The 126,980-nt window shown below is 41.7% G+C and overlaps 7 protein-coding genes, 1 long non-coding RNA gene and 1 pseudogene across 14 annotated transcripts; 6 read left to right on the top strand and 3 right to left on the bottom strand.

The window, feature by feature from the left end:
* Positions 1-21,832: 21,832 nt before the first annotated feature.
* SPINT4 (serine peptidase inhibitor, Kunitz type 4) lies at positions 21,833-24,930 on the bottom strand. Its single transcript, XM_002747648.7, has 3 exons — positions 24,797-24,930; positions 23,192-23,369; positions 21,833-21,857 (listed from the first exon to the last, which is right to left on the bottom strand). Exons 1-3 carry the CDS (start codon positions 24,909-24,911, stop codon positions 21,833-21,835), a joined length of 318 nt encoding a protein of 105 aa, XP_002747694.1. The 5' UTR covers positions 24,912-24,930.
* A 2,288-nt stretch (positions 24,931-27,218) lies between these two features.
* LOC100403301 (developmentally-regulated GTP-binding protein 1 pseudogene) lies at positions 27,219-28,582 on the top strand (annotated as a pseudogene).
* An 11,390-nt stretch (positions 28,583-39,972) lies between these two features.
* LOC118154062 (uncharacterized) lies at positions 39,973-47,387 on the top strand. The gene is made up of 3 exons (XM_035303458.3): positions 39,973-40,435; positions 40,794-40,855; positions 47,248-47,387. Exons 1-3 carry the CDS (start codon positions 40,215-40,217, stop codon positions 47,385-47,387), a joined length of 423 nt encoding a protein of 140 aa, XP_035159349.2. The 5' UTR covers positions 39,973-40,214.
* A 10,609-nt stretch (positions 47,388-57,996) lies between these two features.
* WFDC10A (WAP four-disulfide core domain 10A) lies at positions 57,997-59,726 on the bottom strand. The gene is made up of 2 exons (XM_002747595.6): positions 59,584-59,726; positions 57,997-58,636 (listed from the first exon to the last, which is right to left on the bottom strand). Exons 1-2 carry the CDS (start codon positions 59,672-59,674, stop codon positions 58,488-58,490), a joined length of 240 nt encoding a protein of 79 aa, XP_002747641.1. The 5' UTR covers positions 59,675-59,726; the 3' UTR covers positions 57,997-58,487.
* Positions 59,727-66,989: 7,263 nt separating this feature from the next.
* On the top strand, positions 66,990-75,063 carry WFDC9 (WAP four-disulfide core domain 9). Its single transcript, XM_008996109.2, is given in 4 exon segments — positions 66,990-67,086; positions 70,742-70,879; positions 73,962-74,037; positions 74,907-75,063. Coding segments are annotated over 4 exon segments (468 nt in total).
* A 1,006-nt stretch (positions 75,064-76,069) lies between these two features.
* Positions 76,070-102,741, top strand: WFDC8 (WAP four-disulfide core domain 8). The gene is given in 7 exon segments (XM_054255002.2): positions 76,070-76,170; positions 92,680-92,789; positions 95,808-95,945; positions 98,707-98,823; positions 99,089-99,139; positions 101,517-101,657; positions 102,602-102,741. Coding segments are annotated over 7 exon segments (798 nt in total).
* Positions 102,742-102,923: 182 nt separating this feature from the next.
* Positions 102,924-107,890, bottom strand: LOC128932049 (uncharacterized). 2 transcript variants are annotated; one of them, XR_008481324.2, is made up of 4 exons: positions 107,274-107,890; positions 106,955-107,046; positions 104,930-105,112; positions 102,924-103,042 (listed from the first exon to the last, which is right to left on the bottom strand). XR_008481324.2 is itself a non-coding variant. In XM_054255407.2 (3 exons), the coding sequence occupies exons 1-3, from the start codon at positions 107,406-107,408 to the stop codon at positions 105,028-105,030; spliced, it is 312 nt and encodes a 103-aa protein (XP_054111382.1). In that variant the 5' UTR covers positions 107,409-107,890; the 3' UTR covers positions 104,855-105,027. The 2 variants fall into 2 exon arrangements, 1 of the variants encoding a protein (XP_054111382.1); XM_054255407.2 differs by lacking the exon at positions 102,924-103,042 and having other exon boundaries at positions 104,855-105,112.
* On the top strand, positions 107,324-119,066 carry EPPIN (epididymal peptidase inhibitor). 5 transcript variants are annotated; one of them, XR_013536359.1, is made up of 5 exons: positions 107,324-107,458; positions 108,921-109,052; positions 113,186-113,389; positions 113,921-114,116; positions 115,418-116,521. XR_013536359.1 is itself a non-coding variant. In XM_017972071.5 (4 exons), exons 1-4 carry the CDS (start codon positions 107,368-107,370, stop codon positions 117,985-117,987), a joined length of 543 nt encoding a protein of 180 aa, XP_017827560.2. In that variant the 5' UTR covers positions 107,324-107,367; the 3' UTR covers positions 117,988-119,066. The 5 variants fall into 5 exon arrangements, 4 of the variants coding, with proteins under 4 accessions (XP_017827560.2, XP_008994257.2, XP_017827561.2 ...); XM_017972071.5 differs by lacking the exons at positions 113,921-114,116; positions 115,418-116,521 and adding an exon at positions 117,836-119,066 and having other exon boundaries at positions 113,222-113,389; XM_008996009.5 differs by lacking the exon at positions 115,418-116,521 and having other exon boundaries at positions 113,222-113,389; positions 113,921-115,334.
* Positions 119,067-119,140: 74 nt separating this feature from the next.
* Positions 119,141-122,864, top strand: LOC108591687 (uncharacterized). 2 transcript variants are annotated; one of them, XR_001911501.4, is made up of 3 exons: positions 119,141-119,306; positions 120,583-120,750; positions 122,601-122,864. It is a non-coding gene; the product is annotated as an uncharacterized LOC108591687 (long non-coding RNA). The 2 variants fall into 2 exon arrangements; XR_004742890.3 differs by lacking the exon at positions 122,601-122,864 and adding an exon at positions 121,389-122,565.
* The last annotated feature ends 4,116 nt before the right edge of the window (positions 122,865-126,980 follow it).

The raw sequence follows: 126,980 nt of genomic DNA, 5'->3' as shown, positions 1-126,980 counted from the left end.
TTGTTATTCAGTTTTTCTGACAAAATCGATCCTTCTCGCCATCCTCTTTTATTACTTGCCTTCCCACCTTTTTTTTCTCTTGGTTTAGTGACTTTCATCTTCATGCAACTTGTTTTGTAGTATTTTATTTTTTGTTGTTTTTTTTGTGACAGGATCTCACTCTGTCTCCCAGGCTGTAGTGCAGTGGTGCAATCATGGCTCACTGCAGCCTCGACCTCCCAGGTTCAAGCGATCCTCCTGCCTCAGCCTCTTAAGTAGCTGAGACTACAGGTGTGCACCACCAAGCCCAGCTAAACTTTGTATTTTTTGTAGAGACAGGGTTTCACCAAGTTGCCCAGGCTGGTCTCAAACTCCTGGCCTCTAGTGATCCACCTGCCTTGGTCTCCCAGAATGCTGGGATTAGATCATGACTCTAATGATCTATGATCATGATTGCACTCTGGTCTGGGCAACAGAATGAGACCCCATCTCAGAAAGCCAAACCAAACCCTAAAAAATCTGTGATTTTTCAAAAAATTAAACATGGAATTACCGTATGACCCAGGAATTTCACTCTTAGGTATATACCCAAAAGAACTAAAAACAGGTGTCCAACGGCCAGGTGTGATGGCCGACACCTGTAACTCCAGTACTTTGGGAAGCGAGGGTGGGAGGATCACTTGAGAATGTGAGTTTGATACCAGCCTGGGCGACATAGTGAGACCCTTGTCTTTACAGATAAATTAAAAAAAATTAGCAGGGTGTGGTGGCACCATACCTGTAGTTCTAGATACTTAAGGGGCTGAGGTGGGAGGATTACTTGAGCCCAGGAATACAAGGCAGCAGTGAGCTAAGAGGGTGCTACTGCACTCCTGCCTGGTGACAAACAGACTCTATCTCTGAAAAACAAAACAAAACAAAAAAACCTCAAGCCAAAAACAAACAAACAAAAACCCCAGATGTTCGAGCAAAAACTTGTGCACAAATGTTCATAGAAATACTACTGACAATAGCCAACAGGTGGAAGCAACTCAAATACCTATCGGCTGGTGAATGGAGAGTCAAAAGGTGGTATAGCAATGAATGAAACGTTAATTCAGCCATGAAAAGGAATGAAGTACCAATTCATTCTAAAACATGAACGGACCTTGAAAACATGCTAAGTGAAAGAAGCCAGATCTTACATAATTCCATTTATATGAAACATCTACAACAGGCAAATCCATAGAGACAGAAAGTAGATTAGTGGTTGCCAGGGGCTGGCTTTAGATCCTTGAGTGGGCTGGTCAATATGCAGATTCCAAATCCCGTTCCAGATATTTTGATTCAGTAGGTCAAAGATGGGGTGGGCCAAGGCAGTGGCTTGTTTGTTTATTCAGAGCAATGTTTTTAAAAAGTGGTTTGGGAATCTGTGAATTAGAGGTTCACGAAAATCCCACGACCTCTAAAGGTATGTAGCCCAATTTAGTAATCCTTTTTTTTTGAGATGGAGTTTCACTCTTGTCATCTAGGCTGGAGTGCAAAGGCACAATCTCAGCTCACTGCAACCTCTGCCTCCTGGTTTCAAACGATTCTCTGGCCTCAGCCTCCTGAGTTGCTAGGATTACAGGGGCCCACCACCATGCCTAATTTTTGTATTTATAGTAGAGACAGGGTTTCACCATGTTGGCCAGGCTGGTCTTGAATGCCCGACCTCAGGTGATCCACCTGTCTTGGCCTCCCAAAGTACTGGGGTTACAGGTGTGAGCCACTGTGCCTGGCCCAATTTAGTAATATTATAAATGATCATTCTTCCTTTGCCTTTCTCCTGTTTTTCTTTTTCCGTTTTCCTGAAATTTCAGAGCTGTTTATATGCTTAGGATCACAAGTCTTTTTTGTTATTCTTTTTCTCCTCACCTTCCTCCTTTTCCTTTTTATTTTTTTAGTTTGTTGTTCTTTTAAAAATAGGATGCATAATCATTATTGAGATATTCAAACAGTACAGAAAAGTTCAAAGAAGAGTGGATGATGTAAAAGAATATTTGCTTACACTGAGGAAGCAATGAAAAAAATTGCTATCTGAAAGATGGTGAAGAGATTTTTATTTTTTTCTTTTCAATTTTTATTTTACTTTAAAGGGATTTATATGCAGGTTTGTTAAATGGGCTATTTGTGTGTCTTGGGGGCTCGGTGTGCAGAAACTTTGTCACCCAGGTAATCAGCATAATATCAGCTAGGTAGTTTTTCAATCCTGACTCTCCTATTGCCCTCCACCCTAAGTAGGCCCCAGTGTCTATCGGTCCCTGGCGATGACATTTGAAACCTTGGACATTTGGTGCAAGATCACTAATGCACCAAAAACAAAACAAAACAAAGAGGATCTCCCTACATGTAGGTGACCATTGTTAACATTCTGGTGAATGTCCTAGACTTGCTTTATGGATATATGTGAATGTTGATATGGGTAGAATCATCCTGTAATAGGCTTTTGTTGTTCAACATTGTAATAGATAGTCATGATTTTTTTAATACTTAAGGTATTTCAATTTTTACATATTTATTTATTATATTTCACAAGGATCTGGAACTCTGTGGCTATTGCTTGCCTTGTTTTCCATGATCTTTGCCAAATAGCTTCAAAAGCTTTTACTGTCTTGCATTTATTTTTCAGACAGGGTCTTGTTCTGTCACCTGGGCTGGAGTGCAGTGGCTCAAGCTCCTGAGTAGCTGGGATTACAGGCATGCACTACCACCTTCGCTAATTTTTGTATTTTTAATAGAGACAGAGTTTTGTCATGTTGGCCAGCTGTTCTTGAACTCCTGGCCTCAAGTCATCTACGCTCCTTGGTCTCCCAAAGTGCTAAAATTATGGTCACGAGCCACTGCACCTGGCCACAGGGCACTTCTTGTCTCATAGAATGAATTTGGAAGTATTCCCTCTACACCTTTTTTTTTTTTTGAGACAGAGTTTTTCACTCTTGTTGCCCAGGCTGGAGTGCAGTGGCTCGATCTCAGCTCACTGCAACCACTGCCTCCCGGGTTCAAGTGATTCTCCTGCCTCAGCCTCCTGGGTAGCTGGGATTATAGACATGCATCACCATGCCTGGGTAATTTTTTGTATTTTTAGTAGAGATGGGGGTTTCTTGATGTTGGCCAGGCTGGTCTTGAACTCCTGACCTCAGATGATCCACCCACTTTGGCCTCCCAAAGTGCTGGGATTACAGGCATGAGCCACCAAGCCTGGCCTCCCTCTTCAATTTTTTAGAGTAGTTTGAGTAGAATTTGTATTAGTTCTTTTTTAAGTGTTTGGTAGAATTCAGCAGTAAAGCCATCCGATCTCATGCTTTTCTTTAAAGAGATACTTTTAATTTCTGCTCTTATCTCATTACTCATAATTAGTCTGTTTAGGTTTTTTCTTTATGATTCAATTTTGGAAAGTTGTATGTGTCAAATAACTTATCTTTTTCGTTTTCCAATTTTTTGATGTGTAGTTTTCCATAGTAGTTTCTTTTTTCTTTCTTTTTTTTTTAAGACGAGTTTTCACCATATTGGCCAGGCTGGTCTTGAACTCCTGACCTCAGGTGATCTGCCCGCCTCAGCCTCCCAAAGTGCTGGGATTACAGGTGTGAGCCACCGTACCTGGCTCCATAGTAGTCTCTAATGATCCTTTGTATTTCTGTGGTATCAGTTGTAATGTGTACTTTTTCATCTCTGATTTTATTTATTTGGGTCTTCCTTTTTCTTGGTTAGTCTAGCTAAAGGTTTGCTAGTTTTGTTATCTTTTCAAAAAAACAACTTTTTGTTTTGTTGATCTTTGGTATTAATTTTTTCTTTTTTTTCCTTTTTTGAGACAAAGTCTGGCTCTATCGCCCAGGCTGGAGTGCAGTGGTGCCATCCTGGCTCGTGCAACCTCTGCTCCCCAGCTGAAGCCATCATCCACCTCAGCCTCCCAAGTAGCTGGGACTACAGGTATATGCCACCATGCCTGACCAATTTTTGTATTTTAAGTAGCAATGGGGTTGTGCTGTGTTGTCCAGGCTGGTCTTGAACTTGTGAACTCAAGCAGTTCTCCTGTTTTGGTCTCCCAAAGTGCTGGGATTACAGGCATGAACCATGGCACCTGGTCTTATTTTTTGTTTTATGTTTTTTGAGTTGGAGTTTTGTTCTTGTTGCCCAGGCTAGAGTGCAACTGCATGATCTCAGCTCACTGCAACCTCCACCTCCTGGATTCAAGTGATTCTCCTGCCTCAGGCTCCCAAGTAGCTGGGATTACAAGGATGCACCACCACAGCCAGATAATTTTGTATTTTTAGTAGAGACGGGGTTTCACCATGTTGGTCAGGCTGGTCTTGAACTCCTGACCTCAGATGATCCATCTGCCTCAGCCTCCCAAAGTGCTGGGATTACAGGATTACTCCTTCTATCATGCCTGGGCATCTTTTGTATTTTTTTAATAGACAAGTTTTGCTATGTTGCCCAGGCTGGTCTCAAGCTCCTGGCCTCAAGTGATCCTGCTGCCTTGGTCCCCCAAAAGCTGGTCCCCCAAAAGTGTGAGCCACCACACCTACTCTTTGGGGCTTTTGAAACCAGAAACCAGAATCTTCTTAAACCACTTTTAATTTCTGCCTCATATGTGACAATCTTTTCCTTTCAGTTTCTCTAGTGATCAGATATGACTCAGGGGAAGAGGCCAGAGTCAGAACCAAAATCTTTTCATTCTGTCTTTGGTTTGTGCTCTGAGATCTTGTTGTTTTTTTTTTTTCTATATGGAAAAAGCTGTGATTTATTGCAAAGCATAACATACAGCAAATTCCAAGGAAGGGCAAACACGTTTTAACAACAACTTTTTAAATTGAATGGCTTAAGCCAAAGTTTCAGTTACTTTCTGGAGAATTCAGAACTATTAAGGGTAGAAGAATGCTTTTCCTTTTTTTTTCTTCTTTTTTCCTTTTTGTGATGTTTCTCTTTTTTTGCTTTACTCTTTTTTTCTTTTCTTTCTTCTGATATTTTTGTTTCTTTTGTTTTGAAGTATCCTCTTCAGTGGAACTGGATGAGTAAGACCTTTTCCTTTTTTTTTAACTTGACTTTTTCTTTTCCTCTTCTTCATTTATTTTTTTTCCTGTAATGCTTGCAATTTATTCAGTTCTTCATTCTCTTCATCACTATCTTCACTACTTGTACTGCTGACATCCAAAACTATGTCCCTTTTAGGGTCTACTCGGAGAAAATTGCGGCATTCAAATGTCAGGTGACCAGGGTAGCCACATTTTTTACAGCCTGCTCTGACACTGTCCTTGTTGCAACCTGGGACCGCCATGACGGTGGTCGAGATCTTGTCTTATATTTTTGCCTTTGTTACTCTTCTATCAATGACTTTTGCCTCAAAATATGTCACTTAATGTGAAATCCACTTAGGTTTCTTGTGGATTTGTGTCCTGTATTAGTCCTTGGGTATGTGGTTTTATATTTTTAGTAGAGATGTACCTATATCTTTGTACATCTATCTTTGTGCCTTTTTACTAATCTGTGTGGGTACTTGTAAAACATTCCTTCAGCACTACAGAGAGTACACACATACCTTTTTCTTAGATGCAAAATTAGGATTAAGAAGGAAACTTGGGCAATTACTCTAGTGCCCAGAAGATATCTGAAAACTTGAGGCTGGAATGAACTTTGGGTCATCATTGTCTGTAATTCTGTGTCTCCAGAGAATATTTTACTTCTATATATTTTTTGGACTAGAATATACTTTTGAAAGACTTAAAAAATTACATTTGAATCTTGTTTATGTAATACTGTTTTTTACAGGAATCAGCAGAAGGAAAATCTTCAGAATCCATGAATAGGCACCATGACATTCAGGCCCAAGAACAAAGTTTTATCTGGACACAGCATGGTCTGAGATTTTAGACTTTGCCTCAATACCTAGAAGCTACCAGAACATTCTTGTTTCCTTTTTTCCTTTTTTTGCACAGGAGTAATTCCTAGGAGTAGAAGTAGGTGACATCTTTAACACATACTTTTTGCTAAGTCCCATGATTTCTCCTAGGATATGCCCATAATTCAGGATCAGGGTTTGCCAGTGTTGAGATAGAGCTAGAGTACCCACAAGTGGCTTCACCCTGAGCTACAGTTTATTCTGCTGTTTATGGCCCTTAGATACTGGCATAGGCTATTCATATAAATGGATTCATTTGTGAGGCTTGGTCCTTGACAAGAATATGAATAGGATGGTTGGAGAAGAGGGGAATGACCCTTCATGCTCTGAGAGTAGAGGTTCACTTTGGTTGAAGACTTGTAGCTCTCAGCTGTAAAGACACAATTTCTATGTGGCTGGTACCTGGGGCACTGGAGATATTTCCCTAGAATATGATCATTTTTGGGGGTTGAATGCCCATTGATTTGGGGCAGGTGAAATAATTTAATGATGATTATCTTGGTGCCATCTACTGAGGTCAGTGACAAAATACAGAAACAAACTCAATTTTGGCAGGTTATGCCAAGGAAATTTCAATAATGATTGCCTTTATACACAGTGATGCATTACATGGATAGGATGGTCCCTGCAGAGAGGTGATTTTCAGTATATGTTGGAAGAATCTAGAATGCGAGAGATGAATAAATTCAGACCAGAGCTGACAAACAGAAAATTTTCAGTTAAAATTTTATATATCCAATTAGTATGAAAGGGTAAACCTGGACAAGGAAATTAGCAAGAAATCAGAATTCAAAAGTCTTCCAGAAATGATCCAGTTGATTTTCTCAGAATAACTTTGGCATGATTTTTCATAGAGCATACTTCTTTTTCCTTGTTTCCTCCTTCTGTTGTATTAAGGAGCTAGACCTCTGTCTCTGTTAATAAATAAATAAATGTAGTGATTATTATGGCCATTGGTATCAATTAGGACCCAGTCAATGGCTCCTTAACGTCTCGGCAGAACTTCACAGCTCTCTTTAACACTAATATTCCTCCTGACCCATGCATCTATCCATAATAATGAGCAAACATAGTGCTAGACTTTGAGAATACACAGATTAATAAAGTGATATCTCTGCTCTTGCATGTAACACCATCGTTTAGCTATTCTTCATATAGATACCAAACCATGATCCTTGTCTTCTGCTCCTCTTCTGACATTCTCACAGCTTTTCGTTTAACTGTGAAACAACCAGGTATGAAACACAGTCTCAAAGAGCTGATGCGATCCTGGTAGTCCTGAGATACTGGTGGGAAGCTAGGAGCTCTGGATCCACGTCCTTCTTCTGAGTGAATTTGGGCAAGTCAGCAGCCTCTCTGAGCTTTATTTATTTATTTATTTTAGATGGAGTCTCACTCTGTCGCCCAGGCTGGAGTGGAGTGGCATGATCTTGGCTTACTGCAACCTCTGCTTCCCTGGTTCAAGTGATTCTCTTGCCTTAGCCTTCTGAGTAGCTGGGACTACAGGCACCCACCACCATGCTTGGCTAATTTTTTGCATTTTTAGTAGAGATGCAGTTTCATCATGTTAGCCAGGATGGTCGTGATCTCCTGACCTTGTGATCTACCCGCCTTAGCCTCCCAAAATGTTGGGATTATAGATGTGAGCTACCACGCTGGACTAATTTATTATTATTATTATTTTTTAAACGGAAGTCTTGCCGTATTGCCCAGGCTGGTCTTGAATGCTGGGATCAAGTGATCTTCCTGCCTTGGCTTCCCAAGTAGCTGGGACTACAGTTGCACACTACTGTGCTTGGCTGAACTTGAATGTTCACAATGTCAAGAGTGCTGTTAAACCAAGTGATCTGAGAAACTTATGCCTATGACTGAGTATAGTGACATCTAAGTGACTTGAGAAATCAATGCCAAGACAGACTATCCACAACTTAGGTATAATTTCTTGCCTCCCTGGCCACTGCCCTAGCCTTTCACTTGCTTTTTCCTTAAAAAAGCTTCGATCCCTAGTGTTCGGTGTCATTGAGGGTTGGGTAAGATATCCAGAGACTTACTTTTCAGTAATACAAAAATTTTCACAGATATATTTCTGTTTAAAGTTGTTTCTGTTGCCTCCACAGCCACTGAAGATAAAGGGCTCACATAGAAATGTCAAAGTGTTGTAGTAGAATCTGGTCAAATGTAATTTACAGCTGCCCTTCATCGGAGGATAGTTGCAATATTCTGTGAAGGAGAATTCCAGAGTCAGGTTTTCTTTACTACCCTTTTAGCATTCTTTTTCTCATGGGCTCAGACTACTAAAACTTTCAACCTATGAAAATTGAACTAATTTTACCCCTGGAGAACAAGACAGAGTTCCCTGAGCATATGGGGAAATTATTCCAGACTATAGCCTGGATCCATGAGACCGAGATAAATAGGGAAGGACAATGAGGTAGTTATGCTACTTTAGAGCTGAAAACAAGAAAGACCTGAGAATTCCTTCATCCTCCATAGGAATTCATAGTATTCCTCCTTCATAGGAAACATATCCCATTTCCTGACTCTCTACATGCCTCCATGTCACTGGAAGTGAGCAGCAACTCATCAGCCACCTCAAGGACACTTACTTTTTCTCTCTCCTCCCTGCCAGCCAGAGTCTGTGCAAATATACAAGCTAAAAAGACCTCTCACCCGCTACACCTACTCTGAAGGATAGGCTTAAAACGCCCACTCTGGAAGATCTTCCTTTCCTCCATCAGTCTGTTTCCTCTCCCATTCAGTCCCATTCCTCTCCCACTTTTGCCTGCCCATCCAGACTCACCTGGGTTTACTGAGACCATGAAGGTAAGTGGTTAGAGCAGAAGCCATGATGACCAAGTTGGAGACAGAGAAAGAGTTAATGTTAGTTTTCTTGAAGCCCAACTACAATTCTTTTTTTTTTTTTTTTTTTTTTTTTTAATCGAGACGGGAGTCTCACTCTGTTGCACAAGCTGGAGTTTAGTGGCTCAATCTTGGTTCTCATTGCAACCTCTGCTGCCCGGGTTCAACCTCCTAAGTAGCTGGGACTACAGGCACATGTCACAATGCCTGGCTAATTTTTGTATTTTTAGTAGAGATGGGGTTTCGTCATGTTGTCCAGGCTGTTCTCCAACTCCTGACCCCAAGTGATCCGCCCACCTCGGTCTCCCAAAGTGCTGGGATTACTGATGTGAGCCACTGTGCCCTGTCACCCAACTACAATTCTTATCCCTAATTGGGAATTTGCTCCTTTTGCCTTGTTTCATAGATGCTCATGTTACTTTTAATGAAGAACAAATTCATTTAAATAAGTAGGATGGGAGTGTTCTGTACATATATGGGGGAATGATGGCCTCTGCCCGTCTGTATCAGTGGAATATAACATAGTGGTTCTACACATATATGTTGAATAGCCTTAAAACCCATCTAATGCACAGACGCACACCCAACAAGGGAATTTCTTGGACGCCTCTTACATCAAACCCCATTTTCATAACCCCTCCTCTTATACTGAAATCTCATGGTTAAAAATTAAGTTGATTCTACTTTCTGTCTTCCTCCTTCTCCAGTCTGTAGAGGAAACTCAATGTGATTCCCTGTATCAGGTGTCCTAGAGCCATATGGTTTGAAATAAAAAGGGGAGTTGTTCCTAATTATTGGCGGCAACATCACTCAGGCTGCCCAGACCTCCCTCTCCTTCACAGTGTCCCACCGGTCTGCCCTTTCTCTTTTTCTTTACCTCCAAGGTGTCCACTTTCACATAACTGTTGTCTGAGTTGTGGAGGAAATATACTCCCTGAAGGTGTGTGGAGAAGCATGGACAAGATGAGGAGCCATAGAGAAAAGTGGGCCCATTCAGCCTTCATGGTGTTGCAGACAGCGGGTAGAAGAATCCTGGACTTGGCTGAAATTTTATCTGAAGGGGTGGCTCTCTTGTGAGGAGTGGAACCCGTATCTCTGATTTTATCTTTCCAGGGTTTAAACCTGGGCAGGGTTCTGGTGCATCCAGAATCAGCCTTGTGAGCAGAACAGTAAGTTCTTGGGTATCCAGCCATGTAGCTTGAAAGACTGTGCTTTGTCAGGGCCTTACTGATTAACCTCAGCCTCCCCTTCTTTCCTTCACATCTAGGGATCATGACCACTTACAGCTCAGGACATCAACATCTCTTTAACGAACAGTTGTAAATGAATTCCTACCAACGCTTTAAAATATACATGTGAATACTTGAAAGCAAATGAAGGCTTGAACTTAAGAAACTGGAACAAAACACCAAAGTAAATAAAGAGAAAGTAGACAGAGGATCATTGAAGATAGTAGTTGAAATTAGCGAATTAGAAAAAAAAAAGCAACACTAAAATTGCCAAATAAAACTAAAACTTTGTATTTTAAAAATACCATTAAAATAGACAAAGCTGCCAAGAATGGACAGAAAAAACATAGAAGTAAACATGTTCAATAATAGAAATGTGAAATGGATAGAACGCAAATATGGAGCAGGTGAAAAATTTACCAGGAAATAGTCTTGTTCCTGATCTTAAAGGAAAACATTTTCATTTCTCCTGTTAAGTATGATGTTATCTGTGGGTTTTCAATGTGCTTTTTTAGGTCATCAAGGAAGTTCCCTTCTATTCTTAATTTGAGGAGTGTTTTTATCATAAAAAGGTGAAAGATTTTTGTCAAATTTTTTTTCTGTGTCTATTGAGTTGATTATGTTGGTTTTGTCCTTATGTCCTTTGTTAAAGTGGTGTTACATTGATTTCTGCATGCTCAAATAACCTTGCATTCTTTGGACAAATTCCACTGGACTTTAGAGCTTAGTTAGATCTGGAGACGATTGAAAGAGTTGATGGAGATTCGATTGTCTCCCTTTAAGGAGTAGGCAAGTGCTTTTGGTTATTTGAGAAAGAGACCAGGCTTGTGGCCATCAGTACTGGTCATGTTAGCAATGCAAGGACCACTTGGAATGAATTGCCCCTCATTCTATACCAGTGTAGAAGGCCTGATGAGTACCTGTGCAGAGGTTAAGCTATGCCAGAAGGAAGTCAAGAAGGAAAGGGGTCAAAGCAGAGGCCAATGATGACCAGACACCTCTTTCTTTCTTTCTTTCTTTCTTTCTTTTTTTTGATACAGAGTGATATATAAGCCCTGAAATGTTATAGATGGCACTTAGTGGGGAGAAATGGAGATGGGACAATGAGAAAGAAAGGGGGAAGAAACTGAAGCCCTGAGTATCCAAAAGTGAATAACTTTTGGAAGTTAAAATCTGGGATGATAATAATTAAATTTGCCTAAAAACATTCAAAAAAGTCTGGGAAGACTAAGGTTTGAAAGCAAAGTGTAGTTCAGTTATAGACAATGAAATCACATTTCAGCACATTTGATATTGCTTCACTTCAGTAATACAGTCAATATGCAAGGACCAAACCCACTCCAGGCCACACTTCGTGGTGGGTTCTAGGCATAGAGAACACAGTAGGATTTGGTTCATGCTTTTGTGTTTCTTATAGTGAATTTATTTAAAGATATTTACACTTGACTCAACAAAGAGTAGAGTCTAAATTCTTGATGTTTATACCTCAAGGGGGTGATTGGCCCATTGGGAAGGAGTCTGGAGGTGCTGTACTCTATGGTTCCAACAGAGTCCACATTTCTGTCTCTCCTGCTAACCAGCCCAGCTTCCAATAAAGAGAAGGCTGACTGATGGCAGAACTGAGTGGGAGAGGGCCTAGGCTATGATGAGTTGAAAAAATATCTCCCAGGATACTAGATCCCTAAGTGTTTTGCATGAAGTACCTTTCTATGGTTGTGTGTAAATATGGCAGTGAATGTCTCAAACTGTATGCCTCTAGGGGGAGAACACAAGATGTTCCATTTCCGTGGAAGGCACATAATGCAAAACTTTAAAGAGATGTGAGGCAGAAACAATGAGGCTCGTTAACTTTCCTTTATTTATTCATTCATTTATTTTCATGTTGCATTTTCTGCTCTGTCTGGTAGAAAACTAATAATTGAAAGTTCTTGAAATATGCTAGAGGAACTCGTGTACCCACTAGTATTCCATTAGAGACAAGAAGGGGTCTGTACTGAACCAAGCAATTCCTTTCTTTCTTTTTTGAGATGGAGTTTCGCTCTTGTTGCCCAGGCTGGAGTGCAGTGGTGCAATCTCAGCTCACTGCAACCTTCGCCTCCCAGGTTCAAATGATTCTCCTACCTCAGCCTCCCAAGCAGCTGGGATTACAGGTAACTGTCACAATGCCTGGCCAGTTTTTTGTATTTTTAGTTTCACCATGTTGGCCAAGCTGGTCTCGAACTCCTGGCCTTGGGTGATCCACCCGCCTTGGCCTCCCTAAGTGCTGGGATTACAGGCTTGAGCCACCACACCCAGCCAGCATCCCAAGTTTTCTTTGCAGAACTGCCCCTTCATGTATTGGACTCTCAGTCACAGTGTCCTTTGTTTCTCATGGCTGTAGGCAGGAACACCTCATGAATGGGAGGATTGGGAGCTGTGAGCATTTGGGTAAGAGTGAGGGAATCCAGGCTTCTAATGTTCAGGGATTTTCATTCATATTGGGCAAATCTTAATTCAATTCTCTTATTAGTGCAAAGATTTGCCTTGCTAAGGAAATAAGTCATTACTTTCCTTTTGGGCATTATAAATGAAATATGTTTAAAAGGTCCAGCTAGTATAAATAAATGATCGATTCTGTTAAATATCATGACTCCATAGCTCCACAAAATTAATAACATAAATTCTATGTAGCACCAAATGTAGGGAACCTCAATATAGATATAGCCAGGACATTAGTTTTGAAACAATGTTAAACTTGCATTTTTACCTTTTCAATAACCTCTGAATGTTTTTACATATTTGAATTCTATTGTGTAGTTTTAATCCTGCCTTGCATGTTAGCATAATCAATATATAGAGATTAGTTCTCTGCTGCAGCAGATAATGCATTGTTAGAGGGAGCCAAATAAGATATAATTCTTTTTGTCAAGGTTTTCATAAAGAAGTTTCATAAAAGAGTTTACACCTCTTTTAACAGTCAGTGGGTAGAGTCTAAGTGTCTGGTGTTGGCAAGACTGCATTCCCAGTGTGGAGAAAGGTTAGAGCCAGAGATTTGAGTAAGAGGAATCTGAAGGTGATGATTCCAAGTTTCCAACTCCGTATCACCAGCTTCATTGTTCCAATTAAGATAAGGCTGGGTGGTGGCAGGGTTGAGTGGCAGAGACCCTAGGCTATGATGGTGGGATAAATATGTTCCTAAGTGCTGGATGCCTTGCGTTTTGCCCCTGTGTGTTGAGAAGGAGGGCTTCCTAATGATACTATTATTTAAATATTGTGTTCCTGAAGTGCCTATGTGATCATGTATGAGTGTGGGAGTGAATATTTTGAACTGCATGCCCCCAGGGAGAGATGATATGTTCCATTCCAGAGTGTGGGCTTTAAGACATTGAGTGAAAATGTTATGGGGTGGAAAACAGTGAGGATCATTAACTTCCTGTTTGTCTGGTAGAGGCCTATGAAGGAAAGATGCTTGAGTACCCAGTGAACCCATAAGCAGTTCATTAAAAATAGAAGGAATCTATCTACATTGTACCTGGTATAAGATGGCCTTAAAGGCACAAGTAAGTTTTATGAGCAGGTAGATTATACTCCCAGCCCATGAAATATACTGTTTTTGTTGTGTTGTCACAGAATTTGAAATATGGCTTCTTTAAGAATTCCTGAAGACCAGATATCTAATGTTGGAAAAATTGTTGCCTGGTTTGCACAAGTTCTCCAGTGATATGAGTGTTAGGACCAATTGTAAATGAGCTGCTTTAACTCATCTCCCTGAAGAACAGTGGGGAATGAAAATTTTCCCAGTAGGCAGAACTTGAGAAAAATGCATTCTTGTCTATTTTACCTGCAAGCAAAGATAGCCTAATTCATGGAGTTGGGAGTGGTTGTAATGACCTTCTTGTATTCCAAGGGTAGTGGAATAAGTAAGACTAGAAAGTTGGTGAGAACAAGTTTTAGAGAAGGACAATGTGAATGGAAATTCTATTATGGCATATTAATTTGTCAAGAATAATTTATTGACTGCTGGGTGCAATGGCTCACACTTATAATACCAGCACTTTGGGAGGCTGAGGCAGAAGGATTGCTTAAGCCCAAGAGTTGGAGACTGACCTGGGCAACACTGTGAAACCCTATCTCTACACACACACACACACACACACACAGAATAATTTGTTGAATAAATGTATCTATAATGTGAGATTATTCATGTTTCATGTATCTATTTATCAGAGGTCCTGAGTGTAGAAGATATCCTTAATAATCAGATGGACAAGATATATCATTCTGTAAATTCCATCTATCTTCTTGCTCAGGCACCAATTAACCAAGTAATGGGTTTGATATAGCCATAGTTTTAGACACAGAAGCAATGCATAATTTAACCAAAGTGACTTTCAATTTTTAAGTGTCCTGGTTGCTATGATACTAATTTAGTCCCATGTTTCAAAAGAACCAAATAGGTCATTTGGGACATTTTTCTTCATTACTATGCTGTTATAATTAACTTAGACTTACTTTTTTATTGTGGTATAATATACACTGCAGAAAGTTTACCTTATTTATTTATTTATTGTTTTTTGGGATGGAGTTTCACTCTTGTTGCCCAAGCTGGAGTGCAATGGCGTGATCTTGGCTCTCTGTAACCTCCGCCTCCCGGGTTCAAGCAATTCTCCTGCCTCAGCCTCCTGAGTAGCTGGGATTACAGACGTGTGCCACCACGCCCAGCTAATTTTTTGTATTTTTAGTAGAAATGGGGTTTCACCAGTCAGTGCCATGCTGTTTAATTACTATCACTTTGTAGTATTGTTTGAAATTGGTAGTATGATGCCTCTACCTTTTTTTCCTCATGATTGCCTTCCTTGGATATTTTTTTTTTGTGGTTACCATGTTTTTTTTTTGTTGTTGTTTTTTGTTTTTTTTTTGAGACGGAGTTTCGCTCTTGTTACCCAGGCTGGAGTGCAATGGCACGATCTCGGCTCACTGCAACCTCCACCTCTTGGGTTCAGGCAATTCTCCTGCCTTGGGTTCAGGCAATCCTCCCGAGTAGCTGGGATTACAGGCACACGCCACCATGCCCAGCTAATTTTTTGTATTTTTAGTAGACACGGGGTTTCACCATGTTGACCATGATGGTCTCGATCTCTTGACCTCGTGATCTGCCCGCCTCGGCCTCCCAAAGTGCTGGGATTACAGGCTTGAGCCACCGCGCCTGGCCAGTTCCACATGAATTTTAGGATTGTTTTTCTTATTTATGTGAAGAAATGACATTGGGATTTTGACAGAGATTGCAGTGACTCTGTAAATTGCTTTGGGTAGTATGAATGTCTCCACAATATTAATTCTTCCATCCCATGAACATGGGATATCTTTCCATTTATTTGTATCTTTTAAAATTTCTTTCATTAATGTTTTGTAGTGTTCCATGTACAGGTTTTTATCTCCTGGGTTATGTGTATTTCTGATTATTTTATTCTTTAGTAGCTATTATAAATGGGATTGTTCTTTTGATTTCTCTTTTGGATAGTTCATTATTAGTGTATAGAAATGCTACTGATCTTTTTGTGTTGATTTTGCATCCTACAACTTTACCATATTCATTTATTAGTTCTAACAGTTTTTTTTTTTTTTTTTTTTTTTTAAAGACAGGGTTTCACTGGTCTTGAACTCCTGACCTCAGGTGATCCACCCACTTTGGCCTCCAAAGTGCTTAGATTATAAGCGTGAGCCACCACGCCCAGCCAATTCTAACAGTTTTTTGGTGAAATCTTCAGGGTTTTCCATACATAAGATTGTGTCATCAGCAAATATCAACAATTTCACTTGTTCTTTTCCTGTTGGATGCCCTTTTTTTCCCTGTTGACTAATTGCTCTGGCTGGGACTTTCAGTACTATGTTGAATAAAAGTGTCAAGAATGGAATCCTTGTCTTGTTCTGGATTTTAGAGGGAGGGCTTTCAATTTTTCACTGTTTAGTATAATTTTAGCTGAGGACTTGTCATATATGGCCTTTATTGTCTTGAGATATATTCCTTTTTTCTTTTTTTGTGAGACAGAGTCTTACTCTGTCACCCAGGCTGGAGTGCAGTGGTGTGATCTCAGCTCACTGCAACCTCCTCCTCCTGGGTTCAGGCGATTCTCCTGCCTCAGCCTCCTGAGTAGCTGGGATTACAGGTCACTGCCACCATGCCTGGCTAATTTTTTGTATATTTTTCAATAGAGACGGTGTTTCACCATCTTGGCCAGGCAAGTCTTGAACTCCTGACCTTGTGATCCACCTGCCTCGGCCTCCCAAACTGCTGGGATTATAGGTATGAGCCTCCATGCCTGGCGAGATATATTCCTTTTATACCTAATTTGTTGAGAGTTCTTTCTTTTTTTTAATCACAGAAGGATGTTGAGCCATTTTAAAATTGTTATTTATGACTGGTATCTTGAACCTTTTGTATACTACTCATGGTTTTGTACTAAGCAGATAAAAGCTTTTTGTCTTTTAAAACTTTATTTTTAAAATTCCCCCCAACTTTATTGAGGTATAACTGACAAATAAAAATTGTATATATTTGAGATGGACAATGTAATGTTGAAATATATGTGTGTGTGTGTGTGTGTGTGTGTGTATATATATATATACACTATATACACATATAATATATATATATACACACTATATACATGCATACATACATATACACATTGTGAAGTGATCACCATGATCAAAATAATTAATCACCTCACGTAGTTTTTTTGTGGTGAGGATATTTAAACTCTAGAATCTTAGTTTGATGCTCTCGATGTTTGTATCCCCCCAAATACATATGTTAAAATCCTAACTCCAAGATGATAGTATTAGGATTTGGGACTTTCTGGGAGGTGATTATGCCATGAGGTCAGAGCCCTAAGTAATGGTATTAGTGCCCTTCTAAAATGAGCCCAATGACTTTGTTCACCCCTTCTACCATGTGAGAGCACAGGGAGAAGTTGCCATTTGAGAACTAAGAAAGAGGTCTTACCAGAGCTCAAATCTGCTGGCACTTCGATCTTAGACTTCTCAGTCTTCAGAACTGTGAGAAATTTCTATTGCTTATAAGCCATTCAATCTACTGTATTTTGTTCTAACAGCCCAAACAAGCCCAAATGAACTTGTCTTCATTCATTTCATGTGGTAGGGGTAATGGTTACAGATTTTTGGGCAATGCATAAGGGTATGGCCATATCATAAAGGAAAGATCAGAACATTTTTTTCAAGGAATTTGAGGCTGGAAATTTTGTATAAGTTTAACAAGAGGGGCTTCCACCTTCTGACTGTCTAGTTTGCTAAGACACTGATTTGTAACCATGCTTGAAGGGAATCACTCCATAGGTCAGCTAGGTGATTTGTTCTTTCAGTAAAGACTTCTTTACAAGTAGCTGTACCCATATGCTGGGCTTGAGAAACAGCCCTGTGGGTTACTCCTCGCAGGCACACCTCCAGCTTGGCTGAGCAATGGCGTGCCCTTGCTCTCAGCCAGAATAACAGCTCTGTGGCCCCAACCCCAAGTTGGCTGACCCACCATGTGCACACATGCACTCCTGACCTGAGAAACAGCCTAGAAAGCCCATGTCTGGCAAAGCTCACCACTCTTATCACAAACTCTAGGCCACTGAGAAACTCACAAACACTATTAGTGTGAGTTAAGGTAGAAGAAACTAAGTGGTACTATCCTGCTTCATCCACCTAGAACCAAGGCCAATGAACTCCATTGAGCCAACGCCCATTCAAATGAATAAGTCTTTCCCTATGAAACCTACTCTATAAAACTGTAAGAGGTAACTTTTCTATCAGATATATAGAAGTCAATGTAGGGACACATCAACCATGAAAAAGCAAGGAAATATGTCACCTCAAAAGGAAAACAATAATTCTCCAGTAAAAGACCCTAATCATAAGGAAATATATCACAGGCTAAAAAAGAATTCAAAATAATAATCTTAAGGAAACTAAGTGAGATATAAGCAAATACAGATAGATGAGTCAACAAAATTAGGAACAGAATTCATTATTTGAATGAGAAATTCAACAAAGAGATAGATGTCATAAAAAGAGCCAAATAAACTTAGAGCTAAAGAATTCAATGAATGAAATAAAAAATACAATTGAGAACTTCAACAACAGACTAGCCCAAGCAGAAGAAAGAATTTCTGAACTTGAAGACAGGATTTTTGAAATAACATAGGCAGATTAAAATAAGAAAAGACAAGAAAAAAAGAATGAAGAAAGCCTACAGGATTTGTGGAATTCAATTTTCCATTAAGTGCACAAATATGTGTATTATAGGTGTTCCAGAAAGAGAAGAAAAGGGAAAAGGTGAGGAAAACATATTTAATAAAATAATATCAGAAAACTACCGAAGTCTTGGGAGAGAGATGGACATTCAGGTCCAGGAAGCTCAAAGAACCCCAAGTTGATTCAGTCCAACCATGTACTCTCTGAGGCACATTGTAGTCAACCTGTCAAAAGTTAAAGACAAAGAAAGAATTTTAAAAGCAGCAAAAGAAAAGCATTAAGTCACATGTAAGGGAATCCCTATTAGCTATGAATCTCCATTAGACTATCAGATTTCTCAGCATAAACCTTACAGGCCAAGAGAGAATGGTATGATGTATTTAAAGTACTGAAAGAAAAAAAAAACCCTGTCAATTAAGAATATAATACCAAGAAAAGCTATCCTTCAGAAATGAAGGAGAGGCTGAGTGTCAAGGCTCATGCCTGTAATCCTAGTACTTTGGGAGGCTGAGGTGGATCACTTGAGCCTAGGAGTTTAAGACCAGCCTAAGTATGTGAGTGAGGTCCTGTCTATACCAAAATAGAAAAAATTATCTGGGCATGGTGGCATGTGCCTGTAGTCCCAGCTAGTCAAAAAGCTGGGTAAGGGAACCGGTTGAGTCCAGGAGGTTAAGGCTATATAGTGAGCCACGACTGTGCCAGTGCACTCAAGAAAACAAACTCAAAAACTCAAAAAAACAAAAAAAAAAAAAAAAAGGAGAAATAAGCTCTTACACAGAAAAGCAAAAACTAAGAATTTATTATGACTAGACTGGCCTTACATGAACTGCTCAAGGGAAGTGAAAAGACAGTAACCACCATCATGAAAACATAAAATGATAAAACTCACTAGTAGAGCCAATATAATAAAGGAGAAAGAGAATCAAATCTTATCACTACAGACAACCTCTCACCTGTAAAAATAAACAATAAGAGAGAAAGTCAGGAACAAAGGAAATACAGAAGAACCAGAAAACAATCAACAAAATGACAAGAGTAAGTCCTCACCTATCAATAATAATCTTGATTGTAAATTAATTAAATTTCCCATTTAAAAGCTTTAGACTGGTTGAGTGGATAAAAATACAAATCCCAACTATATGATGTCTGCAAGAAACTCACCTCAGCTGTAAAGACACATACACTGAAGTGAAGGAATGGAAAAAGATAATCCATGCCAAGGGAAACAAAAGTAAGGAATAGATCTACTTATATCAGACAAAACAGACTTCATGTCAAAAGCTGTAGACAAAGGAGGACATTATATAATAATAAATGACTCAAGTTAGCAAGATAATATAACAATTGTAAATGTATATGCACCTAACACCTCTGCTTCCTAGGTTTAAGCGTTTAAACAATTCTCTTGCCTCAGCCTCCCAAGTAGCTGTAGCTGGGATTACAGGTACCTGCCACCATGCCCAGCTAATTTTTGTATTTTTAATAGAGACAGGGTTTCACCATGTTGTCCAGGATAGTCTTGAACTCTTGACCTCAGGTGATCTACCCACCTTGGCCTCCCAAAGTCCTGGGATTGCAGGCATGAGCCACTGCACCCAGCCTCATTCTTATGCCTTTGCACCCTAATAGCTTAGCTCCCCTAAGTCCAGGTCTTTTAACTTGTACTGCTCTTGGTAGATTCAAGGATTGTGGTGGTAGACAATTCCAGAGAAGAGACTTTACAATAGTACAGTCTGGGTTTTCTTACTCCCATTTGCTTCTTCCTAAATAACATTATTTCCCTATCTTCCTCCCCCAACCTCCAACCAAAGAAAATATCTGCACTTCTGTCCTAGATGCATTTTCTATGAATCTTTCTTCCTCTTAGTTTTAGTCACGTGAACCTTAGTGTATGTAGGAGGAAGGGAAACAGTAAACTCTGTGTCTGGCTAGCTCAGTTGCACCTGTTTTTATACTTCTCACTCTAGCTGAACTCTGGAAAGACCATTTGTCATCTCAAACAGTCCTGTGGTATCTTGTGGCTGTTAGTGATTTGGCAAGAGAGCAGGCAATGACTGATCCAGATCTTTGGGGTAGGGAGAATAACATAAATCAAAAGCCTCAAAAGCTCTTATTCAACTCATTATCCCACTTGTGGTGTTCAGCAATCTGTACTGGGCATCTATTTCCTTTTCTCACAGGATACAATTGACTTCTTTCCTCAGAGGATTCTTAGTCTTGATTTTATTCATATCTGTACACCTCCTTTTTACTTCTTGACTTTTCAAGGAGTTGGGCGAAGTAGGAAGCAAACAGGCTCCCGGAATATGATATCTTGTCCCTGAAAGACTGTCTGCTTCTGGGACACCCAGTTTCATGATTCCTAACAGGAAAATCTCAGAACTTTCATGTATATGGACTAGGGATTAGTCTCATCTCTATTATTTTAGGGTCTTGTAGCTGGCCAGGCTCAAGAGTGATCTATAATTTCAGGGTCTTCACCGAAGTTGAAATATGCCAGAATCGACTGGGTTATCAGCACTTTACCTGCTCAGAGTAAACCCTGTTTGGTTGAGGGTACAATCTTGTAGTTGCCAAAAGTTTTTGCAGAAAAGCATCTTACTTTAAGATATTGATTTTCTTAGTCTTAAGATGGAGCAGAAATCAGGCTTGTGTGTCTAGTTATGGTCTCACTGGTTTGCAGTGTCGGCCTTAGCTACCACTGTTCCAGGTTGTGATTCACAGGTGAGGGATTGGACTTTGACTGTAATACGGACATGGCAGGTATGCAGAGGGTAATAACAGGTGCCAGGATAGGCTTTTTGACTTCAGTGCAGTTTCAGCTGGGATGTCTGAAAAAATTCAGAGGTGAAATGGTCATACCGTAAATCTTATAGCTAGGCTGATCGTGGTCATGCCAAACCTTGTAGCATTATATGAAGAAGATGTGGGAAACCCTGTTTGGATGATCATGTTTTGGTAGCTGGAACAGTCACTGGACTGAAGTTGAGGATTCCTTTTCCAGAAGGACTGACAATAACCGAGTCAAATAGCAATGACAGAGGCCCATATAATTACTCCTAAACAGGGACCAGGTTGGGAGATCATTAAACTAATTGAGGGACATGAATCAGGAAACATGACACAGAAAAATTTGTTATGAGTGCAGGGACATTTCACATAAGTGTGTGGTTCACCGCCAGGTTTGATTTCAGGATCAAAAGGGAGTGTAGGTTTGGTACTTTGGTTCCACTAACCAGTTCAATTTGACAGGGGAGGTGATGCAAACCTGTACAGATTTGGTTCATCAAACCTGAAACAGTTTAGGATAAATTAAGCTAAGTGTGCCTACGTGAGGGATGGCTCAGGAGTGAGGGGGGAACCAATGGATGGGACCAGCTGACATTTCAGCTCTGCAAATCTAGATAAGCAAGTGGAGAGAAACAAAGAGAGCCAGGCTGAAGACTCTTTCCTTCTAATGACTGTACAATTATTTTCCAGGAAAGACAAAACCCAGGTCAGGAAAATAGCAAACAGATGGAAGCTTAAAGGATTAAGAAAATATTACAAAGATTTCAAAATTGGTCTGAGTTTTCTTGCATCTTTATTTTGGATGGTGTATCAGACAACTTCATGAGTTCACATCTTCTCGACTCCTGTTTAAGAAAAACACAAATCCGTGTTACAGGTTTTGGAAGGTATCCCTGGATTAATGTAGGTCTTTTTTTTTTTTTTTCAGAGATGGGGTTTCACTATGTTGGCCAGGCTGGTCTTGAACTCCTGACCTCATGATCTGCCCACCTCGGCCTCCCAAAATGCTGGGATTACAGGCGTGAGCCACCACATTCGGCCCAATGTAGGTCATTTTTATCCTAGGGAAAGCACAGAGGATGCCTTCTATCTCAATGTTTCCCTTATTTTATTGATTAATCTCTCACTTTTTCATTCACCTAAAACTTAATCGTTGCTTAGTACATGCCAGGCACTGCAGAGATCCACTAAGAATATAAAATAAACAAAGCAAAACAACATTTCTGCTTTTGAGTTACCCCTAAGGCCACTCTGCAGCCAATTCTCCTGGGAATCAGCCAAACCACAGCCCTATTAGGCACCATGAACCTTCTATTTCCAATGATGGGGAAATAGTCAAGTGTGGGCTGGGAACTTAGTTGTATAAAGCAGCAAGTTGCTATGGAGAGTTCAGAGGTATGAGAGTGCAAGAATTTGGTTTGCGTGACCTTGTACATGTAAGATGGTCACGACCATTGTGACTTAGGAACAGCTCTGGTTAGAAATCTTGATATGCCATTTAATAATGTGACCTCAGGATGCTTGGTTACTTGTACTATACTTGGTTTCTTCATCTCTCATAAAAATAGTGATATAAATCCACCTTGATATAATTTAAAATTATATCAATATATGTTAATTGCTTAGTGCAGTGCCTGATGCACAGTAATTGTCCAATAGGTGGTGGCTATTAGTTTCTCTCTGGGCATTTGATTTTCTGACTGTAAAATGAGCAAATGATCCTGACAGCCCACCCAACTTTGTTTTTTGGGACAGAGTTTTGCTCTTGTTGCCCAGGCTGGAGTGCAATGGTGCCATTTGGGCTCACTGCAACCTCTGCCTCCCCAGTTCAAGTGATTCTCCTGCCTCAGCCTCCTGAGTAGCTGGAATTACAGGCATGTGCCATCATGCCTGGCTAATTTTGTATTTTTAGTAGAGACAGGGTTTCACAATGTTGGTCAGACTGGTCTTGAACTCCCAACCTCAGGTGATCCGCCCGCCTCAGCCTCCCAAAGTGCTGAGATTATTGGTGTGAGTCGCCATGCCTGGCCAACCCTACTGTTAAAACTTTTTGTTAGAGCAGTCCTCTCTCTTCCCACCCAAAGCAAGGTTAGCCTCAGATCAATTTTCTCTATCTTAGGATGTCAACACCTCTTCTTTTACTCCCCCAAAGGACCAAGGACAGGATTAGTTTCCTTACTTTGGTTTGATTTTTCCAACACAGGCTAGTTCACATTCTATTTTCAGCTTGAAGTTGTTAAGGTTGCCATTACAGCCAGAGAAGACAAAACTTTCACATCGTTTGGAGGTTTTGTTGTAGAAGTATCTGAAGTGAATTTCATAGCAGCTTCCAGCGATCATTTCCAATTTGCAGGGATCTGCATGAGAGGTTCCCATTGAGTTAGTGGGAATTGGTTAGGACTCAGCAGGATAACTTATCTTTGCGGGCCCTTAAAAATTCCTAGCTTTAGCCTGGAAGTATTCTCATATTCACAGACTCTTGTTTTTATGTGTCTCATATTCAAGGACATCTGGTTTTCTCTTGGAATTAGAGTTACTTGGCAAGGTTGCCCTTGCAGAATGCAAATTGTTACAATTCCAGGTTGTGGTGAGCAATGTCTTGAAAAATGAGAAGTAGTGATCAGTGAGAAAGGAGGTTGCACCACTAGCTTGTGCAGGGCGATGAGGTTCCCTACATTTTATATCTGACAGTTTACTAAAGTACAGTATCCTGCTTCTTCACATCATCTTCCTTTCCTTTTACTTGCCCACATAAGACATGCGATTCAGAATGCCCCCTCCCCAGTTTTCATACATTCACTATATATGTATACTTCAAAATTTAGGTAAGCATGCCCACTGCTATCCTGAAAGCAGGATGCATACTAAAATGCTAAAATGCGTGACCTTGGGGTGATGTTCTTTCATCCTCACACCCGGTCATCTTCTCCCTTCTTGCCTTCCCCGAGCCAAACCCTCTGTTTTTATTGTTGGGAGTTGGGTAGTAAGTGTTTGGAACAGCCACAATCATGGTTGTATTGACAATCCAGCAATTGGTACCCACCTTACCGAAGCAGCCAGTCTGGAATTTACTCTCTGGTAAAGTTATATGCATAATCTTATTTCACACTCACAAATGCCCTCTGCAGCAGGGTCTTTTCTGATCTTCACTGTACACATGGGGAAACAGACTGAGAGCATAATAAGTGGTTGAGTGACTTGTCCAAGGGCACACATCTGCTACGTGACAGGGCCAGAATTTGGAGTGTCTGACTTATTGTGGACACGGTGTCACTTTCTTGTCCCCTGGAAGCGCTGAGCCTGCACACGCTGTCTATGGAAGAAAGTCTCACTGCCTCTCACATTTACACTGTGAGCTCCTCTAAACAGTAATCATCTGTCCAAGATTTCTGTATCTGCCCATAGCCCAGACACTGAAAATGTCCTAATTTGCTCAGTCCCCAACCCCCTTTCTGTCTCATCCCAATACATACTCTTCAATGGTCTGGGATCTTTGAAATTTTTCACAAAACCTGATTCAAAATACTTCCAGTCCTTCGAACCTCCTCTAAAAGAGGTCTCCATCTGGAAAGGACTTTGTGTCATTTCTGTTTTTTTTTTTCTCATCAAACATCCAAAATACCCCTAGTGTAGGTAATGCCCTGAGCCAAGGGATTAAGTGTCTATGAGTATTGCCATGAAAGGAAGACCTTCCTGGATCACCTAGAAAACACACTTTTCCCCCAGCACCTTCTCCCTCATTCATAGTTGACCTTCAGATTTGTTTTCTGCCTTAACATCATACCTTTGAGGTCTCCACACATCTTCTCAACAACGTTATTAATACCACCCAGTAATAGGGTATTCAGTGAGCAGAAGATGAAGAGTGCTAGAACAAATCCCAGCTTGGCAGACTTCATGGTGCAGCAAGCAGCAGGCAGGATAGTTGTGGTATCACCTGATGTTATATTTTGGGCTTGATATTTGAGACGGTTGAGCCCACCTTCCCCAAGGGCCAGGACTGGACATTACTAGCTGTGGAGTTGAACAATGAGTGCTTGGGTACCCAGCCATGAAGCTGAAGGTCCCAAACTGATTAGACCCTTGATAGTGAGTCTTATGTTCATCTAGAAGCAATAGAAACTTAAGGATCAGAGCTTCTGCATATATTTAATCATGAAGGGTAGAATCAGCAGAGCAAATAATTAAAAAAGGATTTCTTCCTTTCTCTTTTTGACCTTCTATGCAGAGAAGAAACTAATCATGGTACAAGAGAAATAGTGTAATAAGCACTATAATAATAGTAACAGGGTTAGTTATAATGTATTGTACTACTTAATTCCGGGTGCTATTTTTCTTTTTTTCTGAGATGAAGTCTCACTCTTGTCCCCCAGGCTGGAGTGTAATGGCATGATCTTGGCTCACTGCAACCTCTGCCTCCCAGGTTCAAGCGATTCTCTGCCTCAGCCTCCTGAGTACCTGGGATTACAGGCAGGTGCCACCACGCCTGGCTAATTTTTTTGCATGTTTAGTAGAGATGGGCTTTCACCATGTTGGCCAGGCTGGTCTTGAACTCCTGACCTCAGGTGATCTGCCTGCCTTGGCCTCCCAAAGTTTGGGGATTACAGGTGTGAGCCACTGTGCCCCGACTCAGGTGCTATTTTTAAGTAATTTGTATATACTTCATCATATATACCCTGTGAAGTAGGGACAATTATTACCATCATTTACAGATGAAATGGAGACAGAGATTAGGTTACATGAACAAGGTCACTCATTTATTATGTGGTAGAGACAAGATTTGAACTTGGCTTCAGAGCTTTTGTTCTTTTTTTTTTTTAATTTTTTATTGCATTTTAGGTTTTGGGGTACATGTGCAGAACATGCAAGACAGTTGCGTAGGTACACACATGGCAGTGTGTTTTGCTTCCTTTCTCCCCTTCACCCACATTTGGCATTTCTCCCCAGGCTATCCCTCCCCACCTCCCCTCCCACCGGCCCTCCCCTTTTCCCCCCAATAGACCCCAATGTTTAGTACTCCCCTCTCTGTGTCCATGTGTTCTCATTTCTCATCACCCGCCTATGAGTGAAAATATGCGGTGTTTCATTTTCTATTCTTGTGTCAGTTTGCTGAGGATGATGTTCTCCAGATTCATCCATGTCCCTACAAACGACACAAACTCATCATTTCTGATTGCTGCATAATATTCCATGGTGTATATGTGCCACATTTTTCCAATCCAGTCTATTATCAATGACTGGGTAAACAATGAAATGAAGGCAGAAATAAAGAAGTTCTTAGAAACCAATGAGAACGAAGACACAACATGCCAGAATCTCTGGGACACATTTAAAGCAGTCTCTAGAGGAAAGTATATAGCAATAAGTGCCCATATAAGGAGAATGGAGAGATCCAAAATTGACACCCTATCGTCAAAATTGAAAGAGCTAGAGGAGCAAGATCAAAAAAACTCAAAACCCAGCAGAAGACAAGAAATAACTAAGATCAGAGCTGAACTGAAGGAGATTGAGACATGAAAAACCCTTCAAAAAATCAATAAATCCAAGAGCTGGTTTTTTGAAAAGATCAACAAAAGAGTTTTTGTTCTTAGTCACACTGCACTATGTTACCTAGGAACATGGGGACATCTTGGGTTTGTTTTCTTCTAAAAGTTTTGAAATTTTGGCTTACATTTATACTCTAAATCCACCTGATGTTGATATTTTGGAAATATATAACAAAGATTCTTTTTTCATTTTTCAATGGTCCCAGACCCATTTATTAATGAGTTCCTCTTCTATTCAACTGCAAAATAACTTTGCTTAATTATGTGGGTTGCTTCTGAGCTCCTTATGTCACTCCACTGTATATCCCCACTCCAAAGCCACACTTAATTTCTTGAACTTTGTTTATCTTAGGATTTTGCCTTTTCATATAAATTTTAGTCAGTTTGTCAAGCTATCCAAAAATCATGAGGTCAGGAGTTCAAGACCAGCTTGGCCAACATGGTGAAACCCTATCTCTACTGAAAATATAAAAATTAGCTGGGCATGTTGGCATGTGTCTGTAATCCCAGCTACTTAAGAGGCTGAAGCAGGAGAATTGCTTGAACCTGGGAGGTGGAGGTTGCAGTGAGTTGAGATTGCATCATTGCACTCCAGCCTGGGCGATAGAGCAAGATTCTGTCTCAAAAAAAAAAAAAAAAAAAAAAAAAAGGGAGAGATAGTGTGGAGGCCACAGGGTACTCGCCAGGTTGAGCAGCACCTTAGCTAAGATTGCGGAGATAGAAGCTGAGATGGCTCGGACTCAAAAGAACAAGGCCACAGCACACCACCTAGAGCTGCTTAAAGCTCGTCTTGCTAAGCTTCGTTGAGAACCCATTACTCCAAAGGGTGGTATTGGTGGAGGTCCAGGAGAAGGTTTTGATGTGGCCAAGACAGGTGATGCTCGAATTGGATTTGTTGGTTTTCCATCTGTGGGGAAGTCAACATTGCTTAGTAACCTGGCAGGGGTGTATTCTGAGGTAGCAGCCTATGAATTCACTACTCTGATCACTGTGCCTGGTGTCATCAGATACAAAGGTGCCAAGATCCAGCTCCTGGATCTCCCAGGTATCACTGAAGGTGCCAAGGATGGGAAAGGTAGAGGTCGTCAAGTCATTGCAGTGGCCTGAACCTGTAACTTGATCCTGATTGTTTTGGATGTCCTGAAACCCTTGGGACATAAGAAGATAATTGAAAATGAACTGGAACGCTTTGGCATTCACTTGAACAGCAAACCCCCCAACATTGGCTTTAAGAATAAGGACAAGGGAGGCATTAATCTCACAGCTACTTGCCCCCAGAGTGAGCTGGATGCTGAAACTGTGAAAAGCATTCTGGCTGAATACAAGATTCATAATGCTGATGTGACTCTACGTAGTGATGCTACAGCTGATGACCTCATTGATGTGGTGGAAGGAAACAGAGTTTATATCCCCTGTATCTATGTGTTAAATAAGATTGACCAAATCTCCATTGAGGAATTGGGTATCATCTATAAGGTGCCTCACTGTGTACCCATCTCTGCCCATCACCGTTGGAATTTTGATGACCTATTGGAAGAGATCTGGGACTATCTGAAACTAGTGAGAATTTACACCAAACCCAAAGGCCAGTTACCAGATTACACATCCCCAGTGGTGCTTCCTTACTCCAGGACCACAGTGGAGGATTTCCGCATGAAGATTCACAAAAATCTTATCAAAGAATTTAAATATGCTCTGGTCTGAGGTCTCTCTGTGAAACACAATCCTCAGAAAGTGGGTAAAGACCATACGTTGGAGGATGAGGATGTCATTCAAATTGTGAAGAAGTGAAACCTTCCCCCTTTCCCATCTCTGCCGGGCGAACCACAACAGCCTTCCCCATGATCAAGCACCCTATCCCAGTTCTTTCTGGCTTTCACAGTCACTGGATCAGGATCCAGCGGAGGGAGATGGAGGCACCCAAACTGGAACTTCATTTGTCTTACCTTGGTGTCACTGTGTATGTTGAACTGCATAAAAGACCTGGTAGGCTGGTCAGCTACATGCAAAAAAAAAAAAAAAAAAAAAAAAGGTATTTTTAAGGGGAGGGATAACATTAGGAGAAATACCTAATATAGGTGACAGGGAGATGGAGGCAGCAAACCACCATGGCATGTGTACACCTATGTAACAATCCTGCAAGATCTGCACATATACTTCAGAACTTAAAAGTATAATAATAATTTTTTGAAAACAACTTGTTTTATGAATCTGGGTGCTCCTGTATTGGGTTCATATATTTGGGGTAGTTAGCTCTTCTTGAATTGAGCCCTTTACCATTATATAGTGTGCTTCTTTGTCCTTTTAAAATCTTTGTTGGTTTAAAGTCTGATTTCTCAGAAACTAGGATTGCAACCCCTGCTTTTTTCTGTTTTCCATTTGCCTGGTAAATTTTCCTCCATCCCCTTATTTTGAACCTATGTGTGTCTTTGCATGTGAGATAAGTCTCTTGAAGACAGCACACTGAAGGGTCTTGGCTTTTTATCCAGCTTGCCACTCTGTGCCTTTTAACTGGGGCATTTAACCATTCACAATTAAGATTAGTATTGTTATGTGTGAATTTGATCCTGTCATCATGATGCTAGCTGGTTATTTTGCAGACTTGTTTATATGGTTGCTTCATAGTGTCAGTGGTCTGTGTACTTCAGTGTGTTTTTGTAGTAACTGAAAGTGTGATTTTTCCTTTCCCTGTTTAGTGTTTCCTTCCTTCCTTGCAAGGAGCTCTTGCAAGACAGGCCTGGTGGTGTTGAATTCTCTCAGCATTTGCTTGTCTGAAAAGAATGTTATTTCTCCTTTGCTTATGAAGCTTAGTTTGGCCAGATATGAAATCCTGGTTGGAAATTATTTTCTTTAAGAATGTTGAATATTGGCCCCCAATCTCTTCTGGCTTGTAGGGTTTCTGCTGAAAGATTCACTGTTAGTCTGATGGACTTCCCTTTGAAGGTGACCTGGCCTTTCTTTCTGTCTGCCCTTAACATTTTTCTTTCATTTTGACCTTGGGGAATCTGATAATTATGTTTCTTGGGGTTGATCTTGTCATGGAGTATCTTAGTGGGGTTCTCTGTGTTTCCTGAATTTGAATATTGGCCTGTCTTGCTAGGTTGGGGAAGTTCTCCTGGATGATATTCTGAAGTATGTTTTCCAACTTGACTCCATTGTCTCCATCTCTTTCAGGTACCCCAATCAGTCGCAGGTTAAATTTTTTTTTTTTGAGATGGAGTTTCACTCTTATGCCCAGGCTGGAGTAAAGTGGCACAATCTCAGCTCACTGCAACCTCCACCCCCAGGTTCAAGCGATTCTCCTGCCTCAGCCTCCAGAGTAGCTGGGATTACAGGCACCTGCCACCATGCCCAGTTAATTTTTCTATTTTCAGTAGAGACAGGGTTTCACCATGTTGGCCAGGCTGGTCTTGAACTCGACTTCAGGCAATCCACCCACCTCAGCCTCCCAAAGTCTTAGAATTACAGGCATGAGCCACCATGCCTGGCTGGTTCAATCTTTTTACATAGTCCCATATTTCTCAGAGTTTTTATTCATTGCTTTTCATTCATTCTTCTCTACTCTCGTCTGCCTGTATTATTTCAGAAAGATAGTCTTCAGTCTCTGAGATTCTTTCCTCTGCTTGGTTTATTTTGCTGTTGATACTAGTGGTTGCATTGCGAAGTTCTCGTTTTGTATTTCACAGCTTCATCAGGTCAGTTACGTTCCTCTCTACACTGGCTGCTCTGGTTATCAGCTCCTGTGTTGTTTTATCATGATTCCTGGCTTCTTTGCATTGAGTTACAATATTCTCCTTTAGTTCAGCAAAGTTCATTATTACCCACCTTCTCAAGTGTTCTTCTGTCAATTCAGCCATCTCAGCCTCAGCCCAGTTCTGTGCCATTGCTAGAAAGGTATTGTGGTCATTTGGAAGAGAAGACGCACTCTTGCTTTTTGAGTTTTCAGGATTTTTGCATTGATTTTTTCTTTCTTTGTGGGCTTATCTACCTTAGATTTTCTGAGGTTATTGACCTTTGAGTGGGGTTTTTTTTGTGGGTCTTTGTTGTTGTTTTCTGTTTGTTTTTCTTTTTACAGTCAGGCCACTGACTGTTAGCACCTGCAGGGCTGCTGCGGCTTTCTAGGGGTCCACTCCAGACCCTAGTTGCCTTGACTTTTCCTGTAATTTAGGTATCATCACTGAAGGCTGAAAAACAGCAAAGCCCGCTTCTCCTCTGGAAGCTCCATCCCAGGGGTGTACTGACTTGTTGCTGGCCTGAATGCTTCTATAGGAGGTGTCTGGAGATCCCTCTTGGGAGGTCTCACCTAGTCGGGAGAAATGGGATCAGGGATCTGCTTACAGAAGCAGCCTGGCTGCTTTTTGGTAGAGCAGGTGTGCTGTGTTGGTGGGGACCCTCCCTTGTCTGGATCACCTAGACTCTCCAGAGCTGGCAGGCTGGAACAGCCGATTCAACTCAGCTGCAGAGATGGTGGCCACTTCTTCCTCTAGGAGCTCCATTCTAGGGCAAGATCAGAATTCTGTCCATATAAGCCTGGCTGGAGTGACTGAGGGCTTCCAGCAGGGAGGCCCCTCCCAGTGAGGAGGAATGGGTCAGGGTCCTGCTTAAAGAAGCCATCTGGCACAATCTGACAAAGCAGGTGTGCTGCATAGAAGAGGACTAGTCCAGACTGCCTGGACTGTCCAGAGCTGGCAGGCTGAAATACTGAGCTGACCAAACTGCTGAAATGGCAGCCGCTCCTCCCCCAGGCCCTGGAACTCCCTCTGGTCTCAGGCAGACTCAGCCTACTGCACTGTGGCGGGAACTCCAAGCCAGCAGGTCCCAACTTAAGAGGTGCTGTGGAAGTGGGGCCTGCAGAATGATGCTGCTTGGCTCCCTGGATTCAGTCCCCTTCCTAGGGGAATGTACAGATGGATCTACCCCCTTGTTGGGATCCCAGGGCCGGAGTATGTAAAGCTTCTGTGTGTGCTGGAGTGGCTGCTCTGCTGAGAGTCCACACAGCTCTGTGTATTGAATCCAAGGTGCTGGTAGTGTAGCTCATGAGGGGATCTCCTGATCTGCAAGTTGCAAAGATCTGTGGGAGAAGTGTGGTTTCCCAGGCAGGGTCTCACAATCACTCACTGCATCCCTTGGTTGGGGGTAGGGGGTTCCTTTGGCTCCATGTTGCTCCCAGTGGGTCATCACCCCACCCTGCCTTTCTTCTGTCTCCGTGGGTTGAGCTGATTGCCTAGTCAGTCCCAGTGGGAGAACCTGGGTATTTCAGACGAAGGTGGTAAATTCACTTGCTGCTCTCCTTCGTCTGCATAAGTGCTGTGACTGCAGCTGCCTCTAATTGGCCATCTTAAATGGTATCTTTAAACAATAAGTTTCTTTCAATTTTTTTCTGGTGTACGAAAATGCAATTCATGTTACATATTAATCTTACATCTAATGGTCTTCCTATATTCTCTTGTTATTTCTAAATAATTTGTATGTGGTTCTCTTTGCCTTCTACAAAAATAGGTACGGTTATCATCTGTGACTAATGATGGTTTTGTGCCTTCTATTCCAATTATGAATGCTTTAAATTTATATTTTTAGCTAGAATCTTTCGTATATTGTAAAATAAAAGCAGTGTAGTGGTCATCCCTGTCTTTTTTGCAGATTTTAAGGGAATGCTTCTAATAGTTTCACCTTTAAGCATGATGTATACTGTAGGTGTTTTTTTAAATACCTATAGTTTATCTTGTTAAGGATGTTCTCTTATATGCCCAGTGGGTTAAAAATGTAAACTATCAAAATCTGAATTTTGTAAAATTATTTTTTGCATCTGTTGGGATAATCACATGGCTTTTAAACTGTTATACAGTGAATTGTATTTATAGATTTTTCTCATTTTTACTGTTGTATTTCTGGGATAAGATTGCTTATGCTAAATAGTCTGTTTATACACTACTGAATTTAGTTTGCTATAAGATTTTTCTATGTGTGTTTGTGAGTTAGATTGGCTGCTCTCCTTATTTGGTTTGAGCACTACGACTATATTGGGCTCAAAGACTGAATTCAGGAATGAATAGTCATTTCTAGTCTAAGGACAATTTCATTTAAGATTGAAATGGTTTATTCCTGAAGATTTGATTGAACTTTTCTGAAAATCATGTGGACTTCATGTTTTCTGTTTTAGGAGATTGTTACTACTTTGTAAACTTGCTTAATGGTTTCCTATTCCTTTCTCTTCTTTTTTTTTTTTTTGAAACGGAGTCTTGTCCTGTCACCCAGGCTGGAGTCCAATGGCATGATCTCTGCTCACTGCAACCTCCACCTCACTGGTTCAAGCAGTTCTCTTGCCACAGCCTCCTGAGTAGCTGGACTACAGGCATGCACCATCACACTTGGCTAATTTTTTTGTATTTTTACTAGAGACTGGGTTTTATCATGCTGGCCAGGCTGGTCTCGAACTCCTGACCTCATGATTCACCTGCCTCGACCTCCTAAAGTGCTAGGATTATAGGCATGAACCACTGCACTTGGCTCCTATTTCTTCAAATTTTTTCTCTTGTGCTTTTGGTTTCAAATAAAAAAAATCATTGTCCAGACCAATGAAACTTTGTCCCTATGTTCTAAGAGTTTTACAGTTTCAGGTCTTATGTTTAAGTCTTTAATCTATTTTGAATTGATTTTTGTGTATGGTGTAAGTTTTCCCAAGTTCATTTGCTGAAAAGATTATTCTTTCCCCATTGTGTATTCTTTGTTGGAAGTTAGTTAACTTGTGCCTTTGTTGGAAGTTAGTTAACTATATATGCATGGGTTTAATTCTGGGCTCTCTATTCTGTTTTATTGCTATATGTGTCTGTTTTTATGCTGGTACCATACTGTTTGGATTACTGTAATTTTGCAATATAGTTTAAAATCAGGAATTGTGGTGCTTCCAGCTTTGTTCTTTTTGCTCAGAATTTGTTTAGCTATTCAATGTCTTTTGTGGCTCATATGAATTTTAGGATTCTTTTTATTTCTGTGAAAAATGTCATTGGAATTTTGGTAGAGATTGTATTGAATCTGTAGCATGCTTTGGGTATCATGAACATTTTAACAATATTAATTTTTTCCAACTCATGAACACAGGATATCTTTTCATTTTTTTGTGTCATATATAATTTCGTTTATCAATATTCTATAGTTTTTAATGTACAGATCCTTCATTTCCTTGGTTATATTTAATTTTATTCTTTTTGATGCTATTATAAGTGGAATTATTTTTCTTGATTTCTTTTATGGATAGTTTGTTGTTAGGGTACAGAAATGCAACTAATTTTTGATATTATTTTATCCTGAATTTTTGTTGAGTTTGTTTACTAGTTCTAACAGTTATTTTTGTTACTGAATCTTTAGAGTTTTATATAGGTAAGATGCCATCTATAAACAGAGACAATTTTCCTATTGTCTCATCGTATTTGGATGCCTTTTATTTCTTTTTCTTCCTTAATTGCTCTGGATAGGGTTTCAAGTATTTTGTTGAATAGAAGTGGTGAGAGTGGGCATCCTTGTCTTAGTCCGGATCTCAGAGGCAAAACTTAGATTTTCATTATTGAGTATGATGTTAGCTATGAACTTGTTATATACGGCCTTTATTTTATAGAGGTACATGGCTTGTATACCTAACTGTAAGTCCTCAAAATGTTAAGTAATCATAACAATTCATATTTCTGTTACAGGGCATACAACATATTTTTATGCTCACTATATGATTTGATTTTTTGTATCACCCTGTGAAAATGAAGAACAATTGCTTATGCTGTTTTCCTAAAGAGGAACACAAGGCTCACAGATACAGAGTTGGAAGTAATGGAGCCAAGCAGAGAAAAGCCCAGGCTTTGTGGAGCTTGATGCTTGTACAATTATGGATACCTTGTTTTAGAAAAATTATGCATAACTACAAATACAAAATTAGGCATGTAAGTGAATATTTATTTGAAATGAAAAAGAAATTGCAACAAATTAGAAAATTACAAAAACTTACAAATACATCAAATATCATGAATCCCAGAAAAATAAAACACTTTATTATTATTATTTTAAATACCTTTATAATACCTTTTTAACATTTTGTGGTTGATTATTTTTGATTGTCTCTTCTTATGACTATGATTTTTATATCATTTCTGTATAGAGAACAGAAGGATAATTCAGTCTTTGCTTTAGCATGGCTGAACAAAAATTTGAAGTTATTATTCATAGCTCAGGAAAGATTATTTCCATTTCCATAACTTATCAGTAATGCCACATCTGTCATGTCCTTTGCAGTTTCTGGCTCAGGTGGTGCTACATGTCTTGGGGAAGAGCTTGGAGAGTTCTAGTCCTTTGATTTTGATTTCATAGCCCCTTATTGCAGCCTGTTAGTCACTGATCTGGCTCTATCAGGTCCTCACCACCCCTACTGTGCCTGTCCTGGGTTCATGATATGGCCATGAAGCCTTGAAGCCTGGCCCCAGGGAGATTGCCATGCAGTCTCTGGTTGATATTTCTCCTTGAAGTTAAATATGGGATCAATTAGTCTCATGAGTGCAACCAAGGGTGGATAATCAGTGAGGGTTGTCCAGATGTCGATGTGGTAGGTTGTTAAGACCACCACCAGGGCTGGGAACGGTGGCTCACGCCTGCAATCCTAGTACTTTGGGAGGCTGAGGCTGGCGGATCACCTGAAGTCAGGAGTTTGAGACCAGCCTGGCCAACATGGCAAAACCCTGTCTCTACTAAAAAAAATACAAAAATTAGCAGGTGTGGTGGTGGGTGCCTGTAATTTCAGCTACTTGGGAGGCCGAGGCAGAAGAATCGCTTGAACCTGGGAGGTGGAGGTTGCAGTGAGCTGAGATCGCGCCATTGCACTCCAACCTGGATGACAGAGTGAGATTCTGTCTCCAAAAAAAAAAAAAAAAAAAGACCACTACCAGGGCACAGATAGTGTCCCTGGACTGGAACAGTGCTGCTTGTCTTTAAGCCAGAGGGGGGTTTCTGCTTCCTCTCCTCATCCCAGGAGGAAATCATGCTGAACTTTAGAAGGGGCTCCTGCAAGTGTTGACCTCAAGCTTAAGCTTCAAGGGTTTCATGGTAGATTAGCCTTTACCACCAAGTTCAAAAGCGATTTGCAAGTTAGATATTGGGCCTCAAATTTCTTGCTTCTCAGTATCTTCCTAAAGGTGAACCAAGAAAAAACACTGTAGGGGCCTGTGGGGAAGGGAGAATAATTAGTCTATTATTCTGGATTCTTTAAACATCTATGGATGACATCCTGTTGGGTCTCTAGAGAACTACTGTCATTAAATTGTGTGTTGTCAGGCTATGCTTAGGAACCCCTAAAAGAAATAGCTCCAAAAACTTTTCCTGGAGCCTAACATGAGGCTGTCATAGAGGGTATCCTCTGTCATGATGACCTTTAGTTAGCCATCATTTTTTAGACATCAGCGTTATGTAGCTTAAACCTTTGCTTTCCATTAGAACTTTCTGTGTTCTAGATTTATAATGTGTAACATGGTAGCTACTAACCACATGTGGTTATTAAACACTTGAAATGGAAAGTAAGCCTAAGGAAATAATTGAGTATTTTATTTTATTGTAATTCATATGAATTAACATTTAAATAGCCTTTTGTGATCAGTGCCTACAGTATTGGATAGATCAAACTCAGATTATTAAAACAGTGATAGCCAACCTGTATGTAAGAGACCTGCCTCACTCAGGTCAGCTCAAACCACATATGGTCGGTTTCTGGTAGTCAAAGCATCTGTCGATTTTTCTGAACAGTTTTTTCTGCTCTGGACTAGGGGTCACTGGGGAGTCAGATTAGAAGGGTGTCATTAAAGAGAAGAGCAAGATACGGACTTGTGATAATTTTATCTTGGGAAAAGTTCATTTAGAGGGGGTGCAATGGGAAGAAAAGTGGAATTGTGGGACCAGGTGACCACACATTTCCAGGTTGGTAACATTCATATGGGATTTGCAGAGGGAAGCAAAGTCTTCCACAGTAACTCACTGGAAATCTGATCTCTGTTAAATTAGCCAATCTTTTGTTATGAGATTTAATCATATTATCTTTCAAGGATGCAGTACTTTTGGTAACTATGCCTTGTTTTCTCTGAAAAAGATATTTTGAAGATCAGCGAATACTGAATTAACTTAAAACAAGAGCAGTGTTCACTGGTCGCTGACTCAGAGAAATTAAAAAGCAGCCAACCCAACAACCAACCAGACTTTAAAGTAGAGTGTACACTGTGATCCCTTTATAAAACAAAAATTTTGGATAAAGGAAGGATTGGCAAGATGTGGATAATAATATGCTCTTCTTAGACTCTCTGCCAGCAACCTTATGTGTGCTTTGCATGTGTCATTTCATTGCATCTTGGTGACACAGCTAAGGGTTAGACACTTTCCATCTCCATTTTACAGATGGACAGATTAGGGCTCTTAGGACTTAGGAGATGCCCAACATCACCAGGTCAGCAGGCCAGAGCTGGATTGAGTCCCAAAGTCACGAGGACCCTTAACCCTAATACAGAGCTATTACCCCATGTGAATGGATGCTATCAGGCTTTCTTATTTTGCTTATTTTTTTGCAAATTGTAAGTCTTCTTAAGTAAACATGGTTTTAAAAAATAGTAGGCAGCTGATATTTGAGGGACTTTGGATTGTTCAATGAAGATTTTCTTTGTAGGAAAAACTTATCAAATGTTAGAATTAATCTACTTTTTGCCAGCCTCTTCTCATTCCTATTTGAAAAGTCTGAAGTGTATCCTTACTATGTGTAAGGCATGGTGCTAGCTGCTAGGGTTCTGGGGCAAAGAAATCACACACAGTTTGTGCTTTTATGGGACTTATCCTCTGAACACAGGAAATACTAACTCAAACAATTGTAAGAAAGTCTGATAAGGTTATGGTAGGTCAAAGATAGGGCACTGCAAAAGACAGAGAGGGACCAATTCTATCTGGAGTGAACTGGTGACGGTTCCATGGAAAGTTTAATTTAATAGAAACCTGGAAGCATGAGTGGGAGCTCATCAGGAGCCTGGTAGGCTCACTAGAGCCTGGGCAAGTGCTCGAGCGTCTAAACTGCTCCTCTGGCCTCTACCTGCTACTATTTATCAGGCTCCTTTATACAGGGTTAATGAAAGGACTGATGTGAAAGACTACCATTCCAATTCGGAACATCTGGAGATATCAGAAGGACCATTAGAAGACCCTAAGCTTGGCCGGACATGGTGGCTTATGCCTGTAATCCAAGCACTTTGGGAGGCCAAGGACGGTGGGGGCAGATAACCTGAGGTCAGGAGTTCGAGACCAGCCTGGAGACCAACATGGAGAAACCCTGCCTCTACTAAAAATACAAAATTTATCTGGGCATGGTGGTGCATGCCTGTAATACCAGCTACTCAGGAGGCTGAGGCAGGAGAATTGCTTGAACCTGGGAGGTGGAGGTTGTGGCGAGCCGAGATCACGTCATTGCACTCCAGCCTGGGCAATGAGAGCAAAACTCCATCTTAAGAAAAAGAAGAAGAAAAAAGAAGACCCTAAGCTTCTAATTTTTTTTTTTAACTAAATACTCTGAAATGAACTTCACCAACTCATGAATACTCTTATTTTTTGGTGGTGGAATTCCACAGGACTCCATTTTGTTCACCATTCTTGCAACATTAGTAAAATAACAAAGATGATTCTCATTCCCTCTCTTTTAAGAGAAAGAACTGGAACCCAGAATGAATGACCCTGTGAGTTGCTGACAATTTCTAACTTTTGCAGAGACCAAGTTCTTCCATCCACATGGCATTGTGCTGTCCTCCCAATACCCCGAAGCATGATGCTTTCTTCATCTTTCACATGAGGGAGGTGACTGTCTCAGGGGGGTACAGTGAGAAGACCAAAGTCTCACAGAATGTGAAGGGCTCAGCTTGACTCCCTGCCCAGGGCGCTGTCGACCGGACCCAGAGGCTGGAAGAGCTTGTTTCCTGACAAAGCCTCAGATCTGAGTGCCCTGGGTTCCCCTTGGGCGGTGACTTGGCTCCTTAGGTTGCTCTGTGTTGCAGAATTCATGCTGGACTGCACCCTGACCTAGGGAGTGCAAAGATAGCCCTTGGAGGGGAATGATGGAGGAGGAGGCAATCAGACAATGAGAGTTCATTCTGACCTTGTGGGAATGCGGTGCTCCTGGTGAGGCTAGAGGAAGAAAGTGAGCATCCCTGGGAATCTCACACGAGGAAGACCAGACCAAACCCCTAACTTACAAAATGCTCTAGGAAACATGCCTCAATTGTCAGGCATGATGACTTCTGCGTGCTTGCATTTGTTTCTGTAGAAGAAAAATATTTTCAAGTTTTATTTTTAGAGATATAAAGTTTTATTTATTTATTTATTTATTTATTTTTGATACGGAGTTTCACTCTTGTCATCCGGGCTGGAGTGCAATGGTGCGGTCTCGGCTCACCGCAACCTCCACCTCCTGGGTTCAGGCAATTTTCCTGCCTCAGCCTCCTGAGTAGCTGGGATTATAGGCACGCGCCACCATGCCCTGCTAATTTTTTGCATTTTTAGTAGAGATGGGGTTTCACCATGTTGACCAGGATGGTCTTGATCTTTTGACCTCGTGCTCCACTCGTCTCGGCCTCCCAAAGTTGGGATTACAGGCTTGAGCCACCGTGCCTGGCCTATAAAGTTTTATTTTTAGAGATATAATGTTTTCTTTCAATTACTTCCACCATGAATATTAGACCACAAAGCTTGGTTCTCTTGCCATAGGGAAGGCAGAATCTCAAAAAAGTCAGTGACACCAAAGAGTCATGTTTATGCTTCTGCATCCCAATGTAGAGCATCGAAAGATGTGGAATTTAATTGCAGGGCTAGTGTCTTCAAAGAGAAGTGGTTGGCTAATCACCAAAATTTGCAGCAATTATGTTGGCAAGTAATGTTTTAAAGCTTACATGGATCATCTGTTTTAACCTCACTATTATTGTTCCAGTCTTAAAGATGAGGAAGCCGATGCCCAGGGAGAGGTTAATTAACTTGTCTAAGGTCACTCAGCTAAGAAGTGGTAGAGCCAGGATTTGAGCTCAGGTTTGAGCCCACGCTTAATCACTCTGCACATTAACTCATATATGCTGGGTATTCTGCTTGTGGTAGGGAATACAGCAGGGAACAAGACTGCCAGGCTTCTAAGAGGCTCATGGTTGAGTCTTCCAATGTGGGTCTTTTGAAATTTCATTTGGGCCTTGCAAACAGGAAAAACCAAGAGTTCTTATTTCACTCATGAGAAAAAGAAAGTAAAAAAGAGGGGAATTGTCTTGCTTAAGGTCATAGAAAGACACATTGCAAGATGGGATTAAAAACCATACGTCTTGGCCAGGCGCAGTGGCTTACACCTATAATCCCAGCACTTTGGAGGGCCAGGGCAGGTGGATCACCTGAGGTCAGGAGTTCGAGACCAGCCTGGCCAACATGGTGAAATCCCATCTCTACCCAAAATACAAAAATTAGCTGGGTGTGGTGGTGGGTACCTGTAATCCCAGCTACTTGGGAGGCTGAGGCAGGAGAATCCCTTGAACTTGTGAGGCAGAGGTTGCCCTGAGCTGAGATCGGGCCACTGCACTCCAGCCTGGGTGACAAGAGTGAAACCCCATCTTAAAAAAAAAAGGACACCATATGTCTCAGCAGCACCCTCCTGTTCTTTCTCTGCCGTGGGAACATACTCCATTTAGCAGGCTTGGGGCTAGTGTTACTATCTGGACAATTAAGCAAAACTTCCCTTGGGCTGGATCTCCAGAGCCTAAGAACACTGGTGGCCAAAGGATGGTGTCTTGTGAAAGGAGGGCAAGCAAAAGTGTAAAGCAAAATTTGCTTTTGGATTTTGGTGATACTTTTTTGCATTTTTAGTAGAGTGTCCCTGGGATAAGGGTAGATTCTGGGTCAGGGGAATGTTTGTGGATAAAGTCATTGTGGGTGTGTTCAGAGAGGCAGAGTCAGAGATTCACAGATAGAGTAATGGGATGTGGTGATTGGGAGAGGAGGAGGGCTTTTCTAATCAGGACTTTTATGGAATTATCCTTGGTCAAGAGATGGGGCGTGTTGCCAACATGGCCATCAAGGGAAAAAAAAGGAGAGATCCAGCACAGTTGCTAGTAAGAGACTCTTCTCTTGGGCTCCCACCAGCAGATCTAGGATCAGGCCTGGATATGAGATGTCTCTTACCTGTTGGGCTTTTGAAATGTACCTAATGAACAGACCAGCCCACAGAAGGATGAACAGCAACGAAATCCTTTCTGGCAATCTTCCTGGGATGCACACCATTGAGTACAGCTTTCAGGTTCTGATACTCAGGGTGGAGGCTCCAAGATGTACCCTGGAACACAACAAGTAAGAGAAGGGCCTCACCAACAGGCTGGAGTAATGTTCAGAACTCAGAAAGCCTAGGGAACTGCCAGGAAACCTGCCACCCTCATCTGCCTTGCATGGTTCCAGGGCGGTGGCATCAGGTTTTGTCCTCAGCTGCTGCCTTCCTCTGAGTTCTGAGCAGGGAAGCAGGGCATGGATATTTTTTGATCAAGAATAGAGTTTGTCAGAACTCTGTATCCACTGGTCACTCATCATCCTTGTAGGTCAGACACCAAGTCCCCATCGGGCCATGGTTGGGTCCCTATCAACGATATTAATGGTGTATATGGTGAACAAGAAAGGTTTGTACAATCATTCTGCACTGACTCATTGTGTGGTCTTCAGCAAGTCATAGAGCTTCTCATTAACAACATAGTTTACCCTTAGGTTAACCTAATGTGGGTTATTTGTGTATAGGAAGAATGAATGAAAGAAAGATAAGTTTTGGCAAAGGATGAAGACCACGCAGTAAACTGAAGGTACTGGATCAGAGAGCTGGGAGTAAGTTCTGGGAGTGACTTCTTTCATGGTAAGAGGGTGGAGATTTCAGAATGGGGTCAAAGATTCAGCTCCTTTTTCTTTCTTGTTGTCTCCCGATCAGGAGGCCAGAGCACCAAGATGCCCTACTTTCTATTGTTAGAGGAGAATAAGCATCTTTATGTTGCCTTCCTGTTTCTTCCCCCACTCACAAGTATTTCAGTTCAAAGCTAAGACCTACCTGCCCTGGGAATTTCTTCCCTAAGGCCACAACCCACAGTCTCCTTTCTATTCCTGAACTCTAAGGACGGGCCCCATTAACCCCTTTCTCCAAGCCCTTCCAGGTCCTAATTTTTGTACCTTGTGACTTGCCCTTTCTTTGCGGGCAAAAGTCAAAAGTAGGGCATTCTATTGCCCATCTGTGGGTCTATTTCTATGCAGATATTTGTAATTAGAAGGGAATCTATGGGATATTATGATCTGAAAGGAATGAAGGAAGAGGTGATGACTATAATTGTAGCAGCAAATGGCACCAGAATTGGGGTAAAAGAAGCTGAGTGCAAGCTGTTGACAATTTAACAGAGACCAATAACTAGTACTTGCCCCTGGCTCTCACCTAGCCTGTAGCTCACTGGGGCATTGCAAGACAGTGGAACTAGTCCACACTGTGAAGAGCTGGGGCTCCATAGAACAGTTTAGGGAAAGACAGCATGATCCAGAGATCTCAGAGAGGTTGGCTTTTTCAAGTTTTGACCCCTTTTCTGGGTATCTGGTCCCAATTTCATTCACAGCACTTACCAGTTTTTTAGAAATCCTCTTTGTGCCTTTCCTTGAATTCTGATTCTCCAATTCACTCTACCCTGCGCATTCCTATTTTCTTGAAGCTTGCTTAGTCCCTCTTATTCCTACAAACCTGCATGCCCTTTCTGAAACTTCTAAAGGAGGACCTAGCCTCGCCAGACACATGAGCTACCACACATATCCCTCTTCTGAGCCCCAGTATTGTGAAGATGTTGTCCCCATAGAAGAGTGGATGTATGATGAATAACAGTTCTTTTCCCATTTGGTATTGGTTAGATCAACATTACTATAGCCAGAGCTCTTTTGAGTTGAGCTGGGCTGTGGTGGCTACTGAGATGGACTCTCACTGTCCCATTGATGCGAATTGCCGGTAATTGTGCAGTACCTCTGAAGTCTGAAAATGTGTAATAAAGTGTTTTTCCCCTAACTTCCAAAACATCCTCCAAGGCCAAGGTTATGTAGATTCCAGCTTGAGTTCTACCAACTTCATTGTTTCTGTTTTAATGCTTGAAAAGGGAGTCCAAGCATCCATGAAGGAGCCACAGGAAGCAAGACTAAGCTGGATGATAATGCTGATCACATTTACAGCATTTAATATTACTGAGCATTTACCATGGTCTAGTAAGAGTGAGCTATGTCTGCATGCATTATCCGTTCTCCTCCAACTATCCCCATGTAATCATATCCGTTATAAGGATAAAAACCTAAGGCCCAGATACTTTGCCCAAGATCACTCAGTAAGCAACAGGGCAGAGATTCAAACCTAGATCTTGTCAACAATAAAGCTTGGGCCCTTAAACATGACACAGTATTTTTCCAAGAGGTGTGACAGACTGTCAGCTCTCAGATCCTCTCCTGTCCACAGATGTTACTTCCCTCTCGGGCCCAGACCCAGCACCTACTCAGAAAATGCTGCTTGAGACTCCCAGGGACCAGCGGCAGTGCTAGGCAGAACACCAGTAGGAACTGGAGAGGCAGCACGGGATTCATGGTGCCAGTGGGACAGGTGAGTAAGTTCTGGGCCAAGGATTGCTGGGTTTGACCAGGCACTGCCGTGAGGAGAAGAGAGGGAAAGAGGGCAAAGTAGAGGCCCGCTGTGACTACTAGCCTTTCACTGTGTACTCCAATCAAAAAGGCAGGGCAGAAATCCAAGCACCTCCCAATCACACCCACTCCAGGGCCACATAGTGTTTTCATATCCCCCGTATCCCCTAATCTTGATCTTGCTATCTCTCTCATCTGTATCTAGATCTTATTCATGTCCCTTAACACTATTTATTAATTTTTCCCTGTGAAAATTGTATATGTCTTTGTTATATTTATTCACAGAGGCTTGATTTTTTTTTTTTTTTGAGAAGGAATCTCACTCTGTTACCCAGGCTGACGTGTAGTGGCACAATGTCGGCTCACTGTAGCCTCCTCCTCCTGGGTTCAAGCAATTATCATGCCTCAGCCTCTTGAGTAGCTGGGATTAGTAGGCATGCACCACGATGTCTGGCTAATTTTTGTAATTTTAGTAGAGATGAGGTTTCACTATGTTAGCCAGGCTGGTCATGATCTCCTGACCTCAGGTGATACGCCTGTCTCAGCCTCTCAAAGTTCTGGGATTACAGGTGTGAATCAGCGTGAAGTTTTAAAAGGAAATTGTAAATGCTATCATAACTTTTCAATTAATTCCTTTATTATAAAGACACATGCATATATATGTTCATTGCAGCACTATTTACAATAGCAAAGACCTGAAATCAACCCAAATGCCCATCAATGATAGACTGGATAAAGAAAATGTGGCACATATACACCATGGAGTACTATGCGGCCATAAAAGGAATAAGACCATTTTCTTTGCAGGGATGTGGATGGAGCTGGAAGCTATTATCCTTGGCAAACTAAAACAGGAACAGAAAACCAAACCCCCATCTTCTCACTTATATGTGGGAGCCGAACATGGACACAGGGAGGGAAACAACGCACCACGGGGCTTGTCAGGGAAGGGAGAGCATCAGGAAAAATAGCTAATGCATGCTGGGCTTGATACCCAGGTGATGGGTTGATAGGTGCAGCAAACCATCATGGCACATGTTTGCCTATGCAACAAATCTGCACATCCTGCACATTTACCCTGGAATTTAAAATAATATCAAAAATATAGCTCAATCATATAGAGTTTTGTGTAATGAATTGATAAAAATAATTTATAAATAGCAAAGACCTGGAACCGACCCAAATGCCCATTGATGATAGACTGGACAGGGAAAATGTGGCACATATACACCATGGAATATTATGCAGCAATAAAAAATGGTGAGTTCGTGTCCTTTGTGGGGACATGGATGAAGAACATCATTCTCAGCAAACTGACACAAGAACAGAAAATGAAATACCACATGTTCTCACTCATGGGTGGGTGTTGAACAATGAGAACACGTAGACACAGGGAGGGGAGTACTACACACAGGGGTCGGTTGGGGGGAATAGGGGAGGGACAGCGGGGGTGAGGAGTTGGGGAGAGATAGCATGGGGAGAAATGCCAGATATAGGTGAAGGGGAGGAAGGCAGCAAATCACACTGCCACGTGTGTACCTATGCAACTATCTTGCATGTTCTTCACATGTACCCCCAAACCTAAAATGCAATAAAAAAATAATTTATAATTAGGCCGAGTGTGGTGGCTCACACTTGTAATCCCAGCACTTTGGGAGGCTTAGAGGGGTGGATCACTTGAGGTCAGGAGTTTGAGACCAGCCTCGCCAACGAGGCAGAACCCCATCTCTACTAAAAATACAAAAAATCATCTGATTTTTTGATGGCACGTGTGATGGTCACGTGCCTGTAATCCCAGCTACTCAGGAGGCTGAGGCACGAATTGCTTGAACCCAGGAGGTGGAGGTTGCAGTGAGCCAAGATCGTGCCACTGCACTCCAGCCTGGGTGGCAGAGTGACACTCTGTCTTAAAAAGAAAAAAAGAAGAATTTATAATGAACACATCTATTATGTGCAAATAGCCACTTCTTCTTAAAAGGGCTCATGTTATAATGTCTGGCTTCACAACTATGGAAATTGGTGTGGCTTCCTGTAGCTACCCTCACCAAAAAAGAAAAAAAAAAAAGAAAAATCATGTCGTTTCTTTTTGAGAAATAATGACATTGTAAATATTTGTATGAGTAAATAAAGGTGGCAGAAGGTAGGTAACAAAAGATAGGTGTTTCAAAAATGAGAAACTAAAAGATTATTTACATTAAATATACAGGGGAACTAAAAGATAATGCAATAAAATATGGGTTAATTCTAAGCACCTTTTAAGAAATTATATTTTTTCTTTTTTTTTCCTGTAAAGAATGTTATAATTAGAAACAGATATATTTATTTATTTATTCTGTTGAAAGTTTTCCTTTTAACAGAAAAGGAAACCTCTGTTAGCAAGAACACAAGACTGATTATGTTGGAGGAGGCGTTATTCCTGCAGAAGCCCTATCCTACAGGAAGAAGGACAGGGCCAGGAGAAGGCAAAGGCAGGAAGCAAGGACTCTTGCTCTGCCCTGACTTGGCCAGTGGAGGCAGCGAGGAGCTGAGGATCATTCCTTCTTTCTTTCCTTCCCTCTTCACAGGCAACTCTGCAGGGAAGCGTGTGACCACCTGGCCAGACGTAGGGCTCACGCTCTGGTCAGAATCATACCATTCCAGACACTGCTGCCAGTTCTGGTTCTCTGCGTGTTGCTGCTGCAGGCCCAGGGAGGATACCGTGACAAGAAGAGGATGCAGAGTAGGTGATGGGCTTCTGGATAGGTGAGGGGGAGTAGGGTAGGGGAAACGGAGGAGCTGTGTCCAGTCTGAGTAGGACCTAGGAGTTGGAACCTTTCTGCATATCTAGCTCTGACTGCAATGCTTTGCAGACTCTGGGCTGTCCCAAACTATGGCCCTCCAGTCCCTTAGCTGGCCCTAGGAATAGTAATGGGAATGAAGGGGGAACCTACATCTTTTGTTCATTCCCAATACTTAGAGACAAATGGTAGATCCCATAGTGAAAGGTGAGTCAGGGCTGAGAATCCAATGGGAAAGCAGGACAATTATTCTTTGATTTATGCACATTTGTGAGGAGTAAACATCTAGAAGTGGTTATGAGGCTAGGTGTAGGTGTAGAAATGCGTATAAGTGTAGGGTAAAAAGGACATACAGCAATGAAAAGTTGGAGTACACAGAACAAAGTTAAGATTATTATCAAAGGGACCAGGGGGTGATGGGAAGGAATATTAGGGACAGTGATGGTGAGAAGAGGAGAGAGAGGGATGAGAGGCAAGTTCATCTTCTTTTCTGGACTCTGCAAATTCTGGAGAATAAGGGAGGGTTTGGAAATGTCTCAGGCTTCTTTGAGCTCTCAGGGTCAGACTGTAGATTCTATGGGGGTGACTTCACCAAGACCATGATTAATAGGGAGACAGAGTTCTGAATGCACGTGTATGAAGAGGGTCCAGGAAGCCCAGATATTGAGGTCTACTGGAGTGAGATGGCAGGGCGGGGTGATAGGATTTAAGATACTACCAATTACCGCCAGGTGCGGTGGTTTATGCCTGTAATTCCAGCATTGTGGAAGGCTGAGGTGGGCAGATTACGAGGTCAGAAGGTTGAAACCAGCCTGAGCAACATGGTGAAACCCCGTCTCTACTAAAAAAAATACAAAAATTAGCCGGGTGTGGTGCTGAGCAGCTGTAATCCCAGCTATTTGGGAAGCTGAGGCAGGAGAATCGCTTGAATACGGGAGGCGGAGGTTGCATTGAGCCGAGGTTGCAGTGAGTCGAAATCATGCCACTGCACTCCAGCCTGGATGGCAGAAGGAGATTCTGTCTAAAAAAAAAAAAAAAAAAGATACTACCAATCACTAGGATGGGCTAGAAGGAAGTTCCCTGAAAAGTGCAGGAGAATCGTGGCGGGAGAGGGGTGGGAGGCTTGGTTCTGCCTTGGAGGTGCTTCAAGCTTGAGAAGGGTGTTCTGTAGATGTGTGGTTTCATTGACTGCTCCTGCACCATTTCAGGAATCAATATCTGTAAGAAGCAACCCAGCATAGATCTATGTATCCACCACTGCTCATATTTCCAAAAGTGTGAAGCAAATAACATATGCTGTTCAGTCTTCTGCAGGAACAAACGTTCCTGCATGAGCACCCTGTGAGTAGGAGAGTGGGCTGGGATGTGCATCCTGCACTTGGTGGCAGGCACCTGTAATCCCAGCTACTTAGGAGGCTGAGGCATGAGAATTGCTTGAACCTGGGAGGCAGAGGTTGCAGTGAGCTGAGGCTATGCCACTGCACCCCAGCCTGGGTGACAGAGTGAGTCTCTGTTTCCAAAAAACAAAAAATAAAAATTAAAAAAATTAATAAATTTAAGAAAATTGAAATTATTTCAAGCATTCTCTCAGACCACAGTGGAATAAAACTGGAAATCAATTCCAAAAAGAGCCTTCAAAACCATGGAAATATATGAAAATTAAATTACCTGCTCCTGAATGATCATTGGGTCAAAAATGAAATCAAGATGGAAATTAAAAAATATTTGAACTGAACAACGATAGTGACACAACCTATTAAAACCTCTGGGATACAGCAAAGGCAGTGCTGAGAGGAAAGTTCATAGCCCTGAATGCCTATATCAAAAAGACTGAAAGAGCACAAATTGACATTCTAAGGTCACACCTCAAGGAACTAGAGAAACAAGAACAAATGAAACCCAAACCCAGCAGAAGTTACCTCGGAAATAACACCACACATCTACAACCATCTGGTCTTTGACAAACCTGACAAAAACAATTAAAAAGAATTCCCTATTTAATAAATGGTGTTGGGAAAACTGGCTAGCCATTTGGAGAAAGCTGAAACTGGATCTCTTCCTTACACCTTATACAAAAATTAACTCAAGATGGATTAAAGACTTAAACATAATACCTAAAAACCATAAAAACTCTAGAAGAAAACCTAGACCATACAATTCAGGATATAGGCATGGGCAAAGACTTCATGACTGAAATGCCAAAAGCAATGGCAACAAAAGCCAAAATAGACAAATGGGATCTAATTAAGCTAAAGAGCTTTTGCGCAGCAAAAGAAACTATCATCAGAGTGAACAGACAACCTACAGAATGGGAGAAAATTTTTGCAATCTATCCATCTGACAAAGGCTAATATTCAGAGTCTACAAAGAACTTCAACAAATTTACAAGAGAAAAAAAAAAACTAAAACCCATCAAAAAGTGGGCAAAGGATATGAACAGACACTTCTCAGAAGAAGGCATTTATGCAGCCAACAAACATGAAAGAAAGCTTATCATCACTGGTCATTAGAGAAATGCAAATTAAAACTGCAATGAGATACCATCTCACACCAGTTAGAATGGCGTTCATTAAAAAGTCCGGAAACAACAGATGCAAGAGAGGATGTGGAGAAATAGGAATGCTTTTACACTGTTGGTGGGAGTGTAAATAAGTTCAATCATTGTGGAAGACAGTGTGGTGCTTTCTCAAGGATCTAGAACTAAAAATACCATTTGACCCAGCAATCCTATTACTGGGTATATACCCAAAGATTATAAATCATTCTACTATAAAGATACATGCACATGTATGTTTATTGTGGCACTGTTTACAATAGCAAAGACCTGGAACCAACCCAAATGCCCATCAATGATAGACTGGATAAAGAAAATGTGGCACATCTACACCATGGAATACTATGCAGCCATAAAAAAGAATGAGTTCAGGTCCTTTGCAGGGACATGGAGGAAGCTGGAAACCATCTTTCTCAGTAAACTAGCATAAGAACAGAAATCCAAACACTTCAGTTTTCACTCATAAGTGGGAGTTGAACAATGAGAACAAATGGACTGCGGGGGTTGGCATCACACACTGGGATCTGTTGGGGGTCTGGGGGAGGGATAACATTAGGAGAAATACCTAATGTAGATTACAGGTTGATGGGTACAGCAAGCCACCATGGCACATGTATACGTATGTGACAAACCTGCACATTCTGCACATGTACCTCAGGACTTAAAGTATAATGTTTTATAAAAGAAAATAACCAAGATCAGAGCAGAACTAAATGAAATTTGAACCAAAAAAATACAAAAGGTAAATGAAACAAAAAGCCGGTTCTTTGAAAAGGTAAATAAAACTGATATACCATTAGCAAGATTAACCAAAAAATAAGAGAGAAAATCCAAATAAGCTCATTAAGAAATGAAATGAGAGATGTTACAGCTGACACCACAGAAATACAAAAGATCATCTAAGACTACGATGAACACCTTTATACACATAAACTAGAAAACCCAGAAGAGATGGAGAAACTCCTGGAAAAATACAACTCTCCTAACAAATCAGGAAGAATTAGATACCCTGAACAGACCAAAAGCAAGGAGAGAGATTGAAATGGTGATTTAAAAATTACAACAAAAAAAGTCCAGGACCAGATGGATTCACAGCAGAATTCTACCAGACCTTCAAAGAAGAATTGGTGCCAATCCTTTTGACACTATTCCACAAGATGGAGAAAGAGGGAAACCTCCCTAATTCATTCTATGAAGCCAGCAGCACCCTAATACCAAAACCAGGAAAGGACATAACCAAAAAAGAAAACTACAGATGAATATCCCTGATGAATATAGATGCTAAAATCCCCAAAATACTAGCTAACTGAATCCATGGTTTAACATATGAAAGTTAATAAATGTGATACACCACATAAACAGAATTAAAAATAAAAATCATACGATCATTCTCAATAGATTCAGAAAAAGCATTAGGCAAAATCCAGCATCCCTTTATGATTAAAACTCTCAGCAAAATTGGCATACGAGGGACATACCTCAATGTAATAAAAGCTGTCTATGACAAACCCACAGCCAACCTAATATTGAATATGGAAAAGTTGAAAGCATTCCCTCTGAGAACTGGAACAAAACAAGAATGTCCACTCTCACCACTCCTCTTCAATGTAATACTGGAAGTCCTAGCCAGAGCAATCAGACAAGAGAAAGAAATAAAGGGCATTCAAATCAGTAAAGAGGAAGTCAGTCACTGTTTGCTGAAGGTATGATTGTTTACCTTGAAAATTCTAAAGACTTCTCCAGAAAGCTCCTAGAACTATTAAAAGAATTCAGCAAAGTTTCCAGATACAAGATTAATGTACATGAATCAGTAGCTCTTCTATACACCAACAATGACCAAGAGGAGAATCAAATCAAGAACTCAACCCCTTTTACAATAGCTACAAAAACAAACAAACCCAAAAAACAAAACAAAACAAAAAAACCTTAGGAATATATTTAAGGAGGTGAAAGACCTCCACAAGGAAAACTGCAAAACGCTGCTAAAAGAAATAAATAGATGACACAAACAAATGGAAACATATCCCATGCTCATGGATGGATAGAATCAATATTGTGAAAATGACCTAATGCCAGAAGCAATCTACAAATTTAATGCAATTCCCATCAAAATGCCACCATCATTCTTCACAGAAAAAACAATTCTAAAATTCATATGGACCAAAAAAAGAGCCCACATAGCCAAAGCAAGACTAAGCAAAAAGAACAAATCTGGATGCATCATATTACCTGATTTCAAACTATACTATAAGGCCATAGTCACCAAAACAGCATGGTACTGGTGTAAAAATAGGATCATAGACCAATGGAAAATAGTAGAGAACCCAGAAACAAACTCAAACACTTATGGCCAACTGATCTTCGACAGAGCAAATAAAAACAAAGTGGGGAAAGGACACCTTTTCCTTTCTTTTCTTTTTTTTTTTGAGATGGTATCCTGCTCTGTTACCCAGGCTGGAGTGCAGTGGCACGATCTCAGCTCACTGCAACCTCTGCCTCCTGGTTTCAAGCCATTTTCCTGTCTCAGCCTCCTGAGGAGCTGGGACTACAGATTCACACCACCATGCCTGGTTAATTTTTGTATTTTTAGTAGAGACAGGGCTTTACCGTATTGGTCAGGCTGGTCTTGAACTTCTGACCTCAGGTGATCCACTCGTTTTGGCCTCCCAAAGTGCTGGGATTACAGGCATGAGCCATCATGCCCAGCCAGGACACCCTTTTCAACAAACGGTGCTGTGATAATTAGCTAGCCACATGTAGAAGAACGAAACTGGATCCTCATCTCTCACCTCATACAAAAATCAACTCAAGAAGGATTAAGGACTTAAATCCAAGGCCTGAAACTATAAAAATTCTAGAAGATAACATTGGAAGAACCCTTTTAGACATTGACGTAGGCAAGGATTTCATGACCAAGAACCCAAAAGCAAATACAATTAAACGAAAGATAAATAGCTGGGACTTAATTAAACTAAAGAGCTTTTGCATGGCAAAAGAAGCAGTTAGCAGAGTAAACAGATAATGCACAGAGTGGGAGAAAATCTTTTCAATCTATACATCTGACAAAGGACTAAGACCCAGAATCTACAAAAAACTCAAATTTGCAAGAAATGAAAAGTGAGCTAAGGACATGAATAGACAATTCTCAGAAGAAGATATACAAATGGCCAATGAACATATGAAAAAATTCTCAACATCACTAACAATCAGGGAAATGCAAATCAAAACCACAATGTGACACCATCTTACTCCTGCAAGAATGACCATAATCAAAAAAATTAAAAAAAAAAACCGGTAGATGTTTGTGTGAATGCAGTGATCAGGGAAAACTTCTGCACTGCTGGTGGGAATGTAAACTAGTACAGCCGCTATAGAAGACAGTGTGGAGATTCCTTAAAGAACTAAAAGTAGAGCTACCATTTGATCCGGCAATCCCACTACTAGATATCTACCCAGAGGAAAAGAGTCATTGTACAAAAAAGATACTTGAACACACATGTTTATAGCAGCACAATTTACAATTGCAAAATCATGGTACCAACCCAAATGCTTATCAACCAGCGAGTGGATAAACTGTGGTATACATATACAATGGAATATACGATGGTGGTGAGATAATATGTACAACAAACTCCTGTGACTCTAGTTAGCTTATATAACAGACTTCACATATACCCCAAACCTAAAATAAAAGATTAAAAAAGGTTTTTTTGTAAGCTGAATTTGAATTATATTTTAATCAAAATGAGGCAACACATGAATTTTTTTTCCAGCCAAAGGAAAACATGGGGTGTGAGATGGAGAGATTTATTTTGGCAAAGCCAATGCTCCGCTTAGGTATGCCAGTTATTGGGTAGGCAAAGGACAAGAGGGAACAAAGAGAAGATAAAGAATGAAGAAATTGGACAAGCACTTTCTCTTGCTTCACACCTCTCTTTCCCTATTTATATGTCTTTCCAGCAGCAACTGGGAAGAAAAATAATCCTTTCAACAACATATATTCAGATACATATGGTCAGCCTCATGAAGCTCTGGATACCCCTGCTCATGACATTCTTCTGTACAGTGCTACTATCTGTGCTGGGAGGAACGAGGAGAAGATATTACAGTAGGTGGTGAGGCTGGATTAGGGGCCATAGGAGGAGCATGAGCTTGTTCTTGAACAAGGGAGGGGGTTTCATGTCTGTTGTATCTGACTCAAGACCTACCTTCACGGGATCACCCATTAGAGATCAGACAACTTTGTATGCACAGAGATCCAAGAAATCCCTAAGCTGAGGTCCTTCAATACTTCCTCTTTTAACCTTGAAAGTAGCAATGTCTGCCTCTCGTTACATACATATATATATGTCTATACACATATAAAATATTTTTATAAAAAGTTGAAAACATTTTTATCTTTATAGCTTATGTATATATATTATAGATTATGTGTGTATATGTGTGTGTGTGTATATATATATATATATATATATAAGCTATAAAGATAAACACATCTTCTAATGTTAGGCTGTCTTTGAGGGTGAGACGTCAGTATAGAGCTAATCCTGTAGCTCTGTACTGGTATACCTGTGCCCTAGCTGCATATAATTTGTCATATGAGTAGCAAATGGACATTTCTTAATACATACCCTTAGTTTCAGTGGCAATGCTTTAAAAATGTTAAAAGTTAGAAAAGAGATGGATTCTTAGTGGGGCAATATTGGGAGTCATATAATCAGAAAATGGAATGAATGGAGGTGTTAAGAAAACAGAGAGATAAGAATTTGAAGAAAGGCCGAGTTATTAAACAGAGTCAGCAAGTAGGAAAAGAAAAAGGGAGAGAATCTGTTTCTTTCTTGACCTGGCCTAGCTTCCCATACTGTGAAACAGGCATTGCAGTGAGGCTACAAGATATGGCAGGCCCTGTGATATCCTGTTATGTAAATGCAGATTTTATAGGAGGGCACATGAATGCCAGGGGTTGACTGAATTCTATTGTTGGGATGCTCAGCGAGGACCCAGAGGCCTGCAACACTGGTAAAGCCTGAAGAGACCGAGAAGGAAAAGAGTTTAGTGAAGATGCAGTGGGGTCAGTGAAGGTGTAATGACTGGAATTTGAGCAGGCTCATGAAGGCAATTTCCTTAAAAGGCAAATAGATATATTGGTCAGGATTTGGGGCCCAGATTCCAGGAGGAGCTGTTAAACGTTGGAAGGCCCTTTCTTTCCACGCTTGGCTGAAAGGTACTATCAACCTTTGACCATCTCATCTCAATTTCGGAGAAGGAATTGTTACTTGAAGAGTGCTGGGGAAAACCAAATGCTGAAGACTGTACCAAAACGTGTTCTAAAGCCTTTAGATGTAAATACAAACATTACAAATGCTGCTGGATCCATTGTGGAAACATCTGCTGGATAAATGATGTGAGTTGGGAGATGTTTGCTTGGGCGTTTATCTTCACTGATTCCCATTCCCTTGGTTGCTGTTATTCCTAAACAGAAGACTGAGGTACCCCAAATTTTAGGTACAAAAATAGCAGAAGACAATGTCCCTTTGACTTGGAAAGCAATTCACTGGCAAATAAATCAAGATACCAGCTTAGACTCCATTCCTTCTTTCATTATATAATTAATACCTGTGTTGTCTTCTTTGTATTATACAATAGTTTGCTATTTTTCCTGACTTTTGTCCAGAATTCTAACCACTGGCTCCACAGTAAGACTTTCCCATGGGTCCTTTGGCTCAACCAGGCCCAAAGTCTCCACCTTTCTCTGTTCAATAGACCAATACCTTGCCTACTCAGAAGTGGACAACTCCTATTGTTACATTTAAGTATTCTTGTCTTACTCTCTGGTGAACATGGATACTATTAAGCTGGGGGAATGAACGCTTGTTTTTCAGAGTTCTCTAGCCTCTAAAAATGTAATCTTTTTCTTTTACAGAAAACCTGTGAATGATCACTAAAACCCTAGCTTCCCACCAGGCCTCCACCTATGTGGGCTGGGAAATGTTGAAGAGTTCTCATAGTAGTACCATGTGGCTACTTTTAGGAACATCAGCCTATTTTTGCTGAGGGCTGGACAAGAGAAAACATTTGACAAATAAACTCATTTGCCAATGGTGGCCTTGCCTTTTTTCAGCTCGTCCCGCTACCCATGAGTATCCTTGTTACTAATCCCCAGTATTGTTCTTCTCCTACATTGTAGACAAGCTTCCGACTTTTGCCATCCTATCTGATAAGCTTAGAACTGATAGGCTATTTCATGGGTTTCACAGAACAGAAGTTTATTTCTGTCCCATTTTTAGTGTGTAAGTTTTCAGTAGCACTTTAACTCAGTTGTTTAGAGAGCAGGTCTCTGGTAAATGGTTTCTCACAGAGGTATGGATAAGCAATTCTAAAACTTTCTATGTATACAAGATTAAACAAATAAGTAAATAACAGGCAGATAATTTGAGTCAGGTTTCTAATTGTCAGAAAAAAGAAATTACAAATAGGCTGACCTCAGCAGGCTTAGCCTCCAGGTCTGCCCAGCAGACTTGATCTCTGGGTCTGCTCTAGTTCCAGGTCAACCCCACAGGCCTCAGTGGCAGACAGGCCCCAGCGGTCCTAGCTTCAGGCTAGCCCCAACAGTATCATGTCCCAAGCCCATTCCAGGGCCGGGCAGACCCCCAAGACCCTAGGCTCTGGACCTTCTCCAGCACTGGGCTGGCCCTCATAGCTTCAGGCTTCAAGTCTACCCCAGCACTAGGCTGATCCCCCGAGCCCTGCTCCTTAGGCCAGCACGTGCAGACTCAAGTCTCCAGGCCAGGCCCTGTAAATACAAGATCCAGGCCCACTCAGTACTAAGTCAACCCAGTAGCCTCAGGCGTTCCACCCATTCCAGTGCCAGATCAGCTTCCCTGGCCTTAAACACCAGGAAGGTACCCACAGACACAGACTCAGGCCTGCACAGTGCCAGGGCAGTCTCCATAGCCCCACCCTCCATTTGACCAAAGGTCTAAGAGCCTCAGTAGCTCCAGAGCTGGACCAGCCCTCTTGGCTCTTGGCTCTAGGCTCTAGGCTCTAGGCTCTAGGTCAGCTCCAGTGACTTTTTTTGCAGGGTGAGGGTGGGGGATGGAGTCTCACACTGTTGCCAGGGCTGGAGTGCAATGGCATAATCTTGGCTCACTGCAACCTCTGCCTCTCAGGTTCAAGCAAGTCTCCTGCCTCAGCCTCCCAAGTAGCTGGGATTACTGGCATCGACCACTACACCCGGCTAATTTTTTGTATTTTTAGTGGAGACAGGGTTTCACTATTTTGATCAGGCTGGTCCCGAACTCCTGACCTTGTGATCTGCCCGCTTTGGCCTCCCAAAGTACTGGGATTACAGGCATGAGCTACTGTGCCTGGCCAGCTCCAGTGACTCTAGGCACCAGGTCAGTGCCTATAATCTGAGGCTCCAGACCAGTCCCTGTGGACCAAACTCCACACTAGCCCCACTACCAGGCTGACTGCAGGCTCCAGGCCAGTTCATGTTCACCCAAGCTCCATGAACCCAGAGTTCAGGCCTGATACAGCAGATCCAGGATCCAGGCCCACCCCAGTAGAACTCAGTTTTAGGCCAGATCCCATAGACTGAGGCTCCAAGAACACCCTGAAGACATAAGCTCCAGGACAGCCCTGGTGTACTCAGGCTCCAGACCCATCTCAGTAGTCCCTGGTGCCATCCCTCTCCCAGAACTTGGTCAGACCCTGTAGATTCAGGCTCAAGGCCCATCCCAGAGCCAGGTTAGCCCCTATGGACCCAGGCATCAGGCTGGCCTTCACTGATACAAAGTCCAGGCCTACCTTTATGAACCCTGGCTCCAACACCATTCCTGCAGACCCAACCAACAGGTTCACCCCAGTGGATCCAGGCTTCAGGCCCAAACCCGTGGACTCACGCACCAGACCCACACACCTCCTGACCCAGGAACCAGGCCAGTCTGCCTGGTGACTCTAGCAGCAAGTATGACTTTGGATCATGCCAGATGGCCTACCCAGAACCTCTGGATGACTGATAAAGGGTTTTCCAAGACAAAACTAGTCTTCAAAGACTGGAATGTCCTTATTTCTTCAAATGCACAGACATTAATGTAAGGCAATAAGAAGAAAACAAACCGAGGAGAACACTAAAAGAACACAGTGATCTCCTAGCAGCTGATACCAGAGGAATGGAGATGTACGAACTGCCTGACAGAAAATTCAAAATAATTGTTTTCATGAAGCTCAGTGATCTTCAAGAAAATACAGAGAAACAATTCAAATCAAAACGGGCAAACAATAAAATGACCAAAATGTTAAATTTAACGAGAGATTTAATGAGATTGAAATTATAGAACATAATAAACAGAAATCAAATATCAATCAAACTGGAGCCAAAAATACAATGAATGAAATGAAAAATGGAATAGATAAGAAATTGAGCAGAAAAAGCATTTGTGAAATTAAAGATAGGTTATTTGAAAATAGACAGTCAGAGAAGAAAAAGAGAATGAAAAGGATGAAGAAGGCTTATAAGGCTGCTGGGTGCAGTGCCTCATACCTGTAATCCCAGTACTTTGGGAGGCTGAGGTGGGAGTATCACTTGAGCCCAGGAGTTTGAGACTAGCCTGGGTAACAAGGTGAGACCCCCCTGCCCTCTACAGTAAAATTTTCTTCACTGATGTCTCTTTCATTGAATGGCCCAGCAAGAAACACTAGACTGGAGCATAACACTGCACACCTGCCTCTGAGAAATCTTCACATTTAACTCCATGTCCCAATTAGCCACATGTGACCCAAGCCTGGATCTAGCCCCAGGATCATTTCAGAGGAGTTGTGATTGCACAGAATAGGAGATTCTGTACCACAGTGATTAATTTCCACCAACTCACAGTAGGATGACAGGTAAGACCCACAGCCACTCTGTGCCAACTCCTCTTTAGCAAGAGCAGCATGAACCACCTGTTCCACATCCTTTGATGTTCCTCTTGATCTAAAGAAAAGAGAATGAGCCAGCCTCTAAGGAAGAGGGCTTGGGAAAGATAGGGACTATTCAGTTAATGGAAAGTGCTGGCGTGTCAAGTCCTGAGACCCAAATTGGGTCCCATCGGAAGAGTAGTCATGTTGGTGGGTGCTGGATAGGAGAAGCTTGGGTTTGGTTTGGGCACTCACTCTCACTAGGATGCCTCGGGTCTCAGGTAATGGAGAGAAGTGAGCAAAAAGTGAGCCTGGAGGAAACACCCTCTTCCAGCCACATCATATCCTCTCACTCTCTTGTGGCCTTGGGCTTGCTGGACTTCTTGGGACTCATTATTCTCATGATAAATAGACAGTAATCTGAACCTTACAGAGAGATTAGGGATCATGGGGTGGCAGTGCACCAAGGCTAAGGAGAGCAAAGCAGTTTTTGGGGGCCTCCCACTCTTTTACCCCCCAGGTTCTAACCGCCACCCACCTCATGCTTAATGGGTCCTTCTGACTCCAGGGTGAGAAATATTCTCCTTAATATTGGGAGATGCTGCACATGAGCAGTTTCTACCCCTGGGGGTACTGGTTCAGTGATCAAAGCAGCAAGGGGCTGAGCCTCCTGAGGGCTGGCAGGGATGCATGGGTAGAGAAGCATAACCAGGAAGAGAAGTTGAAGACCAGGACACAAGAAGAGAAGGGCATTTGTGGGGGCTACAGTGGGCTCTCAGTGATCACCCATAGTGGCAGTAAAAGAGGCAGGATCCCTGGGCATTTGTTCTGGTTTATTTGATGGGGACAAGGAGTTCAGACAGTGGGGAGGGTGGTATTCCTATTGACATTCTTGTGCTGGTGACTTGAGGTCCTTGTCCTTCGGGCGTGGGCAGTCTTGGATAGAGGAGTTGGTAAGCAGTATGCACATCTTACTACCCACTCTCCCACTCACAGGATGTTCATGCAAACATTCCCACAGTAGGTAGAACAGCATATGTTATTTGCTTGACAGTTTCGGTGAGATTCACAGAAACGTTGGCATAGATATGGTTCAGGCCGTTGCTGACAGACTTTGATTTCTGGGTATAGCTGTGTTTCTGAAAAGGAGAAAAAGAAGGGTAAATAAATGCAGGTTCCTAGAGGACACTTTTCTCAAGCTAAAGCTTCCTCCAAGACTCTTGAACCCAGGTCTTATTCATGACACTCCTGGACTCCTTCTTCATAGAACTACCTTCCTGTCCATCACCACATCCTAGTGATTGGTCGTATTTTAAATCCTGCCTCTCCATTGTACACCCTACCCCAATAGACCACAATGCCTGGGCTTCCTGGACCTACTTCATACACCAGCAATCAGAATTCCATCTCCCTTACTAGTTATGGCCTTGGTGAAGTCACCCCCATAGAATTTACAGTCTGACCCTGGGAGCTCAAAGAAGCAGGAGACATCTTTCAAACTCTCCCCTCCTCTCTGAGGAGCAGAATTCAGAGATGATGATGAACTTGCCTCTTGTCTCTCCTCTTCTGTTCACTATCACTGTCTCTAGTATTCCTGGCCCTTCTTTAGTTCCCTTTCCACCACCACTCTCCCTGTTCCTTTGATGATAACCTTAACTTGGCCCCGTATAGGCCAACTTTTGCTTTTTTTATGTCCTGTTTCCCTACATATATACCCATTCTACACCTGCACCTACCTTCATAACCACTTCTAGATGTTTACTCCTCACAAAGAATAATTGTCCTGCTTTCCCATTGGATTCTCAGCCCTGGGTGCACCTTTCACTATGGGATCTACCATTTGTCTGTAAGTATTAGGAATGAACAACAAAAGATGTAGGTTCCCCCTTCATTCCCATTACTATTCCTAGGGCCAGTTAAGGGGCTGGACGGCCACGGTTTGTGACAGCCCAGAGTCTGCACAGCATTGTGGTCAAAGCTGGATATGCAGAGAGATTCCAACTCCTAGGTCATACTCAGACTGGACACAGCTCCTCCATTCCCCCTACCCAACTGCCCCTCACCCATCCAGCAGCCCATCACCTACTCTGCATCCGCTTCTTGTCACGGTATCCTCCCTGGGCCTGCAGCAGCAACACACAGAGAACCAGGACAGGCAGCAGTGTCTGGAATGGCATGACTCTGACCAGAGCGTGAGCCCTAAGTCTGGCCAGGCGGTCACAGGCTTCCCTGCAGAGTTGCCTGTGGAGAGGGAAGGAAAGAAAGAAGAAATGATCCTCACCTTCTCACTGCCTCCACTGGCCAAGTCAGGGCAGAGCTAGAGTCCTTGCTTCCTCCTTTTGCTTGCCCCGGCTCTGTCCTTCGTGTGGGATAGGGCTTCTGCGGGAATGACGCCTCCTCCTCTCACATAGCTAGTCTTGTGTTCTTGCTAATAGAATAAAAGATATCATTTATTTCTGCTTTCTAATTACAAAATGTTTTATGGAATAAAGAAAAGAAAAATATTTTTTTAAAAGATGTGCTTAGAATTAACCGATGTTTCATTGCATTACCTTTTAGTTTCTTTCCACATTTAACATAAACAACCCTTTTAATATAAACATCTTTTGTTACCTATTTTTGGCACCCTTGTTTAAGCATGTAATTATTTCTCAAAATGTGGTTTTTCATAATTGCACAGCTCTCACTTAAATACAAATAATCAAGTATTTGTATTGTACTAATTACTAATAATCTAGAGAATGTCATATTGAGCATTTTTATTTATAAACCTTTGATTTTTTTCAACTAAAAGAGTTAGAATTCCTGGGTGAAAGAGTGAGTAGCTGTTTCATATATAAACATATGTAAACACATACACACATATACATATACAAATTTAAACACATATACACACAGAAAGAGAGACTACTGTAGGGAATGAGACAGAAGGGCTAATGGGGAAGCATAGGAAATATCTTAGAGCTCAGACAGAGGGAGCGACCTATCAGTTAAAGGCATGGCAAGCTGTCCAGGAGGAGGTGGTCACTGACCTTGAATATCCTGAAGGAAACGAACTTTCAGAAGTGAAGATGTTTCTTCTTCCCTAAGAGGAGAAAGAGGAGACATCCTAGGGTCACTGGACTCCCAATAGGCATGGAGGCTGGGAAGAAGATCACCCTCTTCCTCTGATGATGATAATCTTCTGAAGATTTGAACCCCGTTCTGACACTCCGAACTCCGAATGCAATCTCCTACAGTCTGCAGTTGTAATTTACATTCAAAAGCTCTGATATTCATACCTATAGTTTACAGAGTGGTGTTTGACCTTTCTCAAAGGCTCTCTCTTTTCTAGTTTTTCTTTTTATCCACTCATAAATGAACAATTTAGAGACTGGACACTGTCATAATTATCCTAGTAAAGAGGGGTTATATAGAGAAGAATCATCATCTCAAATAGAAGCTGCATTTTTCTTACCTGACCACCTTGCAGCCTGTGCCACAATGTAAATATTTTGGCTAACAGACTTGTCACTACTAGGTCAAGACCCTAAAAAGATGGCAAGTCTCTTTCACACTCTTTTTCTTTTTTACCAGCTCAGCATAGATGACAATAAGGTTCTAGAGTCTACTGAAGCCAAATGATGGACGGAGCCTGGGCCACTGACTCCTTTTATCTCATGAAAGGAGGGATACCCATTGTTTTAGAATATTCATCTTGAATTGTTATTTGAGCAAGGAATACAAATTATATTGTATTTCAGCCATTATGTGATGGAGCCTTTCTGTTAAAGCAGTCTAGTCAACTTCGCGGTAGGCTCAAGGATTGACAGTTTTATAAGGGGAAAGATTTGTGGGTATATGGAAGGTCTTTATGTTTTAATATTATTGATAGAGCAGTAAATTTAGTAAAGAAATGGGTAATTTGAACATTATGACTAATAAGCTTTACTTAATTAAAATATACAGAAGCCTGTGTAGAAAAACTAGAGAAATATATTTTTCTCAAGCACAAAATAAAACATGTACAAAAAGTGACTATATATTATGTTATAAAGGAAGTCTGAACAAAATTTTAAAGAATTATATCACAAAGGACATAGTTTCGGACTATAATACAAATAATTAGAAATTAGTCTAAAAAAGGGTTACTCAAAACTAAACAGAAATTTCAAATAAAAATTGATAAGTCAGAGCTTCTAGATGGCTACCACTGAACACATAGAGGTTGCTGGGGAGCAGCATGCTCATGAAGGACATGGAAGCTCCCTAGCCCTTCACCCGTATCTCACCTTATGAACCTCTTCTTCTGCATCCTTTATAATTCAAAAACCTAGAGGAAATGGATAAATTCTTGGACACATACAACCTACCAACACCAAACCAAAAAGAAATAGAAAAACCTGAACAGACCAATAACAAGTAAGGAATAATAGAAAGTATCTCCAAAAATAAAAGTCCACAACTGTACGGCTTCACCACGAAATTCTATGAACCATTAAATATAAATTAATACCAATTCTTCTCAAACTATTCCGAAAAATTGATGCAGATGGAGTTCTTCTTAGCTCACTTTTACGAGGCCAGCAAAACCTTAATACCAAAACAAGGCAACAACACCAAAACATGAAGAGACCACAGGCCAATATTCCTGATGAAAATAGGTGCAAAAATCTTCAACAAAATACTAGCAAACCCCATTCAACAACACATCAGAAAGATAATGTAGCATGATCAAGTGGGATTTATCACAGGAATGCAAGAATGGCTCAATGTACACAAATCGATAAATGTGATACTTCACATCAACAGAATCAGGGACAAAAACAATATGGTCATCTCCGTAGATGCAGAAAAAGCATTTGATGAAAGCCAACACCACTTTATGATTAAAAAGTTTCAATAAATTATGTATGAAAGGAAAGCACCTCTACATAATAAAGATCATATATGAAAAACCCACAGCTAACAATATACTTAATGGGGAAAAGTTGAAAACTTTTCCTCTAAGAACTGAAACAAGACAAGGTTGCTCACTTTACCCACTCTTATTCAACATAGTACTGGAAGTCCTAGCTAGATCAATCATGAAAGAGAAAACAATCAAGGACATCAAAATTGGAAAAGAGGAAGTCACATTTTCCCTGTTTTCAGACAAGCTCTTATACAGAGAAAAACTTAAAGACTCTATCAAGATACTTGTAGAACTCATAAACAAATTCAGTAAACTTACCGGATACAAAATAAACATACAAGTGGCTGCAAATGTGATGGAAATAGCAACAGAATGAGAACTAGAAGTGTAGCCTGAAGATGTGACTGAATCGCTACAATCTCATGAGAAAACTTGAATGGATGAGGAGTTGCTTCTTATTGATGAACAAAGAAAGTGGTTTTTTGAATGGAATCTACTCCTGGTGAAGATGCTATGATTATTGTTGAAATGACAACAAGGGATTCAGAATATTACATAAACTTAGATAAAGCAGCAACATGGTTTGAGAGGATTGATTGCATTTTGAAAAAAGTTCTAGTGTGGGTAAAATGCTGTCAAACAGCATTGCCTGTTGCAGAGAAATCTTTCTTGAAAGGAAGAATCAATCTATGTGGCAAATGTCATTGTTGCCTTATTTTAATAAATTGCCACAGCCACCCCAACCCTCAGTAACCACCACCCTGATCAGTCAACAACCATCAATATTGAGGGAAGACCCTCCACCAGCAAAAAGATGATGAATTATTGAGGGCTCAGATAATCATTAGCAATTTTTGATAATAAAGTATTTTAAAATTATGGCATGCACATTACTTTTTATACATAATGCTATTGAACACTCGACAGAGGAGCATGTTGTAAACATACCTTTTAAATATTTTAATACATGATAATGAAATTAATGATAGGAAAACTATTAGAAACTGTTTAGAATATGAAAGAGGTACAGTAGTATACTAAAACATACATATATTGTATCAGAAGTTTGCAAATTTTACTAGCTTTTTCAGAGAAACAACTTTCAACTATTAAATATTTCATTTTCTAGTTTAGATAAACATATAAATAAGAGACTTCAGGAAAACATACTTTCACATGTACTGGGAAGCCAAAAAGTGCACTTGGCTTACTTTATTGCAATATTATCTTTATTATAGATAAAACTGAACCTGCAATATCTCTGAGGTGGGCCTGTATCCTGGGAAGGATATATTGACATCTCCTGTCACTGTATATAATATTCCTGCAGACAGGCTTTGAGAGAAGGTTTACTCCTTGGAAGCCCCTGCCTCTTGGCCACTTGACAGTTCTCTTTCCTAATGAGCTAGTGATCTCCAAATCATGTGTATTCTGTGCCCAATATAATACCCTTCCCTGACATTTGGTGAACAAATCCCTCTGCACCTCAACCGACAAGCTCATGCCAAGAGCTTGATACTGGATTTGGTCACATCACTTCCTTCATTTGCTAGGTGGTCATCTACTTTTTCTAAAATTCTTCCTATTCAGTCTCTTTTTAGCTACATAAAAGTCAGAGGGCATTTGGTGGGAGATCATATTATGATTTTATTGGTAAAATAGTATCAATACTGAGAAAGATGGAATGTTAAATAGGATAAACAAGAAGTCAAAGGTCAACGTAGACTGTTCCCAACTACCCACGTGTGAATGGGCTGAGACGTGTTCAAGAAAGACTTTGGGCACATGTACTTTGGGTCTGCTGGGGGTGGCCTGAGCTGCAATCCAGGTACACAACGTTCTTCCAAGCTTATCAGAGGATCCCACCTGCATCTATTGAGTGTTTCTGGATGGGTGAATTTCAAAGGATAGAATCTGTGATACCACCAACATGCAGTTTCTGGGTAGGAATTAAAAATCAGTCACAACCAAAATCACCATTAAGTTCTTGGCCTTTGTACATTGTTTTTCTGCTCTTCTGCCCCCAGTTCTAGCCCCGCTTCAAACAACTTCATAATAAGAGGTCAGACAAAAGAGCTGTCAGCCAGTTACTACAGACACTCAACCCAGACACCTTCAGAGGTAGGTGGGGATAAAGGTCTTCAGACATGAACTTGTATCTGTGGCTTGTCTGGATTAGTTCCTAGTCCAGAGGTGTCATTATTTCTATGAGGTAGGGATTATTGTCTCTTGTTCAAATAAGAAAATTGAGATGGGGTGACATGAGCTGTCTGAGGTTCCATAGGTAAAAGGGACAGAAATGAAACAAGATCTCAGCATTCCTGAGACTAAATCCACCACACTGTCCTCTTTAACATTATCTGGAAACATTATCTGCGTTCCACATTTGGTGGAACGCAGCAGTTCCGTGTCTTTCTGATCCTGGGGTCCCTTTGAACTGTCCTGCAGTTTGTCTCAAAATGATCAAAGAATTCACAAGACTCTGTATATGAGAAGTACCCAGCCTGGGCATAATGATGTTTCTCTTGTCTAGGATCATTTAGTACACTTGGGGGTGTGCAAAAGTATAAAAAAAAAAGTAAAAAGAAAAAAATTTTAATTGAAAATAGTTTTCAAATATCTGGAGAAAAGATATTCTGAGCTTAATGCTAACAGTTAACATTTATGAAGTATATACTATATTCCAGGTCATATGTTTAGTGTTTCATACATATTAGATTATTTAACCTTCCCAGTGACCCTATGAGATGAGTATTGATATTTTTTCTATAATACGGATGGGGAAAACCAGGCTCTGGGGATTATGTGACTAGCCCGGGCCCCATGGCTAGAAGTTGCTGGGGTTGGGATTCTAGCTCAAGCCATCTGACTCTGGGGCCCATGTTCTTTCCTCTGTAAAATACCCAACAGCAAATAGTGTGGTAATGAAAATTAGTGGTATAGCCTCGAGTAGAACAAGGAGTGGAGAAACATGCATTTGACTTCCAGTAGGTGGAAATGTAACCTAACCCTTAATGAGAAAAATGTAATTATCGAAAGTCTGGGAAAGACAATGTCTTTTGCCTAGAAATCTTTCTTCATTAACTCATGCTATGAAAATGACAATATATGTACCAAAGCCTTAAGTATAAGTAGATTCATCAGGACATTTTTATAAAAAGAAGAAATTTACACTATTCAGATATGGGGAAATGATCATAATATTTATAACTGGATTGTTGTCATGACTTGCATGATGTGAGCGTTTTTTTGTCTCCTGCTATCTGTATGTTTAATTCAGAACGGTTAGTTTACTTCCCTGCTTCTTCAGGAAAATTTAGGTAAGTTTCCAAATATTTTATGTGATTCTCCCATCATTAAACATTTTCTCAATATAATAAGTAAAATGTGCAGGCCCATGAAATTAGTCACAACTCCATAAATTGTTCAGAACTATGGATTCCTCCCTCCCTCAGAAGCTCCAGTTATGAACCAGGATGTGGTGAATGTCTCTCTTCCTCCCTCTTCCCTACACTCTGGCTCTTTGTAATTCTATTCTTCCAGCAAGTCTCCGTCTCCTAGGGAGGAGAGGGAGGATGGACCAATAAGAGGAGTAGGACAGTGCTTATGTAATAGATACTATTATGAGCTAGTTTTGTGCTTCTGGTCTTGACTCTTTCATGGGGGATTTCAAGGGTTTATTGGAGACATGAAATGTCATCTGGCCATTTATAGTTCAGATACTTCCCAAATTAGAGCCTTCTTCCCTGCTACTATAGGCCACTTTGGCCATATTTAAAGTTACCCTTTAAAGTCTTCAGTAGTGATTCAAACACGAGTCTACTGTGTCCCCACAGACTTCTGGGATCACACAGCAAGCTCAATGAGTAGTATTCATAAAGCCTTTTCTCTCAGCTTGGAATTCGAAGGCAGCATTCCAACTTCCATGAGCAAAGTGTTTTACCAATAAAATCTCTTTCAGAATCTCTACAATTACTCCAACTCTGGACCATCTTCGTGGATTAAAGTTCTGAGTCCCCCAGCAGTTCTTGGCTGTCATCTTTTCCTCAAGTCCTGTTATCTATCTGTAACTCCCTCTTGAATAGCTTTAGTGCCTTTTGTCTTAGGATCTTAACTAAAACTTCTTTATATCATCTTGCTACATATGTTTAAAAATAAAATATCAGGACACTTGATGTGTCCAATTTTGCAAAATAATGACTACAACATAAAACTACGGACATATATTCATTATTTCTAGATAGTGGAATTACTAATGCTTATTCATTTACTCATTGTATTTTTTATTTTACAAATTGTACAATCTGATGATTTCTTGTTTTTAATCAGAAAGGAACGATTCATTTTGAAAAGAAATAGTTTTGCAAAGGAAGGAGCATGTAATATGAGTGAGAATGAACCTGGGGAAGTTACTGGCCAGCTTGGGAATTGGTTGGTGTGCTGCTGGGTACTAGAAAGGGAAGGAATGACATGAGGGTCATAGGCACTTTCCCCCTGTTGCCTACCTTATTCTCCTCAATCCATTTTCTACCTCTAGCAGCACTGGGAAAAGACTTGTCTTTTGCCAGAACTTAACCCAAACACGCACAGAAACCACCATGAAGTCCTGAATTCTTCTACTCACCATGTTCATCTCTGGAGTTCTGATGCTTCTGCCTGTGCTGGGAGGCCTCGGGATTGGTGATCCCGTAGGTGGTGTGAGAAAGGAGGGGGTTCTGTGGTCCTGGGGTGTCTTTCATAGCTGATTCAGGGTCTGCATTTCAAGAATCAGCCTTTAAAGGATCAGAGCTCTCCTTTTTTTTTTTTTTTTTTTTATAAACATTGTAGAGGAAATTAAAGCTTTAAGTAAGTGACACCATAATAAGAAATCTGCTTTAAGTAAATACAGTTCCCTATGTCTAGGTGAGTTGTGTTTTAGAGTGATAAGATAGCCTATGACTTTACCTAGAAGCTCTCTTGGTGACCTTTGATAAATCTCATGGAGTAAAGGACATCCTGAAAACTGAAATTGGAAAGGAGCTGTCCTGATCTTCTTCTTTTTTTTTTTTTTAGAGGGAAAAAAAGAAAAAGAAGGGGAAAAAAAGAAAAAGAGGGGAAAAGGAATATTACTTCATTCCTAAAATGGGTTTCAATAATGGCCGATCAATATTTTGAGTGTTTAAAGTGGTTAATGCATATTTTATGTGTTTAAAATGGAGACCTCTATTGGGTTTATTTGTTCTGGCTCTGAGTTCAAGTCCTGGATATCGTTATCAATTTGTTGTCTCATTGAATCTAAATCTCATTATGTGTCTTATGTATCTGGGTGTTAAGATCTCTTATTGTTACATTAATCCTTTTACCCTTGCATCCTTGTAGCTTTGGAATCTATTTTGTTTAAGTGTGAGAATTGCAACTCCTGCTTTTTATTTATTTATTTTTGCTCTCCATTTGGTTGGTGAGTTTTTTTCCATCCCCTTGTTTTGAGTCTTTGTATATCTTTAGATATATCGTTAGATTTTGTGGATAATGTATATTTTGTGTGTTTAAAATGGAGAGCTCTATTGAGTTTATTTGCTCTGGATCTTAGTTTCAGTCCCAGATATCGTTATCAATTTTCTGTCTTGTTAAATCTAAATCTCATTATGGGTCTTATGTATCTGGGTGTTAAGATCTCTTATTATTACGTTAATCCTTTAACCCTTGTATCCTTGTAGCTTTGAAATCTATTTTGTCAAATGTGAAAATTGCAACTCCTGCTTTTTAGTTTTTATTTTTGCTCTCCATTTGGTTGGTACGTTTTTTTTTTTTTTTCCAACCCTTTATTTTGAGTCTATGTATATCTTTGGATATACCGTTAGATTTTGTCTGTATCTTTTGATTGGGAGATTTGGTCGATTTAAATTTAGGGTTGCTGCCATTTGATATTAACTGGCTATTTTGTCCTTTCGTTGATAAAAATTCTTCTTTATGTTAATGCTCTTTACTTTTTGGTGTATTTTTAGAAAGGGTCATACTGGTTGTTCCTTTCTGTGTATAATGCTTCTTTTAGAAGTTCTTGTAAAGCAGGCCTGGTGGTAATAAAATCTCTGAGTACTTGCTTGTTCCTAAAAGATTTTATTTTTCCTTCAAATGTAAAGCTTAAATTGGCAGGATATGAAATTCTGGGCTGAAAGTTCTGTTGATTAAGTATATTGAATATCGGCCCCCACTCTCTTCTAGCTTGTAGGGTTTCCGTTGAGAGATCTGCTGTAAGCCTAATAGGCTTACCTTTATGGATAACTTGATCTTTCTCTCTGGCTGCCCTTAATATTTTCTCCTTCGTTTCGATCTTGGTGAATCTAACGATTATGTGCCTTGGGGTTGGTCTTCTTTGTGGAAGGAATATCTTTGTGGTGTTCTCTGTATTGCCTGGGATTGAATAGTGTCCTGCTTTGCTAAATTAGGAAAATTTTCCTGGATAATGTCCTGGAGAGTATTTTCCAGCTTGAATTCATTCTCTCCGTCACATTCAGGTACACCAATCAAGCGTATATTAGGTCTTTTCACATAGTCCCATATTGCTTGGAGACTTTGCTCATTCCTTTTTTCTCTATTCTTGTCTTGTCGTTTTGTTTCATTAAGTTGGTCTTCGACCTCTGATACCCTTTCTTCTGCTTGATCCATTCGGCTGTTTAAGCTTGTACATATTTCACTAAGTTCTCGTGTTGTATTTTTCAACTCCATAAGTTCATTTGTATTCCTCTCTATATTGTCTATTCTTTTCAACATTTCATCTAACCTCTTTTCCAAGTTCTTAGTTTCTTTACATTGGGTTAGAACAAGTTCCTTTAACTCCCAGAAGTTTCTTATCATCCACCTTTTAAAGCCTACTTCAGATAATGGAACACAGTCCTTTTCCATCAGGGCTTGTTCCGTTACTGATGAGTCCTTTTCCATCAGGGCTTGTTCGGTTGCTGATGAGTCCTTTTCCATCAGGGCTTGTTCCGTTGCTGATGGGTTCTGATTTTGGGTATACTCGGCCTTCTTAGGCTGTTTTTTTCCCTTCATTGTAGATGAATCGCCTTTCTAATTAGGTTTCTGAGTTGACGTCTGACTTGTTGATTCCCAGTGCTGGGATCCGAGCAACCCACTGTGGCGGCCTAAATAGCAGCGATAAGACTGATGGTGCTCTTCTGCCCGGGAATCTCTGGTCTGGCTTCCCTCTTGAGTCCGCAACAAGTGGCTCTGACTTCCCAGAGCTCCAAACTCTGGTCAGTAGGGGAAGCAGTCCCGTTGGCTCTGCGTGAAGAGCTGCTGCGCCGAGATGCCGGCAAAACCGCTGGGGCGGCCACAAGAGTGGCGCTGGCGACCCGTGGGGCTCCTCCACTGGGAATCGACTAATTGGTGAGTGACGAAAATTCGCCTAAAGATGTGGCGTCATCTCGTTCTCTGAGCTTTCACTGGGAGCTACAATCCTGAGCTGTTAGTGGTCGGCCATCTTGGATCGATTTTCCAGAGCTCTCCTTAAGCAGAGATATTCAAGCAATATTATGTTGGATGTTCCCAATTCCTTTAAGTTCTCAGCTCTGAAAGCAACACTAGGTATGTGAAAAGGGAACACATCTTTTGTCTATATTCCGTCTGCTAGCAGGAAATAATATTTTCCAATATCACATCAGTAGAGGAAATACCAACACAGAGCTTCCCTCCGAGCCCATATTTTCAGAACCTTTGTGCCTCAGTTGGGTGAGCCTTTGATGAATGCCAAAAGGGTAATATTTAACACATTAATTTAGTTGGTGGGGAAAAATCTTTCAGAACATGAAAAATGGAAAAGACAAATAAAGGGTCCTTATTGGGTCAAAGTTTGGGTTCATAATGATAAGAAAATGTGGACAACACAGGCACTGAGCAGGAGGGTTGCGGGCCAGTGAAAGAAATGAAATTTATGGAGGGACTGATCGCTTAGGTGGTATCATCAGGGAAGCAAATAGAAAGGGAGAAAAATAAGTTTCCACTCTTTCTTGGCTCAGTTTCCCATTCTGTAAATTGGCTATGGAAATTGGAGTGAGAGGATATTGCAGGCCCTGAAATCTAAGGTTACATGAGACCAAATTTGATGGTTGGTGTCATATATGGCCAGGGTGCCCAGGTCCTAACTTTAGAGTCTGAAATGCTGTACGGACATGTAGATGGAGTAACACAGGCCATGCAAGGATGGTCTTGTGATGGGACACTGGTTAGAATTTGAGAAGCAATTCTCTTGGAAGGCAGATAAATACTTTGTGGCTTGGAGCTCAAGTTTCATAAGGGATTGTTAAGCTTAAAAGGGTTTCTTGCTGAGTTGCGAAGAGATAGACCCTGTTAACTTCTTCTATCTCAGTTCCAGAAGAAATAAGAGAAACTTATCAGTGCTGGGTACAGCCTTCATTAAAGTACTGTGAGAAAAGATGGACTAAAATGAACACCTGTGTACTTCCGAATCATACATGCTGCTGGACCTCCTGTGGAGGCATCTGCTTAGACAGTGAGTGAGTTGGTTGGGGTGGGAAGACTAGGGCCTGGGCTTGCTTCATCGCTGGTCCTTACCTACTATTCAGAAGACTGCAGCCACCTAAATCCTGGTTAAAGAAACAGGCCGGAAAAAAAAGAAAAAGAAAAAGAAATAGGCAGCAAAAGACAATGGCCTCCTATCTCCAAACCTAGGCTGTTCCTCACCACAAAATAAACTAAGACACTGACATGCGGTCCTCTACTTTTTTCTTTCTTTCTTTTTTATTTCTGAGAATTTATTTCAACTTTTATTTAAATTCAGAGAGTACATGTACAGAGGGCGCATTGTCCCATCACTCAGGTATTGAGCATATTACCTAACAGGTAGTTTTCGACCTTGTCCTGCTCTTTGCCCAACTCTAACTTTTCAGTGTCTACTGTTCCCAACTTTATATCCATGTGTACCCAGTGTTTAGATCCCACTTATAAATGAAAGTGTTTTGTTTTCTGTTCCTACATTAATTTGCTTAGGATAACGGCCTCCAGCTGCATTCATGTTGTGGCAAAGGACATGATTTTGTTTTTCCTTATGACTGCATAGTATTCCAGTGTGTGTGTGTGTGTGTGTGTGTGTGTGCGTGCGTGCGCATCACATTTTCTTTATCCAGTCCACTGCTGACAGGTACCTAGGTTGAATCCATGTCTTTGCTATTGTGAATAATGCTGTGATAAATATATGAATGCAAGTGTGTTTTCGGTAGAATGATTTACATTCCTTCTGTATATACCCAGTGATGACATTGCTGGGTCATCTGGTAGTTCTGTTTTTAGTTCTTTGAGAAATCTCCAAACTGCTTTCCATGGTGGCTGAACTAACTTACATTTTCGCCAACAATGTATAAGCCTTCCCTTTTTGCCACAGCTTCACCAATATCTATTACTTGTTTGTATTTTGAATGACAGCTATTCTGTCTCATGTGAAATGGTATCTCATTGTGATTTTGATTTGCATTTCTTTGATGGTTAGTGATGTGGACATACAAGCAGCCAACAAACATGCAAGAATGTTTCTTCACTCTTATTCAGGTCCCTTTGCTTCCCTCAAAACGTCACCTATTCCAATTATTGACCCCTTAGCTGGGCCTCTCCATAGGCCCCCTACTCTCAGCCAGGCCCAAGGAGACCTGGTCTCTGTCTGTTCAGCTGGCAGGCTTTTGGGGGAAATTGCTTAAAAGCGGGCAACTGCTGATTTAATAGAAGAATTGCTGTCCTTTATATCTGGGGCATAGGGTGCTATTAATTTTAGAAATGGATTTCTCCCCTGATTCCTGACTTTTGACTAATTTTTCTCTTCTAGAGAGGCATTTAAAACAATGCTAAAACCCAAGATTCTATTGGGCCATCATTAATGTGGGCTGGAGGACGACCATCTGGTCTAAGAATTACCTACTTCCTTGTTGGGTCACCCACCAGCTCTAGCTGGTAACCTTTCTACTATTTCCTGGACCTCTCTACCCTGAAGCTTTTGCCAGATAAACTGCTACATCAACCCGAGGGCTCTGCATATATTTTTTTTACTTTCTCCCTATGACTTAATTTCTCTCATTGCAATCCTCAGCAGTTCCAACAGTTGTTCCCGTTCAATCGTGGGCAGAGGTGGCCAATTCCGCCTTCCCAGTTAGACCCATGTATGAACCAATGTGGCGTTGATCACATCAGGGTCATCACCTGAGACGCTGATCACCACCTGTGGGGGTCTGTCCTGCAAACCCTGACTCTTTGACGGATGAACAAAATACACTCACACACTGAGTCCAGTGAATTGAGTGGGCTAGGGAGGTCGTCAGCTGCTCTGAGGGTGATTGCAGTTACGCGACCCCTACTCCCTGTTCCTCCTCACGTTTATTCAGTATAGATTTAAGAACAGAGGTTCTAAGTCAACACACTTGTGGATAATTAACATGGTTAAAAGAGTGGTTTTATGAATGATAAGAGGTTTAGATTTCTGGGTCCAGAACAAACACCATTAATGGGTAATGCCCCTTCGACCTTCCCCACGAGCCATCTGGCACAGGGTTTACATGAGTAGAGTTAGAGTAGAGACCAAGGAATGTGGGGTAAGCAGACTTAACTGGGGAAGCTGCTATTATTCCTAATCTTTGCCCTATGACCTAAGGCTCTAAGGTAAGGACTGGCTGCCTTTGGCCTGTTGCATAAGTTAATAAAAATGTTTTGGTTTTCCAAAAGGTTTGGGACTATAATCCTACAACTTTCCCTACTATCTCCCTTAATATTTTGCCAACCACCCTGAGTGAATGTCAACAAACCAAGTTTGCTAATTACTGGAACAAATATTCAAACAGATTTATACAAACCTCATGGGGTTAATACAGTTAACCCATGAGAGGTTATCTTCACAATGCATTTCACTGAGGGTGGTCAGTAGGCAGTCTTCCCCACCATAATTCAAGGAATGTAGCTCCTTCAATCTGTAGCTCTCTTATCTCCCAGGGGTTTCTCTACTGGTTCCTCTACATCCAACTGGCAATAGGAGAAGAAAGTAGCATGGGAGCTCATACAGAAGCTTTTAAAGGGCTAGACCTAGAAGTGAAGTTTGTTATTTTAATCCACATTCCATTGACCATAATATAGTCATACGGTCCCACCTATTTGCAAAGGAGATTGGGAAATATAATCTAGAAATAATCACCTGGAGATGGGAAGCCTTTGGCATGGTGAGCACTGCCACTCAACTGTTGTATCAAGAGTTTGAGAAGCACAAGTGGGTGGATCACTTGAGATCAGGAGTTCAAGACCAGCCTGGCTAACATGGTGAAAAGCCATCTCTACTAAAAGTACAAAAATTAGCCAGGCATGGTGGCACACACCTGTAATCCCAGCTACTTGGGAGGCTGAGACAGGAGAATTGCTTGAACCTGGGAGGTGGAGGTTATAGTGAGCCAAGATTGAACCATTGCACTTCAGCCTGGGTGAGAAGAGCAAGACTCTGTCTAAAAAAAAAAAAATAGAGTTTAAGAACCAGTTGTATGTAGCTTTGGTAAATTCCGAGGGAGAAAAAACCTCCTTATTTCCTAATCATTCACTTTGTGTTGAAGAAAAGGGAGAAGAAAGTGGCGTGAAGTCTGGCTGCTTACGAGCTTATGACACTAGTAATAGCGGCAAGGTCAAGAGGTAGGAAAGAAGGACTCTAGAAAGACTACTGGAGTGAGTGATAGACAGTGGGGAGAGAACAAGAGTTAGGGAGAGATAAGATGTGGGAGAGACTCTAGAGGAACTCTCAGCCTCTTTTGGGGTCTCGAGTTCTATGAGTATGGATTTCACTGGATGACGTAGATGACTTCATTAGAGTTTGGGATGGTAAAAGGAGATTTCATTTTGGCCAAGGGGAAATAGAGAGGCTCCAGGGGCCAGTACGCTGTGGAGCCTGTGGGAGCCTGCAGGACCAGGTCAGGCAAAGGGAGCAAGTTTGAGCAAACACAGGACTTGGAGAGGACAACGAGGATGCTTTTTTTTTTTGAGATGGGAGTCTCGCTGTGTCGCCAGGCTGGAGTGCAGTGGTGCGATCTTGGCTCACTGCAACCTCCACCTCCCAGGTTCAAGCAATTCTCAAGCTTCAACCTCTCAAGTAGCTGGGATTACAGCTGCATGCCACTGTGCCTGACTAATTTTTGTATTTTTAGTAGAGATGGAGTTTTGCCATGTTAGCCAGGTTGGTCTTGAACTATTGACCTCAATTGATTTGCCCACCTTGGTCTCCCAAAGTGCTGGGTGGGGCCTCCCCATGGGAATCTTGGTATCCCCAGAGAGGGATTTATGGACAGGACACTGACAACCCTGAGAGGAGCTCCTAGGAGGAGGGGCAGCTGTGATATCGTGGATCAACGATCTTAGTTTTTTCTGCCTACTGGCTCTGGAGAGTCAGAGCAGCCCAGACTAGGGCATTCCCCCCAGTGTAGCACATGCACCCCTTCAAGGGGCAGAAAACTGCTTATTTAAGTGGGTTTCTGACCCCTCTCCTCCTGACTGAGACCTCCCAACAGAAGTCTCCAGACACCTCATACAGGAGCATTTCAGCTGGGATCGGGCCAGTGCTCCTCTGGGACAGATCTCTCAGAGGAAGGAGCAGATTGGCATCTTGGCTGGTCTGCAGCCTCCACTGGTGATAACTCCAGGGATGGGAAGGAACCAGGCAAATAGGGGCTGGAGTAGACTGCAAGCAAACTGCAGCAGTCCTACAGAAGAGGAGCCAGACCACTTAAAGAAAAGCAGATTGCAACAACATCGATGAAAAAGACACCACAAAAAAACTCCATAAAAAGGTCAGCAGCCTCAAAGATCAAATGTGAGAAAGAATCAAACGCAAAAATGGCAAAAACTCAAAAAGCCAGAGTATCTCTTCTCCTTCAAAAAGTTGAAACACGTCTCTAGCAAGGGCACAGAACTGGACTGAGACTGAGATGGATGAATGGACAGAAGTAGGCTTCAGAAGATGGGTGACAACGAACTTCACCGAGCTAAAGGACCATGGTCTAACTCACTGCAAAGAAGCTAAGAATCATGACAAAACATTACAGGTGCTGTTAGCCAGAATAACCACTTTAGAGAGGAACATAAATGATCTGATGGAGCTGAAAAATACAACATGAGAACTTTATAATGCAAACACAAGTATCAATAGCTAAATAGACCAAGTGGAAGAAAGGATATCAGAACTTGAAGACTATCTTGCTGAAATAAGGCAGGCAGACAAGATTAGAGGAAAATGAATGAAAAGGAATTAACAAAACCTCCAAGAACTATGTGACTATGTTAAAAGAGTGAACCTACAAATGATAGGGGTAAGGTAAAAATATAAAATATTTGAACAACACAAACAGAAAAGTAATTATCAACATTTACAGAAAAGAACTCAGAATTACTATAGAATATACATCCTTTTCAAGAGCACATGAAGCATTTTAAAAAAATGTCTCAGCAAATGTCAGCAGATTAAAAATCCAACTGACTGACCATAGGGTAATTAAGAATTAAGCTAGAAATAATAAAATAAGATAGCTAGAAAAATTTTCCAGATTAGCAAGGCAAATGGCGAACTAGATAAAACCAGGAAGAATATCTCATGCCGGTGTTCAGGCCATTGGGAAGATGGGCACACTCTGAGCAGATCTTCTGATGAAAGTCATTGAATGTGGACTGCGGGAGGATGCAGATCCTGAGCCAAAGGGAGAGGAAGCTGGAAACCATGCAATGGGGCTGCCAAGCACCAGGACTCATTCCTGGTTCCCAGCAGCTCCTGGGGAAGGGGTGAGTTGAACAGGCAAGGAGTGGCCCACTCTTGCTACGGACCCCTTGGATTCTAGCTGCAGGAGACCCCATGAACCCCATGGACATTTGAGCTGACAGGGAGAGCTGTTTGGAGATGTTAAATACAGTGAGTTCTAAATTTCTCTTCGAAGAATCAGTATGTCAGTATGTTCAGTTCCTTGTTCTCTATCTTAAAGTTTAACTTCCCCATGCCCCTAGTTTCAGTAGACAACTTTTCCATCAGTTCCAATCAGTAGTTCTTATCTGTTCCCATGGTCACCTGCTCTGCCTTGAGTCACGCCTGGTCACCTGCCCCATCCCGAGTCACCCTGGTCACCTGCCTTGACCTGAGTCACCTTTAGTCACCTGTTCCATAACTGTATTTCCCACCGAAGCTGCTCACCCTGCCACTCTGGCTCATACCCCTGCTCTCTTTAGCCAATCAGAATTAGCTTAGACTTGTGGTCCAACCCTAGCCAGTAGGGGAACAACACAGCAGTAGGGGCTACCTGTGTCAGGGATAAGAACCCCTTTCCTCCCTTGTTCAGGTGTGCTTTCACCATTGCTCCATCCATGAGACACACTCTTTTATAGAAGTAAATTGCCTTGCTGATAAAATTTATATTCAAGTACTATTTTTTTTGTGACACTGAAAGTTTATTTATAGCAGAGAGGTGGCAGGGGAAGGACTCAACTTGTGTGGAGCACAGGCGGTTTGGAATGAGAATGGCTGCAGTGGAGGATGGCCAGGGATGCCCATTCCCCAAGGCTCATCACGCTCCTTGAGGTGGCTTTGGTTTTGTTGACTCTTAGACATAGACAAAACAGAGCAGTCTTGCCCATGGGACAAGGCTAGTCTGATCTACTCCTACTCATTTTTTTTTTTTTTTGAGACAGAATCTTGCTCTGTCACCCTGGCTGGAGTACAGTGGCATGATCTTGGCTCACTGCAACCTCTGCCTCCCAGGGTCCAGTGATTCTCCTGCCTCAGCTTCCTGAGTAGCTGGGATTACAGGCACCTGCCACCACATCTGGCTAATTTTTGTATTTCTAGTAGAGATGGGGTTTCACCATGTTGGCCAGGCTGGTCTCCAACTCCTGATCTCAGGTGATCTGCCTGCTTTGGCCTTCCAAAGTGCTAGGATTCTAGGCATGAGCCATTGTGCCTGGCCTAATCTACTACTCTTTTAGCAAATTTCTAGGATACAATACAGTGTTAACTCTAGTTATTATGCTGTACATTATATCTCTAGACTTACTCATTCCAGATATTATAACTCCCATAGGTTGCTGTAGTTCTGTTAAGGTTTTTTCACAGTCTGTTTTCTCTCTGTTGTTCAGATTGAACACTTTCCATTGTTCTGTCTTCAAACTCACGGATGATTCCTCTGTACTCTCTATTTGGCTGTTAAGCTCATCCATTGAGCTTTTATTTCAGTTATACTTTTCTAAAATTTTCTGAAATGTCAATTTGTTTCTTCTTTATATCTTCTGTTTCTTTGCTGAGACATTCTGTTCTAACATCTTTATGTTTGTTTAAAATTGCTCCTTCAAGCTTCTTTCTGACTACCTCTTCACAATCTTTGTCATATAATTATAACATCTTTGTCATCTCAGTGTTGGCACCTATTACTTACCTTCTGTCATTTTGTTTCAGATCTTTCTGGTTTTTGGCATAACAAATAATTTTTTAAAATTGAAAGTTGGACACTTTGGGTTTTATATTATGAGATTCTAGATCTTATTTAAGTCTGGATTTCTTTTCTTATCCTTCCAGCAGAAAAGAGTGGAGCACCACCTCATTATTGCCAGGTAGGGGTAGAAATCAGGTTCCCCATTCAGTCTCTGTTGATAATTGAGTTAGGGGAGTGTTTTCTTCTCATTACTTCTGGGCTGGGGTGGGACATCTAGCTCCCCAATAAACTCCACTGGTACCTCTCTAGCTGAGAGGGTTAGAAGTATCTTTCTGCTCCCTACATGGAGCACTGACCACACACACACTGGGGGAAGGCAGCATCGTTACTGTCTGGTGGTGACCAAAGTCTGGGGCTTTTGCAAAAAGACTAGGGCTCCTCATTTCAGCTTGGTAAAGGCAGAAGTCAAATCTCCTCTGTCAGCTCTGATGGGGGTGGGACTGCGTGTTTGGCTATACTAGTGGTTATTGTTCAATGTTTTCTGTCTTATTAGGCTGCCTCGTTCCTGATCTTTTTGCACAAGTGAGTAGGCTGTTTTTTATTGTTGTTGTTGTGTTGTTTTGTTTTCAAGGCTTTTATTGTCTCTGCTTCTGTGTTTCTGGGTTTCCAGCTTCTGTAGCATCCAATCTTAAATATGTGAGGCAAAAAGAAAACTCAGTAATCCCAATGCTATGCTGTTCTTCAGGTCCTAGGGTCCCTAGCTTGTCTGCCTTGCCCTTGCCACCTTTCAGAGTCTTCTTGTGTTTGTTTCATATTTAATGTCCAGGATTTTTAGGTGAACTTCATCAGAGGAATAGGGTTCCATCTTGTTTCATTTTCCCAGAAGTAGAAATCCCTGTTCTATGTGTTAGATTTTTTAAAATAAATAACTTAGGAGAAAAATTAGGAGAATAATTTCATAATCTTAGCATTGGAGAGAACTTCTTAAGCAAGAAACATAAAAGCTATAAAGAAGAACTAGTAGACATTATTGATTACATAACTCTTTAAATTTTTGTAGAACAGAATACAGAATAAATAAAAATCAAACTACAGGATGAGGGAAATATTTGCAATACATATGACAAGCCAAAAGTTATTTTTTCTAATATACAAATTGATAGGAAAATGACAAACATCTCAAGAGAAGATTTGCACAAGCAATTCACAAAAGAGGAAATTCAAATGGCCAATAAAAAAAGCACATGAACAAAGGGCTGATATCCAGAATTTACAAAGAACTTGAACAGATTTACAGGAAAAAAACAAACAAGCCCATTCAAAAGTGGGCAAAGGATATGAACAGACACTTTACGAAAGAAGACATATATGAGGCCAACAATCATATGAAAAAATGCTCATCGTCACTGGTCATCAGAGAGATGCAAATCAAAACCACATTGAGATACCATCTCACGCCAGTTAGAATGGCGATCATTAAAAAATCTGGAGACAACAGATGCTGGAGAGGATGTGGAGAAAAAGGAACACTTTTACATTGTTGGTGGGAGTGTAAATTAGTCCAACCATTGTGGAAGACAGTGTGGCGATTCCTCAAGGCCTTAGAAATAGAAATTCCATTTGACCCAGCAATCCCATTACTGGGTATATACCCAAAGGACTATAAATCGTTCTACTATAAGGACACATGCACACGAATGTTCATTGCAGCACTGTTTACAATAGCAAAGACCTGGAATCAACCCAAATGCCCATTGATGATAGACTGGATTGGGAAAATGTGGCACACACACACCATGGAATATTATGCAGCAATCAGAAATGATGAGTTCGTGTCGTTTGTAGGGACATGGATGAATCTAGAGAACATCATTCTCAGCAAACTGACACAAGAACAGAAAATGAAACACCGCATATACTCACTCATAGGTGGGTGATGAAAAATGAGAACACATGGACACAGAGAGGGGAGTACTAAACACTGGGGTCTATTGGGGGGAAAAGGGGAGGGCCAGTGGGAGGGGGAGGTGGGGAGGGATAGCCTGGGGAGAAATGCCAAATGTGGGTGAAGGGGAGAAAGCAAACAAAACACACTGCCATGTGTGTACCTATGCAACTGTATTGCATGCTCTGCACATGTACCCCAAAACCTCAAATGCAATAAAAAAAAAAAAAGCACATGAAGTTTGCTAAAAGTGGTTTCAAATGTTTTCACCACAAAAAAAGATAAGTATGTGAGGTGATGGATGTAACTAGCTTGGTTTAATAATTTCACAATATGAGTATATACATACATATGAAAATATCACACTGATATATATAAAATTTTTATTTGTCAATTATACATTTTTTAACTAAAAAAATTTAAAAAGCAAAGACGATTAATAGTAGTAGGTAGGGATATGCAAATTAAGCAACTCTGTAATTTCTATAAGACTAGCAGAAATTTAAAAGAGTAGAGATGTTGGACAGAGTTTGGGCATCTATTTAAGACAATTGTTGATCTACATTTTTATATGGATGGACATTCATGAGGTAAAGTGAAAAGAAGCAAGTACAGTAGTAGTGAATGTATACATCATAATTTCATTTTATTTTTCAAGTATCAGAACCCATATACATACATGATTGTATATGTTTGGATACAGAGAAAGATGGTAAGGGTACAAAACAGACTATTAAAATTGGTTATTAACTAATAACCAAGGCAACTAATAGAGAGGAAATGGAGAGATGTGGCTTAGAACTTATTAACTTTTCTTTGTATATTCTTTGACTGTTTCACTTACTGGGTATTCAATGTGTGTAATTTCATATATAAAAATTAATGTATAACTAGGACTCTTAGAAACTATTCCCGGTGAAACACACCCCCAAACTACTGTCTAAAATACTGAAAATGCATGACTCTTTAAATCAATGAGTCAGTTGGCAAGAAAGAGGAATTCTTAAAAGCCAAAAATGATATGAAGGTATGACTCCACAGAGATAAGGAAGTGCTTTAGTCAGAGTCTTCCCTGGGGATATCTGCCAATGCCTGGTAATCTGCAGTTTGAATTTTAGTGGGCCTCTGGCAAGGGAAAGAAAAAATAGCTAAGCCCCAGGCAATGTGAAAAGTTAAATCAGAAACCTCACTCGCAAGGACCCCCACATGCTGACGCCTTATAAAAGGATGAGACAGAAACATCCACATCCACAACTACGGTGAAGGAACTTGCCTGTCTTGGCTTTGGCTCTGAGCAAAGTGGGGAAAAAGACTATTGTAAGAATTTGTAGCTGGAATCTATTTTCTTTTCATGAGAGCAGAGTAGGAAAACTGGCACACATGCATAGTCCGAGAAATCTAAAGCTATGAATTTAATTCAAAATAACATGAGTTGTCAGGGAAAAATTGAAGACAAATTGATTCTGAAGAATGCTTCTTTAAACACAGGAATCCAAGAAATTCCACAGGTAAAGTACCATTGCATACATACACTTCCATTAAATATATACTCCCTCACACACACACACACACAAAAATCACACAGAGCTTAAGAAAACAAGATGAAAAAACATCAAGAAAAACAACTAACAGCAGAGGTCCACAAAGACTTCAGATATTAGTTACTGTATTGTAGGGGAAAAAACATAGAAAAGGATTCCTGATTCTGCCTTTGGAGTAGGAAAGAAACGTGATAAAAACATTCATTCAAAAGGTAAAAGACAAACCAATAAAAGTTTAGAAGATTACTGGGATCCTGGAAGATGTTTATAATACATATAACTGATGAAGGACACGACTCCAGTAGAAATCAGCAAGAAAAAGTCAGACAACAATGAGCAAAACAGCTGAACAGAAAATCAAAGAGAGGACATCCAAGTGGTTAATAAATATCTAAAAATGTGCTCAACCTCATTACTAGTCAAGATATGTAAATTTAGTCCACAATGATGTATTTCTATACTCACTGTGTGTGGTAAAAACGAAAATATTCCGACAATTCTATATACAACATAGATATGGAACAATAGGAATTCTCAACTACCAATGGCAAAGCTGTGAATTGGTACAAACTCTTTGGGAAATAATTTGGCATCAGCTTGAGAAGCTGAAGATATGCATGCCCTGCAACCCAGCATTGCCTATCTTGAATATGTAACCTGCAAGAACACCTGCACATCTGCTCCAGCAAACGCACACACAGTGTTCATAGCAGCTTTATTCTTAACAGCTGCAAACTATAAACGACTCAGTAGAGTAGGGACATGTGTGTAGTCATACAACAGATGGCACAGCAATGAAAATTGACAGAATACACACAGCAATGTGGATGGAATTCACAAATATAATGTTGAACACAAAAAGCCAGGCACAAAAGAATATATTCCAAGTGACTTCATTGATAGTACAGAAGCAGATAAAAACAAAAACATACTTAGCGGAATGCATACAATCTTGAAAATATGGAAAACAAAGTCACGACCATTAGCTGCCTTTGAGAGGATCGGAAAAGGTTGAGATTGGAAAAGAATAAGCAAGGAGCAGAAAGTTGGAAATCCTTTACTTGATCTCAACGATGGTTTACTTTTACTTGAGCTCAGTGATAGTTTAATGAATGATCACTTAGTAATAGTTTGTTAGACTGAACATTAATGTCTCATACATATTTTTATTTTTGTGTTATGTTTTCACTACACATATTTTTACAAAAAGGAAAAGTAGCTCTTCCTTATTTTCTCTCATTTTCTTTACTAACTGAACTAGTCAGTCCTAAAGCCATTAGACAGGGCAGAGCAAGGTAGGCGTTTGCCCCAAGGGGAAGGGAGCAACAGCTGGTTCCGTGTGGGCATCAGAGCTGGAACAGGTCAAGAAGGGCATCTCCGTAGGAGGGCTGCTGGCATGGTGTGCTGGAGTGATGGCATGAGAATGCCCAGTGAAGAGGTGAGAAGCAGCATATCATGGAGATCAGCCCGCCCATGTTGAGAAAGGCATTCCCCCTAGGGCTAGAGGGGCAGCCTGGCATAGAATGAGAGCCTGAGTGGGGTGAGCAGAGTGTCCAGGAGGGGGAACAGATGAGGGAGGAGTCTCAGAGCTGCAGCAAAGTGAGGAAGCTGTCCCCATAGGGAGGAGGTCTGATGCGGCCTGTCTGAACTGAAGGAGGGCGAGGAGGGTGTCTATGGGGGTGGGCAGCCAGACATGGAGATTCAGAGCCCAAGGAGATGAGGAGGATATCTAGAAGTTAGGGTGGTGTGCTCTGGGGAGGTGGGCCAAGCACAGTGAGGAGGGGTTTCACAGAACAGCGCTGTCCCATGTAAGGAATCGGGGTCTAAGCAGGGTGAAGAGGGCATCGACGCATCAAGCAATTCTCCTGCCTCAGCCTCCTGAGTAGCTGGGACCTCAGGCGTGCACCACCATGTCTGGCTAATTTTTGTATTTTTAATAGAGATGGGGTTTCAACATGTTGGCCAGGCTGGTCTTGAATGCAATCTGATATGGCTGTTGGAGCCCAAGTAGGGTAAGTTGGGCATCTGTGAGTGGCCCAGTGTGGAAGGTCAGAGTTGAGCAGGGTAAAGTTTGATATTTTAAACAAATAAGCAAACAAACAAACCTATAATATGTATCTAAACATTTAAAAAAATTAAAACAGGAGTAATAGTGATAGGTTATATTATTATTCACAATTATGCATTTCATCTTTCCTTTAAGAGGACACTCCTGCCCATTACCTTGCAATTTACAGAACTACCTGTGGAAGGAAGACACATTTCTACCTCGTTGACTTTGGGTTTGCTGTCAGCTGTGCTTTGCCTATTGGAATATGAGCAGATGTGGCATATGCATTGTGAGTTTTGCACTCTGAGTTCCTTCCAGCTCCTCTGTGCTTCCCCTCTGCCAGGAGAAGGAGCCTGATCCACATAGAGGCTGCTGCTTTATTCTTGGTCCCACAGCCTGGAGTAGAGCCCCCACCTGGAATAAAGCAGTAGACAATTTGCTACCGAGGAAATCTTTTGCCGTGGCAAGCCGTGGAGAGCTTAAAGTTATTTCTACCCCAAAGTAATAAAAATACAGTTGATTCTCATTACTTGGGGATATTTATGTTCTGTAAAGTCACTGTGAACACCGGGTAAGCAAATAATGAGCCATTGTTCCCAGTGAAAACGCAAGCCTCTGACCACACGTTTTCATCATTTGATTATTACATAATCTTGCTTTATGTGTGCTTCTGTTTGAAGACATGTGATATAGATGGTAATTAGAAGGTTCACACAGAGGGATTCTGGGAGGCTGGCTACTTTCTGTTTTTTAACCTGCGTGGCTAATTATTAAATAAAACTCTATATACTTTTTTTTTTTTTTTGAGAGAGATTTCTCTCTCTGCCCCCCAGGCTGGAGCACAGTGGGGAGATCTCGGCTCACTGCAACCTCTGCTTTATGGGTTCCAGCGATTCTCTTGCCTCACCCTCCCAAGTAGCTGGAACTACAGGCGTGCACCAGTATGCTGGGCTAATTTTTGTATTTTTAGTAGAGAAGGGGTTTCAACATATTGGCCAGGCTGGTCTTGAACTCCTGACATCAGGTGATCTGCTCGCCTTGACCTCCCAAAGTGCTGGGATTACAGGCATAAACCATCGTGCCCTGCCTATATACATGTTTAAAAAATAGAGACAGGTGGGGCACAGTGGCTCATGCCTGTAATCCCAGGACTTTGGGAGGTTGAGGTGGGTGAATCATGAGGTCAGGAGATTGAGACCATCCTGGCCAACGCTGTGAAAACCTGTCTCTACTAAAAAGACAAAAAATTAGCCAGGCATGGTGGCATGCACCTGTAGTCCCAGCTACTTGGAAGGCTGAGGCAGGAGAATTGCTTGACCCCGGGAGGCGGAGGTTTCAGTCAGCCAAGATTGTGCCACTGCACTCCAGCCTGGGTGACAGAGCGAGACTTGGTCTCAAAAAAAAAAAAAGCCACTTTACATAATATATATTATTGTTTGTTAACACGGAATTGTGGCTGAAAGCCCTGTAACTCATGGCTGAATCCAGCTTATCTAACACAAGTCATTTCTTTGTAAGGCACATCACAGGCCTCTTGCTCTTAGGACTCTCGACAGCACTTCAGCAACTCTTGGTGGCCATTTTAAACTGTGAACTCACCAACAAAAAGCACAAAAATGTGAAAAATGTGACACTAAATAGACTGCAAAAAAGGAAGCTTGTTTATAGTAGCGGAAGAGCTTAAACAAGCAGAGCACTGTCTTGTTTGACTTCGGCTAGAATGTGTATGTTGAGTGACTCAAACTGTTTGCCGCTCTACACATATCCCTGAATGACCACAAAAGCATCATGAATATTGATTCTTGGGTAATTAATAAATTTCAGCAAGAAGGCAAATTTGCAAGTACAGAATCTGAATAATGAGGACTGAGAGTAGATAACTCATAATAAGATTGTAGAAATGAATCCAAATATGTCATTAGTGCCCGTAAATGTCAATTAATAGGTAATAATAGCTGGACAGAATTTTTACAATGTAGATTTACACTATTTGAAGGATAAACTTAAAACTTAAGGAGAATGGTTGGTTGAAAGCAAAAGAGTGAAAAAAAAAGAATAGGCAAATGCAAACAAAGAAGAGAAAGTATAGTTTGATTAATATCAGGCAATAGAAAATTCTAAGACAGGCCAGGCATAGTGGCTCATGCCTGTAATCCTGACACTTTGGGAGGCCGAGGCAGGCAGATTGCTTCAGGCCAGGAGTTCAAGACCAGCCTGGGTAATATGGCAAGACCCCGTCTCTACTAAAATTACAAAAATTACTGGTTTGGTGGCACATGCCTGTAATCCCAGCTACTTGGGAGGCTGAGGCACGAGAATCATTTGAACCCAGGAGGCAGAGGTTGGAGTGAGCCGAGACTGTGCCACATTATTCCAGCCTGGGAGACAGGCAGAAGGAGACTCTGCCTAAAAAAAAAAAAAAGGAAACGCTAAGATAAAGTTTTATCTTTAAGGATAAGGAGGGTTTGCTAGATAATGGTAAAAGAGTTCACCAGGAATACATTTGTATTTACCTAAATCAATCAAATCAGGATATATTAAAGCAAACAGTGATGTCATTATAGGCATAAATTGAGAAATCTATGGCTGTCTTGACGGCCCTTGACACACTTTTCTCAATTATTGACAGGTCAAAAGGACAAAACATTTAAAAGATTTAAAATATTTTAATAGCACAGTATGGAGATATAGACAGAGTATTCTGTACTCAATATTTATAAACTATCCTTCTTCAGCGTCAGAATGTGGATATCTGAGTAGACAGTGTTCAGAAGATAACATCTTTAGATGAGGCTTACTAATTTACTTACTGACTCTGCCTGAATTTAGGGAAAGGGGTATTAAAGAGACTCGTGGAGGTAGTTGACCTCTTCAAGGTCTGTTTCCTAGTGACTGAGGCTGAAGGCCCATATCTGGTTGAGAACATGCTATGCTACGGGGATGAGGAGGGGTATGAGCTAGGAGCTCTCAGCCATGGAAACCCCCATGGGGCTGGGCAAGTGCCTAATGGTGGAGAACAAGAGGGTAGTGAGATGTAGTAGAGTCATGGTGGGCCCTTACCTATAGTTTCTAAATATAGTAACCTGGAAATTCACACTGCTCCCCCAGCTCCTGGTCATCTATCGATCTTTCAATTGCAGAATGCTACTAAGTTTTCTGCAAAGTGCAACCTCTACTATTCGGGGAAGCTGGGCAAAAAGGTAGGTTCTTGGTAATATGGGTGTTTTAACAATATTAATTCTTCTAATCCGTGAACATGCCATATCTTTTCGTTTGTTTATATCTTCTCCAATTTCTTTCATTAATGTTTCATAGTTTTCAGTGTACAGATCTTTCATATCCTTTGTTAAATTTAAAAATAGACAAAGGACTTGAACAGACATACAGAGGCTGGGCACAATGGCTCATGCTTGTAATCCCAGCACTCTGGGAGGCCAAGGCAGGAGGATCACTTGAGGCCAGGAGTTTAAGACCAGCCTGGCCAACATGGTGAAACTCTGTCGCTACTAAAAATACAAAAATTAGCCAGGAATGATGACGCAGTCAGTACTGAAAGCTATTGAAATAAGCACCTCTATGACAGCCTTAGGCTATGAAGCATCACTATTCCAAACCACGAAGATATCCTTGGCCCATCCATGATTGCAGTCTGGTGTTTTTGGCTTCCCATGAGGGAACAGCTTCAAGTTTTCTTTGGCCAGTATGCCAGCCGGAAACGGGCAGTGGAGATGGAGATTTTCAGTTCAGATCATTTTTCCTGGGTTCTCGCACAGCACCTGAGCACAGCAACAGCTTTTTTAGTTTTGCCTCTCCAAGATGTGAATTAGAGCAGTAGCAAGTCTCTAGCAGGGCCTTCAAAGTAAAAAGAATTTGAGCCATGCATGGTGGCGCATGCTGGTAATCCCAGCTACTCAGGAGGCTGAGGCAGGAGGATCACTTGAGTCCAGAAGTTTGCAGCTACAGTGCACTAGGATGGCACTGCTACACTCTAGCCTGAGTGACAGAGTGAGATTCTGTCTCTTAAAAAAAAAAAGTAAAAATAATTTAGCTAATTTTACAGAATATTTCTCTATTCACTTTCAGTGATTTCATTTAGCAAATATACCAGATGGGAGTCACCAACCTCCCTTTGCTTTTAAGTTTTTGAAGTGGTCCTCACATAACCAAGTTATAAGAAAATCAGTGGCAGTGAGAAGTGGCTTTTTTTTTTTTTTGAGAAGGAGTTTTGCTCTTGTTACCCAGGCTGGAGTGCAATGGCGCGATCTCGGCTCACTGCAACCTCCGCCTCCTGGGTTCAGGCAATTCTGCCTCAGCCTCCTGAGTAGCTGGAATTACAGGCACGAGCCACCATGCCCAGCTAATTTTTTGTATTTTTAGTAGAGACGGGGTTTCACCATGTTCACCAGGATGGTCTCGATCTCTTGACCTGGTGATCCACCCGCCTCGGCCTCCCAAAGTGCTGGGATTATAGGCTTGAGCCACCGCGCCTGGCCCGGAAGTGGCTTTAGAAGTCTGGTTTCTTTGTCTATATTATTTAAAGCATGAGCATTTTTAAAGTCAATTTTATTGTGAACTGTTGAATTTTCATCACTAGTGAGAAGGTCACAGCAGTATTGTGTGCTCCAATAGACCGCTGTTTCTGTATGGGCTGTTTCTGACTGAGCTGTGTGTTTATGCATAAACACCTGTGTTACATGCCTGCGTGTCACTTTGAATTCTGGTATTTTCATATATCTGTATATGTAAGTGTGCTAATTTACACTAATATTTGGCTGTATTTGCCACTATATGTGAAAATTTTGGTCTTGGAAAATGGTGGGTGATCTGTGGCTTATGATTTGGGTTGTGTATTTATTTGAATATATTTATGTATTTACCCTCATAGTAACTTGTTTGGAGGTACACCTACACTTATATCAGTGAATGAGAACATGATTTGATGCATATATGTTCAGTCCCTACTTCTATTTGAAAATAGTTAACATTGATAATGCTATTTTGTAGTTGATTTTGTTTTCTGGCATTTACAGTTGGCCCTCCATATGCACAGGATCCGCATCTGCAGGTCCAATCAACTGTAGATAGAAAACGTTTAGGAAAAAAACCCACAATAATAAAAACAATACAAATACAGTATAACAACTATTTGCATAGCATTCATAATGGTAGTAGACACGATTTTCCAGTATTCGGAAGAATGTGTATAGGTTATATGCAAATACGATGCCATTTTATAAAATGGACATTAGCATCGAAGGATTTGGTATCCACGAGGGTTCCTGGAACTAATCCCCCAAAGATACCAAAGGGTGACTGTATTTTAAACTAAAGCTATTTATTTCTTTGCCTTTTTGTTAATTATTGCCTTGGGTTTATTTAGGAATGCACTTCTACTGCATAAAATTTAGCAATATGTTATTTATTTTATTTTGAGACTGAGTCTCACTTTGTTGCCCAGGCTGGAGTGCAGTGGCAGGATCCCGGTGCACTGCAACCTCCACCTTCCAGATTCAAGCAATTCTCCTGCCTCAGCCTCCCGATTACAGGCAGGCACCACCATGCTCCACTAATTTTTGTATTTTTTAGTAGAGATGGGGTTTCACCATGTTGGGCAGGCTGGTGTCCAGCTCCTGACCTCAAGTGATCCACCCACCTTGGCCTCCCAAAATGCTGGGATTACAGGCATGAGCCACTGCGCCCAGCCAGCAATATGTTATTGATCTCCAGAAATTATATTAAAATAATTTTAAACATCTAAAAATTATTTTAATGATTTAATTTAACTATTAATCAATAGCTTGATTAAACTCTTCTTCAATTTTTATAAAGGCAAAGAATTGAACACCTGGTATCTTGCAAAATGATTTGTTTTATAGCAGGTAGAATACTAATCACAAATCACAAGTGATTTCTTAATTTCTGGAAAGTTTACCAAAAAGGCTTTACCAGCATCTACCAAATGATTAATAATGTGATTAATCATACATGTCACTCTTTCATTTAGTCACCTTTTCTAATCTGATATACTTTGTAAGCGTTGGAAAGTTTAAATGTTATGGTTTCAAAATATAGGGAAGTTTGAAAGCATTTTACAAAACATACAGTTTTTAAAAAATTTTATATGATTACTTTTATAAAACGCTTTTATCTTACTGCATACTTTAAATTTTTTAAAAAAAAAACTTGATGGCACAGGTTTGACTAATTGGCAAAGTCAGTCCTCCATCAGCCAAATTAGTCAAACTTATCTTCTCCCACAAAAGAATGACTTCATTTTTCAATTCAAATAAATGTCTTAATATACATCCCAGTGGCAACCATCACACTTCTGAATCCTATTTCTAGGGTAGAGAGCAAAAGGCACAGTGGCTTAGTGTGAGTTTGCCACCTGAATGAAACCGGTGCTGACTCCTTGGTATTTCTTACCCATACTTTCTTTGGTTTGCCTCCAAGGAAAGCATCCTCAGGAAAATGCATTCTTGAATTGTTCCTTTGTTTGGAATTCAGAAGTTTTTACACTTTGAATACATGTGTATTCAAAGATAAGAAGTATGTCTCTTTTTAAAAAAATTTAAAGATGAAGTACTTAATGGAAAAGAGGATGAAAACGAGAACTTGAGGATGGCTCAAGTTCAGGGTCTATTCTCGAGTAGATCAGCTTCAGGAAAAAGTAGATATGTAGTTTAAAAATCAATAATGTACTTAGATCCCTCTGTACCTGTGCATTTCCTAGAAAATCTTCCTGTATCCTGAGGGATATAGGTACCCCAGCCTGAACAAACCTGATCTAGTCAAATTCACTCTTTTTTCAAATGGGTAGATGGAGGTAAAATTTCAAATGGCCCTCCCTCCCTCCATCCCTCCCTCCCTCCCTCTCTCTTTTTTTCTCTCTCTTTTTTTCTTTCTTCTTTCTTTCCTTCCTTCCTTTCTCTCTTTCTCCCTCCCTCCCTCCCTGCCTCCCTACTTTTCTCCTCTCCTCTCCTCTCCTTTCCTCTCCTTTTCTTTCTTCCACAAGGACTAACTCTGTCATCCAGGCTAATAGTGGCATGATCATGGCTTATTGCAACATTGACCTCCCAGGCTCAAGTTATTGTCCCACCTCAGTCTCCTGAGTAGCTGGAATCACAGGTGTGTGCTACCATGTCAGGCTAAGCTTTTTAATTTTTTTTTTTTTTTTTGTATAGACAGGGTCTTGCTATGTTGCTTAAGTGGGTCTTGAACTCCTATGCTCAAGTGATCCTTCTGCTTGGCTCTCAAAGTGCTGAGATTACAAACATGAGCCACCATGCCGACACCTGGTGTGCTACTTCTGCAGCACATTTGTGTCCATATATTCCAGGTCTGCCCTAGTTCTTCAGAGCCTGTACTGTGCAACTCTCACAGTCATGCTCATTTGTTACCTACGAGACCTGTGTTTTGTAGTCTCTTGCCCAAACAAACCACAGTCCAACCAAAACTGATTCATTCTGTGTCAAAGTTGCCAGATTTAGAAAATAAAAATACAGGATGATCAGTTAAATTTGAATGTCAGATAAACATAAAATATTTTTTTCATAGAAGTATAGTCCTTATGTTGCATGGGATATACTTATACTAAAATTATAACTGAACATCCTCTATTATGTTTGACAATCCTGTTAATCTGTGTTTCTCCCCCACCCCCATCCCACGAGATCTGCTTTCTTGTAACTGACTGCAGGCTAATCTGATCAACTGATTCCCAAGACTGGGTTAATAGATGTTTTCAGGTTAAAGGGTAAAAATTCAAACCCAAAGGGTGACTTGATTATAAAAATTAAAGCACCAGAGGGCCTTTTGGCTAATCTTTTAGGGAACTAAAGTCATGATTTACGTAGTCTCTGACTAAGGAAATCAAAAGCTAACGTGGTAATGGGTACATTTATAGGCCTTCACTATTGCCATTCATTATTTGTTAACTGGTTAAATTATAACAAACACTGATTTACAAGCCAGTTGTCATGCTTTACATAAATAGTTCAATGAATTCTCATGTCTGTGAGTTAGAGTTAGGTGTTATTGTTGTTTCGTTTATGACAAACTGAGGCTCAGTGTGATGTGACTGAGCCCAGACCACACAGCCAGTAAGTGGTGGACTGAGGATGTGAACTCAGGTGTAACTCTGAACACTACAATTCCTACCACTCTGTACCGCTTCATCAAATCTTCACACAATCTCATCTCAATCCTCACAATGATAACAAAGCTTCTGGTGTAGTTGAATTATTCCCATTTTCCAGATGAGGAAACTGGGGATCCAAGATATGGTGTTAGAAAGGATTGAGCCAGGCCCAAAATCAAGATCACTATGTTTGGGGTCACAATTTCTGTGACCAAAGAGTACAGGCACTATTGTAAAATTTGAAGAGGATACATAATTAGAATTCCCTCCACAAAAAAGGTGGGGGAGATAAATTGTTGCAAGTTTTTACTTTTAGGCAGCCACATAGTATGGCTTCAGATGCTCTAGAAGAGACTCTGTTCCAAGATACCTTCACAGCTTTCATAGCATCTGAAGTTCCACCAATACAGATGTGTATTTTGGCATAAAGATGTTCTCTCTCTTTCTCTCTCTCTTGCTTCCTCCTCCTCCTGCTACCTACCTCTTGCATTTTTGGAGTGTATGTACTCTATGACTCTAAGAGTCAGTAAGAGATTATTATTAGTTCTTCACACCTTAAAATAAGAAATACATAAGGATCATTAAGACACATATGGAAAATGGGGGCTTGAGTAGGTGGGGGAAGCTCATCTATTCGTCTGGTTGTCTGGGAGTATCATAAGATTCTAGGCTTGAATAGCAACAGAAGGAATAAAAGGAATTTCTTTTTTAACCCAAGGTCATCTGAGATCGTTATTGCTTCTGGCACACCAAGAACCAATAGAGTGTGCCCAGGCCCTCTGGAAAATCTCCGTCTATCCATTTCTGTCTTCAGGGGAGCAAAGAAAAGATGTTCACTAGTGTCTGGGATTGCCCCCAGAGTGACTGTGGGCAAACTCTGCAGCTGTTCCAAACAAATCCTTGAGATCATTTGAGTGTGGCCTCTCACCCAGGAACACGACTATAGGCAAGTGTCTGGGTAGGACAAAGCACAGCACCATGGCAGAGTGTGGGGACTGGCCAGGGTCCTGAAACGGAATGCCTTACACCCACCCTCACTCACCATCTGACCTCGGACAGATCCCTTCCCCATGCCGGTGCCAGTCTTCTTACCTGTGAACACAGGGAACCTGGTGGCTTATCTCTAAGGTTTCTCTGCACACACTTTGTGTCTCTCTCTAGATTGTGCTTAACTCCTACCTCTCTTCTCATCCACATAGGCACCTTCCTCTCCACAGCCTCACCTTCTCCTGGAGGAATGTAGCTTTCCTGCTGCTTCTCTCCCTTGCTTTGGAGTGAACTTCTGCATGGCTGGAGAAGATGATCAAAGGTGGGTTCAAAAAAAAGCTGCATCTATTCTTTCTTAGAAATCATTCTTCCTTAGAAAGTATCCTCGTACTTGGGGACAAGGGTTAGATATGAGGCCAGTGCCAGTGTCAGATGAGGTTCCCTCTGCCATGGATTTAGGGCCACAGAAAGCTACCCCTGCTCACCACCCTGGCCCTCCACATCCTTTCTTTACTTGTTCCCCCCAAATTATTTCCCTAACTTTTCCATATGTACATATGGAAGGAGATGATGTACATGGTCTCCTTCCTGACATGCACACCCCAAGGGTTTCTCTGCATCTACTGGGGATGCTCTCCAGAGATCTGGTCGCCTCTGTCTTATGACATCACTTGACACATACTTCTTGGGAGATCACATTCATTCCCACTACACACACACACACACATACACACACACACGTTTAATGTTTTTAAAATTAATGAGCCATTAGGCATGAGCCTGAGGGGACAGGACCAGTGAGGAGGCTGCTGAAGTAGTTGAGAAGAGACAAGGGATGAGGTCAGGTGCTGATCTGAGAGAGTGGTAGTAAAGAGAAGGAGAAGACAGGGTTTGGAGAGAGATTTAGGAGACAGAATTGATCCAAGATGACTGATGGGATGCTGGGATGGCGGAGAGGAAGGAATGAATCTCCAGATTCTAATAACAGACTGGACCTGTTGATGCCAAATGCCAAGATGCAGAATAGAAATAAGGTGGTGCTTGGGCATAAGGAGATAATAGTTCTGTTCTAAATATGTTGTAATAGAGGTGCTTCTGAGATGCCCAGATGGTGTTTTTCCTAGGGAGCTAGAAATAAGCATCTTTAGCTTGGAATAGAGGATGAGTCTGGAGGAAGATATGAGAATCATAGCTGGGATCATGGGAATGAATGGGATCACCCAGGAAGTATGTGTCAAGTAATGTCAGAAGACAGCTGAGGCCAGATATCTGGGGAGCATCCTCAGTAGATGCAGAGAAACCTGTGCGGTATGCATATACTCACAGGAATTGGTTGAGAAGAGCTGACCAGAAATGGAGGAAGTTTTTTAAATTAATAAGTGAGAGCTCAAGCTAACAACAGGGAAAGGAGCTACAATGACTGAAACCCAGTAAAGGTTTAAATGGCTCCAGGAAGCAAGATGGAGACTGGAGTCAACACTAGTGAGAGAGAGGTTTGTCTTCACAATCCCAAGGTTTCCCTTTCTATGCCTTTTTGCCCCTTTGGAGGTGTCCCTGTTTGATTTGCTGAACTCTGTCTCTCTGCCTAAACCTAGAACAATTGTTCCCAAGTCCACTTACTTCCTGGTGCCTGCTGCCTGCTTTAGGATCACCTGGGGTTCTTTTTAAAAACTAGAGTCCCAAGGATGCGCTTTCTAGAGATTCTGATTCAGTCTAGAGTCTCTATTTTCTGAAAGATGTGTAGATGATTTTTATTTAGTCTCCAAATTAGGAACCACATACTCTTCTTAGCTATAGTCCATTCTGGGAGGGGTCATTAATGACAAGAAGTATTGTTGGAAAGTACTCAAAGTCTCAGTGGCCAGTCCTCAGGGAGGATGTGGGACTTCTGAAGTGAGTCCTGGATTGCAAGCCCCAGACTTGCCCGTAATGTGCTGCATTATCCTATCTGACCTCATTTCTTTTAATCCATGAAATCAGAAGTTTAGTGACAATGATAAATACGGTTCTTTCCACTCTAAAGTTCTGCAATCCCAAGACTCAGTAGTATCAGAAAGGATCATGCCTCTCTGGCCAGATTCCACTGGACGGATGTTCAGTTTAGAATCATGGAGACACGTTATGCACTGTATGAGCTATCCTTTGCTACGTAACAAATTGTCTGTGGGTCAGAAGTCTGGCATGGTGCATCTGGGTTCTCTGTTCTGATTCTTACCAGGCTGAGATTGTAATGTCAGCCAGCGTTGTAGTTCTCATTTGGGATGCAAGGTCCTCTCCCAAGCTCCCTGGTTGTAGCAGAATCATTTCCTTGGAGTTGTAGGACTGAGTCTTTCTTACTGGCTTTGACTTCTAGATGTCGCCCTCATGCCTTGGCACTTGGCTTCAACCACCTTCAAAGCTACAAATAGCATGTTGGATCCTTCTCATCATTTGAATCTCTCTGATAATTCTTCTCCACCAACCAGAAGAAAACTCTGCTTTTCAATGACCTAATTGACTGGGTCTGGGCCAGAGATTAGACCTTAAAATTAGAGATAATCTCTAATCTTAAGGTCAACTACTTGGGTCTTTAATTTTTTCCTTGCCTCTCTAGTTTTTGCTAAAAAAAATAAATAAATAAAAGGTAGAAGGCAACTCCATATCTGCCAAGGTCTTACCATGTGCCAGGCATATAGATATCACCCTATTCAACACTTAAGATCAACCTGTAAGGCAGGAATTGTCATTATCATTTTAAATATGGAAAAACATAACTCAGATGAAGGGAAGTACATTCCCAAGACTATTTCGCTGTTTAGTGTGGGAGCCAGGCTCCCAAGCCAAATCTGCCTGACTACAATGCTTCTTCCACTCCACCATTTCTTACTCCTTAGAGGTTGCTTAAAAATAACACAACTGAGTTCAGATTGGTCTTGAGTTTACCAGGAATCAAGGGTAAAATCAGACCTCCTGACCCCTACTTCCACGATGTTCCCATCAGTCTTTACTAATTTCTTTTATCAACTGGGAGGCAAAGCAATTAAGTATTAAATATTAGGTTTCAAGAAGAGAGAGGATCTTTTGAATTTAGAGAAAGGGCCTTGGTCCCTTCCTAACCCTTTGCCCTGGAATCCAAGATGCTTCTCCTTCAGTTCTGCTTGGACACAAATTCCTGATTCAGATCTATTTAAATGGATCTGAGTGCTAAGAAACAGAACTAGCCCCTAAATATAAGCAGAACAAGAACTACAAATTGAAGGTAGAGGATAGGTCTGGGAGAATTTCATGACACACCTTTGCCATAGGAGAAAAAAAGCTGAAATTCTCAAGGAATGTGAGTTTGAACATTTCTTTCTTGCAGAGAAACCGGGGGTGTGTCCCAAAGAGAGGCTCAGCTGTACCACTGAACTTCTGAACTCATGCAACACAGATTTTGACTGCAAGGACTACCTGAAGTACTGCTTTTTTGCCTGTCAGAAGTGCCTGGATCCCTTTTGAGGTAGTGAAGTCCGGGCTGAGGACAGAGGTTCCCACTTCCTGCTCTATCCAAAACTTGCTGCAAGACTCCCTTGGATGGAAGGACAAAGACCCAGGGCTTGTGGTTTTCTCGTTCTCTTATCCATGGCTAACCATCAAGTACAAATCATAAGTCTAGGCATGATGACTGTCAACCGCCATAATATTGATGCTGGTCTTCTTTGGTCCAACATTCAACCATTCACAAATAACTAATACTTGCTGATACTCTGTCTAAGAGACTATTATTGGCACCGTGACAGAAAGAAACCTCAGTCAGCTTAGATGCTGGCATTATTTTTCAGACTTTTCGATCTTCAAGGAGGTTTTCTGGTAACCCAATATATTGGGCATCTAATATGTGTAGGGAACTGTGTGTTTTTATAAAAACTAATTTACTCGCTCACTCACACATTCATTCAACAAATATCTGTTGTTAATGCTCTTTGAACAAAGACCACCAGAATACACCTGTAGTTGAACAAGTTGGATTTATTACTCATTGCAGTGAGGGAAAATGCTCACCCGAGACAAGTCTGAGGCATTTCAGTAGGAAGCTGTTAGAAAGAATCTATTATAGGATTTGGGATTCGATTGGGTAATTCAGGGGAGGCTCTAAAGAAGTGAGAGTTTGCTCCAGATTGGGTGCTGTCAGAAAGTGGGGGCAATTCTATGACTAGCTATCCCAGTGAATCTTAACTCTACAGAGTGCAGACTCGACTGAGGATAAAGCTGTGATTGGTTGGTAGAGAAGCATAAGCCACTCGTGTTAGCTGGGAGTTGAGGGGTGTTTAGTATTTTGCAGGTTTCACAGTGATCTTGTTTTTGTCTCACTTCATCATGATCTCAGAGTGACTTTGTTTGATATAGACGTTCTAGGAGGTGTTTTAAATGTCCAACAGAGGATCCGTGTGGCTTAGGTGGGAGTGTCAGATCAGTGTTCAGACATCAGGGGCCTTCTCTTCCTTCGTATTTCATTCCTTCTAGGTAGTAGGTACTTTGTTAGGCGCTTTGGATTCAAAAGTAACTGTGGTTTTGGACGGTGAATTTTAAATCATTATGACTAGCCTCAAACACATCTTTATTGGCTAGGCACAGTGGCTCACGCCTTAATCCCAGCACTTTGGGAGGCTGAGGCAGGTGGATCATCTGAGATGAGGTGTTTGAGACCAGCCTGAACAGCACGGTGAAACCCTGCCTCTACTAAGAATACAAAAGTTACCCAGGCATGGTGGCAGGCAACTGTAATCCTAGGTCCTCAGGAGGCTGAGGCAGGAGAACTGCTTGAACCCAGGAGGTGGAGGTTGCAGTGAGCTGAGATTGCGCCATTGCACTCCAGCCTGGGTGACACAGCGAGACTCCTTCCGAAAAAACAAAACAAAACAATCTTTATTAATCAAAAGAGGAACTACTACGGTCAACACATTTTTGCCAAAGGGAAATAAATTGTTTATTCCTGTCATGTAAAAGTCTGTGCTTCAGTATTCAATGAACTCTTGGAAAGCATTTTCTGCAACCTGCTTTTTGTGGATGTGTTTTCCCTGCAAAAACACATCCACAAACAGCAGAATGCAGAAAATGCTTTCCAAGAGTTCGTCATCGTTGAGATGCTTGAAGAAGTGGTAGTCGGTTGGCGAGAGGTCAGATCAACATGGTGGATGAAGCAAAACTTCGTAGCCCAATTTGTTCTTTTGCATTGGTTGTGTGATGTGTAGTTGGGCGTTGCTGCGGAGAATTGGCCCTTTCTGTTGACCAAATGGCCCTTTCTGCTGACTAATGGCCCTTTCTGCTGACTAATGCCGGCTGCAGGCACTGCAGGTTTCAGTGCATCTCATCGACGTGCTGAGCACACTTCTCAGATGTAATGGTCTCACCAGGATTCATAGTCTAAAATAAATATCAAATAAACAGCAAGTAATGTCATTAGCAAAAATACATGAAGCAGGAAATGTGCATTAAAATGAAGTATAACATAATCATATTTATTTAAGAATATATTCTAACGTCAAATGGCAATTTTCAACAATGCAAAAACCACGATTACTTTTATACCAACCTAATAGTTGCTGAACAAGTCTTGCCCTTGCCCTCCCAAAGCTCAGAACAATGGAGAACAAGGATCAGCTCCAAAGTATAAGTTTCTGTCTTTTTTTTGAGATGGAGTTTTGCTCTTGTCCAGGCTGGAGTACAACGGCAACCTCTTTTTTTTTTTTTTTTTTTGAGACTGATTCTTGCTCTGTTGCCCAGGTTGGAGTGCAGTGGTGCCATCTTGGCTCACTGCAACCTCTGCCTCCCAGGTTCAAGCGATTCTCCTGCTTCAGCCTCCCGAGTAGCTGGGATTACAGGCACATGCCACCACACCCAGCTAATTTTGTATTTTTAGTAGAGACAGGTTTCTCCATGTTGGTCAGGCTGGTCTCAGGCTCCTGACCTCAGGTGATCCGACCGCTTTGGCCTCCCAAAGTACTGGGATTACAGGGGTGAGCCACCACGCCCAGCCACAGGATTCTTTTATACACTTTATAATATTCTTTACCAGGAGTGCGTGATGCTCAGAGGTGCCATACAACACAGACTATTAGTAGTAGAACTAGGACCAGAACCTATGCCTTTTTTTTTCCCCTGCATTGACTCCATTTATGACTTAGGTGATAACACCAGGAGCTATGACAAATGCTAGACAACTGACCCTCTCCTTTTATCTCTACTCTTCATGTCCTTCCCTCCTTGCTGCCTGACCTCAGAACCCTGCACGCTACCTGTGAGCCAAGGAGACTGCAATGTTGGTGCACGGCACTGGCATTTTGACTTTGAAAATCACCGCTGCAGACCCTTCACCTACAGGGACCGCAAAGGGAATGCCAACAACTTCTTTTTTTTTTGAGACGGAGTTTCGCTCTTGTTACCCAGGCTGGAGTGCAATGGCGCGATCTCAGCTCACTGCAACCTCTGCCTCCTGGGTTCAGGCAATTCTCCTGCCTCAGCCTCCTGAGTAGCTGGGACTACAGGCACATGCCACCATGCCCAGCTAATTTTTTGTATTTTTAGTAGAGATGGGGTTTCACCATGTTGACCAGGATGGTCTCGATCTCTTGACCTCATGATCCACCCGCCTCGGCCTCCCAACGAACAACTTCTTAAGTGAGGATGACTGCAGAACGGCCTGCATGTCAACTGGTGAGACCCATTTCCTGGAAATCTGAGGGCCTCGTTTAACTAGAAATAGTATACCGGTGAGGTTATAGGCTCAGGGTTTGAGGTTAAATTTCCTTGGTTCAAGACGGAGCTCTGTCATTCACCAGCTGGGAGGTCTTGGGCCAGTTGCCTGCCTTTATAAGTTCCAGTTTCCTTGTCTATAGAATGAGGTTAATAATAGTATTTACCTAATGGAGTGGGCTCTACCAAAAAATGAGAAAGTGTATAGAAAGTGTTAACAGATCTTGGCCAATGGGACCCGAAAGCCAGGTGTGGCCCCTTGGAAGGAGTGTTTCCTCATCATAGTAACCTGTTGAGCATCATACTGAGGATTCATGTTAGAATGAAGTGTATAAAGGCCAGCTCTGGAATCCCATGGAGTAAGTGTCCACACTGGAAGTGGGGGGTAGGGTGGGATGAAGATGAAGGCTGTGGATTTATTCCTTAGCATAATGGTCATCACCAGTAACGCTGGGAGACAGTGTCTTACCAAACTTGGGAGTCAAATGACCTGAATTAAAGCTGGCTTTTCCCACTTGCTGCACGTTTCTTCACTTCTTTGAGTTGCAGTTCCCTCTTTGGTAATTCGGGAGTAACAGCAAACAACTCACTGAGTTGTTGGCAGGATTATATGTGATTAAAAACACAAAGACTTGATACAGTGGCTGTCTCGTGGTGTGAGTTCACTAAATGGTAATAATTGAGACGATGACCAGTGATCTTTACAATGCAGCACTGTGTGATTTCTGGGGGCAGTGTTGCAATTTCAACCTCAGATTCTGTGAGGCACACTGAAAAATGTACCATCGCTACCACTTAAGATGAGAGAACAGAGTCAGAGAGGTAAAGGTAGTCGTCCAAGAACCCACAGTTGGTCAGGAGTAGAGGTGGACTTTTAATTCCATGGACCCATGGGCCTGAGTAGCCAATGCAATCCTGGGGCCTGACTTGAAACCAGGACCACAAGCTTCCCTTCATGGGAAGCTCTAAGGAATCATGAGGCTGCGGACGAGACTCTTGTCTTCTCTCTTAGGAGCCATCAGGAAGAGGAGGCCAGGGAAGTGGGCTTGGGCTGATTTGTGGGAAATTTAGGTTAACACTCAGAGGCAACCTGATAATACCTCTGAGAGTTCAATACATCATAACTGAGCCTGACCTGGGGAAGCCCTTGTAGAATTTGCAGTCAGATGAGGACAAGAGCATACATGCACAAAACCCCAAAGAATTGATTTAAATGCTATGTATGTCCTAATGATTCTCAGAGTCACATCTCCAGCCCAAATCTGACTCCCAGACTCCATTATCTGCTCTGTATCTCCACCTGGACCTCACAAACACCTCAAGTTGAACTTGTTTAAACAGAACCTCGGGCCAGGCAGAGTAGCTTACACCTGTAATCCTAGCACTTTGGGAGGCTGAGGCGAGAGGAACAGTTGAACCCAAGAGTTTGAGACCAGCATACACAGCATAGTGAGACTCAATTTCTACAAAATATAAAAGCAAACAAAAAACCAGGCATGGTGTCATGCGCCTGTGGTCCCAACTACTCAGGAGGCTGGGAAGACCACTTGAGGAGGTGGAAAGATCACTTGAGTTGGGGAAGTTGAGGCTCAGCTGGGTGACAGTGGGAGACCATATCTCAAAAAAAGAAAAATAAACCAAACATAAATGTACACACATAAACCAGTATGTCTTACCATTACTCCCCTTACCCAAACCTGTTCTATCCATACTTCTCATCTTGGTTGAAAAACTTCAAAATCACACTTGATGCCTCTCTTTCTCAATTAACATCCATTAAGTTGGAAAATAATTTTTGTTCTACCTTGACAGTGGATCCCGAATCTGGTAAAACTTGACCACCTCCACAGCTGCCACCCTGATCTGAGGAGCCATCTTCTCCTTGGATTACCCCACCAGCCTCCTAAAAGATCTCCCTGCTTCTACCCTCCTTACAAATCAACACAGTAGCCACAACGACACTTTCAAAACATGGGTCAGGCCGTGTCACTTCTCTGCTGAGAACACTGCAATGGATCCTTATTTCATTCTAAGTAAAACCAAATACCATAAAAATGGTTTACACTGATTTGTGTAGATTTCACGTAATTATCCCATTTTATGAATAAGGAAACTCACTAAGTAGCAGGACTGGGACTTTACCATGGTGTTTGAGGCACCAAGCCCAGCACGCTGTCTACCATATCCCATGATATGGTGAGACATTTCATTCTTCTACTGGAGATGGATAGGGTAGGGTGCAGAAAGAGATACTAGCTTTGAAGAGAAGGAAAAGCTCTTTGAAGAGTGGTGGGATGGAGATGGGGTTTTAAGAAGCTCACATCTGCTCTTGTTTTAGTTAAGAATGGACAGTGCCCACTCTTCCCTTTCACTGACCGTATGGAGTGTCTGCCTTCATGTCACAGTGACATCGATTGTCCCCTGACAGACAAATGTTGTGAATCCAGGTGTGGCTTTGTTTGTGCCAATGCCTGGACAGGTAAGGATTGGGGGTAGACCTCCCAAATCTACTGGACATATCCCAAGGATGCCATTCTGTGTCATGGAGTGGGGGGTGTCTTGAACCTCAGAAGCCCCTTGGACTTACCTTTGAGGATCCTTGGAAACCCCTTTAATGCCCAACAAGTTATATTGACCTCTTGACCTCCGAAGACTATTGTGCTGTTCTTCAAAGCCAATTATTCATAGTATTGCTCTCTATTCTTCCCCAAGAAAACTTCGGCTTGCAAGGTGACAATATCCACTGATTCATAAAAAATTCATAACCATGAGGTGTATTCCCAATAAGCCCTCATGTCTGCACAGAACTTCAGAGCATTCACAGCATATTCATATTCTGTAAGATGAGCTAGGGAAAACATTGGTAGCAAATGCTGTTGGGTAGAAGCCAACTTTCCAGCCTCCTCTAAGGCAGGTGTTTACTCCCCCATGTAGTCCCAGGTATTGTCCAGGTGTGGCTTTGAGGTTCTAAGGTTCAGTATAGTGTGGTGGCAGGAGTCAAAGCTTTTCAACTGGCTTCAGCTCTTGTACTGGGTTTCCATGTGGCATTGGGCAACTCACTTCCCTCTAAATGGTCTTCAATGCCTACAATTTATAAAAGAAGAAAGTTCTGTGTGCTATCTAATACTCCTGCCACCTGTGGTACTCGGGTTATATAACCCAGATCCATGAATTCTATAGGAGCAGACAGGAACCCTAACAGATGGTATGAATCAGAGATTGCAAGACTTTTCTTGATGCTTCTCAAGTTGTTAGCTGTAGAAAGTTGATACTCTGCCTCCCCCAGTCTATTGCCACTATAGGGGGAAAGGTAAGAAGCTCAACCCGAATAAAATCCTGTTTGCGATTCCCAAGATTCCCCAAATTTGTCTCAAATTATGACCAAGTATTTCAAGGTCAAGTGTCTTCTTTTACCCCATAAAGTCAAAACAGGTTTCTGCCCACACAAGCCCTCGGTATGTGCCAAGATTGATAAACCCAAGTGCCTGCAGGATGGTGAGTGCCCATGGGAGGAAAAGTGCTGCTCGCATTGTGGACTGAAATGTATAGACCCCAAATATTGAATAGAAAATTGAAAATATTACCATCAGAATCATTAATTATGAGTAGCACAAAAAGCTGTCAGTTTTGTCTTATGTCCAACCACCTTGCCAAATTATCTTAAGTATCACAATATTGAATGATGTTACTTTAATTTTATATATAAACCCATCATCTTAAAATGAGGACATATTTGACTCTTTTTTCAACATATGACTTTATTTTCTTGTCTTCTTGTATTGTATAGAACCTTCAAAATAATAATGAAAATAAAGGCAATGGCATCCATCACTGTCCAGTTCCTTATTTTAAAGTCAATGGCTCCTACAATGTAAAAAGACATTTATTGCTGAATTTGGAATGAATAAGTTTTATTGCACTTAAATTTTCCCTTCCTTCCTTCCTTCCTTCCTTCCTTCCTTCCTTCCTTCCTTCCTTCCTTCCTTCCTTCCTTCTTTCCTTTTGACAGAGTTTTGCTCTTGGTGCCCAGCCTGGAGTGCAATGGCACGATCTTGGCTCACTGCAACCTCTGCCTCCTGGGTTCAAGAGATTCCCCTGCCTCAGCCTCCTGAGTAGCTGGGATTACAGGTGCCCACCACCATGCCTGGCTAATTTTTTGCATTTTTAGTAGAGACAGGGTTTCTCAATGTTGGCCAGGCTGGTTGCGAACTCCTGACCTCAGGTGATCCACCTGCCTCGGCCTCCCAAAGTGCTGGGATTACAGGTGAGAGCCACCATGCCCGGCCAATTATTTCCTTTTTAAGCTTATTTCCTATCAATTTATAGCTGCTACTAAAAATGACTGCTGAATTTTATCAAATTTGAACATACAGTCACATGATAATTTTTCTCTTCTAATTTGTTGGCATAATAACTTATTAAATTTTCTTGAGCCATCCTTGCATTCTTAATAAACTTAATTGCAATGTGTTATATCAATATACTTAGAATAGCCTTAATTGCAGTGTATTCTATCAATATATTATTGGTTCTTTTTAGCTAATAGTAAATTTTGAATTTTCACATCTATAGTCAAAAGAAAAATTGGTCTATGTTTTTATTTGTTTTTCTATTTGGGTCATATTACTTAAAAAACATGAGTATGGGAACTAACTGGGAAACATATCTCACTTTTCTATGATCTGAAATATTTTACATAATATATCAATTCTGTGTTTTTTGAAGGCTACCAAAATTCAGCTCCAAAAGCATCTAGGTCAGGTTCTTTCTAGTGGTATATTTTAAAATATTTCATCTTATTTTTCATCTATTTAAAATAGTGATTTTAAAATATTTCATCTTATTTTTCATGTGCAGGTTTTCTACCTCCTCTTCTGCAAATTTTGGTCTTTTGTATTTTGGTAAAATTAATCCATTTTTTCCTATATTTTCACATGTTTTACTTTAGAGTAGTATAAATTGTTCTCCATATAGTTCTTTTTATATCTTTAACTTTGGTTAGTGTTTTTACTTATACATTCATGTTTCTACCCACCTATTTACTTACTAACCATTCAATCCCATTACTCATCTATCCATTCACTCAACACATATGCAGATACCTAATCCCCACTCACCTATCCCTCCCATCCCTTCACTGACACACCTTTCAACTTAGTATTTGCCCACTCCATATGTCTATCCACTTACCCTTCTTACTCATCTTTCTTCTACAGACTTACTTGCCCATCCAGCCTTTAATTCATCTTCCTATTATTGACCTCTCTCCTTCCCCTTTATCTGCACACACACACACACACACACACACTCTTTCGTACCCATCAAAATACATATTCATAATTTCTATGCCTACCTCCCTCCATCCACCTACCAATGCACTCATCCACCTTTCATTCAAATGGCCTCCATCAATAGGTTCACCTATCCCATCACTACACTATCTATCCTTTTATTCAATCCAATCCACTTATTCACCAATCATCTACCCATCCATAATCCATGCATTCATGTACCCAAATATCCATGCTTCCCTCACTAATCCCTCTTCCTGTTCAACCATCTTCCCACTCATCACTCTACCAGCCACCCACCCACCCATCCACATATCTACCTACCTATTCACACACCTACCAATCCCCACCACCTACCTTGCTCATCCAGCAGGATGTACTGAGTGTTTGTTTTGAGCCTATTCATGTTTTAAGCACTACGTTCTAGACATAGACCTGTTTAATGGAGTTTGGAGCTTACTTGGTAGAGCAAATATGTAGGTTAATAATAGAATTAGAGGCAGAGGGAACACACAGGAAGCCAGTGACAGGGAATCAGTCCATGTGACAGGTCTTGGGCTAGTGAAAAAAGCAGGAGGTGCCAGGTAGAAGCTGGTCTTCTTGGTTCTCATTGGCGTCCCCTGTTCTGAGCACAGGATTGTTCCTGGAAGAGAATTGACACTGAGGCAGAGGTCAGACACCATGGCCCTCAATAGAGGGGATGACGCAAGGAGAGGCAAAACCTCAGATGAGTCCTTACCCAGCCTTCTCCAAAAAGTTATTGGAGAGCAGGGGCCCAAACCATGATTCATCCCAAGTCCCAAAGTCATCAATTTTATTTCACCTGGTTGGAAAGTGAGATGCTTGGATTGGGCCTGAAAATTAGGCAAGACAGAATGGAATGCAACAGCTACAAAGGTAGTTAATTTATTTTCAATAAAATTTAGGAAACAAATACAGCATTAATTAGGGATGCTGGGTACCATTTGGAAATTTACTGACTCTGTGGGTGTTCAGCCTCTGTCTCCACTAAAGACATCACTTCATTCCCTTGAACTCACCCTTCCTCTCTATCTTCAACTCTACAAGAAAACATATCCACGCCAACATCAGAACATGCCCGGGTGTCCTCTGGCAAGAACTTGTATGCTCAGCTCCCTCTTAGCCTTATTTCTGATGCTCACTTGCTGGGTGACATTTAATCAGCACCCGCACTTCTCTGGGCCTTATGATTCTCATCTAAAAAATGAGAAATGGGCTTGATGATCCCTCAGAGCCCTTCCACCTAGATATTCCAGTTTTCACTCCCTCCTGGGCTGAGTTTGTGAGAAGATGGGAAAAAAATAAGTGAAACAGAACTGCTTACAACATCTTACTTGTCCATTAGAAATTCTAGCCAGGCACCGTGGCTCATGCCTGTAATCCCAACATGTTGGGAGGCTTAGGTGGGCGAGTTGCTTGAGGGCAGGAGGTGGACACCATCCTGGCCAATAGGGCGATACCCAATCTCTACTAAAAATACAAAAATTAGCCGTGCATGATGGTGCATGCCTGTAATCCCAGCTACTCGGGAGGCTGAGGCACGAATTGCTTGAACCAGGGAGGTGGAGGTTTCATTGAGCCAAGATTGTGCCACTACACTCCAGCCTGGGTGACAGAGCAAGACTGTCTTTAAAAAAAAAGAAAAGAAAAGAAAAAAAGAAATTTGATTCACTAGTCTCTTTAAGTGAGATTGTGAAGTTGGTGGAATGTTCTTACGTGGGCTCTGTCTCTGATCCTAAATTTTGTGACCATATAGTCACTCTCTGATGATAAGGCTGTCTTTGGCCTCTGTCTGATGTAGGAAAACTTGGAGAACAAACTTGGCCCAAAAGGGCAACACCTAGTTAGAGAAGAAAACAGGAGCCCTAGGGATAACATTTACTCTATAAAGAGTGTCTTTCTCCTTTCTAGGACTGGCTGAGTGACCGGTGTAGATTCTGTGGCTGTAGGAAGGAGAGCTGCCCACGTTCTCCAGCACCTCTTTCCCACGGTTCCTCTACTAGCCCAGTTAGAATCCCGAAACGCTGCTGTGTTACCAAACTTTATTCCACTGCAGTCTCTCAGGCAAGTCCCTTTACTTCATAGTTCCTTAGACAACAAGGAGCTTGGGTTGATGGTTGAGGCTCCCTCTAAGCTTTGATATCCTCTCTTGCTCTCAAAGCAACACAACATTGAGAAACACTCTCTGAAGACTCTGCTGTTAGCCTGATTCCTCCTCTACACCCTGCTGTGTGGCAACATCTTTATTCTTTAGTCTTAGTCAAAGAATATGAGTGAACCAAATATAAAAGAGAGAAGGATGGGAGGAAACTACGGGAGAGGGAGAAAGGAGCACAGAGACCATGGGGAAAGAGAAACAGACACAGGCACAGGGAGGCACTGATAAACGATGAGATACCAAGAGACCAGCAGAGACACATTGTCAGAGACAAGCAGAAGGGGCGGGGTAGTAATGTGCACGTACGCTGGAAAATGAACGAAGAACGAGGACACTCCACTGCTCTCCAGGTTATCAAGATGAAGACCCATGATGGTGGCATTCCCTCTGAAGGTAGCCTGGAAAGTGGGAGACACACTTTGCCCACTCCCCAGGGTTGACTAGAGCCCCCAGCCCAGTGCAGCCTAGGTGTGTAAGGATCAAGATCCATTCAATCAAAAGACCCTTCCTCCCAAGCTGTGAGCTGGTGGTGGCGGGCGGAGGGGGCAGTTAGTCCCATTTGTGATCTTGGGAACTTAGTGTTCCCAGCAAGAAAGGGAGTGGCTGGCTTGTCTCCAGTTCTTACATCCAAGGTGCTGGCTACTGAAGGAATAGGCTGGGCCACAGCAGCTGAGCATTCCAAATTCTGGAACCAAAAGAAAGGCCAGTCTCTCTTCAGCATGGGATCTTCTGGACTTTTGAGCCTCTTGGTGCTATTCATCCTCTTAGTGAGTGTCCAGGGACCTGGTCTGACTGATTGGTTATTTGCCAGTAAGTATTGGGCCTCGGCCCTTGCGCTAGAGAGAGGGGAGTTTGCTGGGAGGAAGGATCAGGGAACAACTCTTCAGATCTGGGTTGCTTTCCACCATCTTAGCCGGGTCCCAGATTGGGAGAGGAGAGAGATATTTGTAAGCTCCCTTCTGTGGAAGACCCCTTCTGGGAATGCAGAACCCCCTACTGAGGTAATCCCCACTTTCAGCCCCTTTGAAGTGGAGAGTCTTTGTCAAGGAGGTGGAAGAGAGTCACAGAATGTAGCATTCAGGGTAAGCGCTACAGGAATCCAGGAAACCAAGAGTCCTTCTCCTTCCCCCACAAGCAAAACAGGCCCCTTTCTTGAGATGTCATCTCTAGCAACTTCTGGTTCTTTCAAATATAGTCCCGTAAAGCGTCCCTGTATCCCTAGGGGTTCCCTAACTTTGAGATAAAAGACAGCATCCAGAAGTCCCTTTTAACTTAAGACACTAATGTTCCATGACTATAATGTAACAATGATCATTGTTATCATGTGCTGAACACTCAGGAAGTAAGGATTTCTGAAAAGGGATTTCTAAAATAACAGAGGGATCTGGAGTCAGACTTAGTGGGTTCAAATCTTGGTAGCCATGTAATCTTGGGTAAGTTACTTAAATTTCGTGGGCCTCAGTTTCCCATCTGTAAAATGAGGATATAAACAGAACTTCCTTCATAGAGTGATTATCAAGATTGAATGAGATCATACATTTAAAATGCTTAGAAGAGTGCTTGGCTTGGAAGAGTACTTAACAAATGTTAGTTAATACGACTGTGCATCTGTTACAATGAATAGAGCTTTATATACTGTCTCATTGCTTTCTCACAACTCCTTAAGGACAAAATGATTTTACGGATGATGAAACCAAGGTTCAGAGAGGGTCAGAATTCAGACCAAGAGTCAGAATTCAAAATCTAAACTGGCTCCTGGGTAAGTGATACTAATCGCTGTATAATATCACCACCTAGAGGAACTTCCAAACATTGATTCTTCAACGAGGCCCCAAAACATCACATCAGCTTAATCCAGTGGCCCGCAGTGGGGCGATTTTGCCTTCCAGGGGAACTTTGCAGACCCTGGAGATATTTTTGGTTGTTACAACCAGCAGGTGCTACTGGAGTCTGATGGAAAGAGGCCTGGAATGCTGCTGAACATCCTACAATGCCCAGTTCAGCCCCCCAGACAGAGTTATCCAGCCCAAATATCACTGGTGTTTGAGATGGGATGGAGCTGGGGGGATGGGAAGAGAGGGAGGAGTGGTCAGGAGGGAGCAGGTGTGTAGGCCGTAGGGAAGTGAGTGAGGCCGCCTTGAGGAAAAGAACTCCTGGAGGGGAGCAAACTGGAAGCAAACTTCCCTGACTCTCCAGAATTGCCTGTGTCTGGCAAAGCGGGGAGACACTGTGCTCGCCAAGGCTCACGGGTGTAAAACGGCTCCTTCCCTAGAGAGATGTCCCAGAATCAAAGAAGAATGTGCATTCAAAGAAAGGGATGTGTGTACAAAGGACAGACAATGCCAGGACAACAAGAAGTGTTGTGTCTTCAGCTGCGGAAAAAAATGTTTTGATGTCAAACAAGGTAATATTCAGAGCCTCAGAATAACCACCCCCTCCTCCCCATATCCTCGCCTTCTGCCTTCCTGGGCTGGCTTTGTCCTGTTGTTACTGAGGAATGGTCTCTGGCAAAATTGCTGGACTTGGAAGACCTGCGATTTAGATTCATCCCTGTGCCAAATATGGTGTGTGACAATAGTAATGACCTTATCCTATCTGGTAATGTTTGAGACTCAGTTTCAAACATTACTTGATAGGATAAGGTCATTCTTATCTCCACCAAAACAAATGAGTGGTGAAGGAGTGGGATTGAAACAGATTTTTTTTGGCTATTTGGTTACCTGTTACTTTTATAATTTTTTGAGCCTCCACTTGGCCATCGTTGCCCTAACATATACCAACATTGTTGCTGCAAGTGATACATTAAGCAATTTATATTTCCCAGCTCTTTTGTATGGAGTGGCCACCTCTCTGACTACACACATCCAGCTTTGCACCAAAATCCCTCTCCTGACTGCTCCAGAACGGAGGGTTTTCCCCTTCTGCTGCATCTTAATTTCATGCCCATCTCCCTGGGATGTGAAAAGACTATCAAAGATTCTTTTTTCATTCATTTAACAAATATCTGTTGAGTGCCTCTGAGACCCAATTTAGGATTTGATCTGCTCAGCGTGGTCAGGGAGGTTGCGATTGCCTTCTCTGAGAGAGCGAATCTGGAGTTGAGTTGAGAAAGATGGGTAACATTTTAGGCAAAAAGTGGTGGAAGGGTTTTCCAAGCACAGGGAGTAGCATCCACAAGGCTCAATGGTGGGGCCTGGGGAGGCCAGAATGCAGAGTGAACATGAGCATGGTACAAGGAAAACAGGTCCTGGATGAGCAGAGATCAAACAATTCAGGTATGGTGGGCACTCTTTCAGATGAAAGAGTCTTGCCTTGATCCTAAGGGCCATGGCAATCCACCAAGGTGGGCCAGTCACATGACCATGTTCATACTACATCTATAGAGTTTAAAATAGGAGGAACACAGTTTCTTTTTTCTTTTTTTTATTGCTTTTTAGGTTTTGGGGTACATGTGCAGAACATGCAAGATAGTTGCCTAGGTACACACGTGGCAGTGTGTTTTGCTGCCTTCCTCCCCTTCACCCACATTTGGCATTTCTCCCCATGCTATCCTTCCCCAGCTCCCCCACCCGCTGTCCCTCCCCTATTCCCCTCAACAGATCTCAGTGTGTAGTGCTCCCTTCCCTGTGTCCACGTGTTCTCATTGTTCATCACCCGCCTATGAGTGAGAATATGCGGTATTTCATTTTCTGTTCTTGTGTCAGTTTGCTGAGAATGATGTTCTCCAGATTCATCCATGTCCCTAAAAAGGACATGAACTCAGCATTTTTGATTGCTGCATAATATTCCATGGTGTATATGTGCCACATTTTCCCAGTCCAGTCTATCGTCGATGGGCATTTGGGTTGGTTCCAGGTCTTTGCTATTGTAAACAGTGCTGCAATGAACATTCGTGTGCATGTGTCCTTATAGTAGAACGATTTATAGTCCTTTGGATATATACCCAGTAATGGAATTGCTGGGTCAAATGGAATTTCTATTTCTAGGTCCTTGAGGAATCGCCACACTGTCTTCCACAATGGTTGAACTAATTTACACTCCCACCAACAGTGTAAAAGTGTTCCTATTTCTCCACATCCTCTCCAGCATCTGTTGTCTCCAGATTTTTTAATGATCGCCATTCTAACTGGTGTGAGGTGGTATCTCAATGTGGTTTTGATTTGCATCTCTCTAATGATCAGTGATGATGAGCATTTTTTCATGTTTGTTGGCCTCATGTATGTCTTCTTTTGTAAAGTGTCTGTTCATATCCTTTGCCCATTTTTGAATGGGCTTGTTTTTTCCTGTAAATCTGTTTGAGTTCTTTGTAAATTCTGGATATCAGCCCTTTGTCAGATGGGTAAACTACAAAGATTTTTTTCCCATTCTGTCGGTTGCCGATTCACTCTAGTGACTGTTTCTTTTGCCATGCAGAAGCTGTGGAGTTTGATTAGGTCCCATTTGTCTATTTTGGCTTTTGTTGCCAATGCTTTTGGTGTTTTGTTCATGAAGTCCTTGCCTACTCCTATGTCCTGAATGGTTTTGCCTAGATTTTCTTCTAGAGTTTTTATGGTGCCGCGCCTTATGTTTAAGTCTTTAATCCATCTGGAGTTAATTTTGGTGTAAGGTGTCAGGAAGGGGTCCAGTTTCTGCTTTCTGCACATGGCTAGCCAGTTTTCACAACACCATTTATTAAATAGGGAGTCCTTTCCCCGTTGCTTGTTTTTGTCAGGTTTATCAAAGATTGTATGGTTGTAGATATGTTGTGTTGACTCCGATGCCTCGGAACAGAGTTTCTTAAAGGACTTCTGGATGATAGAAATGGTGGCCAGAAATAGAGGTAGCTGAGGGGATGAAGCAGAGTAGGATGTGCTTGAAAGGTACATGGGAGGTAAAGTAAACAGGACTTGACAGAAGTAAAGTGGGCAGGTCGGGGGTTAAGTCACTCGTGCCAGCAGGTAAGGATTCTGAATGCAGACATCCTGAATTCAACTCTTATCTCCAGTTTGTACCAGTCTTTTTGTCTAGGATAAGTTCACAACTTTCCCTCACTGTGCCTCAGTTTCCTCAGATAATAAAGGGATCAGTGTAAAAGGTTATTTTGAGAATCAGAAAAATTGATCTGCATGATGTGCTTAGAGCAATGACTGGCACATAATAGCCACCTGATAACCTATTCTCTTGTTTGTAATTCTTGGCTGGGGTCTCCTAAATAGCAGAGATCATGCCTTTTCTCTGTTCCTAGAAGCACTGAGCACATATGGTGCTCAATGAATGATTTATTCATTTCAGATCAGGATACATTTTCTTTTACCCTCAACATTCCATAAAGTTCTGTGCTGTACCAGGCTACCTGTTAGGCATTGGGAGGCCAAGATGAAAGCAGACACACTAGAAACCCACTAGAAACTCACTGCTCACTAGAAACTCACAGCCTCAGTGAAGAGACCGAAGATATAAATAAATAAATAATGAATGCACAAGATTCTGAAGCAAGGTGTGGTGGTGGGGAATGTAGAATGGAGTCAAGGGAGACATCACAGCAGTTGATGTCTGAGAAAAGTTTTGAAGGAAGAAGAGGAGTGTCACTGTGAGCAGTGCAAAGGGATGGAGGTATGGGGTAGTGTGTTGAATATTGCTGGAGCATGTGGCTCGGAGGGTTCTGTGGCAGGGGAGGAGGCCAGCATCACCTGGAGCCAGGCAATGAAGGGTCCTGTGGGTCATGTGAGGACATGGTCATGAAGTCAAGGTAGGTCCTATCTGTGGAATGGCATGATGAGCCTGGCTTTCAGATCCATCAGATCCTTTTCTCTCGTGGGAAGCACGAAGGATTGATCGGAGGGTCCAGGACTGGAGGCAGGGGGATCAATCTGAGGTTATCTCAATAGCCCAGGCATGAGACACTGAGGCTTGTATTAAAGAGACTGGCAGAGAGGTGAACTATTAGGAGGTAAGAATCAACAGGACCTAATTTCTTAGCAGTGGAGATTTACTCATATGGAACTGTGTAAGCATAATTTAGTTGGGACTTGTATTTGCTTGCTAAAATTGCTATAACAAAGCACCATTGACTGAGTGGCTTAAACAACAGAAATGTATGGTCTCACAGTTCCTCAGAAGTCCGAGATCAAGGTGTCAGCATGGTTGGTTCCTTGTCAGGGTTATGGGGAAGAAGGATATTCCATTCCTCTCCCCTAGCTTCTGGTGGGTTGAAGGCAATCTTTGGTGCTCCTTGGCTTATAGACACATCACCCCAATCTCTGCCTTCACATTCATGTGGTATTCTTCCAGCTTGTCTACCTCTATCCAAATTTACTGTTTTTATAAGGACATCGGTCATACAGGGTACATTTTAGTCTGACCTCATTTTAACTAATTACACCTGCAACAACCCTGTCTCTAGGGATACAGCTGCCCACTCTGGGGTCTCCTTGCAAATGTGTGCAATATGTCAGTGGAGCTGTACTCCTGCTGTGTGACAAGGGAAAGGAGCCAATTCCAGTTTCATCTATAGAGGTTTTCAGGGAGAATAATAACACCTGTTTATTTCTGGAGTAGGCGCTCTGAGTTTTCAACTCTGGAGTCTCTCTGCAGATGTATGCGAAATGCCAAAAGAAACTGGCCCCTGCATGGCTTTTTTTCGTCGTTGGTGGTATGACAAGAAAAATGATACTTGCTCCATCTTTATCTATGGTGGCTGCCAGGGAAACAATAACAACTTCCAATCCAAAACCAACTGCCTGAACACCTGCAAGAAAAAACGTGAGTCCTAGGGGCCCCACTCTTTCGTCTTCTCCAGTGCCAGGCTGGGAGGTCTGGGTGTTGGCTGGTCATTCCGGACAGCTACATCTTTGGCAGACCTGGTGCTGACAGAACCAGCTCCAATCGGGAGATCAGAATGCACCTGGCAAAGGGACAGACAAAGTTACTTTCTGGGAACTGAGGATGAGAGGGATGTAGAAGTAATCAATGTTGGCAAGTATGAGGGGAGTTAGGAGGGGTAGAGGAAGGGTACGGAAGTGGTGAAATCCCAGAGATGAACTGCAGAAGAGGTGCAGGACGTTAAACCTAGATGTGTTGACCAACCAACCCTTCCAAGCCATCAGTGTCCTCAATACAACTCTTTGCCAGCAATTCCTATTCATTTTTCCTTGAAGAAGTTGGAGAACTCCCCAAAGAAAACCCACTTCTTTTCAGTATCTTTCTGTGAAAAGATGTATAAACGTAACTTCAACCTCCAAAGATAAGCTGAACCCAAGATGCTCAACTGTTTCTGTCCTACGTTCTCTACAGGTGTTCCCTGAATGGATAAAGATGCGCTGGAAGAACCACCAGAATGTGGCTCATGCTCTGAAGACTGTCTGTGTACCTGACTGATGCTCTAGATTAACTTCCAGTTTCACTCTCAGCATTCCGAGATCTGAGCCTTTCCTGAAACAGAAGCCCTGCACCTACCTCCTCTTCCCCAGTCTGCCTCTTTTGATGCACAGTATCCTTCTGTTTTGATTTCATCTTTATGCCCCCTTTATCTCCAACTTCTAGAGCTCCCAGTTTATACTGTGTCACTCTCCATTTTCTCCAATCAACCACTTGATGAAGTGCTGTGCTGAGTAACTGACATATTTTTGGCACATTGCACTTGTAGACTAAGGGATCACTGAGGCATCTGGTGACATCATTCAAGGGAGTAAAGACAATCAGAACTTTGAAGAGTTGTGAGCTCCAGGGATACTGTTACTGTTATATACCCCTGTTTCTACAAAAGATTGTAAAATCCTTTTTAGGCAAGGGCCCAAGGACAATGACTTAGTTTGGATCCTCTAGAAATGAACCCTTGGAAAAGGGAATGGGTGCGGGTAGTTTGTTCGGGAGACCTCCCAAGACATACGGGATGGGGGAGTAGGATGAGTAATTCAGGGAAGAGAGAAGAGCTGGTTATCACTGTGGCTCAGCCCAACTGGGGACGTTTTAAAGAATCATGTTAAACAGATTTCCACATTTTCTTTTAAAACTGGATATTAAGCCCACATGCCCCTGATGCTTTCCCTCCCCCCGCCCCCCTCAACAGGCCACAGTGTATGTTTTTCCCCTCCCAACGTCCATACGTTCTCGTTGTTCACCTCCCACTTACAAGTGAGAACTGGCAGTGTTTAGTTTTCTGTTCCTGTGTTAGTTTGCTGAGGATAATGGCTTCCAGCTTTATCCATGTCCCTGCAAAGGATGTGAACTCATTCTTTTTTATGGCTGCATAGTATTCCATAGTATATATGCACTACATTTCCTTTATCCAGTCTATCATTGATGGACATCTGGGTTGATTCCATATCTTTGCTATTGTAAATAGTGCTGCAATGAGCATATGCATGCATGTATCTTTGTAGCAGAAGGATTTATATTCTTTTGGGTATATACCCAGTAATGAGATTGCTGAGTCAAATGGTATTTCCGGTTGTAAATCTTTAAGGAATCATCACACTGTCTTCCACAATGGTTGGACTAATTTACATTCTTGCCAACAGTGTAAAAGCATTCGTATTTCTCCACAGCTTTGCCAGCATCTGTTGTTTCTTGACTTTTTAATAATTACCATTCTGACTGGCATGAGATGGTGCCTCACTGGGGTTTTGATTTGCATTTCTCTGATGATCAGTGATGTTGAGCTTTTTTTCATATGTTTGTTGGCTGCATAAATGTCTTCTTTTGAGAAGTGTCTGTTCATGTTCTTTGCCCACTTTTCAATTTTTTTTTCTTGTAAATTTGTTTAAGTTCCTTATAGATTCTGAATATCAGATCACAAATTTTCTTAATCTGTCTCCTGTGATGGGAAGCTAAGCTATTTGTTCACTGGCTCCCAATGCCCACTGGATGTCAGAGATGCTAAATCCCTTTCTCTTTCAGACTTTTATGCATGCAAGGTATGCAAGCTCCCAAGGGCCCAGAGAAAACCCACAGCAGAAAAGTAGGGACTAATTTTGGAGGTAGGAGGCTGTCAATGTGCATTGGCTATTAGTTAGCCATAAACAGGAATGAATTGGCTATTAGTAAGCCATCCTGCAGAGATGCTTTCATTACCCACAGTCCTTTGCCAGATGGGACTGATGCCCAGGTAACTGGCTCCTCACCTCACTCGGGCCTATACCAAGGATATAAAATTTGGTGCAGATGCTCAAGCCTTAATGCTTCAAGGTGTGACTTTTTATCCAATGCTATAGCTGTGACAACAGGGACAAAGGGAGAACAGAGTTAGAGAAGTCCCAAAGTAACAAAAGATGTTTTGACTGTTGCAAAATCAACTGACTTAAAGGATAAATATAACTGATCTTTACATACAAAAGAAGAGAGAGGCAAGTGAAAGGCAGGGAGAAAGATTCAGACAGACAGAGACTCACTGAAAAAGAGAAAAAGGCACAGAGTAAAAAACATTGAGATACAAAAAAGAGAAGAAACTGAGTGAGAAAAATAAAACACAAGGATAGACATGTCAGGAGAAGAGTGAAATTCGAAAGAAGTAAGAGAACTAGCATACTCTTAACCTTCAAACGCCCCCTGGGAAATGGAAGACTCTCGAGTTAAACACCCCCTTCTGCTAAGGGAGCCTAGAAAGCCCAAGACAAGATGTGCCTTCTTTCCTTGGTAGGCTAGAGAGCCTCCAATTGCTGAGGATTGGAAACCGCCTATGAAGCCCCACCTTCCCCCAGGGTAGGCACCAGCTAGTCACACTGATGGCCTCAGGGATCTGGTGTTCCTGATGAAGGGAGTCTGCCTGGCTTATCTCCAGGGCTGTCTCTTGGAGTGCTGGGCCACACCAGTGCAGGCAAAGTGCAGAGGTAGGAGCAGCTGAGCAGCCTTTCTTAATTTTGGTGCCATCAGCCAGGTCAGTACTTCCTAACATGGGACTCTCAGGATTTCTGCCAATCCTGGTACCATTCATCCTTCTAGGGGATGTCCAGAGACCTGGGCACGCTGAAGGGTCCTTTTGGGGTAAGTATTGGGAACTCAGTCCTTGCAGTGGAGAAAGGAAACTCAGTGAGAAGGAAGGAATAAAGAATAATTTTGCAGATGAGGAATTATTTTCTCCATCTCTGCCTGGAGTTCCAGGTGGGAAATAGGGGAGCTATCTGGAGTCTCTCGGTAAGAGACTCACTTGGTGAATATAGGCACCTGAATCTGGGGCAACTGACTCCTTGCTGCCATTCCAAAGAGTTCTTCCTGGAGGTGCCTGGACCTAGAGCTCATGAAATGGAATAAGAAGGAGTGGTAAGCCCAAGGAAGTTTCCCGTAAGGAAAACAGGCCACTCCCTACAATACCACCTGTGTCAGCTTCCAGATGTTCTCACTGCAGCCCCCACACCCATAGTCACAGAGGACCCTAGACTTTGGGATACAGAATGGCCTCCAGAAGTCCCTTGGAATGCTGAAATGTGAAGACCCACAATTAGCAGCTCAATATACTGAGCACGAAAATTGTGGTTGAAAGTGAGCACGCAGGAGCCACACATTGCAGGTTCAAATCCTGGCTCTGCCCATGAGTAGCTGTGTGACCTTGGCAAATTCATATAATCCCCTTATGCTTCCAGTTTCTCTGTTTATAAAATGTGAATATTAGCAGTACTTACCCATAAATTTGTAATGAGGATTAAGGACAAAAGGCCAGCACACAGTAGGGGCATCATCCATGTTACTCACTGGTATGTTATGTTATATTGCCCCAGGCAATTTGACAATGGCTTTTCAAACTGTGTTGCTGCATTAGTCTTCAAAGCAACCCTATGGACCAATGAGAAAATCAGGGCTCAGAGAGAGTGCCTGGCACATCAAGGGTTGCACAGAATTCAAAAGGCCAGCTCTCTGATGCCAGAAGTGTTCATCTCAATCATTGAGAGTCATAGCGCCTCCTGGGGGAGCAACCAAGCATAGCAAGGGCTGAGTGACCAGATCGTCTCAGAGGAATGTGACTTTCTCTCAGGAACCTCGTAGATGGTGTGGCTAGAGGGTAGGGGTTGGTTTAGGGATCCGATGGTGTGTTGTTATGGGGTTGGGGATGTGGGCAGTCTTTCGAAATTCCTGAGCCCCCTGAGGGCCACTGTCTTCTGGGGACAGGTGAAGTGGAAACAAGGTTTTCTAACTCTGCAGTGGTGCCCTGGGTCTGGGGAGGCGGAGCACTGGCTCCTTTAAGGCCTCGAAAGAATATATCTTCCCCTCTTTTAGATCTATGTCCCAAAATCCCAGTGAGATGCCCAATGGATGAAATAGACCACTGTACCAAACGCAGAGATGGCCCGGAAAACATGAAGTGTTGCATGTACAGTGGTGGAAAGAAATGTGTAGCTCTCACAAAAAGTAACTCAGATACTTTCTGAATTACCCAATGTCCTCATCTCCTACACCCACCTGCACTGCACTAACTCTCCTGGTTCACTGATGGCTGGTCTCTGACCAAGAGTCTACGTATGTCTTCTACTTGACACAAATCTACCAGTCTTGGACTTGGGAGACATGATTTTATTTCATTTTTTCCCCTATTTTGATACGTGATGTGAACAATGTAGTTTTCCTTTCTGGGCCTCAGTTTCCCTATCCATAAGACAGGTGTTGATATTAGACAACATGGTCTTTTGGCTACTCTTCAGTGATTCTCGAGATGCCAAGTAGTCACTGAAGTCTCATCAAATGCCAACATTGTGTCAGGTTATGTGTTAGCTATAAGAGATAAATATATAATACGTATTTCCTGTTTTTTTTTTTTTTCTCCACGTTTCTCTGTCTATATAAATCCAGGATGTCTTCCTTGACCACCTTAGACTGCCTACACTCTTTCTTCTCTGTCCATATGACTGGGCTCTAAAGAAGACCTTCAAAGACTATTCATCCATTCTATTCATTCAACAAACATTGATTGGTTCCCTGACACCCATGATGAGTTCCACTTGCTCATTGTGGCCAGGAAGATCAGAAAAGGTTTTTCTGGGAAAGGGATCCATGATTTAAGATCTGCAAGATGAGTACTTAGACCAAAAATGGTACAAAATACCCTTTCAGGCACAGGTAATAGCATGTGCAAAGGCTCTGTGGCAGGAGGTAGCATGTTCAGGCCTAGAAAGACTGGAAAGCAGAGAGGGAGGAAGAGATGAGAAAGAGGAAGCTGGTAGTGTGTATTCAGGGCAACTTGAATCTGCACTCCCAGACGGCCATCCTCAAGTTTTGGGCTCAAATAAACTCTCTACTTAACCATATGTTCTGAATCTTGTTACTTAAGGTTGACATGCTTATCAAGACAATAACTAGGTTTTCAGTGCTTTGACAAAACATCGGATGTGTGGCCTTCTGGCCAAGCACCTGTGGTTTCATATTGTTCAAGCATTTGTTGCATCCCTAGGGATTGCAGCTCTATATAAGCTCGCTGTTGCTGAACCAAGAAATGAGGCATACACAGATTTCGACAGAAATTGTAATTCTAGAACAGATTTTGAAGAGATGAGGAAGGCTTGTGTCTTTCAGGGTGCAAAGTGACTTTGGAATTGAAAGAATTTCTCTGGGTTGAAGTTTCTCACTGACCTGTGTTCCTGAACCATGAAGCATGAATATGTGGGCTGAGAAATAGTTTCTCTTGATAAATAAACAATTAACAAATTTTAAAAAGAGAGAAAGATGAAGCTGGGCTAATGGAGAAGGAGAACAGGTAAGGGGTCTGGTCTTGATCCCAACAGCAATGGATTAACCTATGTTCAAATCCTTTACCATCTGTGTGTCTTCAGGAAAGTTATTTGGCCTCTTCAAACCTTACGTTTCTCATTTGCATAATTAGAACAATAAGAGGAACTACTTTATAAGGTTATATGTTAATAGATGTCAACTACTAAGAATAGTGCCTGACACTCATCGATGCTATAATTATTGTTTTGTCATGTTTCAGACTATGAGGTTCTAAATAACTCTATTTGTACCTCATAGCACTATGGGCAAAATAGTTGCTCAATAAATGCTTCTTTAAGACCACAGTAGGTTTGGGTTTTGGGTTTTTTTTCTGTGAATACTCATGAAGCATCCTTTCTATGCCAAATTACCCGTGAGAAACTGCTGTATCAAGATGGCATAAGATGCGATCCCCTCTCAAAAACCTCACATTGTCATGGTGGAGTCAGAAAACATGAACAAGAAAGTAAATGGAAATGATAAATGTGTGTGTAAGATCGAGAAGCAATAAAGAAAAGCAAGGAGTAAAGAATGAATCCAGGAAAGACTGCAGAAAAGGGTCCATGTCTGGCAAGGGTTTTAAAGAATGAACAAGAGTGCATTTATCAAGAGGGGGCTGGATGTGTCAGGTCAGGCATGTGCAAAGGCATGGCGTATGTAAGAACGTGCTCTTTTTAGAGCACACAGTTGGGAAGCTTGGGTGCTGGGCAGCATAAGAAACAGCTGGAGAGGAGGAGGAGGAAATGGATCCCCAAGTCCCTCTGGGTTTAGTAGAACTTTATCCTGTGCCCAGCAGATCAGCCATTCTGGAAACCAGTGTGGAGCAGACTGGAGAAGTCTTGGAGATCAGCTGGTGGCCTGCCTTTCGTGGAAGTCCTTGCAAAAGATAATGATGCTTGAATTAAGAAAGTGGCAGAAAGGAAACAAAGAAGAGCTATTTAGGAGGCAAAATCAGCCATATTTAGTGTTCAGATGTTTGGGAGGCAAAGAAAAAGAAGCCATGTGATGCCACAGCTGCTCCTTCCAGCAGCCCTGTTAGGCGAGCAGGGTGGGATTTTTGTATTCTCATCTTACAGATGAGGAAGTCAAGGACCAGAGAGGTAAAATGAGTGGTCAAGATTCACACTGAATTGGGAGCAGAGCCCTGAGCCAAATTTGTTCCTTAGTGGACACAAAGAGAGCAGTGGCCAGAGAAAGGGAGAGATGGACATTCTCCAGGGAGACAGGCACCCAAACAGCTCTGTTCTGCGATCTCCCTGCAGATATACGCGGTATGCCGCCAGACCCTGGCTACTGCTTGGCCTTCGTCCCACGCTGGTGGTACAATAAAAAAACTAAGACCTGCTCTGAATTCATTTACGGAGGTTGCCCGGGGAACAACAACAACTTCCAAACTGAAGATATCTGCATGGTCACCTGCCAAACACTCCGTAAGTCCCAGAGGTCCCAGTCTCCTGTGCTCACCAAGGCCACACCGGGAGGTCTGGGTGTTGGCTGGTCTATTCAAAGACCTGGGTGGGCCTGGGGATGACAGAAGCAGCTCCAACGCAGTGGTACAAGTTGAAGGATGTTTGGGAAAGAGAGGGTGGGAAGGGAGGGATTAGTCAAAGGGATATTGGCAAGTATGAGGTGAGTAGGGGGTGTAGAGGGCAAACAGAAGTGGTGGAGTATCCCAGACCAGGTCAGAAGGAGGCCCAGTAAATCCAGCCCAGCTCTGAGCACCATTCACCAGCCAATCATTATAGGCCTTTACTTTGCACTAAACCTTGTTGCTAATTCTCTCCCTTTTAAAGGTTATTTCTAACCAAGGCAATCACGTACTTCATTGGCCAAACCAAGTCACTTTTGAGAATGTCTTAAACTGAGGTGCCATTAATTATTACACTGGGACAGCAGGCATAAACTGGGACTCTACTGGACAAACCAGAACCCATGATCATTCTCACCTTCATTCCATTCCTGCCAAAAGATGTAAAATTGATCCCACCTCCTTTTTCTCATTAGCTGCAAGATTTGGTTCCTAATGTGGCCAGGGTCCGAGCATCTCACCCTTCATTCTACTTCACAGGTTGGCCTAAATAGCATAAGGAGGAGCTTGAACAACCTCCAGGATTTGCTTCACAATCCAGGCCTCTCTCCATGTGTGCCTGATTGGTGCTCCATATTGGCTCCATGGGCCAAACCTTGACTGTTCCAGAAACTGAACCCCAGGAATTGCTAACACCCTTTCTTTCAGCGTAGCTTCCTTCAAACACAATGCCCTTCCCTTTGACCACCTCTCAGTATGAAACTCTGTGTCTTCAACTTTCAGAACCCCTATGTATTCCTATGAAGCCTTCAGTTCACTTAATAAAGTGCACTGATCTCTCTGAGGCTGAATAATTTGTATCTGCAATATGCTGATATTCACATATACTCTCATCTGTCTGTATGCAATTTTCAGAGAACGAGAAATCATTGCACTTTCTGGTAACACCGAAAAAGGGAGAGAGGAGTATGAAAATCCTGCAAATTGAGAATGCTGGTGACATTGTTACTTTAGTAAAATTGTTGTAAGATGCTTAAGAATGGAGCCAGTGCAGATCCAGATTTTGTGTGGTCTAAACCTGATAAATCAGGAGCTCCTTTAGAAACCAAGCACAGGCCAGGTGCCGTGGCTCACGCCTGTAATCCCAGCACTTTGGGAAGCTGAGGCCAGTGGATCACCTGAGGTTGGGAGTTTGAAACAATGTGGAGAAACCCTGGCTCTACTGAAAATATAAAAAATTAGCCAGGCATGGTAGTGCATGCCTGTAATCCCAACTGCTCAGGAGACTGAGGCAGGAGAATTGCTTGAACCTGGGAGGCGGAGGTTGCAGTGAGCCGAGATTGCGCCATTGCACCCCAGCCTGGGCAACGAGAACGAAACTCTGTCTCGAAAAGAGAAAGAAAAAAAAAAGAAAGAAGAAAGAAAGAAGAAAGAAAGAAAGAAAGAAAGGAAGGAAGGAAGGAAGGAAGGAAGGAAGGAAGGAAGGAAGGAAGGAAGGGACAAAGAAAGAAATAAACCAAACACAAATTAGTACAAAAGAGAATATTATTTCAAATGAGGAGGGAAATTGCAACTGTAAATTTTTAAAGGCTGACAAACACTAAAAATTGCACAAAAACCACAAAAACTAATAATCATTGTTTACATTTATGACATCAATTCTGTAAAGCACAATTTCTGTGGAGAGAATGGAAAGATAACTAAGTCTTTTATTTAACGTGGCAATCAAAATATGATTATATTTTATTATAGGTGAGTTGCATAATACATACCTGAGGCTGGGCGCGGTGGCTCGAGCCTGTAATCCCAGCACTTTTGGAGGCCGAGGAGGGTGGATCACGAGGTCAACGTGGTGAAACCCCATCTCTACTAAAAATACAAAAAGATTAGCTGGGCATGGTGATGCATGCCTGTAATCCCAGCTACTCGGGAGGCTTAGGCAGGAGAATTGCCTGAACCCAGGAGGCAGAGGTTGCGGTGAGCCGAGATCGCGCCATTGCACTCCAGCCTGGTTAACAAGAGCGAAACTCCATCACAAAAAAAAAAAAAAAAAAAAAAAAAAAATACCTGAATGCTTGAAGCCACGCTTGAGGTCTGTAGTTCTGTTACAGGTTTGTGTCCAGAAACACAGGAATTTTAATAAATTATCTTTTATATAATTCCATCAAAAAAAAGAAAAAAATGCATGGTACATTTCAAATTGTACATATTGAAGTATCAAGTACACGCTTACTAGAAAAGAACTTCTGAACAGGCTTCCCTAAGAACTGATTTTTTTTTCTATTTAAAATTTGATGTATCTGGCCGGGCATGGTGGCTCATACCTCTAAGAGAAAAGTAAAGGCAGAATGATCACTTATAATATTACTAAATTGGGCCAGGCACAGTGGCTCACACCTGTAATCCCAGCACTTTGGGAGGCCAAGGTTGGCGGATCACCTGAAGTAGGAGTTTAAGATCAGCCTGGCCAATATGGTGAAACCCTATCTCTACTAAAAATACAAGAAATTAGCCAGCATGTTGGCATGCACCTGCAGTCCCAGCTACTCGGGAGGCTGAGACACGAGAATCACTTGAACCTGGGAGGTGGAGGTTGCAGTGAGCCAAGATCATTCCATTGCATTCCAGCCTGGATAGTGGAGTGAGACTCCATCTCAAGAAAAAGAAAATTGACGTATCTGATATTTGAAAGAATGCTCTACAGGCTTGTCTTCCTGGCTCCATACATTTCAAAACTTGCTTCTCCTCTACCACCTGTATCCATCTTGGGCTAAGAACATTCATTTTACAGCACATCCTCTAGTCACATAACTTAGTGTTAAATGTCAAGGGAATTGGCCCAGTAGACAACGGGAGTATTATTTGCTGCTGCTCCTACACCAGGACAGCTAGCAGCAACTTCCTATACATAGAGATGACAGCAGACAACCTAAATATATTCGACTAACTCCAAAATAAACATACCCCCAAATCAACTTCCTTTTAATCTGCATGCCTAAAATGCTGGCAGTCGCCCCAGCACCACCTGACCCAGGAGAAGTGTGACAGAGGGAAAGGTCAGAGTGGAAAGGGAAGGTGGATTGGTTGATTGTGGTTAGAATATCTTACTTTTGCAGATATTACAAGTCATCTGAACATGTAAACATATAGCTAGAAGCACTCGCAGAATCTTAAAAGGGGCTTGCTCAAGCGAGGGACCCTGAGGCTTGGCTCCATCAACCCCATGGTAAGTCCATCTGTGAAAGGACTCACTGCCTTGTTTTCTGGAGTTGTAGTAGAGGAGATGGTTCCATAGTATGGTGCAGAAACTCCAAAATTGAAAATAGAGGAGAGAGTCATGAAAAGGGGAGACAGAGGAAAGCAACAAAGAGTTAAAGAGGAAGGGAGAGAAAGGAGGGGTGAAGGAGGAAAAGACACTGACTGGATGGTGTGACTGTTTTAAAGCAAGGTCCTAAAATTCTTTTACTCACCTTCCACCTAGAAATGGGATCTATGTCCCCTCCTTTTGAATCTGAGAAAATTCTGTGACTGCTTTGACCAAGAGAATAAAGCAAAAATGATGCTCTATGACCTCCAAGGCTCGAATGAGTGCAACTCCCACTTGGTCCTCTTGGGTAGCTTGTCTGGGGGCAGTGGGAAACTGCCATGTAAGACATCCAACTACTCTGAGAGAGGCCCATGCTTGAGAGACCCATGTGGGTGCTATGATCAACAGGCCCAGATAAGCTCTGACTGATAGCCAGCATCTGTTCCAGCCATGTGAATGATCTGCCCAGCCCAAGAGAGCCTTCAGATGGCTGCAGCTCCAGCAGACACCTGACTGCAAATGGGAAACACCCTATAAAAGAACCACCAAGCAGATTCCTTTCAGATTCCTGACCCACAGTATAAAATGGCTGCTTTAAAGTGATAAGTTTTAAGAAAATTTATTCATAGAATAGGTGATCAAAGACGGAAAGGGGCTAGGTGCAGTAGCTCACGGCTGTAATCCCAAGCACTTTGGGAGGCCAAGGCAGGCAGATCACTTGAGGTCAGAAGTTCAAGACCAGCCTGGCCAACATGGCAAAACCCTATTTCTACTAAAAATACAAAAAATACAAAAATTAGGCGGGCATGCTGGTAGGCACCTGTAATACCACCTACTCGGGAGGCTGAGGCAGGAGAATTGCTTCAGCTCAGAAGGCAGAAGTTGTGGTGAGCCGAGATTGCACCACTGCACTCCAGCCTGTGTGGCAGAGGGAGACTCAGTCTCATAAAAAAACAAAACAAAACAAAACAAAACTCAGTCTCAGAAAAAAAAAAAAAGGGATGGAAAGGGAGTGGAAGGATAGGGAGAGAAGAAGAAAGATGCCCAGAGGACTGGGAAAGATAAGCGGGTGCCAGGCTTGAGAAGGGAGCCTCACATCAGGCAGCTTGTTGTCATAGCACACCAAGACTTGCTATCCTTTGTCAAATAAGTTTATTGTTTAATATAACTTGGATCAAGGGGCTCCAAAGAGGCTGGCATTCACTTCTCATTGATGCTGTTGTCATCCCTGTTTCCTTCTCTTTAGAAAGGGCTGGTTAAACTGAATGTAGAAAACTCTAAAGGTACTGCCAAAAGAAAAAAAAAGGTTAGAATTAATAAATTCATTAAAGTTACAGGATACAAAATCAACATACAAATATCAATGGCAGTTTTCTACACCAGGAACAATCTCGTTACATTAGCAGCTACAACAGCAAAAACACTTAGTAAAACTTGTGCATTGAAAATTATAAAACATCGATGAAGGAAATTTAAAAGACACAAATAAATGGAGACATCTCATGTTCATACATTAGAAGAATTAATGTTGTCAAAATGTTCATACTACCCAAAGCAACCTACAGAGCACATGCAATTTCTGTCAAAATGTCAATGGCATTTTTTACAGAAACAGAAAAAGCAATGCTAAAATTCATACGGAACCACAAAAGATCCCAAATTTCCCAAGAAATTTTGAAAAAGAACAGAGCTGTAAGCATCACATTTCTTGATGTCAAATTACATTGCAAAGCTAGAGTAATCAAAACAGTGTGGTACTGGCATAAAAACAGAAAAGCAGACATATAGGCCAATGGAACAGAACAGAGAACCCAGAACTAAGCCCACCTATTATGGTCAATGGATCTTTGACAAGGGTGCCAAAAACACACAATAGGCAGGCAATGGAAGATCTCTTCAACAAATGGCACTGGGAAAACTAGATATCCACAGGCAAAAGAATGAAATTGGACCCCTATCCAATACCATACACAAAAGTCAACTTAAAATAGATTAAAGTCTTAAATATAAGACCTAAAACTATAAAATTTTTAAAAATCTTGAAGAGATATCGGCACTTCCAAGTTCATGGAAGCATTATTCACAACGGCAAAGATATGGAAACAACCTAAGTGCACATCAACAGATAAATGAATTAAAAACTGTGGTGTGTGTATGCATACACACACACATGCATATACACATACATATGATATATATATATACACATTATACAATACATGTATACATTATATGTGGACACACACATACATACCTACACACACACGATGGAACAATATTCATCATTTAAAAAGTAGGATATCGTATCATTTACCACAACACAGATGAATCCAAAGGACATTATGTTAAGTGAATTAAGCTGGACACAAAAAGACAAATATTGCCTGATCTCACTTATATGTGGAATCTGAGATAGCCAAACTTGGGCTGGGAGTGATGGCTTATGCCTGTAATCCCAGCATTTTGGGAGGCTGAGGCAGGAGGATTGCTTGATGCCAGGAGTTTGAGGCTGCAGCCTGGGTGACAGAGTGAGATCCTGTCAAATAAATAAATAAATAGAAATAGTCAAACTCATAGAAGCAGTGAGTACAATGGTAACTACAAGGGGGATGGGGTAATGGGGTGGGGGAAGGAGAAAAATGAGAAAATATTGGTCAAAGGGTACAAAGTTTCCATTTCACTTACGTAAGATGAATTAGTTCTGGAACCTAATGTACAGTATGGTGACCACAGTTAACAATACTGTATTGTATACTTGAAATTTGCTCAGAGGGTGGATCTCAAGTGTTCTCATCACACAAGAAAAGGTTAACTATGTAAGGAGG

This window comes from Callithrix jacchus, chromosome 5, assembly GCF_049354715.1.
Source record: "Callithrix jacchus isolate 240 chromosome 5, calJac240_pri, whole genome shotgun sequence".
NCBI lineage: Eukaryota > Metazoa > Chordata > Mammalia > Primates > Cebidae > Callithrix > Callithrix jacchus.
Note: the sequence above shows the minus strand (reverse complement) of the source record. Positions and strands in the feature narration are given on the sequence as shown.

Excerpts from the sequence above, each read along its gene's own strand:
- LOC128932049 (XM_054255407.2), bottom strand. The coding sequence starts at position 107,408 with ATGAATAGCACCAAGAGGCTCAAAAGTCCAGAAGATCCCATGCTGAAG. Across the intron at positions 107,047-107,273 it reads CAGTAGCCAGCACCTTGGAT|GCTACCTTCAGAGGGAATGC; the intron begins GTAAGAACTGGA and ends CCCACTTTCCAG. Across the intron at positions 105,113-106,954 it reads TTCTTCGTTCATTTTCCAGC|GAACAATCCTGTGCTCAGAA; the intron begins GTACGTGCACAT and ends ATTCTCTTCCAG.
- EPPIN (XM_017972071.5), top strand. The coding sequence starts at position 107,368 with ATGGGATCTTCTGGACTTTTGAGCCTCTTGGTGCTATTCATCCTCTTA. Across the intron at positions 107,459-108,920 it reads GACTGATTGGTTATTTGCCA|AGAGATGTCCCAGAATCAAA; the intron begins GTAAGTATTGGG and ends CTCCTTCCCTAG. Across the intron at positions 109,053-113,221 it reads ATGTTTTGATGTCAAACAAG|ATGTATGCGAAATGCCAAAA; the intron begins GTAATATTCAGA and ends GTCTCTCTGCAG.
- LOC118154062 (XM_035303458.3), top strand. The coding sequence starts at position 40,215 with ATGTCTCAGCAGCACCCTCCTGTTCTTTCTCTGCCGTGGGAACATACT. Across the intron at positions 40,436-40,793 it reads GATTTTGGTGATACTTTTTT|ACCAGCCCACAGAAGGATGA; the intron begins GCATTTTTAGTA and ends CCTAATGAACAG. Across the intron at positions 40,856-47,247 it reads CAATCTTCCTGGGATGCACA|CAGGAATCAATATCTGTAAG; the intron begins CCATTGAGTACA and ends CCTGCACCATTT.
- SPINT4 (XM_002747648.7), bottom strand. The coding sequence starts at position 24,911 with ATGAAGTCTGCCAAGCTGGGATTTGTTCTAGCACTCTTCATCTTCTGC. Across the intron at positions 23,370-24,796 it reads GATGTGTGGAGACCTCAAAG|ATCCCTGCAAATTGGAAATG; the intron begins GTATGATGTTAA and ends CCTCTCATGCAG. Across the intron at positions 21,858-23,191 it reads GTTGGAAAAATCAAACCAAA|GAGTCGAGAAGATGTGAACT; the intron begins GTAAGGAAACTA and ends TTTCTTAAACAG.
- WFDC10A (XM_002747595.6), bottom strand. The coding sequence starts at position 59,674 with ATGCCATTCCAGACACTGCTGCCTGTCCTGGTTCTCTGTGTGTTGCTG. Across the intron at positions 58,637-59,583 it reads TGACAAGAAGCGGATGCAGA|AAACACAGCTATACCCAGAA; the intron begins GTAGGTGATGGG and ends TCTCCTTTTCAG.